Here is a 144,179-nt window from a genome sequence, read left to right as displayed (position 1 = left end):
AATGCAGATTTTGTATAAGAGATATAGCTTGCAGGCTATTGATGAGGCCTGGCCATTTCCCCAAAAACTTATTTAGCAGAATTGAATCAAAATGGGATTTAAGGGCAATAAAATCTGAATTTAAAGCCCCACAGAGCCTTGCAGTGTATTTTTCTGCCAGATGTTGGAATACTGAGTAATAGTCAATTGTTGACCTGCCAGTTCTAAAACCAGATTGTTCATTTGCAATGTTGTTTTTGGACTCCTGCCAATCCCAAAGTTTTTGGAAAAGGTATCTCTCATTTGTTTGCTGTTTATACTCAACAACTGGATGGGTGATAGCTTTCTAGGTCTCTCTGGAGCCTTTTTTTATAAATAGAATAAATAATTGAGGAAGCCCAGTTTTTAGAAATTAACAAAGAAGAATAACTAACAATAAAATGTTTTGCAGGATTAGTGCCCAACAAAATAATACAAATTCAGTGGTACCCACCCATATGTTTTTATCAGCATGATTTTCTCTCCTTAGTCCTTCCTCCAAATTTCACTGGCCCAAATGGGGAAAAAAACAGGCAGAAATTCAGATGCTAAATAATTAGCAGCAACGTCTTGCAGGTTGAAAAATGTTATCTAAATTAAAAAATATATCAAAATTAAAATAAACGCCTCCACAAAAATCTTTCTAGAACTAAAATTAAAACAGAAAATTGAAGATGATTGTTAGGATAATTAGGAATTGTTTTTTTCAATTGAGCAATGACTACTGAGAGTAGCTGTGGAATTCTTTCCAGTTTCTGTTCAAGGTTAGTCATAACAGCCATCATTTTTTAAATGTACAGTATAGCAATCAAAACTATTCTGCTGTAGGGGATAGAGTAGATGATCCACAAGAGATCTCTCCCCTATCAAACAACATAACAGACTATTTGGGCTGAAATTAATGAAATGCTAACATCATAGAATGAAAAGTATTAATATTCATTGCTTATCTGACATTCACAAACTAGAAAGGAAGGGGAAAGAATTATTTTGAGCACACTATCAATCTTCCTAGGTACCTCCAGAAAAAAATATATCTGCATAATAATTTAAAGAAGAAAGGGAAAAAAAATAAACATTGGAGATGCTGAATAGGAGTTATATAGTCCATGTTTTAGTCCTCCAGGTCGGTCATCATCTAACAGTTTGTGGAATGGGTCAGATGTATTCATCAACAGAAAACAAAATTATATGCTCTTTGCAATAATCATTACAGTTGTCTTCCTTGAATGTATTCACATTACCAAGTATAGGCAAAAGGGGGCTGTTTTTAGGAAAGGAGTTTCCAGGTAGCTATGCAACTTGCACCTATATTGTCCTCAGGATCCAAAAGGATATGAGTTCTACATATACTAAGAACTATTGGTTTTCTAGCTACATCCAAGTAACATGCCCCACCATGCTTGTGGTTAAAATACACACGTCTAGAAGTTATCCAGGTTGGAAAGTACTTGTATAGATCCTCCAACATTAGTTAGATTGCAGATGAACTTATTTAGATGAATAACAAAACATAGCTGTGAGTGCTGTGGGAAGAAAAAAATGGACTATTGATCTATCAGATTCAATAAGGCTGGATGATAGCAGACCCCAGAATAAAAGAGACATGAACCAAAGTTTTAGACAGGATGATTTCAAAATGTACCAGAACTATTTGTAATCCTGCTGAACTGTTGTTATGGAATGTGATTTTGCAAAGTATATAGTTTTGAAAACCATAAGAAATAGAAAAACAGAAAATAGCCAATGGATAGAGGTTTGAGATGTACATGGGGTATACGTGGAGACTGTCAGTAAGAAAGAACAGAGAGGTAAGTTGTGAAACGCATGCAGAAAAGTATAAAAAGAATGTCTTGGGATTTATTGCTTGTGCTTTGTCTGTGTTCCTCTTTCACTGAATTATTTTTATGACAGATGGTGCCATGACCAGGATAAGACAGTTGCTGGAAGAGACTTGCTGTCTGGTCAGGACTTCTGACCCCTTTTGGTTTGGATGTTCAGGTCACCAGCCTGCTCTTAATCTGAAGCCTGTGGTCTACTTTGGATCAGAGGTAAGCCACGTGGTCCTATTGGGACCATGCTTAGTTAGATAGGGTGTGTGAGTTAGATAGAGAGGGTGGGGCTTGTCCAAAAATTCAGTGGCGAGGGAAGGGTCACAACCGGACTCTCAAAAAGGGACAGGCCTGTGTCTTTCCTGGCGTATTGCACTGGTAAAACAGTCCAAGGCTGAGACCTGTGGCTGGGACCTGGTGTAATATCGTCTCCCCAGAGAACTGGCCATTCACTTGTAGAAGGAGGGTCGTACCCTCAGTTTGGTCCTGGTCGTGCCCAAGGAGTGTTAGTCTGGGGCACTGTGAGTATACACTCAGATGCAGTAACTCCCCACTAAGCAGGTAAGCTGGGAGTTTCAACCAGCTGGTTGGCTGGTGTTTGATAAAGATGTTTTTATGCTGTTATTTTTGGTGTTTACAGTTGTAGTATTGATTATTGTTGTTGATCACATTATTTTATTTACATCCTATGATGAGATTTCTGAGCATATGACTTTTGATTATTTTGCTTCTGTTTCAACTTTTCTCCAGATGAAGGTTATGCCTCAATGGGGCTTCCAGTTTGAGCTTCTTCGGCGACAGACAGAAATCTGCAATTGTGTGCGGTTTTGATCTGGGCTTGCCGCTGGAGCGCCCCAAGCCGGCTGGTTTTGGGACTAAGCCACCCTGTAGAGGTGGTGAAGAGGGGGGAGACTGCCAGCAGGGTTGAGGAGAGCCACATCTCTCCTCCTCAGCTGGACATTACACCCTTTCCCAAAGGCGGTTGCAGTGGTGGTCAGAGATGGCACCACAAAGAAGAACTCAACCGGAAAAGAATGTGCAGGAGGAAGATAAGAAGTGAAAGTTTTGGCTGACCGGGTTAAATTGCAAAAGCAACAACTAAGATACCCTGGAATTTAAATTAAAAAAAATAACATCATTCCCAAAGAAGAGTCTTAAGCGGCGAAGGAAAGTGAAAAGGGAAAGGTTTGGGTTTTTTGTCTTCTCTCCCTTTCCCTATACTGACAACTAAGAGACTTAAATAAGAAATCGGAAAAAAAAATCTGCTTTGACATCAACAGGCAATTAAGCTGAAAATAAAACCAAATGTCAAAGGGATAATAAAGATTTCTGGACAGTAAAAAAAATTTATAAGCAGGAAAGGAGAGAAAAAGAATAAAAGGGCAGGATCTGGAAAAAAGGGAGGAGACTGCCTGGAATTAAAAGGAATCTACAGTAAAACTTCAACAAGACTTCTAAAAGATACATTTTAACTGAAACTTGGCAACCAAATAGTAGAACCCCAGGAAGAGAAAGTGAAAAAAAAAGCAAAAAGAAACAGCTTGCATGTATTTGGATTACTTGGTAATCTTTGGATTCTTGGTTATTGCATTTGAATGACTAAAATTAATTGGGTTGTTGTTTAAAAATTTATACAATGGCACAACTTCTGGATGACTTGAAAATGGAACTTAAAAAGTACAAAGAAGATGCACAAGAAGGGAGGGGTTCTTTTGGCTTCATTTTTCAATTCTTAGAAATGGAGATTTGTAACTATGAGAAACAAGAAGAAACGTCTGCAAAACAAGAAGACTTGGACAAAGAAGCCATCTTTAATGAACAAGTAATTCTATGTGGGGAAGAAAAAGGAAAGGGGGGAAAGAGAATGGAGAATTTAAGACTTAAAATAAAATAGTTACTGTAATCTAGTGAAATGTTTGTTAATAAAATAAATGAAATAAAATAAATGAGAAAATTGAATTAGCAAGGGACAGGAACATTTTAATTAGTTAATGTTTTATAAAATATAAGTGAAGAGGAGGGGGGAATTAATTATGGAAAGCTTATAACTGTTCCCATAGAAGTATGATATTTAATTGAAAAGTAATGTTAAAGAAGTTAAGATTTTAATGAATATTAACATTAATGATAGAATTGAATTGGAATGGACTGTGTTGTTTTAATTACATATATTTATAATCTTTTTTTTTAAAGAATATAGTGTGTATTTTAAGAATGTATCAAGCAGAATCCGGATGGAAGTTATGTATTATATTGAATGTTATAACTTTAAGGTATATATTGAAGCCTAAATAAGAGTTAAATGGGTAAACTTAAAAGATATAAAGGTGTCATACTCCAATCAGCAACTACAGGAGAAACTTTGTTTAATGAGAAAAGATAATATGAAATTGCAACAGGACAGACAAAGAGTATAAATATAATGATTTGAATTGAGATGAGATAATTAAAATACAATTGAGAAAATTAAAAGAGGGGAGAAGCTATGTAGAAAATGTAAAAAAGTAATAAGATATGGAATAGAACATAAAAATGAGCATGAAATTGAATTTGTGTCTGTACAAAGAAATGTAACCCGGGATTACGCTACTTTCAAAAAAAGATGTATTATTTGTATTTTTTTGTGAAAACTCAAATAAAATTTACAAAAAAAAAAAAAGAGTATGCCTCAATGTAACTGGACCATGCCTCTGTCAGAGTCCCTTTTGCCTTCATCTTGTTACCTATTGCCTCTCTATTGCCTCCTTTATTTCAAATTGTTTACTTCTTTAGCTTAATTGGAAGAAGCTTAACCTTGCTGTTAGGTTCCATTCCTTGTTTTGTCTGAATTTTCATCCTGGGTACTTTTTCCTTCGGCACTATAATTTTTTCTGTTTGCTCTCAAATCATTATTAGTGTCTTTTAGCTTGCTTTTCTAAGTGTCTATATCCCAATTTAATTGCTTCCTACCATGTCACCCCTTTTTTCCTGTAGATAAGGGCAGTGGTGGGATTCAACTGGTGTAACTACTGGTTCAGTGATTAAAAGAGACATGAACCAAAGTTTTAGACAGGATGAATTCAAAATGTACCAGAATTATTTGTAATCCTGCTGAGAAGAAAGTTGTGAAATGTGTGCAGAAAAGTATAAAAAGAATGTCTTGGGATGTATTCAAGGCCACCGGACTCAGCCATGTCAGTGGACCTCAATGCAATGTTAAAATGGAAGTTTCTCAGCCACTTCCAATTGCTTCATGTAAAACTGATTCTGGGAAATAGATCTGAATGATCTATTCTCAAATGGTGCCTAGCTTTGACTTAAGCATATAGGCTGACTCTGTAATATCTAGTACAGTTGTTGCAGTGAAACCCCCAATTGAATGGATTCTCCTTTAACATTCTGGCTGGATTCCTTATCAAAAACTTACTTTGATATCACAAGAACTTATAGAAAGTAGATTGTATATATTCCAGGAATGAAGATGGGTTGAATTATAGTGCTAATGAATCACTATATTTAATTAAATAGAGAAAGAAAATTCCTGAATGCAAAGACAGGTACTAATTGACTAAACTGCATATTTGATTTAAAACTGTCAGAAATGTTTAAAGAGTGGAATATACATAAAATTGGATTGGGCAAAACTAAAAAAGGCCCACCTCCTAAAGCTACTGCTTAAAATTAATTCAGATTCATCACTAAAATATCAAATCTTTCAAAAGAACCCTTCTCTTCCCACTTATATGATATGCCCAGAATAGCTTTAATTAGACACAACACAGATTTTGTCAAACTTATAAAATAGTAATAATGCTCTTTGCAAAAATTATATAATTAGCATCCATTCCAAAAGCCAGTTTCACTCTTCCTTTGATTATCATCTAGTTGATAATCAAGTCAAGATAGACCCATATTTGTATATTGTAATTAACTTTTCAGTGCTATCCTTCCCAAAAAGTTCATTAATTTTGAAGAAAAGGTATTTTCTTCTTTGATGTGAGAGATTTAGAAATATTTTTATGATATTTGAGTACCTATGACGAACATTTAAGAACCTGAGAAGCAAACTTCCAGTTTGCAAGGCTTCGGCAGCGGCAGGAATCCGCGATCGTGGGTTGGGGTTTTCTTACTGGTTTTGTCTGTAGTGCCTCTTATGTAGGGCAGGACAGCTGTTCCATAGGTCTGTTCATCTTCTAGGTCTCCATTATGTCTCAGTGTGTTTTTGTGGATCAAGCCAGTGATTTTGCTTTTGTGGAAGCCATTCTTCCATGAACAGGTTTGCAATGACGGGTAATGACTAGGCACCAAAACCCTAGCCACTATAGAAAACCCCAGCCACAGAATTATCAGAGACACCATAGAGATTGAAAAAAGACCTGAAAGCATGAATAGAAGAGATGATTCCACCAGACTGTCAATTATTTGGAAGCCTGCACTCACAAACAAAAATATCTCCACACCACTAGCAAGGCAAACACCTGGGCACAAACAGATCCCCCCGATACCTCCAGCTCAAACACACCCCAACCAGGCACCCAGATGAAATCTAGCTTCCTAACAAATGATAGCCATCCATTTACTTGGAGCCAAGCTGCACTAAAAGCCTCCAATACAAGAACACAATGTTGCCAGCCAATCAAGAAACAAAAAAAGCCACAAAGCAGACAGAAGATATTAGAAACACCAATCAAGCAGAACACAGCAAACTCCAAGACCAATAAACACAGACCAAGACTCCCAACCAATCAGGGTGAAGAAAAAACCATTCTGGCAGAGCAGTAGACTAGCCCCAAATTTAAAACTGAAACAACTGTAAAAGTCTGACTCACAGACAAACACAATACAGAAGCCTGATGATGGCAGTTGAGATTCTGCCGAAACGTTGCTACAACTTTAAAAGCACAACTATAATGACGTGGGAAAATACCCGAACAAAGCTGAATACCTTACATGTAAGTACCCACAAAAACTTAAGAAAACCTACATACACACACACACACACACATGCATACATTTAATCTTTGTACCATTTTAGTTCTTATACATCATTTCTATTTCATCTTTAATTTTAATTTCAGTTTTGTGAACCCCCTTTCATGTCCCTCCAATAATAAAATTTGTTCCATATTTTATAGTACTCTGATTTATCTTGTTCTTTCAATTTTAGTGTCAATCTATCCAATTCAACACATTGAAAAATATTATCAATCATAGCATCGTCACTTGGGATTTCTTTTGTTTTCCAATTTTGGGCAAATAACATTCTTGCTGCTGTGATTATACATGTATAATTAAATAGGCATCAGCTTTGCTAAAGTTCTCTTTCATTCAGAGGTGCTATTCAACCAGTTCGCACCTATTCAGGCGAACCGGGAGTGGTTATTTGGCATGGGTCGCTGAACGGGTGGCCATCCCTGGCTGGCCACACCCCCAACCTGGTCACCCGGTCGCTCATTTGTGATCGTTCTCCTAGCTTTCTGTTCCCCACATCCTCTTTCTCCCCGGGGAAAAGGAAGAAAGGCATGGACGCTGCAAGTATCACTTTCCCCATATGAGTTAAAGTGCCTGGAGTGAGAAAGAGTGCGGTCTGACAGAGGGGGTGTGGGTGAATCGAGCCTTGGAGCACTTTTGCAAAGTAAAAGAAATGCATTTTGGAAGCAGGTCTTTAAAAAACTTCTCCAAGGATTCCCCATGGACGCTGCAAGTATCACCTTCCCCTTGTGAGTTAAAGTGCTGGAGTGAGAAGGAGTGTGGTCTGACAGAGGGGCTGGGGGAATCCACTCAAGCTTTGGAGAAATTTAAAGGAGCTGCATCCAAAATGTTTGTCTGTTAAGTGCTCTCTCTCTCTCTCTCTGTGTGTGTGTGTGTGTGTGTGTGTGTGTATGAGAGAGAGAGAGAGAGAGAGAGAGAGAGAGAGAGAAAGAAAGAAAGAAAGAAAGAAAGAAAGAAAGAAAGAAAGAAAGAAAGAAAGAAAGAAAGAGAGAGGAAGGTAGAGAAAGAAAGAAAAAAATAGGAAGAGAGAGATAAAACTCTGTGCTATTATTTTTAATTGTTCCATTATTTATCATGTGTTAATATTTTACACTGTCCCTACACCTGCCCAGGGCTACCACATATTTTTCAGGGTTTACGTGCATTCAATGTCAATAGTCCAGAGCATAAAATACACATGTGTTGAACAAGAGTTGAAAGGGACCTTGGAGGTCTTCTAGTCCAACCCTCAGCTCAGGCAAGAAAACTGAGGATGCCAAACTCTGAGTTGAAATCCTGGGAAAGGTGTCAGAATAACACTTAGAAGGGACCTTGGGGTGAACCCTATGCAATTTCAGAGAAATGGCTGTCCAGTCTTTTCTTAAAAACTTCCAGTGATTCAGCACCCAGAACTTCTGGGGACAGGCAGTTCCACTGGTTAATTGTTCTCACTGTCAGGAAGTTTCTCCTTAGTTTTAGGTTGCTCCTCTCTGTTCAGTTTCCATCCATTGCTTCTTGTTTGCATTCTGCTTCTTTGGAAAATACACTGTCCCCCTTTGTTTGTGGCAGCCCCTTAAAAGCCTGTTGACCATCACATTCTTGAGCAAAGCATGTGAGCCATTTCCTCCTTTCAATGGTCCATGAAAGTACATCTATAGTACACAGATAATAAAGTCAAAAAAGGTGAACAACATTTTTACAGAACTATAGATAAGTTGAGACTGGGTGACAAGGAATGGCTGGGAGGGGAGGGGCCAGGTGAGGCACCCCCTTGATGTGAATGACATTGAGTTGGTCACGCCCACCCAGTCACATGACCACAAACCATGCCCACCAAATAAGCCACGCCCACAGAACCGGTAGTAAAAAAATTTGAATTCCACCACTGCTTTCATTATTCCTACTAAGAACGTCTCTGGTATAATAGCTAATTTTTAATCCCATCATTCCCTCTAGCCATGACCAAATTTTGTACCAAAACACCTGGGTTTTTTACATGTCCATCTTACACGATAGTAAGTGCCCCATTCTTTCAAGCATTTCCAGCAATTGGCTGATTGGCTACCATACATTTTAGCTCGTCTAGCTGGTGAGAGCTGCCACCTATAAAACATCTTGTGCAGATTTTCCGTGAAAGATGTCGCTAGCGTAATATTTTTATTTCACTCCCAAATTTGCTGCCATTGGCCTAAATTTATACTATGTCCAAGGTCCCTAGCCCAGATTATCATCAATTCCTTAACTTGTTCTTCGTACATTTTACGGTCAAGTAGATATTTATAGAGTTTCTTTATTTGTTTGATCTCTGGTCCTGTTAAGATTTTATCTAATGCTATATCTTGATGATTGATTCTCCATTCCTTTTTGTCTTTTTCATATTTGGACTGTATTTGGGGATAGACCCACCATTTCAAAGTTATTCCTTGTTGTTTTAGTTTCTGTCTCTGTTTTAATTGACCTTCCTCAGTTATAATGTCTCTGTATGTGATGGCCTTTGTCTGGTTGTATAAATTTGGATATATTATTGCTTCTAGTGATGATAGCCAACCTGGTTTTTCCTTATAATTTTGAAGTCTTGTTCCAGATCAGAATTAAGGCTTGCCGAATTTTATGCCTTAAGAAATATTGGTGGGCCATATTTTTACCAGGCCACAAATAAGCATGCCAACCCTGTTGTAGATTGTGTCCTTCTAGAAATAAGAGTCTTTTATTATTTAAATTGATCCAATCCTAGATCCAGGTCAAGGCTTCCACCTGGTAATATAATTCCCATTCTGGGAAGCCAAATCCCCCTCTTTCTTTACATCTTGAAGATGTTTCAATTTAATCCTAGGTCTCATTCCCTGCCATACAAAATTTAGTGTCATTTTATTCAACTCTTTAAAGAATTTTTTATCTAATTTAATTGGTATGTTATGGAACAGGAATAGGACTTCAAGTCATATATTCATTTAATTGCTGATATTCTTCCTATTAGTGAGTCTTAAATTGTTCCAACTTTCTAGATCTTTTTTTATTTGTTTCAGTAGTTTCTCATAGTTATCTTCTTTGATCATTGAACAACGTGCCGAAATGGTAATTCCTAGATATTTTATTTTGGCCACAAGATGGTGTTGTGCATGGTCACAGTGGCTCAATGCTCCCGACGTCTGTTCTTCTTTTTGTGTTTTTACTTCTTTTTGTTCCTGCATTTTACTCCATTCTGCAATGGACTAATGTACTGTCGAGAAGACCTGATAAGTATAGGACAGCAACTCAAAACTGAAGTCAACTATGCTTATACAGAATCCCACAATGTCCCATTGGAGCTAGCAAGATCTCCAGGACCTCCTTGGATTGTTGTTGGATCAAGCAAGTGTAAAAGACGGCACAGGGAGAGAAAACAGAAGCAGGGATGCAGAGCAGGCCTGCTAACTCAATTGAGGAAGAGACCGCAGAAACCCCCATTACCCCCATTACCATTACCTCACAAATGCCAGATCCCTCGTAAACAAAGCGGATGAACTACAGCTGCAGATCTCCCACAATCACACAATTTGTGAGTGCTGTCTGCTAATCATCACAGAATCCTGGCTGCACCTGCAAATCCCTGATGCTACAGTGGGGCTAGCGGACCAGACCTTGCACCATCAAGATCACAATATAGCCTCTGGTAAGAGAAGGGGAGGGGGTCTAATTATTTATGTATGTAAAGACTGGTGCACAAACAGCAAAATAACAAACAGCCATTGCTCACCAGATTTAGAGGCCATGACTGTTCAGTGTAGACTGTTTTATCTGCCACGGGAGCTAACAATAGTTACCATCGCTGCTGTATATTTACCTCCAGATGCTAATGTTAGCATGGCACTCAGTCACCTTCAAGACATAATTACCACACAACAGAGAGCTCATCCTGAGGGCATTCACATCATTGCTGGGGATTTCAACAGAGCATGCCTAAAAACTGTGCTCCCTAAACTTTACCAACATTTTAAGTACCCAACTAGGGGAAAAAACATACTTGATCACGTGCATTCAAATATTAAGCATGCTTATAGAGCAAAACCTCTTCCCCACTTAGGACAATCAGACCATCTTACCCTACTTTTACTACCAGCCTACACTCCCCTTAGGAGGAGAACTAAACCTAGCAATCAAACTATTAGATGCTTGCCTGAAAATGCCCTCTTCCAGCTTCAGGACTGTTTTGCCTGCACAGATTGGAGCATCTTCAAACAACAGGACTTTGAGATATACACAGAGACTGTGCTTTTCTACATGAAGACCTGTGTAGAAAATGTCACTGTGGACAAACACATATGGACCTTCCCAAACAGGAAACCCTGGATGACCAGCGAAGTCAGGGCCTGTGACCTGGCTTTCAGAGCAGGTGACACCTCATAGTACAGCACTGCCAGAGCTGAGCTGAGAAGGGACATCAAACATGCTAAGGAGATGTATAGGAGAAAGGCCGAGGGCCACTTTACTGACAGTGATCCACAGCATACGTGGAGGGGGATACATGCCCTGAACAACTATAAAGGCCAGCACTGAGTCATCTGGAGAACAAGCAGAGCTATGTGAGGATGCTCTTTGTGGACTACAGCTCTGTGTTTAACACTATCATCCCAGATATACTAGTAACCAAACTGTATAATCTGCAAGTCCCCATCCCCACGTGCTCCTGGATTAAGAACTTTTTGACAAACAGACCACAGTCTGTTAGACTTGGCCCCCACTTTTCTTCCACTATTACACTCAGTACTGGTTCCCCCCAAGGTTGTGTCTTGAACCCCCTGCTATATGCCTTGTACACCTTTGACTGCTCACCAAGCCATGCAACAAACACCATCATAAAGTTTGTGGACGACACGACTATGATTGGTCTAATCTCTGGGGAGGATGAAACGGCATATAGGGCAGTAGTAGAAAACCTGTCTATCTGGTGTTCACAGAACAATCTGTCACTGAATGTCCATAAAACCAAAGAACTGATTATGGACTTCAAGAAACATGGACAGGACCATGCCCCACTCATAATCAATGGAGAATGAGTGGAAACTGTCCCTACAATCAGATTCCTTGGTGGCTTCCAGTTTGAGCTTCTTCAGCGACAGACCGAAACCTCGTCTCTGCGAGGCTTCAATCTGTGCTCGCCGCTGGAGCGCCCTGAGCCAGCTGGTATGATATTTAATTGAAAAGAAGTATTAAAGATGTTAAGATTTTAATGATTATTAATGATAGAACTGAACTGGAATGGAATGAGGGTTTATAATTATATACATTTACAATCTTCCTTTTTTTTTAAAAGAATATGGTGTGTATTATAAGAATGTACCAAGCAGAATTTGATTGGAAGTTTTGTATTATGTATTATATTGAAGGTCATAACCTTAAGGTATATATTGAAGTTTAAATAAGAGTTGAATGGATGTAATTAAAAGATATAAAGGTGTCATACTCTAATTAGTAACTACAGGAGAAAATTTGTTTAATGAGAAAAGATCATATGAAATTGAAACAGAACAGACAAAAGTATAAATATAATGATTTGAATTGAGATGAGATAATCAAAATAAAATTGAGAAACTTAAAAGAGGGGAAAAACTATATAGAAAATGTAAAATAGTATAAGATATGGAATAGAATACAAAAAGGAGCATGAAATTGAGTTTTGTGTCTGTATAAAGAAGTTCAACCCTGGACCATGCTATTTTCCAAAAAGATGTTTTACTTGTATTTTGTATGTGTGAAAACCCAAATAAAACTTTATTACAAAAAATCAGATTCCTTGGCATCCATATTTCAGCTGATATCTCCTGGTCCCCTAATGCCAAGGCCATAGTGAAGAAGGCTCAGCAGCGGCTGCACTTTCTGCGGGTGCTCAGGAAGAATAATCTGGATAAGAAGCTGTTGTTGGCTTTCTATAAAGCCTCTGTGGAGAGCACTCTGACATATTGTCTGGGTGTGTGGTATGCAGGCTCCACAGTTGAGGACAGGAAAACTGTACAGAGGGTGATAAACACAGCTCAAAAGATCATTGGTTGCCCTCTGCCCTCCCTGGAAGACTTAGCCAGGTCCCGCTTCCAAAGCAGAATCAAGGCCATTATAGAAGATCCCTCACACCCTGGCAATTATCTTTTTGACCTGCTGCTGTCTGGACAATTGTTTTAGGTCAATAAAATCCCATACCACTAGAATAACAAATAGTTTCTTTCCCTGGGCCATCTGAACCTCAAATAAACACGATGTCACTACCTTATTAAGATGTGAAAAGATGTGAAATCTCAATACCCCATTCAGATGTATAATAACATTACAGTACAATCCATCTCTTGTGTATTATACTCAGCAAAGCGTTACAGTCAGTGTTGGATGTATATTTTGTGTATGTTTGTAGATATTGTACTCTCAAATTGCAAATGGAGACGTGGGTACTCTATTTTTCTTATCTTCATTTTTAAGTGCTTTGGTTTTATTGTATTGTATATGTATTGTATTTATTGCTGGGGTGCATCCACAGTTTCGCTGTACAATGACAATAAAGTTCTTCTAATTCTAATTCTAATATTTGGATATCTAAATTTTTGGCTAGATTTTCTTTTTGTTTACAAGTCATATTCTTGGCTATACTTTTCATTTTTCCTTTGATTATTTTCCGGCCAGCTACCTCTCCATATTCCTCAAGTTTTTCTATTAATTTCAGGCCTGTTTGCTCAGGATCTTCCATAATAAAGACTAAATCATCAGCAAATGCTTTTAATTTAAATTAATTAAATTTTAATTAAATTTTTAATTAATTAAATTTTAATTAAAAATTTTATTTTTTGATTTCCAACCCTTTTATCTGAGGCTCTTGCTGAATTGTCCTTGCTAAAACCTCCAGTGTAAATATAAATAATAGTGGAGAGAGAGGGCAGCGTTGCTCCTGCCTTTCTGTATGTTGAAATTATTTGTCACTTTTCCATTTATTATTATTTTTGCTTCTTGTTTTGAATATATTGCCATAATTATATTCAGAAAAATATTGCCAATGTCCATATGTTGTAATTTCTGTATTAGAAATGGCCAATTAATATTATCAAAAGATTACTGAGCATCTAGGTATAGTAGTGCTACCTGTCGGTCACTATGTGCTTAATAGAATTTGAGAATATCTAGACTATTCTTATATTATGTTTAGTTTGTCTTTTTGGTAGGAAACCATTTTGGTCACTATGGATGAATTCGTTCAGAAAATTTTTAAGTCTATCAACTATAATAATTGTAAAGCTCTTGTAATCTGCATTCAGGAGGGATATTGTCCTGTAGTTTTGAATCCGTGTCTGGTCTATATCCTCTTTTTTTATCATTACAATGTTAGCCTCTGTCCAGGATTTTGGTATTTTTACCTCTAATAACATTGCATTGAAAACTTCCAATCGGTGCTGGCTCAGAATAGTTCATTGTATAGCTCAGCTGGTAGCCTGTCTGGGCCAGATCCTTTATTTTTATTTAACAATTGCCTTGGTAATTTCTGACAATATAATGTCCTCATTAAGCATTGATTTTCCTCTGGATTTCTTGGAAGTTCAGCTTTTCTTAGATATGTCATGATCTTTTCTTCTGAGTGTCTTTCATTTTCCATAGAGTTTCTTGTAGAACCTCTGGGCAATTTCCTTCGTAGTATTCTCATCATAGTATATCTTTCCTTCTTGTAATTTGTTAATCCATTGTTTATCTTTTTGTCTCCTTAACTTTTGTGCTAACCATCGTCCAGGTTTGTTCACGTTTTCGAAGAAGTTCTGTAAGGCTAGCTTGAGTTGTTGTGCTAATCTCTCTGTTTTTAAAGTATGTAGTTTATGTTTAAGTAAGTCCATTTTATTTTTCAAACTTTTGTTATTTGGTTCTTTCTGATGTAATATCTCTGTTTGTTTATAATCATCTTCTAACTTTTCCCAATAATGTTTTTTCTCCTTATTTCTCTTAGCCGTATAGGAGATTGTCACTCTTCTCATATATGCTTTTGCTGTATCCCAAAGGATCTGCAAAGATGTGTCATCTTGTTTATTCAGTTTAAAGAAAAGATCCATTTCTTTTTCCATCTTTAATCTAAATTCTTTTTCTTTAAGGATTCCCTGTTGGAAAGTCCATCTTGGCATAGTCTTGTGTCCTTTCCATTGTAGGCTTATAGGATTATGGTCAGCCCAGAGGTTGGTTTCTATATTTACTTTTTGAATTTCCGAATCTATTTCTTTTGAAAGCGACACCATATCTATCCTAGACTCTGCTTTATGATGATTAGAATAGTATATGTAGTAGTTTCCCCTGCTTCTTTCTCTCCAGGCATCAAACAAATTTAAGTTTTTAGTCATGTCAAAGAATGTTTTCGGGAGAGCTCTTTTATTTCCTTTTCTTATATCGTCGTATTTGTGGTCTCTTGTTCTATCTACAATTGCATTGAAATCTCCAATTATTCAGATCCCGTCACATTAATATCACTAATTATATTATATAAGTTTTTATAGAAGAGCTCTTGGGCTCCATTTGGTGCATAAATTTCAACAATTATTATATTCTTATGGTTTAATTTAACCTCTACTATCAGAATTCTATTATCAGCTTTCTTCTTAGCCATGTTTCATTTGTGGTCATCCTAACAAAGGTTGTTAAGCTATACCCTGAAAACTCAAATCCTAGCCAATTGATCTTTTTTCACATCCTTCTCTCTCTTCATGTCTTATAAGAGCAATGCATACCATACATTTTATTGTATTATATTCTACTTTTATATTGAATGAGAACATGATTTTGCTTATCTGTTAACTGTCCCAACTAAATCACTGGAATATTTTGGTTTTTGTATGCTAATACTTTGTGTTCAATAACTTCCCTTTTTAAACAACCTATTGTGTGGAGATGCAGTGCTAATCAGAGAGAAGGGTCTGAACATGTTGCATTTAGAGATAATTAAATTAGTGCTTAAATGAGTTCTACTTAGCACATAGTCTGGTAAGGATAAAAAAAGGAGGACAGGTTAATGATTGGATTTCTACTGAAAACTAATTTTGTATTGAGAGCCACTTAGTGATGGTATATAAATTTGATTGATCAATCAATGATAAATAAAGTTATTCAAAAGCTGAATCCATGGTGGCACAGTGCTTAAAATACAGCATTACAGGCTGACTCTGTCCACTGCCATGAGTTCGATCCTAATGGGCCCAAGATTGACCCATCCTTCCATCCTTCTGAGGTCAGGAGAACAAGGACACAGATTGTTGCACCCAAATTATTGGGGGGCAGTATGCCAACTCTGTTAACCGTTGAGAGAGTGCTGTAAAGCACTGTGAATTGATGTATAAGGGCTAAAAAGTGCTATCACTATTCACGAACAAAGGTGAATATACATGCCCCAGGATAATGCTGCAGGATCCACTCTGTGTTGGAAGTTCAGAAGACAAAAACTCCGGTCTGGTCACACAGATTGGATCCTGCTATTGCTATTGAATCCCTAAACTTAGTTTATCAGCTATCCCTAGATATTAGACTAACTGGGGAATAATAGGAACTGGAGTCAAACATATCAAAAGTGCACTAATTTTAAATAAACATTTTGTCTGCTGTTAACAGATCATTGTGTGCCAAGCAACTCAAAGGAAGCCTGTTTAGCATTGTATAAAAATATAGTGAAACTTTTTTTCCCTTAAACTTTGAAGGATAGCCAAATAAAATGGACAGGTTTCTCTGCCTCTTCCTTTTCAATGTTTCCAGTTGCTGAAAGCCCAAAAGTAACCTCATAGGGGATCATTCTTCTAAGTTGCAAATCAGACAAGGATCAACTAACAAATGGCTGCCAAAGCAAAGGTCCCTTGTGATGATAATGACAACAAAGGGGGCAACTCTGGACCAAATTACAATGTGTTTATCTCATGTTTACTTTAATCCTAACAAGCTAAGTACTTAGGCATGCTGCTTAATCTTTATGGAGAGAGGGATTCTACTAACCTTACTGAAATTCTCTTTTTTCCAGGCAAAATACTCTGACATGAGAAGGCAGTCAGAAAGACGCTGGAGCTGCATTGGTAAACAGGCTCAGAGAGGAGCTTTCTGAAATTGCTTTGAACTCCTTTATCATTATTTTATTGTAGGATCATTTTTATGCTCATGGTAGTAGAGAGAGAATGAAAGCTACAGCTTTCTCAATTGCCAATGTGAATTGTGAGGATGGAGGAGTAAAATCTCAGTGTTACCTTTTCCAAGCAATAGTCTCTCAGCACTATATGGTGATGTTATGTGTATTGCCATCACCATTTTGTACAAGAGGCCTTTTGGGAAAAGAAGTCTTTGTTGTTTATCTCAAAAGCCTCCGGAGAAATTGTAATTTGAAATAATTAGGCAGGAGGGATGGATATCCTGAGGTGCCAGAGCTATATAGGGTCCCCAAACAATAACATACATATGTCATATATACACTTAAAATAAGATGCATTGTTTTAAAAAGTAAAAAGTATTCCCCTTACAACAGAAGTCATGGTTATATCTACAGGAGCAAGGAAACTCCATAAATGAATGAACAAATGAATATTCTAGGGCAGTGGTCGCCAGCCAGTGGGCCGGGGATCACTGGCAGCCCATGAGAAAATTTTGGTGGTTCACAGAGAAATGTCACCCCAAAGCACCCCCCAAAACTATTATTCTAGGCTGCGTGGGAACACAAGGCTTGCGTCGCTTGCATTGCGAAGCTGCTTCTTTCCACTTCTTTCTTTTTCTGCTTTTGGCTGCATGCAAGGAAAGCAGCAAAAGTCTTTCTCTCTCCCCCAAACTCCACCAGAAATGAGTCTTTGGGACCCTGCAAGGCATCCTGCTCCAAGAGGCTGCGCCAGTGCAACAAGTCTCACAAAGACTCATTTCTGGCAAAGTTTGGGGAAAAGAAAAAAAGACTTCTGCTGTTTCTGCTGCTTTCCTTGCACGAAACCAAATGTTTCTCTCTACCCCCTGAGAAGCTGGAGTTGGAGATGGTATCCTGCAATCTCAAATAAAGAATGATTGATCAGTAGGAAAACGGGGCGTGGAATTTTCCTGCAGACTTTTGGGGGATTTTCCCAGGGTCTCTGGTCTGCAGGATTTAAAAATATGAGTTTGATGGTCCCTGAGGTCCAAAAGGTTGGTGACGCCTGTTCTAGGGGGCTGCAGTGAGCAAGGCAAGTGACCAAGAGTGCACAATTGTCATCATGAGCCATATTGTGCAAGGCCTGAGTAGAGGTAGTCCTCGACTTATATCATAATGGAACCAGAATTTCCACTGCTAAGGTAAGGAAGCTTGTTAAGAGTCACACACAATTTTACAATCTGCTTCACCATGGTTGTTAAGTGAATCACTGCAGTTCTTGTGAATCACGCAGTCATTAAGTCAATCAGCTTACTCCATTGGCTTTGCTTCTTGGAAGCCAGCTGAGGCTACGAATGGCGATTGCATAACTCCGGGATGCTACAACTGTCATAAATATATGCCAGTTGCCAAATGCCCAAATTTTGTTCATATAACTGCGAGGATGCTGCAACGGTCATGTAAGGACTGGATGTAAGCCACTTTTTTCAATGCTGTGGTAATTTCAAAGAGTTGCTAAACAAATGGTGCAAGTCAAGGATTACCTGCAGTTCTGGATTTTGAGATAAAGTTTGGATTTTGTATGCATGCGGGTTTAATTACTGTATATCAAGCCCATTTTAGAGATTATCGTCCATTTTTTACCAGAAGAGCAGAGTAATATGAATCTATAGTAGCAAATAATCATGAAAGTATACTAACACTTTTTCCAGTAACACTTTTTATTAAAAGGCATATGCTTTTGTTAATTACAACTCACTTCATCAGATACATGGATTGACTAACAGAGCCAGGATTTAAATTGGAATGAGATGCTACATTTAAAGAGAGGAGAAGTCATACTGGGTATGTAGAGGCAGGTTACATATAAGACAGATCATAAGGACTCTATCAATTAACAATTGTAATGTGCTAAAAAAAATCCATTGTTTGTTAAGAATTTCTGAAATGGTCTGAAACCTCTCGATGTATCACAGTTCAACTGTTCTTCATTACACTGTGCTGGTAGTTCCTTTGCTCTAAACCAGCTATTTTGAAATCTCTTATGGGGTATCCTGGGAGACTAAAATGTTCTGGTATTACTTTGTCCTTTTTTTGAGTCCTGATGTCAAACCTATGGCCATTAATCATTTTTTTTCAAAGTGTGACTTCTTTGTCTTAAGAATAATCTTAGATAGGCACTGTTGGCAAAAGATGGCATATACCACATTAGAAGAGCATGGAAGGCACCCCTAATCCTGTGAGTGAAGTTGAGGCCTAGGGTGGAGCTGCTGGTATGGATATGTGTTTGGTTCCCATATTAATATCTTTGTGCTATTTTTTTTCTTTGTTGCTGTGGGAATTTGTTTCAAGTTGACTGGTTGTCTGTGTGCAAGTATGGGCTTGCCATTCAGTATCTGAAAAAGAGTGATGGTATTGTCCAAGATGGATTGTAGCTTATTAATAATGTGTTTGAGTAGCTTGAGCTGTGAGCTATAGATGACAATCAGTAGTAGTTTCTTGTTCTTTTTCTTTTTTTTGGTCTGTAGTTTTAGTAGGTTCTCCCTTAGGAATTGACTGATTCCATCATCTTGTTTATTGATTTTATTGGGTGAGAGCTACAATCTCTTGGATGCCTGATTTAATTCCAGCAATTGAAAATCTCTGGCCAGTGGGCCAGAATTGTTATTTGGATCCACCTGTGTTCCCCTTTTGCTTGACTATCCAGGAATTACATGTTAAACATGGAACGCTTGTCTTCGTCAGATCTCATGTCTCAAAAGCCTGTTAGACCAGGGGTCTCCAACCTTGGCAACTTTAGGCCTGGCGGACTTCAACTCCCAGAATTCCCCAGCCACCAAAGCTGGCTGGGGAATTCTGGGAGTTGAAGTCCGCCAGGCCTAAAGTTGCCAAGGTTGGAGACCCCAGTGTTAGACATTACAAGATTCTACTGCTGCCATTGCATTTGTATCCTTCCAATTTTCATCTTAAAGCAGATTAAAACAATTTTATCCATTAACCAATTAGTTAGTTAATAATATTTGCAGTGACTGATTTCCAGAACAAATAATCTTTTTCAAGCTTCCTGGGATCTGGAGCCTCCTGTCCCTATAACATTTCCACATTATGTCATCTCACAAGAGGGTCATCTTAAGACTGTAGTCATATAACTAAATATATATTCTAGTAGTCTTATTTTAATACTATTCAGAGGATTAATAAATTGTGTAAAATATTGCATAGTGAATAATTTATTTATATTTCACTTTTCTAAACCTTTTCTAAGTTTAATTCTAAAGTATGGTAATGGCAGTGTGTTGCCATCAACATCTGGATCATTGAAAATTTTGCATTTTTAAAAAAAATATGAAGTGAGGAGTAGACTCACCATGAAGTGAGGAGTAGCCTGAGAATGGCAACAACAAAACATTCTCCAAATTCCAAATATATTCACTTGCACAAATATCTTGCTTACTTCTGTAAGTTATCTGGTGCTTCTTTTAATGCATAATAACCAGGGGTGGGATTCTACCAGTTTGCACCTATTTGCTAGAACTGGTTGTTAACATTCTAAGCAGTTCAGAGAACCGGTTGTTAGAAGAAATTACTGGCCTAATCCTGTAAGGAGAGCAGGAAGGAAACATTCTGGTGTTGCTTATAGAAGCTGCCTCTCCGTTAACCCTTATTACATTCTTGGCAGGACTAGACTTCCTGTCTCAGGAATGTCTCTGGAGTTATTTTTCCCTCCCTTGCTGGTACTTTGCTTGTGTGGAGTGACCATTCAAAATTACAATGGCACTGAAAAAGTGACTTATGACCATTTTTCACACTTGCGACTGTTGCAGCATTCCCACAGTCATGAGAGGCCAGGCAAGGAGATGCGTGCCTTGATGTGAGTAATATTGAGTTGTGAGTGATATTGAGCCCAGCCAATAATATGATCACCAAGCCATGTCCATTCAGTCACATGACCACCAAGCCATGCCCACCACCTAAGCCACAGCCAGAGAACCGGTTGTTAAAAATTTGAATCCCATCCCTGATAATAACATATATCTCCTGAAAAATATGACAGTTGGGTTCAAATGGAACTTATTCCCAAATAAAAAGATAGGCATATTGCAGCTAGAGTTGTTGTAAACTGACAATGGACAATTGCTGCCTGGAAGAAGAGCCATAGACAATTAATACAAATGAATGTGGAAAGACATATAAAAGACAATCATGCCTATTGGTGATGTGTATGTGATTATTGTATTTGATTATTATTTACTTTTAAGGAATCAATATAAGGCAACATAAGAATAAACACTTTATGTGTAATAGTGTGTGAGGATGACCTTGGGAGACAGGAAGCAATGCAATAGAGACAACAGCCTGATAAATAAAATTTGCCTCTGAAGATAGTAGTTGTGACAAAAGCATCTCAGAGGGGCTTTCCCTGGGGGACAGTAAAAGTGAGAAATGGAAGTAGTTCATCTTGTAAGAGTTTGTTAATATAATTTTACAATAAAGACAGAGCTAGTACTCCTGCTTGCGCTTTTTGTCTAGACTTCCTCACAAGACCCACACTATGAAAGTTAGAAACAACTGTTTGTAGATCTGCCAAGGTCAAAGTCTCACCACTCAGAGATAATAAGTTAGATTACACTTGTGATCACTTTTGATGTTGTCTGGGGCTTTGTTTTAGGCAATCCATGAACTACTGAGTCATTGTTTCAGAACTATTATTTCCTTAGCTAAACAGAGAAACAGAGTGACCACAGGCAGGCAAAAAAATAAAATAAAAAAGCCAAACTAATCCTGGGAGCAGCAACAACCTGTGACTTTCTGGGGACTTTCCCATTGACTTTCCTTATAGGAAGCAGAGTACTGGAAATGATGATTATGTGGCCATGGCAACACAGCACACAACAGCAAAGTCAAAAGTTTGCCAGATTTTAATTCCATGGGTTATGGGGGTGGGGGTGGGGGGTGCTAGGTTTTGGATGCATTCTATAAGCCCATTTGAGGTACCTTGGTTCAAAAGTGGTTGCCCTATGAACGCAGCTTCACCCAATTAAACGCTAAGAGCAGACCCAAGAGCGTTAGTAGTATATAGATGTTTTATTTTGTTTTATAGAACCAATGATTTTTTTTTATTTTAAAAGATTGCTGTAATCCAGAAAGCATGCAGATAGAAAGTGCTGGGTGGGGGATAGTAAAGATGAACTGCATCGTGAACTCGTGGGAAGTGAGGGCAGAGAGAAAGAAGAGAGCGTGTTGAAAAAGACGGCAGAAAAATCTATTTTTTCCCCCCCACATCGGAAAGGATCACCTTTCAATGATCCAGATGTGCGGGTAACATTGTGATGGTTTCGGTCGGGGAGGGGGGAAAGCGTTGGCGGGCGAGGAGGCGGAAGCGGCGGCGAGCACCAGGTCCGGGTCTCCCTGCGCTCCTTAAGCAGCTCCGAGCCCACGTGCGTTTCCTCGTTTGGATCCCGGAGACAGGCTCGCTGAGACGACGGAGACCCCCTCGCCCTTCTTTCCCTCCCCCTCCCCCCTTGTGTCAAAACTCAAACCAAGCGTAGAGGATCTGTCGCGCTTTGCGGCGACGGGGTCGCGGCCGTTTGCCGGCCACGCGGCGCAGGAGGCGCCCCTCCGGCCCTTGGGATCAGAGGTGCGGGAAGACGGTGCCTTCTGCACGGTGCGCTCCTGTTGTGGCGGGCGGCTCCGCTGAGGCGGGAGGTGTGGGGTTGGGGGGAGAACTTCGGCGAGAAACTAACGAGGCGATGCTTGCGGTGAGTGGTTTTGTTTGGTCGCCGCTGGGGCGGGAGGAGACGGCAGAGGAAAACCGCGGGGCGGAGGGGCTGTGTTTCTGCTTTTTTTTTTTTTCCCACCGGCTTTTTCTTAACTTTGGAAGCGGGAAAGGGGAGCAGGCTCCTAGGACAGCGCGGTGGCGGGAATCTGCCTTTGAGCAAACCCAACACTTGGAGCTGGCGCGCCGGCGGGAAAAGCAGGGTATCAATCCAGTAAGTCCACCGGCCCGTGAATGAACGCAGCTGCGCTGAGGCCGCCGGAGACCCGCACCGGGATCCGAAGCGCGCTCCTGAAGCCTCACTTACGGAAGGGTGGACGCTCTCACCTGAGGAAGGCGACCCTGAAGGACAAGGCGTGACCGCCCTACCTCAGCCGCGGGTTTGTCCTCGAGGAACGGAATGGTCTATTGAAGCAGGACTTCGGTAAAGATAACTACGTTTGCGAAAAGGCGGGCCGCTCCCCTACTCGCAACAGGAGCAATAAGAAGTAGCGGAAGACTGTTAATTTTTAATGAGAAATTGGAGGGGGAAAGGCTATGAGAATTTACTTCGAAGCCAGCCGCTTTCCATTTCTTTGGATGTCATCGCCAACCAACTGTGGCTCAGGTGAACGAGTGTGGTGGATTCAGTCGGAAGAAGGCTGGTTATTTTCACGGTTTCTTTAGTTCTCCTGAGCTAAGCTTTGCTTTGCTGAGAATGAAGTTGTGGGCAAAGTGCCTCGGATGCTACCTCCAAATCCCTTTTCCCGCGGCCGATCTTTAGGGAGAGCACTGCAGAGTAATCTAATAGCCCAATCGCAATCTACATTTACTTGGAAGTAGGGATTTCCAACAATGTCACTGGAGGTTATTCTATATAAAATGTCTGTAGGATTTGAATGGCTCAGTCAAGCAGGGCTGATTCTGTAGGCTGTGCTAAACAAAACAGGTCATAAAACAGACTGATCATACACACTGTAGAGTAAATGGATAAATACATGAGTTTGTCTTGGAAGTAGAAAATAATAGATCCTTTTTTGGGAGGGGGGGAAATCAATGGTAATATAGCTTACTTTTGTCTGGTTTTTTGTTGCTGGAATTTAAAAGGCACCAATTGAGCCTTCTCAAATTTTTAGTTGATTGCAGTAACCCCCCTTCAATTTTATTTAAGATGTCATAAGATTTGGATTGTGGGTCTTTTTTGGTAAGAAGCAATGTGTGATGCCCTTGGTAATTTCAGAACTGATTTTACCAGTTTGGGCAGTCATGTCTTGCCCACATTTTAAAGAAAAGGAAAGTCAGAATGAAAGAAAGCTGTCCTGAGACATATTAAGAACCCTGCAAATCTTTCCTGCTGCCTGGTTAGTGAGAGGTTAATTCTGTTTCAGCAAGATAAGGGTGCTGGTTTCCTGAGATAAATGGGCAGGAAGTGAATTGTTTCCCCTGCTGGCCAGCAGCTCCCAAATGCTTTTTGCACCTGCTACTCTGCATTTTTCCAGTTCCCGGCTGCAAGCCCCCCTCCCCTATTTTTCTCTTTGGTTGTGAAAAAAGGACCATATTACTGCTGCATCTTAATTTTCATCTTCTGTTTGTCTTTGCGATTACGGATCAGGTCCTGACTGACCAAGGGTCTTCTCCTCTTCCATGCAAGTATAACACGTTCCACAATCTGCTCAGCACAGGAAGAGTTAAAGATGATGATGTAAGTAGCCAAGTATTTCAAGGCAGATTTATTCAGCACTTTTTTATGTGTGTGCATGCACACTGATATTTTCTTAGTAGGGTAGAAGAGCAAAACAATGGCAATGGCAGGAGTTATACAGGGCAGCTAACCTTTATCCTGAAGTAACCAGTTTGAAGCTCCATTTCTTTAATTCCTTTCCCAAACACCAGCTCTTTAGTCAACTTTCAGAGAGATATTTGTCTTGGCAAAAATTTCAGCACATGGGAATTAAATGGTGTGTCTGTTAAACTGATAATGGAGCCGGTTGGGAAATGAAATTACATATTGTTTTAAAACTCCTAATGTGCCTTGCAAATGTATCTAGCTCTGTGCGGTGATGATTCAGTTCTGTTCCTTTTCTCACCTTATGTAGGATTTGTAGAGATACCTTTTCTTAGAAGAAATTAACAAATTCTATGTGTTTTTACTGGAAAGTCCCGTAGTCTGTGTTCAGTAGATCTTATTCCTAAGGAAATATCCATAGAATCAAAAAATAGCATTATCACTCCAGTCTGATTAAATCAGAAAATATTGAGGTTTTTTGGGGGGGAGGGGGAGATAATGATAAAGGGATGAGGGAGTGCACTGGGTAACTTTGGACCAGACGCTCTTTGAACCCAACCTTCCAAGTTGTTGTAGGGCAAACTAGGTCTTATATTGCACTTATATATATATATATAAGTGCATTAGAAATATTTTAAATTTAAAAGGATCACTTAAACATCTTAACTACAAATGAAACCCTTAATGCTTCGGTATAATCTATTCACAATAAAAATACTAAAACTTACTCCACTTCTCAAAAACTTGCAATAATATTTAAAAACAAAGTTGCTGAAAGAAACTGGGTTTATTCCAAAATAAATTAAAGCTGTACTCTGGGCATCTGGAAGTTGGTAAGGATTAATCTATACAAATTAAATAATTGAGTGTTGCTAATCATTTGTGAAAATGGATGATCCATTATTGAACAAAATAGGGTGTTCTTATAGAAACATATTTGTAAGGAAAAAAATGTTTGTGACATGATTGTGTTTTCTCAAAGTCTTGACCACACCCAAACAATGAAATACATATATTTTAGTCATAGATCACAGGAGAGTATATTACAGTTTTGTTAAGGCTTCATTAGTTACTTAGAATTTTCTTTCAATTAAGTTATGTAGAACATAATTGACTTTGGCATTTAAAGGTCTTATTGCTAAACTGTTAGCATTATAAAGATATTCCTTCTGAAAAACTACCTTAATCTAGTATTTTTTTGCTTAGTGATCATCTAAAAAAGTTTCGGAGGCTCATAAGCAGGAAACGCAGACATCCTTTGCTATTATTTTGCTGCAACTTGTATTTAGAAATATGCCATCTCCAGTGTCTTCAGAAGTGCCCACTTACTTTCAAGGTCTGACTTGTACACATTTCCCCCTTAAAGGCATTTAGGTTAGTAGATGAATTGTGGTAAATATGCATTAATAGCGAGTAGACCAAAGGAAGATCCTATATTGGGGCAAGAAGAGTAGTGACTTTTTTACAGCTAATGTTTCTGTTTAATTTTTACATACTTTGAGATTTGTCAATCGCTTTTGCTAGCACTTCAAAAATTAAACGCTGTCAAACAGTAACAGTTCAACACATCAAAGAATTTCAATGGCTAAAAGTCCTATTGGAGGGTTAATATTAATACTGGAATATTATGGTCATATTCTGTAGGAGCAAAATATGTAAATGAAATGTATCGAATTCAATATTTTCTGCATTTAGAGTTGATCAATACTGTAAAACCTTTTTGATGACATGTAGGTTTTTTTTAAGTGAAAGCAGTAATGTTTCACAATGTTTACAATAACTCAAGAATGCCCTCTACAGTATGAAGACTGTTGTGCAGTACAATGTAGCATAGGAAATCTCAGCTCATACATATTTCTTCATTTGGAATTTGCTTCCAGGAATAATATTTATATTATGCATTTACATTAATATATTAATTGTGCAAGGAATTCCATCTTATAGGTAAGCTATGTAAGCATTATCACAGAATTCATACAAAAATGTCCATTGATGAAACCATTGATAGAGATTGGAATATTACTATCCTTTAAGTGTTTTGTCTATTGAATACTTTATTTACATATTGTAATGTATGACTTCCCCCTAAAATATTTTAAAGTATAAAATGTTACCTTGCTAATGAAAAAAATAATATCCAATGAATAAGTATTAGATGAACTAACATAAGGAAAAGGTACTCATTCTTTATAACTAGAATCATGACACATAAACAGGATTCAGACATAACTATATGAATAAACTCCAAGTAGCTGTCATTGTATTGTAAATTAGTTTAAAGTTTACAATTCTGTATAGTGTACAGAAATTGATTTACAAATCAATGATTAAGATTATGCACATAGTAAAGCAAAACCAAGTCATGTTCTGCCTCAGCCTGTATCTCATCCTGCACCTCATTCTGCCAGAGAGAGGGATTTTGTAGGGACAACCCTAGCCTAGCCACACCCACTATGTTTTGTTTTATTAAAGTTGTTTTTAATACTGTGCAATCCCAAGATTCTGATGTGAGTATAAGCAGAAATACAAGAGGCTTCCAATAAATACTTGCTAAACAGAAGCATTACTAAACAACTCAGCTCTGGATGTGAAACACCTGCTTAAAATTGAATATGTTTAGGTTATCACCTTCAACACCAGAAGTAACTGCAAAATACCAAAGTTTCTGCATGCATATTTGAGTTGTTGCACATTCATCTATTTATATAAAGCCAAGACTTTTTAACAAAAGGAATGGGTTTGCTAAATCACAAGTTTTGTTATACATCTCCTCTTGCTCCCTGGCTTCTGTGTATTGAAAGACAATTGCATGAGCAAATATATTACTCTTCTTGGTCTTATCTCTGTACTTTGAATAGACCAATCCATAAAAAGTTTCAAGTAAGTAAAGCTTTGTATTGAGATAAGCAGTGGCAAAAGTTACTTTACCTGTGACCTTGCATAGAAAAAAGATACAGGATACTCATATACTGTGGCTGCAGTTATAATTTAGAATAAATTATTTCAGAATTAAGTTAAAGTATGATTTTTTTTTAAATTGCTCTTTCACGTGAAGAAAAAAATGCCCATTGTTGCACATAACTGTTTCATACTTATACAACACTTTTTTTAATGAAATGCTGAGATACTGCTCTTATAAATTTTACTCTAAAGGTTCTCAAGTACTTTTTCTTACACTTGAGGCATTCAGGTGCAAATCCAGCTACATTTTTTTTGCATAGCAAGTAGTTCAAAGATTCCACAAGTTGAGGGGAATGGAGAAATTAATTAATCCACTGCTTGTATGTCTTAAATAATACTTTGATAGTTGATAAAAAGGTGTATGTAAGCATCAAGACCATTCATGAAGATTAGATTCAATTTTACACTTAATGATAAAGAAATTGGTTGCTTCTCTACAAATTTATTGTGCTTCCGACTAGTATCAGTTTATTTACTGGTGAAAAAAAAAGTTGCTCTCAAATCTCTAAACTTAGTTCAGTAACAGCTTTCTTACTAGCCACCATTCTAATACCCCTAAGGAAATCACTTTTAAAATTCAGATTAGTTACTTCAATTAACTTTTTTGGGTGCCTCGGGGTCAATTGCTGACTGCTTTAAGCAAGTGTCTGGATTAATTAATGCAGCTTTCTGGGCAAGAGTTCAGAAGTACTTTACCATTGCCTTCTCCTTAGAGCTTAGAGTGACTGGCCCAAGGGCACATAAGATGGCTTTTTAGTCCTCTGGCAGGCCAAGAACTCCAGGTCACCAGCCCAGTGCCTTTAACCACTAAAGCAGATTGGTTCTCAATTAACTTGTTTAAGCCACTTTAAAGTTGGCAAACCTGCAAGCTTTACTATTTCCTAGGAATTACCATAAATTGAAAGATATTTGGCTAATGATAAGCCGCATTATACAAGCCATATAATTTTTGTTATGTTAAAATGGGATTGTTCTAATAGCTCAATTACATCCACATAAAAATAGATCAACCCCACTGTAATGAGTTCTTGAACAATCAGAATGCTGCAATTTTAATTATGAACAAGAGAACTTACATCATGCGGAATAATGGGAGTCACCTCTAACTGAGCTTCTCTTAATTAAAGACTTCAACTAATGCTTCATGAAGTCACTGAATTAAAAAAGAAAAACAAACCTATTGCTCATAGATTAGGAGCACCAAATTACTAGAAATTGCTTGTCTGTGTATTTGAAAGGCATCAGCTCACTCCCCTGCCCCTGGGGCAACAATCCCACTACTCACAACCAACCACGCAGCCTGCAGACTTGGCTGAGTAGTCCGAGTTGGAAAGATTTCCCAGCCTTCTATTTGAAGACTTCTTGCCTGAATTGTGCTGTTTAGTTACCTCGCAAAACAAGAGTTGAATCACCATTTCCCCCCTCCCCTCCTGTTCAAGTTTATGTAAAGCACTTATTGGCTGAGTGTATGTTTAGTTACGCATAATACCTAAATAATAAGTAATAAATGATGTTCTTTAGTTATGCATAAGTGCATCAAGTGCCTACCGTCCCTGTCTTAATGTTTATTTTTATTTTATTTGGTTTATCAATTGCTTACAAGATAATAGGAATAAGTAAAAACATAGTTATGAATACATGGATACATATAAGAAAAATAAAAAGAAACAATAGGACAGGGACGGTAGGCACGTTGGATCCCTTTTATTCGTATCTTTCATGTATTAGTAATCATGTTTATACACACATACATACACACACAAAAATATATACACAATCAAATGCATACTTGACTAAAATAAATAAAATAAAACAGTTCTGTTTATATTTGGGAGTACTGCCCGCAACAAAGTTCAGGGTCTTTTCGGCAGTACAGGGTCTTGACAGAAATCTCTGTTCAACGACCTTTCAAGCTGTCTAGCGTGCTTCTCTATACCGTCAAAACTTTTTTTTTCCCTTAGTGTTGTGATCCAAAGCCAAACAACTTAAAAGAGGCGGAGCACAACGGATCCTCCCTCCCTCCCTCTCTCTCTCTCTCTCTCAACAGCCAGTTTAGAGAGTTCCGGCCTCCTCCGAGGCCAGCCTTTGTTTTAATTGGACAGGCCCCGCTGAGCCAATAAGAGCGTGGCGGGAGGAGCCTCGAGCTCGCGGGGGTGGGAGCTGGAGCGCGGAGCCGAGATTGTTTCCAGTGGGCAGGAAGGGGGCCCTGATTCGCGCCGGATCTGTGCGGCCCCCGCTAATGGGGTAGCGAGGCTGCTCTCGCTCGCCCGATCGCCTGTGGTGGTGGTTGTTTTTTGTGCATCTGGATTCCCGCTCACCCGCTTTTGTGTGTGTGTTTGCCTGTCTCTCTCCCTCTGCTTCCTTCCCTTGTTGCCTTTCTGCGATGCCGCCCCTTCTGGGCCCTTCTTCCCTTGCGTGGCCTGGCGGCCTCTTTCCACCGTGGGGTTAATCTGCAAGGAGGAAAAAGAGGAAGCGCGGAGGCCCGTCCCCCGGCTCATGCCTCAGCCCCGCCGCCCCGCCTCCGGAATCCCGAAGAGCTGCATGGACGGGCATGGGGACAGCGGCCCCTTTCTGTGCCATCGCAGCCTCCGCCGCCGCCGAGGTTGAGGAGCAGCAACGCCGGCCCGGTCGTCAACCGCGCCCCCCGCCTTCGGCTGCCCTCGTCGTGCTGCTCAGCCTGGGGCTGCTCCTACACGCAGGTAATAACCGCCGCCGCCCCTTCCTTCTCAGCCGGGGCCCTTTCTGACCGGGGAGGGAGGGGGGAAGGGGGTTCGGGGTGGTCTTAATGGGGATTTGGAATCAAATGAGCCACGAAGTTGATGGGGTTTTTTTTGGGGGCGAAGAGTTATCTCGGGTATTTCAACTTTTTTTTAAAGAAAAAAATATGGGTCTTTAAGACTTTTGATTCTTCGGGAGGAAAAAAACCGGTGATATTATTGGAAGTATTAAATATCGGAAAATATTTAAAAAGTACAACTTGAAGAAAGTCTGTCGCTGAGGGGGACGCGGAATCCGAAGTTTGGAACAATCCACTTTGGAATTAAAACGTGGGGGGGATAGTTTGGATCATGCAAGGCGTATTACGCCTGTTGGATTGAAAAAAAACGCCTTTGTTTTGATCTACAACTCCGGGGAGTATGACCCGCTCAAGGGCCTCCCCGGCTGTGCCAAAATGTCCCTTGCCCGTCTTTAAAAAAAAAAAAAAAAAGGGCTTCGGCGTCCGCTCCGCCGCGCGCCGTCGGCCAGGTTCGAGGAGCGGGGAGGAGCGGCGAACGGCTGCGTCGGGGTTTGATTGGCGCTGGGCCCTCCCTCCCTGCCTTTGGTGTTTACTGAGTCGGAGCAGGGATCGGGTTTCTCTCCTCGCTGCCGCTGCCTCCGCGGGCAGGAAGAGAGTCTCGGCTCCCGTGATCTGCCGCCGCCGCCAGTGGAGGATCTCGGGAGGGGAAAGCGGAGCAATCGCGGTGCTGAAAGGCACCCTTCTAGCCCAGGGGTCCCCTTTTAAGACTTGTAGACTTCCAGCTGCTGGCTGGAGAATTTATAGGAGTTGAAGTCCACAAGTCTTAAAGTTGCCAAGTTTGGGGACCCCTGAGCTAGGACACAAATAGAAGGCGTCAGCTGAAAATGTGTGTGTGAGTGACTTATGTACAGGGTGGTGTTTTTTTTAAGGGTATATTTTTACTGTCACTGAATATTAAGCTAGACAACTAGAAGCTAGTAACATCTTGCATTTTTAATTAGTTTATTGAATTGTAAATATGCAGTGCAAGCAGCACAAAATCCTAAAAAGTTCAGTGTTTCAAGTAATAAAATTGGTGTGGCTGTTAAAGGAACTACAAATAAAGATTGCTGATAAAACACTGTGAAGCTCTATACCCCTTCTGGGTTTACAATCATGTCCTCTCCCCCTGCTGTCCTCTCCTCCTACTGTATTCAAGGCTTTAAAAAAAAACCAGTCCTTTTGAATATACTGTTAAACTTGTTTACTAAGAAAGTGATTCCATTCGGACATTCAGGATCAGTCAAAAATCATTCTAGATTTTCTGATTATCCATCAGTTAGAAGGGATATTGAACATAGACTAAGGATGTATTTCTGCTTGTTATTAGGGATAATTTCTTCAGTAACTGGTAGGATTTGTTTTTGAATAACCATAAAGAGGGCAAGGCTGCCCTTTTTGAATGTGCTATTGTGGAAAACAAATGGCTATTGGTACAATATACTATATGCACTTAGTGTCCTGTGTAGATGGTGATGGTTTATTAAATTTGTATGTCATGCCTCCAATGACTTTATTGTGTGAAAGGAATTTGGGGTCTTTTCTCAAAGAACATAATTATATCAAATGCTAACATTTCCCTGTTCAATCTTCTGTCCAGGTGATTGTCAGTTGCAGACACCATGTCGAATCCAGAAGTGCACTACAGACTTTATATCATTAACATCTCACCTGAACTCAGCCATTGATGGCTTTGATGTGGAGTTTTGCAAAGCCCTCCGGGCCTATTCTGCTTGTACCTATCGCAATTCCAAAGTCTGCCGCGGCAACTTGGTCTATCATTCTGCTGTGTTGGGAATTGGTGATCTCATGAGCCAGAGAAACTGTTCTAAAGATGGTCCAACATCCTCTACTAATCCTGAAGTTATTCATGATCCTTGCAATTACAGTGGCCGTCAGGCAACCAGAGATTATCATGGAAGAGAGCAGATTGCCCCTACTTACTTTTTCTGTGGCTTGTTTGGAGATCCCCATCTACGGACCTTTAAGGATCATTTTCAGACATGCAAAGTGGAAGGGGCTTGGCCACTCATAGACAACAACTATTTATCAGTGCAGGTGACAAATGTTCCTGTGGTCCCAGGATCCAGTGCTACTGCAACAAATAAGGTATGCTTTGTGTCAGATGTTATCCTTTATCACCTAGCTTCAGAAGCTCAGAAAAGTTGTGAAGGTTAACATTTTTTTCATAATACCTGAAAGTAATAATCTATTGTCAGTGAGGAAAATTAAGTTGATTCTTGGCAACTAAAGAAGGCATAGCTGGCCAGCCCTTCAACTGCAATTTGCAACTGATCTGAAAAAGTTTGTTTTTGAAGTATGAGTGTGCATACAATTTTGGAGAAGAGAGTAAGAGTACTCGGTGATGAGTACTTGATGTTTTCTGTTTGCTTTCAGAATTTTCATGGGCAGGATTTTGGTGGTCAAGATCTGTTAATATTTTGGAGGATGTAATAGGGAAAGGATAACAGTGGCTTGGGTTGTGCATATGTGGGTAGGACATGCTGAGGTGAGAGCGATTGCTTTCAAAATAATTTGAATAATTTGAAAGATGGAGAGAGATGGCCTTCAAAATAATTCTAGGCTCAATTGTGGTTCTAGGTCAAGGGCTACTTTTAGGTGACATTTGCCTGGATTTTGGGTAACTGTAATATTGGACATAAGACCACTGGCTTGGTTTCCTTTAAGCTGGCTTAGTGGTTCCTCAATATGGAATTTTGGACATGCATTTGTGAAGTTCTTGGTGATTATTCAGATTTCAAGTCTAAGAATTTCATAGTTAGCCAGGCTGCGATCATGTGTTGGCCGTTTTTCTTTCTTCCCCAAATTTGCAGCCAAAGGACGATAGTTTTTAAACGTGGGGAAATCTGGATTCGAGCTTCTCAGCAAATTCTCAGGCTTTGTAATGCGAGTAAGGTGCTTACAAGCCAAGTAGGAGAGGGTCTCGAACACATTGCAGCCCCTTCCCCAAATGCCAGCAATTTGGAGAAGGTTGCCATTTAAAAAAAAAAAAAGACATCTAGGATTCCAGCCGGCTCGGGAAAGTTGATTCTTTCCCAATTTGTCAAAAAGGGGGACATTAAATTTACAATTAATGGGCCAAGCGCAGCCTTTTAGGACAGCTTGAAGTCGAGGGTGCAAAACAGTGGAATAAAATTCATCCCATTTGTGTTTAAAAGGGGCGTGCAAGCAGGTTAGGACCGGAAGTAAGACAGACTTCAGGTAACGTTGTGTAAGATAAGCGGCAGTGGGGGCATCTTCGATACTCCAGCATGTTTAAAAAAGCATTCTCTTCTGAACAGCAGGCATAAAAATGGAGGATTGGACTGTGGTCCAGCAAAGATGAATTACTTTAAAAAAAAAAAAAAAAAGACAGCAGGAATATCTGCAGATCCTTAATCAGCAGCTACAGTCAGGCCGAGATGTGTAAAAATTAAAACCATTCTAACATTTTAAAATGGGGAAATCCACAGAGTTTTAGAAACGAGCAGAAAACGGACTGATAGGATGGGAGCAAAAGTTTAAACTGTGCCTTGCTGGTTGGCTCAGGATGGCGTTCCCAACGATGCCCGGGCAGCCATCAGTGCCCGCTTCAGCTGTTTGTAAGTCACAAGCATTACCACATTCCAGGATCCCAGCCGAAGGAAGGAGGGTGTAAAGCCCTTGTAGAAAGCCAAAGGTCCTTCATTCTGGAGCATCCTGAGGGCGCATCCCCTGGCGTTCCTGTACTGGCCGGGAGGAGAGTTCATGTATCTGGTTTTCACCACGTCAACTGGAAAGGCTATGACGGTGGTGCAAAAGCCAGCCCCAAAGGCGGAGAGGAAGTGGCAGGGGATGTCGTCTGTCATGAGATGGGATTTGAGAAGGGAATCCTTGATGATGTCGTAGGTCACCAGTTCAGCACAATTCACAATGGTGTTTTGGGATATGTTGGGCAGCGTCCCTTTCCATAGGCCCTGGACCCCTTCCTTGGCAATGGTCTTGTTGGCATGCAAAGTGCCTTGGTAGCTCTGGCCAGCATCTGTCCGGATCTGGGCCTGGAATCGCACTTTGACCACCTCCATGGGCTGGGCCACCACCACCGCCATCACCCCTGTGGTGCAACCAGCAAGGAGCCAGCTACCCACGCCGGCATGCTCTGAGCCTTTGGTGTAGAAGTGTTTCACCGAGTCATAAAGCCTGATCCGGACTGAGGCGAAGCTCATCTGGCGCTGGAGACTGGCCACTAACCCATTGTAGAGGCTCTTGGGACCCTCATTATTCACCATCGTGGGCATGGTGCCAAAGACCCCCTGTACTGTGCCATTTTGGGGGTGACGTGGGATTTCTTCTCTTCTTGGATCTGTAACCAGACTTTTGCCATGTCCAGAGGGAAGGTGATCAGGTCGGCGATGCAGGCCGCTGTCCCGGCTCCCAAAAACTTGATGGTCGCCGTTGGAGGAACATCGGAGGGCTTGAATCCAACCATGATGAGCCGCTCGGGAGGGTTTCAGGTGGAGACAACGGAGTGAAGGGTTCAAAAGCAGCCAACAAAAGGAGCGGGAGAGACAGAAGACCAGAGAAAGGAGCTCTGTCAAACGCAAGCAAGTTGGATGGCACCTTTTAAAAAGTTAGATTCCTTTCATATGTGGTGGTCGTGTTCTTATTCAAGTGTGCCAGGACCAATCAATTGATCAGTTTGGATCAAGCTTCTCTAAAGGTTTCCCATTTGTCAAATTGATTCGACACAAATTCAGCCGAACTCCCTCGATGTGCCATAGAAAGAAGAGCAGGAAGAGGACACCGAATAATCATAATATTTATCCTGCAATTGGGGGGAAGGTGGGGGGGAAGCGAAGCACCGAGCGAAGCGCTGCAGCAACGTCATCGTGTGTTGGCAAAACACACTTCTTTCCTTGATAAATGAAGAAATGTACATTTACTCTAGAACTGCATAATGTTTTGTTGAAGAAAACTGCTCAATAGGAAATGGTGAAAAATGTGAGGCACTAGAAATAAGGTTTCAACATGAAGAGTGATGTATTACTTTCACGCATAAGTCAGAAGAATCTTTTACATATATATTGAGAAAATAAGTAATAAAAGGTCATCATAGATTGCTTGTTCCTTTAGATATTTATCTATGAGAATGTTATGCAGTGTGTGATATGTTATACATGTACCTGATTCTGAATATGTTTTAATTCAGCATATTTACTCAATTGACATGCCTAAACAAGTCTGTAAAGAAGATACTCAAATGCTACTTTTTATGTGCAGATTTAACACTCAAAATATTTTAGAACTGTGTTCAATAGGTTTAAACCCCCCCCCCTCCTCCAAAGGGGGGCAGGGGCACAACGAAAGGCTGGACAGACAAAAAATAATTTTATCTTTAAAATGGCAACTCCAACTGAAACATTAGTAACGTGCAAACCTTGGTTTGCAGTTCAGGAAAGATTGTGAACAATGGGAATTGTTTTCTATCCAATCTATCTGAAACAATGCCAAATTGAAAAGGCTGCTATTGAACCAAGCTTAAGACTTTCTGAGCATTGTGTCCCATCTCCCCAAAGTTGATACTGTTGTGATGGTTGCTGCAGATGGACTTTTCAACACTCACTGTATCAGCTAGAGAACTTGGGGTTTGTTATCACTTTGACTCTGAATGGACTGACTGCCTCGTGTTAGTAGGATCTATTGGAATCCCCCAGAATATGGAGCCAAATAATAAAAGGTATTCATATTTTTTAATCAAATAAATTGTCTTATTTATTGTTGGTTTAACTTTTTTGAAAGAGCAACCAATAATAATATTGCAAAGTATGTCTTTTGAATTGCTCTCTTTGTAACTTTGGTAGAAATTTGTTCCTCTTCATGTTTCCCCACTTTTTCTCATGGATTGAATCTTTCATCTCAGGTATAATTGAATAAAGTAGTCATTTTCTTCAGTGGTGTTTGCCCTTTAAAAACACTCAGAAAGCCAGTATCTTTTACAAATCTCCTGTGGCAGAAAATGCAGGAAGTAAAAATAATGAGAGGTCTACCGTTCATGATCTGAAACTGCCTGTTCAGCAGTCTGCCTCACTGTGTGTTGAGAGCATAGGCAGATATGCTGGCTAGACAGACCTGGTCCTGAAGTACCATCTATTGGCATGTCAGGTCAATTACAGAAGAAACTTGGAACAGTAAAATACACTGTGTGATTGAACACAACAGGGAAAAGTTTATGCATTAAAATGAATTGCATAATTTGTGCACTGTTTACAATATACTGCATATGAAAACATGGAAAACTTTTTTCACATTTTAAACATTAGTATTTCCTATTTTTTAGAACTTTCTTCTAAAAATAAAAGAAAAATATTAAATCAATTAATAAATAATTTTAAATATAAGGAAAGCTCATATTATTGACTTGATATATCTTTAAGATTCCAGTAAAAAGAATTTTTAAATCACATTTTGAACTTGAATAAAATATTAACATGCATAGGGATGCATTAAATATTTTACATATTTATACAGCAATATAATTAATATCTCCTACATTCAGTTTTTGTTGGTTTACAATTTTGAATATAATTCATATTCACATTTTTTCAAGATACCCACACACTGATTTTCAATTGCTTTCAGGAATTAGAGTTGTCATTAATTATATGACTAAAAGCTATTGTCTTGTTATTCTGAACTACCATGCTTGAATTTAATAAAGGAATAAAGATGGTCAGTGAAGGTTTGCAAGTGGTCATTGATTTGCTGAGTTGAGAATCTTGTCAAGAGAACAACTTGTGCAAGTTGGATGTTAGTTGATCATAAGTTTATATCTTGTAGCTCTACATATTACAAGGCTGATGCTGATTGGTGCATAAACTCAACACAGAAAGTCTTTAATAGAAAACCACCTTTTTTGAAGTTGGAAGCTAGCCACAATGCCCGTTACAAATAATATATTGGTGTTTAAGATAATTGATTAGACTAGCCCTGGACCTGATAAATTTGCAAGTTCAGCAAGATGTATTTGCTTTCCCTAATTGCTGTACTGTGTCACGTGTTCATATACTCATTCCTAACTCTTAATATTGGCAATTGACTAGTCTGCAGTGACATCAAGTTGACCTGTGGAGGAAAAGATGTTGAAGTACTCTGGTTACCATAGGTAGTCAAAAGCTGAGCAGCTGGAAAACGGGGAACTGTTTTGTTGGTGTTCTGAGTTTTATGAGCCATTTTTGTTAAAACTAACTGCTTAAGTTGCTGAATTCTTGCAAATGACATCCTACTGGTATTCAAGCATATATTAAACATTTGGAGAAACAGAAGTTATGCTATATGCCTTGTCCTCCTGCTCACACAATGCTTGCCATAGGCTTTTAGTTCAGTATCTACAGGAGCTGTTTTCATATAGAATAGAATAGAATAGAATAGAATAGAATAGAATAGAATAGAATAGAATAGAATAGAATAGAATAGAATAGAATTCTTTATTGGCCAAGTGTGATTGGACACACAAGGAATTTGTCTTGGTGTAAATACTTCGTGCAAATATGAATGTATCGTAGGCATTGCACAAAATTAGGGCATTTGCATTATAAGGAAATCCACCAGATATTGCCCTGAATGAATAATCATCTGAAGGACATTTTACATTACATAAAAAAGGATGTTAGTGCTGTGTTAATATCTATTTAAACCTATAGGTGAAATCATTTGAGGCATTTTCAGAAAATCGGTGAAGAATCTCCATTTATTAGTAGGAGAGTAAGACCTTAATGCCACCTAGTGAGTTTGGACTTCAGCCTTATGCATAAAGTGTAGAATGCAAACATTTCTATTGTGAATAATCCCTGGAGGCATAGAATTTAGCCAGGTGTACCTTACTGATGAGCTACAGAATCAACTGGAAGAGATGCATTAAAAATGAATGAATAGAAGCAAAGTAGTTTAGGAAGAGAGTTGGCAGAAGGGGAGGTGAAATGTTTAACAAAAGCATTGATGTTTTAAATGGACAGCAATATCATCTATTAATAATAAATGGTGTGGTATAGAGCAAATGTGCCAGAGTAAGTTATTGCAGTTTATGGATTAGGTCAGAGAAACAAGTAAGCAATGCTGATGGTGTTTGGAGGTTCAGAGACTTTCAAAAAGCATTTTCATGATCATGCTCAGAGGGTGAGGGGGTATGTACTGCAAGGTTTCATTTCAAGAAACCTTTAAAGGAGGAATAATTGACAGAGCAACCCAATATGCAGCTAGATGGGATAATTCTCTGGGGGGAAATCAGCTGAGTTCTGATAATATTAGTGTCCATGAAGAAATGCATTTGCTAGTCTTCTGTAACACTTTTGCAGTAATGTGCAATATATGTGCATATGGAACTGTCTCTAGTTGGATTGATTGACAGTTAGCACTTTAAAAGGAACATTTCAAACCTGCATGTGTTTACTCTGAAGTTAAGTCTCATTGAACTCACTGATTGAATTCCCAGATAAATGAGTGTAAAATTGCAATCCAAGAGTAGTAAATTCTTTCTTTCCTAGCAAAAGACTAAATAGTAAGCTTGTAAACTGGCCTACTTTAAATCTCTACAGGCGAAAAATGACTTCTTGACATGTACAGAGTGAGAGTACTCTTCTCTCTGTTTGAAATAATAATAATAAATTATAAAGGCAGAGCAGAGTAGAACTGTGTGGAAAGAGACTGTGAAAAGAATCAGCAGCCTTATGTTGAAGATCTCCAAAACATTGGGGTAGCCCAGGGAATTAAATCAGAGGATCATTTGCTCTAGAAAAAGTATCTTTCTGTATTGATAAATATATATATATCCCAAGAATAATTGTTGACTTTTTATTAGTGTTTCTTGGATTGTGCTCCCATTTTTTGTGATAATTTAGATCAGGGGTCACCAGCCTTTTGGACCTCAGGGACCACTAAACTCACAATTTTAAATCCTGGGACCACTAATAGGAATTTTGGCTGACAGTGGCTTGCTGACGTTGGTGGGAAAGTCGGTCCCATATTCCAGAGCTGCAGTAGTCACAGGACTGGCCCTCTGGTCATTCCGGAGCAGCTGCTGCTCCACCTGGGTGCACCGGCCTGCCATGGACTGAAGGAGCTGCTCTGGGACCAAAGGGCCAGTCTTGTGACTACTGCAGCTCTGGAATATGGGACCGACTTTCCCACCAACGTCAGCAAGCCACCCCAGGGCAGATTTCCCTCCCCTTCCATTGGTCTTACCTACCGGTTCCAGCTTGCATGTAAGTTTTGCGCTTGGCTGAAGGGTGGGGGCTACCAGGTGGATAGGCCATGTGGGCGGCGCAGCCTGGATTAATTGCTTTCGGGGGAAGTGCTTTGGAGGGACATTTCTCTGCAGACCACCAAAATGTTCTTGTGGACCACCAGTGGTCCCCGGCCCACTGGTTGGCAACCATTGATTTAGATGGCACTATTTAAATTGCCTCAGTTTTTGCATTTTTATTTGTTCAATATAAGTTTTCTTATACTGAAGAAATAGAGCAGGGATGTCAAACTTGCGGCCCTGCGGCCAGATGCATCACATGGAGGCCACGCCCATCCCAGCTCCGTGAATGAGAATAATGCAAAACGTCACAATGACTAGTTTAATACCCGTGAATTAAAGTATCAAGACAGTATAACATGTGAAGGTCCTACAGCTGCCACATATGGTGGATACCATGTGAAACACTGTCTGAAAGATAGATGGTGCTAGTAGAAACTACTAAGCTCTTAGTCCAAAACAGGAGGCCAGGGCCAAGATGAGAAAACCCAGAGGATTTCTGGGGGGGAAAGATTTAGGTGTTCCAAGCTTTTATCTTGCAGGATTCAGCAGCAGCTGGGACAAACTCATGTTAATTTTGCAATTGCTTAGAAGATACTTTTTCTCATGTATTCCGTAGCATGATCAAGGAAAAAATCCAGAGAGAAAATAATAAATGTTAGCTGAGAAGAATAAAAGAATGCTGTTTTCCTTTTTATGTCATCTAAGGCCTCCCAGGTACCTCGCTTATCAATTCTCACAAGTCCAACCACTAAAGGCAGAGAGATAGCTTTAAATGTGATGGATAGTCAATGTTTACTTTGGGAATAGTATAATAATGAGTACTTGTCAGAACATTGTCATTGTCAGCAATACCTATGTGTTAAGCATTCACCTTTTCCATAGTATTGTTTCAAGTGTTTGTTTTTATAAAACACAAATTTTGTTTTGGAACTGATCTGTTGCAGATAGAGGAATATGCTTCTTGAAAGAAAGAAAGGTGGCCAAATTACTTATGAATGTACAGATGCTAATATTAGGTCTTTGAACATGGGAATTACTGAAATCTTTGCTGAAACAGGCTCCAACAGAACATAAAAATGACAGCTTTTGTTTGTTTAGAAAGCCAGATAAAATGTTTGGAAAAGATAACTTTTTGTCATCTTCTTCCTCGTGGTTCCTTTGCCAATACAATGGATGAGTGAGATAATGAGAAGAGTGTTCAGCTGAAAGCACTGCAGTGCACTGCAATATATTGCCATCTTTCTAATATTACATCCCTTTATTTAACAATCCTTGTTATAAAATATTGGGAACGTTTATTGAATTGTAATGGGCATCATGTGGCCTTTAGTGATACATTGAGAGGATCAGCTGCATTTGTGGCAAGCAGAAGGCAAACCCTATTTGGCATGGGTCCTAGAATGCTGTAGCATGAAGGTAGTTGGATGTCTTACCTAGGCCTTACTTTGGATATTCATATCTTTGCGATATGGTAATAAGAACAGAATTCAAAAGGATCCGACAGTTTCTCCACATGGTATCCCTTTGATTTTTTTTTTTTCGATCAGACATTGGGAACTATTGTCTTCTGAAGGGCCCATGAGCTATAGGAGAAAAATGAAGGAGAGCCAGAACATGTGGGCTGATGTGTGGGATCATGTGTTATCTCAGAAACTCAAAACATACACATGGTAAGGGAAGTGAGTTTTATGGAGTTTTTGCGTTCAAAACATGGATCATATTCCAAAGCTTGCCCTAGCAAGGGGAATCTGGGAATTATATTGCTAAGTTGTCTGCTGGATGCTAGACTAGGGAACTTTTCATTTGATGTGGCAAAAATTGGCGTAGTATGTGGAAAGCATGAAATTAGGCCCAATACCACAGGGCTGCCCCTCCATTGTTAAATCATCATTGGAAGCAGCTATGCTTACTCTTTGGGGCTTTGCTTTAAATTTTCCATCTCAGGTCTCTAAATGCAATTCATTAAAATAGGAGAATCAACTGTTTTGTCAACAAAAGAATCATTACATGGAATGAAAGAGAACATAGCTCAAAGTGATGTTAATGGGGAGAATTATGGCAATTAGTTTTGTGGCAAGATGGTGAGGCTGAAGGCATCAGCAAGAAGGAAGGGAGAGCTCTAATTAATCACAATTTGTATAACTGATCTCTCACTTTAGGTATGAGTGACCTTGCTCAGGATTCTTATTTTCTTTAGTCTGATAGCTTTTTCTGCTAAGCAGCATTAGTTTAATTACAAAGTGTATCCCATATCTATGCTGCTGGAGATTGGAGTTTTTCAGCCACTAAAAAATAGCTGCTTTATTCTCATTCTCAGTTTTATTGCATTACCTGATTATTCCTTCTCTTCCTGAGAAAAATCAAGAGAAGAATGGCTTATGCAACCAATAACTAGTGAAATCTCCAAAGTATAGTTCCCCACAGAATTGTGAGCAGACTCTAACATTATTATTCAAAAAGAAATTGTGGTTTTCTCTGGTAGAATAGAGAGCACTCAGTTCTTGCTCAGGACCAGACAATCTAAACATGTGTTTCCTTTCAAAGTCACATGGTCCTGGTGATGGCCTGTGGCTATGCATTTGAGAGACTGAAGACCAGCTGGGCTAAACAGGTAAAAGTCTTAAGTGATTTAGCATGGAGAAATTGCTGGAAAATTCCAATTTGGTGGCATAAGGGCAAATAAGTGGAGCTAAAACAAGGATGATATAGGACCGTGATGGCGAACCTATGGCATGTGTGCACAGGTGGCACACAGAGCCATTTGTGCAGGCATGTGAACCCCAGCCAAACTTACATGCATTGCTCGTGTGCGTGCCTCCCAGCTGATTTTTGGCCCGTTTGAGGCCGTTTTTGCTCTCCTGGAAGCTCGAAGGAAGCCTCTGCAGCCTCGGAAGGCCGAAAAACAGGCCTTCCGGAAATACCGGAAGTGCTGAAACATGTCTGTTTTCAGCTGCCCAAGGCTCCAGAGGCTTCCCTTGAGCCTCTGGGACGTTGAAAATGGCCTTCTCCAGGCTCCAGAGGCCCTCCTGAGGTTGAAAATGGGAACCTCCAGTATTTCTGGAAGACCTCGGCCTTTTTCGGCCTCCAGAGGCTGCAGAGGCTTCCCTCGAGCCTTTGGGAGGGCAAAAATGGTCTCAAACGGGCCGAAAATCAGTTGGGAGGCACGTGCACACGCAGTGCAGGTAAGGGGGCAGGCCGGGGGCAGTGGTGGGATTCAGATAAGTTAACAACTGGTTCTCTGCCCTAATTATTTCTTCCAACAACCAGTTCACCAAACTGCTCAGAAAGTTAACAACTGTTTCTCCCGAAGTGGTGTGAACTGGCTGAATCCCACCATTGGGCAGGGGTGTTGCGCACACATGTGCAGGGAGGCAGAGTGCATTGCATTGTGGTTGCTGGCGCACACATGGTTTTGGCACACCACAACAAAAAGGTTCGCCATCACTGGTATAGGAGGAGGAGAATGGTGAATACAGGAGGGACAGAATCCTGAATATAATAATACTTGTAAAAGCTGAGGGATGCTTAAATGTTCATGATAGTATCTGATAAGAATATTCTGTGGTGCCCTTCCTAATATGAATATTTGACTTTTTGTTAATTGACAGCTTATGTTAAAAATGAGAGAGAACAAATATGAATACATCAAGTTCTAACCACCTATGTTGAGTTCTTTGATAAACTTTGGGGAAGGGGAGTCAGTCCCTTTTTGGGGGGAGGGGCAATTCTTTGTGAACCATCTCAAGGCTCCTGAGAAGATAGGTGGAATATAAACATAGGTCATACTAATTAATGAAAATGTTAATACAAATATCTTAATAGTTTGTGCTTTATGATGCACAAACTCAGTAGGGAAAATGTAAGAGACAGATTATGAAAACTAGTTATTCTGAAGTTTAATACTAGAAACCTTAGAAGGGAATAAAGTAATCTTTAAAATATTTTTAAATATCTTTAAAAGGTATGACTTCATAAACAGTAAGGTGGATATATAAACATTTGCTTTGATGTCCCCCCCCCCAAGAAAAACATTTTGTTTAAATAGTCTGCTTGAATTTCTCCTCTCTTTAGGGTTTTGGCTGTGTGTGATTGAGCAGCTGTAAAAACTAAATGGCTGAATTCATATTATGAATGAATAAAAACATTCCTATTTTGATTTTCTTTCTGTTCAGTGTATCATTTAAGATCAGCTCTGAGTCCAGGAGCCGCCTATGGTTGAAATAGACAGTTTATTGCTTTATTATATGTTTCGAACAATCTTGCTCTTAGCCATTTTGCTGAAGAGGAATTGACTACAAAACATTTGGAAAGTACACTGTTGTCTGTTTTTGGTTAAGAATTTTTAAGCTACATTTATTTTTATTATGTATGTTAAGACCTTATAAAAATGAGCCTCTAGGGCAACCACTAATTCAAGGCTCTGGCCCAGGGGGTGCTTAGATCTGATCTGCGGGGCCACCCTAGAGACAGCAAATGACCAGTCCATGGTGCCTCAGCCTGGCCAAGGTCAATTGGAGGCTGATCTACAACCTGGTGGCAGCTGGCAGTGTGCTGGAGGAGGCTGTGGCAGCTGAAAACGGAGCTCAGCGTGAGTGCCCACAGCCTTCCTGAGCTCCATTTTCACTGGGAGTGTGCTGGAGGAGGCAGTATCAGCCAAAAACAGAGGTGATGTGAGGTACACCTGTGGCCCTCCTAGTTCTGTTTTCACTGGCAGACTGCTGGCAAAACAAAATTGCTAGCAAAAGTGGCGTTTGATCACAAGGCATGGAGGCTTCGAGAAATGTTTCCCCTTTTGCATTTGCATTTCCATGTCCACCCCAGCCCCACCTTCCTGCCTCTGCCTCCATGGTCAAACACAAATTGAGTTTGACATCCCAGCACTAGGGGAATGTGTCCTGGCAAATAATGTTATTCCTGTTGCATTGACCAGTAAGTTTGAAGAAACATGAAATTGTTAACAGAGAAGCCATTATCTTCCCCACAACCATGGAATAACTGTTCAGCTGCTCTGAACTCTATATCCATAAATGTCCACTGTCTCATCTAGTCAATTTTGAAAAGAAAACAAAATCCATTTTGATCAATTCTAAAATATTTCTGAAGTTTTATGGATGAATTTTATATAAACACATACCATTCTGGATATTTTTCATTTTCAATTTTTCTTCAACTTGCCATTCTTTTAAATAATTGAAGACTTTGTAGACAGAGATTTCCTACAAAGGTTTGTTGACAAATTAGAAGAGAGCTATGAGGACTCATAGCCTTGCATAGCCTGTTTATTTAGCTGAAAAATGACTGTATTATGAAGACTGCCGCTCAGAATATAATTGCTTAAGCTGCTGATCAGGTGATTGGTACTGTTACATTTATGGGTGGACTGAGCCATATTTTTCTATGACATCAGCCTTGGAATAATTTTAAGAGATGTGTTTGCATTCCACTAAGATAAGAGTCCTTGTTTCCATTAAATCTTATGAATGTGATATATTCTGAAATGGAGTAAATGTACCATTTTGTACGTTGAAGGCACTTTTTTATGATTCTGTACAATGAATACCCTCCTTGTTGGTATGGCTGGAAACACCAGCACAGAATTAACCATCTTGTCCCCTACTTTTACTCTTAAGGAGCCCTGCGTTTTTAGTAGCAAAGATCTCCCTAAAAGGTTTAGCTGTTTCAAATAGTGGCATGTTGATCTGATAACTCTGAAGATAAGGTAGTTGTGCAGTAACGAGTTGGAAATATTGTACCCTCTGAATTGACAAACTCTTTCCTGAAATTTGTATAATTACATTGCTATATTTTTGACAACAGATGCTCCTCTTTAGGGCTTCTTAAGTGATGGGATTGATATATTCCGTGATACATACCAATGAACTGTCATGTGAAGTGTTCCGTTCTAACTCTCTTGTTTTTCTTGTTTTCCCCACAGATTACCATTATCTTTAAATCCTACCAAGACTGTACAGACCAGAAGGTGTATCAGGCAGTAACCGATGATTTGCCAGCAGCTTTTGTAGATGGCACAACCAGTGGTGGAGATGGAGACCCCAAAAGCTTGCGTATTGTGGAAAGAGTGAGTGGCAAATACGTGGAAATGCATGCTAGGTACATTGGAACTACTGTGTTTGTGCGCCAGCTTGGTCGTTACTTAACACTATCAATTCGCATGCCAGAAGAGCTGGCCCTGGCTTATGAGGAGAGCCAGGACCTGCAGCTCTGTGTGAACGGCTGCCCTTCCAGTGAACGCATTGATGACAGTGGGCATCTTCCTTTACCAGTGATGGGGCAGCTCCTTCCTTCTGGTGCTTCAAGTCACACCCATTCTGTATATACACTGGAGAGTGCAACCACCAAGTGCCACGAGAAGATGCTGCTGAAGGACATCTATTTTCATTCTTGTGTGTTTGATTTACTCACCACCGGTGATGCTAATTTCACAGCTGCTGCACACAGTGCCTTGCAGGATGTTGAGGCACTGCATCCAAGGAAGGAGAGATGGCACATCTTCCCCAACAATGAGGGCAGTATTCGGGGGGGAAAATTTGGACTTGGACTTGGACTTGTAGGCTTTCTGCTTGTTTTTTTGTAGGATCCTCCCCTCATTGATGGTTGTTGTAGAGAACAAAGTTTTAAAATATATATTGTCATAATATATTAAGAACATATATGTATATACCGTGTATATGAAGGGATGCTTTTTTGTCCTGGGACATCCAGAGGATTGTATATAATTGTGTTAACCTTTTTCCTATGTATGTTGGATGTAATATTCTTTTGATTGTAATATTTTTTTTGCTTTGCAGTTGGTGAAACATTTTATAATATCCTCTCATCAGGACCTAATAGAAAGCACTTTATTTTTTATATATTAACTATTTATGTGACCCTAGGTAATATGTAAAGCATATATTCATCTGTACATATATCATACCCAGTGTGCCCTCTAAGTATTGCCTAGCTTAATTCATACACTTACAAGTTTTATTTGATTCCTTTTCTTTCTTTTTTGCCATTCTTTTGGCCAGTTATGGCAACACAAGAATTTTGCTAGGTAGATAATGTAGACCTAGGTCTAAGACAAGCCTAGGACTTACATTGGACCCTGGGCCAGTAGCCTCCATTTCATAGGAATGCAGCAATTATTGGCCATCAGCCCTCAGAATTAGTGCATTCATAACTGCATCTTATGTTTACTGATGCAGCAAAAATCTCTGCTTCCTTCCAAAACTTGCTTTTTAGCATTAAAAATTGTACTTGGGTTCTAATATACAAGTACAAAATACAAAGTTTTCTATGAATTTAGCGAAGGACACGCATAGAATGCAGTGTCTCTTTTCTTTCCAGATGTATAAGAATGAGGCCTAAAGACTTCCCAGAATTTTTTGGGGAGGGTGAGGACTCAAATCTCCCTCATATCTATATGGATGTCTTCAAGTGGTTTGTATTAAATGTTGTGCCCTAAGATAGTGGTAGGCCTTACTTGCTTAATTTTACTCCTAAACATTTTTGCAACATCAAAAAACCATAAAAATGGGTAATGAGCATAATTTTTAAATTGTCTGAAAAGAAAGGTAGAAAATTAAGAAAATTGATATTGCCCAGGAGGTTAGGACAGTTTAATTATCATTCCTTTGTCAAGTTTAGCAAGTTGCTCAACTGCAAGACCTTCTGCATTGGCCTAGGTACAAACATACACATAAACATTATTTTGGATAAGTAAAAAGACTGGCAGATTACATCCGTTTTGATGGACTACAGTCTATTTATTAATGATATGATGCATCTCTGATAGAAGCTACAGCCAATAAGAACTTAATGGCACAAGTAAAACTTGGGGGTGCTCAAATGCCATTTTTGGGGTGTTTCCCCCCCTGAGGAGACTGTATAAGTGTTCCATACTTAGTGTTTTATTTCCTGTGTGAACATATCTTCTTCCAACACTTGCTAGAATTGTTGCACTTAGGTACTTAAAATATACTCTAGACACAGAGAAATCTATATAAAACATTCACTGCTAGCTGAACAAGCATTTCTTACTCTCTTATTAGCAGAATATCATTCCCCATGCTAGCAACTAGGCTGGCAAGCCTGCTTCAGATCATTTCAGGTTAAATGCGATTTAAGAATTGCTGGAGTTTCTGGTTAATAAAAACACTCAACTTTAGCTATACTTAATGAAGAGCAATCAGCGAAGCAAGGCATTGTGCTAGGAAGGCATGGTAGTGGTTCCTTGGACTGTGTAATGATTGATGCTCTTTTGGACTTGAACGATTGATCTGGGAATCAAGCACGGCTTTCACCCAGCATTTGAGACTAGAAGTGTCAAAGATTGATCCTGCCGCCATTTGCCTGTGCCTGAATTTGGATTGTCCTGTGTGTTCAGTAACTTTCATTGAAGTGGAAAAACACTGGTTTGTAGTACTGATTGAAACTCTCTCCTAGTTATGCACATACTTCTAGTTTGCTTGGCTTGGATTCATGACATGCAAATTCTTGTTGAGCTTGAGTAAAATCTCTTGTCTGCTTTAAAGTGACAGCACCATAATAATATAAGCTCTTACTTAAAGTCACCAAATACAAGCAAAATTGCTTGCTAGTTTGTATATTCAAAATGTGCCTGATCTCAGAGTGTTAGGATGAACTTGAGGTTCAGTTTTTGTGGCCCAAGTACATTATTTGGTTTTTGCAGCTACGAAATGTTTAAAATTCTGCCTTTGGTCATTTGTTAAGGCAATAAGGCAACATAGAATATGAAGCCAACCTTACTGTATTTCTCCTTTCCCTATCCCCTTTCCAGTCTTGTATGGAGAGACATGATGGTCTTAGAATAGTTGGATGTTTTCATATTTTTATGTGCCAAGTGAAAAAGTATTTGTGGAAGAAGTCTGGTTAGACAAATCTAGAATTGTAGCTACAATGTAAGCCCATTGTAAACAGGTGTATGCTCATTTTCTGCATTCCCAAAATGTGCATACATGCGTGTGCTGACAAAAATACACAACAAATAACTAAAAACTATGAAATCCAGAAATAAATGCTGTTTTGGAAAAGTTGGCATTGGGAATGCTTTTTGCTTCTTGTCCCACTGTGGGATTTCTTAAGAAAATGTTATTCGCACATGTTGGTTTTTAAAAGTCCACCATAGTCAAACCATAGTCAAAATATCTTTAGTTAATGCCAAACATGAATTGTTTGAAGCTAGTGAGTGGTCTCTGGGAGAAAACATATACTTAGAAGAGAACACTGGTTTTCACAGATACTCCAACTGTGACTGTCTCTTTTAGAAGGCTTCAGACTTATGCTTGAGAAAAAGAATACAAAACAACCCACAGTATGCCCGATACTTTGCAAACCATTTTAGATGTGCTTCATGGCTATACTATTAAGTATATGTTTGTGTGAAAAAGAAAAGTGACCGTGCAGTGTATACTTTAAATTATGATAGAATAATAAAGTTACATATCATGCTGTGGAATGTTTGTGCCATTACTGACCCCTGCTGGTTGCCAGTATATAATAGTCAATGACAGTAATGTAACTTAAAGGTGTGTGTTCCAATCAAATCCAACCAATCTCCAAATTTTGAGAGGAAAGTGCAGTGCCTGAAACCAAAGCAACAGCTTATTGAGATGAGACTAAAGCCCTACAGAGCAATTAAGTGAACAGTGAAGCTTCATGAATAATGTAATGGTTTTGCCAGACCTGTGTCTGCAAGTATCAACTGCCTTCTTCCATAAAAATCAGGATGAGGAGTGGGAGAGGCATGGATTCAACTGTGGTTGGCAAGTCCATTTACTAATTGCAGGATTAATGCCAATGTTGGAAGAGTTCTGCGGAAGGTGTTTACGGGAATGGACGGTGGAGAGTCTTACCAAACAATCACAGATTAAATCCTTTGAAGAAATAAATCACCTGGGGTCTTAGACAAGGATGGTAAGGAGCACCCAGTGTAATGAACTAATTCTTTTCAAGGGGCTTTAGGGATCACTGTCTTAGGACAAAATTTAACCAATGGTGAACTTTAGCTGAATGACGCTTAAAGAAACTGCTCAAAATATTTGCTTGAATTGTGCCCTTGAAGCAAGTGTTAAAGGACATCACTTTCTGTAGTGTGTTAAAATATTATGTTGGTTTTGTCCTAATGAAAATTGTCCTTTTTATAGCCAATAAGCAGTAACGGGCCAAGAGTTCACTTTCTAATGGTATAATAGTCCTTTTTTTTTTAACAAAACAAAACTTTACCATAAGAATTTTCTTTACACAAAAATGTCTGAACCTGTCTCTAATTTGACAGGACTGTCTGATTGGTTTTCAAGTTATTGGAACTTTTTTAAAGGTTCCAAAACTTGCAGCTTTCTCTTCGGTTAAGTAGGTTTCATCCTTCTACATGTACTTAATATTCATTCAAATGAGTATGCCTGCAAGATTGACCATTTTGGCATTTTGCAAACTAATTAATGAGAGCTAGACTTCTTGCCTTGGGTTGGGCAAGCAACCTCTGAATTATTCAAAGTCCTCAGAAAGCTCTTACCCAAAGTCTAGTTCAAAGTACTCAATGGAATTTTGCAACTAATAGGTTTTCCTCACCAAAACTATTGCAAGTTGAATGAATCAATATGATACTCAATATTTCTGATAAGTAGAAAACTCATGGCTCTGCCCACCAGCATCAGCTCTGAAGGGCAAATGATTGAATCTAGCTCTTCAGAGCTGATTTTTGTGAGCAAGAGTTAGGAGTTGCTTTCTGCATATCGGAAATACTATTATATATTGATTTTAAAAACCCAATCTTTTCTTTGGAGGAAATCTTTCTTCTCCAAGGCTAGAATTCTGCTTGACATTTTTCTAGCTCTGCATAGCGCAAGGACTGCTTCAAAAGAAAATGGAAGTCACTACTCTCTTCTAGTAGCATTCCTTAATTGATTAAAATCAAGTATGATTTGGAAAGATCAAAACCAGAACTAAGGTATGTAATTCTGTGATTGTAGCTCCTTTCCTTTTAGGAAAATCAATACCATCATCATATCTGATTGGCTATTTGTCTCACAAGATCATCTGATGCATTAAACTCAAAAATCCTCCAATATTTCCTATCAATAGAAGAACATTCTACAGAAATATGCGGGTCCATGCATGGGCTCTAATGCAGGAATGAAAAGTTGCTTTATGAAGGCCTTTTCTCATGTTACCTTTGCCATTACAAAACTTTGGTGGTGTATTGTCAACACCAAAGCTGGGGTTCATAGACATCTTCTGAATCAAAACACTGTTGTGTCCAAGATCAACAGTTGCCTCATATGAAGTAGTTCCTGTGATCAACCACGAGTTACTTCCAATGTTTATGTATTGTGATAAATGATGAGATCAAGGTATTAATATTAGAAATTATTTCACCATCTTTGATTCTAAAGCATGTACAAGCAATACAATGTTCTTTACCCATTACGTTGCAGGTCTGCTTGATACAGTGTATTATTTAAGGTCATTGTATTTAGAAGAGTCTCTGCTTATTAAAAATGCCATATTTTTCTAAGTAGCCTCTAGCTTAATTCATAAAAATATTTCAGTATTAGGCAAGCCATTTTAAAGAAATGTATGTAGGTTTGCCATCTCTTGTGGATCTTTTCTGCAAGCTACCCTGGTGTCTTATGACTGGTAGATGCATAAAAAGATTCATGCATCTTCAATGCCTTCATCTGGCAACCAAAACTAGTCAAAAATATTTAAACAGCCCAGCAATGATTAAAGATGTCCAGGAACAGCCAGTAGCATGGAAGCAACCACAACTTTCTAAAATTTCAATCCCTTGGGAGTTGTGGAGCCAGGACTTCTGGATGCATTCTGTAAATTAAACCATGTTAGGTATCTTGGTGCAAAAATTGTTGCCCTATGATGCACTGTTTTGCCCAGAAAAAGGACATGATAAATGTTCGTGGTATATAGATATTCATCGATCAGTAAACTCAGTATTCAATTTTTCAAGTCCCATCAGTTGCCTTCATGGTTCCACAAACATTGCAATAGCAATAGCACTTAAGACTTATAAACCACCACAGTGCTTTACAGCCCTCTAAGCAGTTTACAGTTAGCCTACTGCCCCCAACAATCTGGGTCCTCATTTTACCCACCTCGGAAGGATGGAAGGCTGAATCAACCTTAAGCCTGGTGAGAGTTGGACTGCCAAACTGCAGGCAGCCAGCAGAAGTAGCCTGCAGTATTGCATTCTAACCACTGCACCGCCATGGCTCATAAAAACACATTAAACAGCATTACCAGAGGATGGATAGCCATAAAAGATGTCTAAATAGGGTGGATTTAAGTTGCAGTACAGTACCAAGATTTACCTAGATACAACTTAATTCTGTTGGTCATTATCTTAGACGCTTCATAAATTGCAAAACCAAGTAGCACACTTTGAAAAATGTTAAGATAATTTATGCATATAATGATTATGATTCCCATCCAGAGTTTCCTTCCCTGGTTTCAACATTATTTAAATTTTATTCATTAGCATCTCATTTTCACTTGGGCTTATATATCCACATATAATGAAATTTAATACCTAGATCTCTGCATTTTTTTCAAAAACTTTGCAAGTAACCAATTGTTAATACAGGTTACCACATAACCCAAATACAAATGACATGTTTTAAGCTGTTTATAATTTACAATATTTTTGTAATAAACATTTTAAAATAACTGTTCAATAACAAGGTATTATGAGAATACATTGCTTTATGTAAATTATTTGGTTTCCTTAAAAACTGCTGCTAGACCTAGTTTCTAGAATTATATCTTGTATAAAAATACATTTAAAGTATTCCTATTGTATCTTTTGTGGAAAGCTATTTATTTTATTGATTTATTTTTGTCAATTGCTTACAAATAATAGGTATAAGTAAAAACATAATTGTAAAAACTATTGTGTTCGGAAGTATTGTTCAGAAATACTTCTTTGTGAAGTAAGAAAAACAACATTTTTGAATTCCAGTTCCCTTGAGGACTTCCTTTATGAGCATACAAACCATCTGAAAGAATGCAGAAACAACTAGCAAGAATAATTTGCTCTGCTCTGCAACATATATTATGTCTGGTTTCATTACAGGCAGATTTTACAAGAGTAATCAGAAGTTCCATCCACATGTCCCAAGTCTTCCACAGACTGAAACAGACAATGTATCACCTCCAAATAATGTATTTTATATTAAGGGAAAATAGTTTTATCTCTCAATACATGTTTGCAACTTTTTCAGATGAGTGAAGAAAACTTGTTTTTTTAGTGTCACAAATTCACAAAATATAAGAATTTATGTTTATTGTCCCCCATTTAAAAATACTTGCAGACATTAACTTTGCACTCTACAAACTTGCCCCTTCCACAGGTGTAAAGAAATCTCCAAACATCTTAATGAAATGGACTGTAATGTAAAGTTCATATTGTAATAAATATTTTTATAAACTATTGCTTTGTTTTTTTTCTGCAACAAACAAGAAAAATGGTCTCTTAAAATATGTAACAACCACCACTTTACAAGCTTTGTACATAACAATGTGTAAGCAGAAACAGCTTCATAATGAAAAATCAAGGTTTTAGCAAGACAATTTTGCTTGCTTAGCTATATAAACAAAGGAGGGTATGAATTTGAGCTGGCATTGATTTTAAGCAATGTTTCCTTTTTACCTAGGGATCTGCTGGCAGAGATTAAAAAAAGTAGAAGCCACGTAGCTGTGCTAGGCATTCAATTTAAAAATGTCAACATCCGTTGCTGTTTGTTGCACCACACTAGTAAGAAAAAAAACCTGGCATCACTTTGCTGTGTCACAGAAATTATAGTTTAAACAATAACTTTCTTAAGCTGAAATAAAGATTATAAATTCCCAAAAGAATCCTGGTAACAGCTTTTATATGCATTTTTAACCCAGAATTTCCTTACAAATAAACAACTCTGAATTAAAACAGCCAATTCCATTTTTGCCAAGCTAATAATTGAAGATATGAATATAAGCCTATGAGACCCAATGTTAGAACCTAACTGCTTATTTCTAGACCAAAACAAGTTTTTTAAATAATTAACCCAAGCAAATCGGTAACAGGGACTTTACACTTTTAGAGTGTAGTTTTTATTTGCTGAAATGCAAAATTACATAAGATAAATATGACTGAATCAATAAAATTATTCTGATAAACATGCTCATTTTAGCTTCAGAATAGCTTTGAATATACTTTTAAGACAATCCATCTTGGGGGCATATAAACATAAATGAGATAATGGACTAATTGTCCAACCTGAGTTAAATATCAGGAGATAAAAATTCATTTGCATGTAATCCAATCTATAGAATTCAATTTTCTTCTTATAAAGGCAGACAGGTTATTTTCCTCTTTAGATTCTGACTATTATTTCATCTGAACTTTATTTCAAAAAATTTTTTTAAAGGAAATCATCAGCCAAACCAATTTAGAAAGAAAAAGTCAGGGGAGGGGAAGCTCATTTAATTAATTTACAATAATTTACAGTCATTTTGTAAAAAGGCATTACAACTGATCAAACTGGAGAACGCCTGACTATTTTACAATTATAGGTACAGAATTTAAATATTCAAGCTTGTGATGAAAAAGCGGCAAGGTGGTCGCATATAACGTAAACAAGTAGCTTTGGAAAGTGAACTAGGTCATTACATCCTTTGAAAAAAATCCTCTTTCCTGAAATACTATCACAGATTATCATGTGATTACTCATCTAAAAGCATAATTTAAACTATATTCAGGATAAAACTATTGACATGGAATTCAGAATAAGATCCAGTCTAAGTTGGGCAGTGTTGAGGTCCCTGTAAAAAGTAAACATTTCCTATTTCTTTAAAAAAATGTGCCACAACATTTGCAGCACAGTGCAGCATTAAAACTTTAAATACAAAAATATTTCTTCTTCTGTGTGGATAATGTAACTAGCATACTGGAAAGTAGTAACAATACTGCTACTCAGAGCACATCCGGTCCACATCTTTCAAGTCATGTAAGGCAATTACTGTGTTAGTTTTATTGTGTATGGCTAAAAAGAAGTCCATGAAATGTTAAGTCTTTGCTATGTTTTCCGATTACTCCACATATGTTCCGGTGTACTTTTATGATCTGTTGAATGGTCAAAAGGAGATCTATGTCCTAAAGGAGATCGAGAATCGTAAGGTGACCGTTGATCTAATGGTGACCTGGGCCCACTACTGGAAGCTCTGTGGTCCATTTGCCAGTCTGAGTGATACCTATAATCTCTTGAAGATTTATGATGACTGTAGTCTGAACTGGATCGATGATCTAAATGTATCCGGTGATCTAAATGTGATCGACTGTCTTTAAAACTTCCTTCCAGATTCAATCTGTGATCTCTATTTCTGTGATCATCTAATTTTCTGTGTTTACTATCATTGTAGTATCTGAAAATTAAGAAAAATAATTATTATAGTGGAAACTAACTTAAAATAATATAGCTTTAGAATCTGCAACCCAAATTTCTTTATAAAGGTTTCACAACTTTCTAAAAGTAAAGCTGCACTCTTGGAAATGTGGCATTTACAATATTTATGTATTTGTCAAATTTAGAAACCACCCATCTCACAGAAGGGAAGATTCCCCCCACCCCCCGAAGTGTGCGTCTGTGTCTTGTGTGTGTGTGTGTGTGGACAGTCTTCAGAGATAAAAGCTGAAAAGCAACCTTACTCAAGATATCTGCTATAATGGCACAAGATTAATTTTTCCTGTCCTTCAGTGATTATAGACCTCAGGATTTTTAAATCAATATTAGTGTTAGTATGTAAATACTATTTTCACAAGGGGAAAGCTGTTCTATGATTATACTAGAAAAGAAAATAATTTTCTCTTTAAATACTCATTATTTTTATAATTAGCCTTTCAAAACAGATGCCTTTAACATTATCATATGCATATATTTAATATCACACCTAATCAGCCACTTGAGCTGACAAAAATCACAAAAAGAAAATGAGGAAATTAAGTGGGATATGCTGGGTCAATTACTCAGAATTACGTGTGGAGATAAATTCGGATAAAAAGGCAGATTCTATAGGAACAGAAGAAACGTGTAACATAGATTTCTTTCAGGTACCAGTACAAAATCTCTGTACACAAGTACTCATGAGCCTCTGTTCTTTTCCACCTAAACTGTTGGAATTGTTTTTTGAAAAGGGAGGTGGCAATACTGCTGGCTTATCACCAATATATGTACTCCCTATGGAGCCATCCCAATACTTCTGCACTGATACAAAGGCCACAACCAATTTTTACTTGTTAAAAAGTAGTAGCCTGTAGCTTGTATTGCCCACTTTATTCATTTCCTCCAACTACTCCTTCCCAGTAGTTTTATTTCTGAAATTGTGAGACAACATGTATCAGCTGCAGGCTCTGGTCTCTGAACCCTGTTCAATTCTAGGCATGAAGTAATTTGAGTTCCTTCAGCTAAACAATGTTCTCTATTGAAGTGTGCCTTCTCTGTAGAAGCACCTGCCCGGGGGATTGAAAATTCCCCTGGATGGATGACTTGTGGTGTTTTGAAGGGATTTGACCTGGGTTTTTTCCTAGAACTTTTGTGAGTGAAGTTTCCTTGCTTTGTGTGGGTTTTCCCCCTTTTTTCATTGCTGCCTATTTTTAGCATTTTTGCTGTTTTTTATTTTGTTACAATTATGAGTCAACAACGTTGGGAATTGGATAACATACAAATTTAATAAATACATGAATAAAACAAGCACCGGAAATCTATTGTTATGCAGGAAGTCTATTGTTATACTGGAAGTCTAATGTTATACAAATACATGGATAAAATAAGTACTGGAAGTCTATTGTTATGCAGTCTACTGTTATGTTATTGAATTTCCACAACAATTGGGTCATTCATTCCCATTGCTAAGTGATATAACAGAAAAGTGAGGCACCGTATGACTGCATTGCTTAGCATTAGCAATACCTGCATCCCTCCTTCCAATAAGCAAAGTCAGTGAGGAAGTCAGCAGGAAGTTGCACATCCCAGGTAGCTTGCAAGCAGGCAAGTGGCCACTGCTGGGTGGGAGAGAGAGTGAGGATGTGAAGATGGCTGTGGAGGCAGGCTACGAATCTGGTGATGCTTGAGGTGGCTACTGCTGGATGGGAGAATGTGAGCAAGTAGAAGGGCTTGTTTCTGGGTGGGGGAGTCGCTATGTAAGGTGTGGGTGGCTGGTGAGGTGCAAGTGCACAGAGGCTGATGGAGGGTGTATGAATGGGAGAGGCTTATCTGAGCAACTTGTGACTCTCTTTACTGGCTTCCCCATTGATTTTGCTTGTAGGAAGCTGGTAGAGAAGGCCATAAATGCAATCACATGAATACAGGTCACTATGACTGTCATAATTGCAAACTGGCTGTATCTAGATCACAATCACATGACCATGGCGGGTGCTGGGATGATTGGAACTTCAAGTACCAATTGTAACCAGCACTCACTCAGCAAAAATTGTTACTTTGAATGATTGCTGAACAAGTGGTTGTTAATTGAGGTATACATGCCAAGTATAAGAAGAGAAACTAATAGTTGCCACGTTTTGTCTTCTCCGGGCATCTTATCTGCTCTCCTCCCACAAGGTGTTTGTTTGTGAGAAGGGAATCAATTTCTGCTCATGTAGATTCATGGAGTCTGATGCATAGTCTTGATCCTTTTCATACGGTCTTTCCCTACTACATTATGTTTTTTGTTCAAGGCATGTTATCTATTTTCTGAACTCAGTACATACTTACCTTATTAATGATAAGGAAGAATTATGAAATGTTTGGGAGCACTGGACAGAAGAAACTTCACACAACTTACCTATTATCCTGTTTATAGTGATCCCAATCTCTATGATCTTTTCCATTGCTGAAAGTGGAATAGGGCCTTTTTCTTGAATCACTTTTTTTGTAAGAATCTCCATGAAGTCTGTCTTTGTGATGATCATGATACTGTGATAAGTATCTATCAGAGGAATAACTGTCCCTACTACTGTCATCATGATTTGTGTTCTCTTTTAATCGTTCCACATCTGCTTAAATGGAAACAGAAGTGCATCAGCAATTTATATATTTACAAATGCTTGCCAACAATTATCTTTAACATAACATTATATTATTTCTCTATGCAAATTACACTTTTAAAATTGGAGAACTGTGAAATTCAGGGCAGAATATATATTGATTGATATGACATTTTGCTTGTGGAAAGTATAAATTAAATAGTATTATACTAAACTGGGAATGGAAATATTTTCTCATTTTATAGAGATATTTAAAATTGGAATATGAAAATAGTATGGAGAGTATGTCCTTATAATACAATACTGTGTAACAATTAGCATAACAGTTAATAGCTTACCTGGATTTCTAATCAAAGTTGTGTTCACTCCACTATTGATATTTTGCTCATTATACTGCTGAAAAAAATTAAATAAAATATTATCTAGGTTTCATTTGATAACTTTCAATTAGATCAGGAATCCCCAATCCCTGGTTTGTGGACTGGCATCGGGTCAAAAGACAACATACATACATAAATACATACATACGTGTATTTATGTATGTATGTATGTTATTCAGCTTTGTTCGGGTATTTTCCCACATCATTATAGTTGTGCTTTTAAAGTTGTAGCAATGTCGTCCCCCCCATTTTAATGTTCATTGCTCCATTTATTCATCGAGGCTGGTCTTTTTTTAATCAACTCCTCCCCTTCTGGATCTCCTTGTTCTTCTTTGTTCTCCAATGTTGCCATTTCTAATATTTTTAAGGCAATACTGCACAGTTCCACTCTTTCACATATCATTTCCCTTATGCTTAAGTCCAATTTTATTTCCAAACAAAATTCTGCCATTTTTGTGCACCTTTTTCAGTTTTAGGTTTTTTTTTTGTCTCTTTCTTCAGTATTTAAATCCAGTCCGATTGTCCAGTAGTTTATTTTAGCCAGCTTCTAGCCATCCACTTCTGTTAAACCCTGTTTCAATTTTCCAGGGTCAAAACAGTCCAATGTTTATATATTTTTATTATTAAGTTCTTTTTGTTGGGTTTTAAATTTTTCTCAAAGTCATCTAGCATTCCCAGGGTTGAAGCTTCTTTCTTCTTCCTTTATAATATGTTAATTTCACTTTTCAGGGTTTCTATCTTATTGTATCAAAGTTCTTCTTACTTTGTATCAAGTTCCAATTTTTAGAGAACCAAACACTTTTCAAAGAGTCATTGAAATTTTTCCTTTACCATTAGGTGGCGCTGTCTGTTATGTCCAAGTTCCACCTTTTCTTTTCACTTTCTTTTCCCTTTTAAGGCTTTTAAGTTTCAATAATCCAATAAGTCCAATTCTTAAGTATTATTTCTTTTTGGCACATTCAAGTTCAGCTTTTAATTATGCCTGTTTAGTGCCAATATCATATAATTTAATATACCCTAATTTAAGCAGATATTTTCTTCAAGCTTCCTCTTTCAATTTAACTCAAAAAGTTCAAAGCCACTTTCACTTATGTCCAATTTTTTCCCCCACTCCCTCTGGTCGCCGCTTTTCCAATCTTTCTTACAAGTCTCTTAAAACTTTAAATCCGGGGTACCTTTATATTCAAATATTGCACCTGGTTTCCCTGGTCTCCACACTGTCCGCTTCTTCATTGCTCCTGCACAACCTTTGTCCCGGATAGCTCTCTGTCTTTATGGTGGCCATGTTTAGCCACTGCTGCAGCCCTTCTTCGGGGGGAGTTAATCTAGCCAGGGAGGGGAGATGCATTTCGCCTCAACCCGACAGGCGGTCTCCCCCTTATTCCCCATCCCTTCAAGGTGGTTCTAGCCCCGTTCGAAGCCCTTTAATGGGAACAGCATGGATTGAAGCCGTGTACGATTGCAGTCTCTGGTTCGTCCTCAATGAAAACACCACCGGAAGTCCAAACATTTTTTTATATTTCATTTTCATAACAAAACAGTATGCAGCATTATCTGCAACAATTTAATAATTCTCTCCTCTCACCTGTGTTTCTTGGCGCTTTTTAATTGCATGTTTGTACAATTTGTGTAGTTTTCTAGCATCAAATTCAGTAAATTTGGAAACAAATATCCACAAATTCCTAAAATTGAAAAAGAAAAAGATTTAGTCTTAATTTTATGAAATCCCTTTAACAGATTATATTTCTCAACTATCAGTAAATTACTGCTATGATTCAACACTGCCTTATTTATTGGATGTTCTTATTCAAAGACCAATTTTTATCTTATTCCAGATAAAAAATGAACTCGGTAGCTAATTATGGAATAATCTGCACAAAAATATAAGTCTTAAACTGGCCAGAGAATACTTGGTTCCAACATATTATTTTAACATAGTAGCAGTTGTAACAGAGATCAACTTCCACCTAGTGGTAATCCTATTAACTGTTTAATGATAAAGCAACTAAAAGCTCGATAGATCTGTGTATTTACTTACTTTCTCCACTGTTTAATTTGTTCGGGATTTGTGTATTCTTTTAGACATTCAGTTATATGGTCTCCAATTTTTATGAGACACTGTCTAGTATGTTCTAGTTGTTCCCTTTCTGAAAGTCCTTTCTCTGGTCTATCCAGCTGTTTTAATGCTGCTTTGACAGGCCTCATTCTTTCTTTGCACTATAAAAAAATGATATTCATATATTCACAAACAATATTGTTTTGTTAAACAAGTTGATCCTTACATATACACTAACATTTACAGAAGATTCTACTTACCACCGTTCTCTTATACTGAAAGCTTTCTATTACAAATTAATTTAACTTTCAATTTTATATTAAAGTTCAGATTAAAATAATATTTAAAACTAACTATGCACAAGTAGATCAGAATTACTGAAATGCTGGAAAATGGAAAAAGCAAACAAATTTCAGAAGTACTTTTTGCAACTTCTATCAAGTTTTTCCAATTATTTCAGGGTCATGGGCACATTTTGAACTGGGAAAGTGTCATAGGATCATTAACTATGCTCTTAAGTGCAACTCCCTTTCTATTCTTTTGAAATAACAATGAATAAGTAGTTACAACTTTCCTATGATTTTGAAATCTCAACTAAGATCCCATGCTGACAGTTTCTACAGGTATGATTAATCTTCAGAAAGCCCTTTTAATAATCTTTAGTAAGTGGGATGGTCTGTTGTGACAGGAACAATACAAAGGCTAGGCCATGTATATTTGACATAGTACAGATTGTCGTAAAGAGGATGTTTGATAAGAAGGAACTCAGTAAAATTATGATTTCCTTTTTTATCACAAGTTGACCTGTGTGATTCCTTTTCCTCATCTAATTTTGCTCTTTCCAGCAACACAAATGAGAAATCAAAACAAAAAGAATCTCAACCCATCTACAAAGCCTACTTTGCAATTATTTATAATTTATGAAGAACAAAACAAAAATCCAAGAATGCTCAATATGTATAGTATCAGTAAAAGGCAAAGGATCTTTTAATAATATAATTGTTCCATAGATCTAAAGAAATATAGTATATGTATATGTAAATATATGCATGTTTAATGCATTTTTGGAATTTTAGTTAAAAATCAATCGTATGCAATTCACTCTGCATATAATTCACATGGGGCCAAATCCCAGGCAAATGTATAGTTAAAGTCTCTCAAACATCTAATTTAAAGTTCGGTAAAATAATTCAACATTCAATGCTGCAAGAGTTATCCTCCTAAAAGATCTAAAGGGTTAAGGTCAGCAATGGCTAACCTTTTCGTTGTTGCGTGCTGAAAATGTGTGTGTGCATGCACTCATTATGCAATGAGCACGCAACTACCCCCTGCCCCATGTGCATGCACGGCAGATACCCAACAATCAGCTGACTGGTGGGAGGCGCATGTGCAGTGGACCTGATCCAGGGTGGCAGCACGCATGCCGGCAGAAATGGCTCTGCGTGCCACTTCTGGCACACGTATCATAGGTTCACCATCACGGGTTAAGGTGATAAGCCAGGATTAGGAAGATCAAGTTTGTAGTTCAACTTCAGTCATGGAAGCTCACTGGGTGACTTTAGAATAGTCACTCTCTCTCAGCTCAGCCCACCTCATGAAGTAATTCTTGTACAAAAACTAAAAGTCTAATATGAAAAGCAGTATATCCATTTATCAAATAACAACAGATAGTCAGTCTATCATAATCACCCAACATCTTGGCCAGCAATGCCATTTTGTAGAAGGAAACTTTGTGGAGATGTCAATGGTGCATCAGAGCCCAACTAAACTTTGCAAAATTTTGCCTGCTGAGAAAAATTCTACCTCTCAACACTCCTTTGCTCCCGTATTAGTTGATGTTGCTGGTGATAAAACACCACTTTTCTAAAAATCTGCCAGAGCTCCAAATTCATTAGTTATTTACCTCTATATGGATGTTTTCCCCTGACAACAGATTGCACATATATAATTCACAATAAGACAAACTAAGTGGTATGATCAAATAACAATGCTAGTACTGAAGATAATCTTACTATACTGAACGTTTTCTGATCCAACTCTTCCGAATCTTCTGATATAGGAACAGGTTCACTGCTTGCTGTTATATGAAGAGGTGTGTCTGCTGAAGGGATTTTCTTTATTTTGTCTTTGCTGTCAGATTTATAATCATTTGTCTACAAATAAAAAAAATTAAGTGCTTGAAATGCTGCCAACAATGAAATATATTGGACAGTCAACATTTTACATATGCTTTGTTATTCTACAGCACCCTGAACTGCCTAGATTTCATTCAGAGTGAATCAATGAGGAACACCCCCTCCAAGTGAAGCATAGAATGGGGATGCAGAACCTCAGTTGCAAATTTGAGTGTTCTACTCACTCCTCAATATGGGATAGATTTGCCAATATGTTTCAAAAGCTGTAACTAAACTAAAATATTTTATGCAAGGAAAAGAAAAAACTTTAGCATTATTTCATTTTGATTAAATGTTGCTGTTTTTCCTGCCCCATATACATTTGGAGTGGAGCTCCTGACATAACATGTGGATAACTGGAAAAGACTGGCTAGCTCTTGAGTATTAGAATATGGCCCTGTCTATAAAAGAGATCAGGCAATCTAACAGGGCTTAATTACCTTTTCTTCTTTAACTTCTTTTTCTTTGTGGGTGTATTCTTTCCCTTTGCTTTCCCTCTTTTCTTTCGTATCTTTTTCTTTCATCTCCTTCTTGTCCTCTTTTTCTTTTTTCTCCCTTTTTAGTTCCTTTTTATTTTCCTTAGTTTCTCTTTTTTCATCAGCCTGCTTTTTCAAGGCAATATCTGCATCAAGATTTTCTTCATTTTCTTTCTCCATTTTTATCTTACTTGAATTTTTCAAAGAAACCATTTCATCCTATAACATATAAATATATTCGCTGAAATGAAAAATCTAAACATTTCATTGGCATATAAATACAAGAGTGATATCCATCAGAAACAGCAGGAAAACAGTGATATTATTTAGTAATTTTGTCATTAGTTTTGACATGTTCTTATTTTATTCCACTTGTCAGTTATTAGCTTTTTTTTTTGGCATCTCTTATTGCTCAGAGATTGGATTTGGAGTGTTAAAATCACTGGACATTCTTTGCTATTTGAATCTAATTTTTAAATTGTTTCTATTTATAATCAGAGATGAAGGAAACAATACTTAAAAGTATCTACCATTTCCCAATTTATTATATTATTTTCTATTAATATATTTCATTAAAACAAAAATCTTTTCAAGCAACAGTTTACAATTACAATTTTAAATAGTTGTTTAATCACTGCTTATTTTTTGTTCAGCCTAGCAATCACAGGAAACGTAAAAAAATAAAAAAATCTGGTAGAATTTGAATGTCTAATAGTTAATTCTACTTTTTATCTTAATACTTATTCTTCCATTCTTTTTTACTATTTATCATCTTAACTGCATATTTTCTTAGTCTCTGCTTTTAATGTTTTAATATTTTTATTAGAATGTTGCATTTTGACCATGTTAAGAGGCCCTTCTTTGATCAAAATCCCAGCCATATTTTTTAAGACTTTAAGAAACAAATAAATTTCAATCTTATTTTGTAATGTAGGAATGAAAACAAGCAGGAAACTTGGGATTACTAAGACTGCAATTTCTGATTCTTAACTTAGGAAACTTTAAATAATGTTACATTTTTGAGGTAAAAAAGCATTTAAAAACCTTAACTACTGTTTTTTGCACTAAATAAAATATCTTCTTAAAAATTTATATTTTAAATGATTTTGAGGTCATAAGCACTTTCAAAAACACAAGAATAAAATGTCCTAAATATATGCAATGTTCCACTACCATTTAGTGATGACTTCTAATAAGAGACATTTGTTAAAACAGGTTTAACAAAAAAATCTTATTTCACTTTTATGCTGATTGCATTCTTCAAGTTGTTGCCTTAGAGAGCTAGTTTACCATGGGATCCAAAACACAAATACACCAGAAATCAACTTAGAAATTTCATTTAGGTCCTGAAGCTGTGTTTTGATATCAGTTTTATACCATTTTTCTCAGTATGAAGACTGAATAAAATGTAATAAAAAAGCTAAATAAATTTAGTAGATAACATTTTCAATATATTTACCTTGCTATCTTCTTCTTCTTCTTCTTCCTCTTCATCAGACTTATCTGAAGGTGGTGGTGATGAGTCACTCTTTAATTCCTCTTTCATTTTTATTGCTTTTATGGCCTTGCTCTTTTTCATTCTTATCTTTCTTCTCTTTGAACCTCCCTAAATATCAGAAAAGCTTTGTGAGTATTTTTAGTGTCTTATTGTTTCTAAAAATCAATGAGTTATATGTTTAAAATTTTAGAAATAACAAGAACCATAACCAGAGCTAATTAGTAAACAAGCATAAACAATTTGTTCAGGGAAAATCCTGATTTAACGTATCTTTATTTGGACAGATATAGAGATAATTTCAAAATGTAAACAATGTGAACAGATATATTACATATATATAAAATGAACATTGAGCGTACTGGTTTTTGCTGCAACAAAAGTTACTTACTATTCCAGAAAGTCTTTGTGCTTCTTTTCTTGCAATGTCCTTATTCAATAATTTTATGAGGTAGTCTGCACGGGTTTGCAACTGTTTGGCTTGGGGTTTCTTATCTGGGTCATCTGGTAGAATCTGAAAGCACAATTTAAAATATTTTCTTCAGAATATATTAGTAGCAATATAATCATAGGGACAGAAAAGCTAAAATTGAAAATACATCATAGATCTTTATATATTTTTTATTTGGTTCAAATCTGATGCTGCCCATTTCAAATTGATTCTGAGAGGCTCACAATATAATGTATTCACATTAAAGTAGAATGTTTTGATCTATTTAAGTTAAAGCTATCCACTGCCATAGCCGAACCTCTAAGCATAATCTTTGAAAAATCTTTCAAGACCAGCTCCTTGCCAAAGCTATGGTCACAACCATGGTCATCCCCATCTTCAAAAAGAGAGACCCCAGCCTAGTTGAAAATTACAGACCAATCCCTTTATGCTGCGTCACCTGTAAAGTCATGGAATCAATTATTAACCAATCCATTATCCTCCACTTAGAAACAAACAACCTACTCTCTAATAAACAATTTGGTTTCAGAAAAAAACTATCCTGTAATCTGCAACTCTTACACTGCAAAAACATATGGACTACACAACTCGATCAGGGCAAAGCAATAGACGCAATCTACATAGACTTCTGTAAAGCCTTTAATTCAGTGGTACACGACAAACTACCACTAAAACTAAAATCTTATGGTATCTCTGGACACCTGCATAACTGGATAGAAGCATTCCTATCAAACAGACAATGAATGGTCAAATTGTACCTGTCAACAGTGGTGTACCCCAGGGCAGTGTTCTAGGACCAACACAAACGACCTCTGATCATATTAAGAGCAACTGTGTTCTCTTTGCTGATGATGTAAAGCTATTCAACACCATAGACAATATTGCTACCCTTCAAAAAGACCTCGACTATGTATCAGAATGGTCAAACAAATGGCAACTTCAAATCTCAACAAATAAATGCTCTGTCCTACATATTGGCAAAAAAAATCAGAAAAAAAAACACCAAGCTGAATAGTCAAGACCTTGTTGATGATCCAAACTCTGTCAAAGACCTTGGAGTACTCATCTCTAATGATCTAAGTGCGAGAGACCACTGTAACTACATAGCCAAAAAGGCATTAAGAGTTGTTAACCTACTCCTATGTAGCTTTTTCTCTGGTAATATCACACTACTAACTAGAGCATACAAAACATTTCCTAGACCAATACTCAAATACAGCTTCAACCATAACAATACAAGAGCAGACAATAGATACAAACTCAAGGTTAACCACACCAAACTTGATTGTAGGAAATACGACTTCAGCAAGAGAGTGGTCAATGTCTGGAATGCACTACCTGACTCTGTGGTTTCTTCCCCAAACCCCAAAATTTTTAACCTTAAGACTGTCTACTATTGACCTCACCCCTTTCCAAAGAGGTCTGTAGGGGGCGTGCATAAGTACACAAACATGCCTACCGCCCCATCCTATTGATTCTTTTTATTTTTCTTATATGTATCCATTTCATGTATTCATAACTATGTTTATACTTATACCTATTATCTTGTAAGCGATTGACAAATAAATAAATAAATATATCTATATAGTGCAATACATAGAAACACTGAGATATAATTTTTGTTGTGGGAAAAATAGGAGAGGAAGGAATATTATATTTTCATCACCTTGAGTTATAAAATAATATATATGGGATAAAATGAACAATAAACAAATACTCCTGCATGACCAAGAAAGAAAACTTACATATACAGATGAAATGGAACAATACGGAATTAAACGTAAAGTTCCTATTCATTCTTGTAATATACTGGTGTATATATACTAGTAATATATTGGTACTATACAGTAAAATGTACATTCAATTTGTGGCACTTTCTCTTATGGACATGTACTGAATCATGTAGATGGCATTATTGAGGACAGGTTATTTACATTTTGATGGCTTTGAAATATTTTGTTGATTAAAATGCAGCAAAAAGGTAAGAGGAACCCATATAACAATATTTTCCTTATTTTTTCTGTAGACACCATGGAAACAGTAAAAACATAAAATCCCAATTAAATTACCTAAGATAGTATGGCATCAGCTAATCTCTCACTACACAGTTCCAAAAAAATAAATAAATAACTATGAACACTCCACTAAGAAACAGCTTTAATCTTTCAAGCAACATTATATTCAATGAATAGAAAAAGGACTTACCTTGTGTGTCAAGCTGAGATCTGGGTCCATTTTTATCATTTCCCAGCTACCATATCCATACTCATAAATGCCTATTAGAAGGTTGGAATCATCTTCTTTACCCCAATCCATATCAAAATGAGCAGCCTTAGTGTGACAAGGAATGGTGTATCTAAATAAAAAATGAGTATGCTTCAGAAGTAATGTCTAAGAGTAGAACATAAGCATTAAAAAACAGAAAGAACATGTTTAACTAAACATTTATTACTATTGTAAACTTATTTCTCCACTGTATATTAACAGTTCTGTGAAAACCGATAGATGATGAATGATCTGTGATTATTTGGGGAGCATTAAAATGTTTAACATGGGTGCAGTGATATACACTGATCATTATACCACAGTCACTTTAATAGTGTCACCAAATTGGCAATAGGATCACAAGCTCAGGAGCTAGTTCAGAATTCAGCCACAATAAAATAAAATGTGTGAATGAAATCACTTGCCAGCATGACTACGATTTTCAAAATTTCTACTTAAGGAAACAAGTATAGACATACAAACCTCTTCCTTTCCTCTGGATCTGAAGGAATGGATTTATGCAATGGTTCCAGCTCTTCTTCATGTGAGATGACCAATTTTGCATTTACCTGTACCCCTGATATTCGGAATGTTGGGCCTTTAACTTTTCCAAGTCTACCTCCTTAAATTTAGAATGCAACAAAGGAAAAGTATTAGACTTTCTTATTCTCTTTATATAAATAATCCAAAATGTGAAAAAAACAAAAGGCCCTACAGTTCAATACAAAACCACCCAAGGAGATACAGCCAATTAAATGAAATTATGTCTCAAAAATAAATAATGCATAAAATATAAACAAAGTGACTAGAAATGCTGACTTTTAAAAATATGAGGTAAAACAAATGAAACAATAATTATGAATATAGTCCTTGACCTATGACCACAATTGAACCAAAATTTCTGTTGCTAAGCAAGGGAACTGTTAAGCATCTTTTGCTGCATTTTACTACCTTTTTTGCCACAAATCACCCTAGCTGTTAAGTGTGGCTGTTAAGAGAATCTGGCTTCCCTCATTGACTTTGCTTATTGGAAGCCAGCTGGGAAGCTTACAAACTGTGACCACATGACTCTAAAACAGGGCATCTGTCATAAATGCATGCCAGGTGTCAAAAGCCTGAATTTTTCATCATATGACCATGAAGTTCCTACAACAGTTGTAAATGTGAAAAATGGCCCTAAGTCACTTTTTTCAGTGCTGGTGTAACTTTGGACAGTCACTAAAGGAATGGTTACAAGTTAAGGACTACCTATATCATATCTTACCACTGTACCACCTAATACTGGTAATATTAAGTATACAGGTAGTACTTGAGTTATGACTATTTGTTCAGTGACTGTTCGAAGTTACCACAGTACAAAACAATAGCAATAGCACTTAGGCTTATATACTGCTTCATAGTGCTTTATAGCCCTCTCTAAGTAGTTGGCAGATTCAGCATATTGCCCCCAACAGTCTGGGTCCTCATTTTACTGACCTCTGAAGGATGGAAGGCTGAGTCAACCTTGAGCTGGCGAGAGTTGAACTGCTGGCAGCCAGCAGAATTAGCCTGTAATACTGCATTCTAACCACTGTGCCACCTTGGCTCCAAATAACGCTTATGTCCAGACTCTGAAATTAAAGTCACCTGGCAGGCACATGATCAAAATTTGGGTGCCTGGCAGCCCAGCCCGACTTATGACTGCAGGGGTACTTCAACTCCCCTCCTTCCTCGGTCACATACCTCCACCATCTCTGTCCTCTTGGCCCTTTGCACTCCACACCCAGCTGACCTCTGCTGTCTAATTGCTCCTGATGCTGACCAAGCATCCTATACTGGTCCTTCAAAAGGCAGCTGCTGACTGCACATGGCTTGATTGCATGTGACAGTTTCCTCACAAGACCTGGAGAAGACCTCATGCAGACAGCAGCTGCATTGCAAAGGCCCACATCAGCAACAACAAGAAGAACATAGCAAGCCACCTCAAACAGTGGAGCACTGGGTGGCAGAAGCCTTGTAGTACAGGTTGGTGAGGATGGCTAAGTCTTTCTGGAGTAGCTGAAGCTTTCATGACAAGGTGCTGAGGATTCCTGAGATGGTTGTGGCTTCATTGGGCTGGGATTGGCTGCATGTTGCAGCTCAGGGACTTCTTGCAGGCCAAAAAGCACTGCACACCAAAAAGCCAGAGCTGCAGAATGGCAAACAGCCATTGGACTATGCAGCTCTGCAAGGCAGTTGCAAGAAAGCCAAAATGGCAGAGATGGTGAAGAATAGGCAGTTAATGGTAAGCAGAAGGGGAAGACAGTCCTTTATCTTAGAAGAACTGAGGCTCAGGATTGGAAAGAGCCAAGCCAGGAATAGTCTGGATAGGATTGAGTCCTTGACTAACAACAGGCGGGAGTCGGTTAATGATAGCAAAAGAGAATTTGGGATTGCTATCACTAAGTTATGCATTCATGTGATGTCATGCTTTATGTCATACTTTATGTCAATGCTTAATGACAGAAATTCTGGCTCCAATTGCCAATGTAACTTGTTAACTGTTAAATATGACACTATTTTTCTTCAAGTTTAATAGAGGCAGATCCATTCTTACATTCTTAAAACAATGATAAATTAGCCCAATAGATAAGAGTAGTTAATATAGCATTGGAGAAATACATTAATGGGTATATTTAGCATTAGCCAAAAGAGGCAAAGGAATGGGAGTTTCTGAAAATAATCTATTGTGTCTCCCATTCACTTTAGAACTATTTTTCACTTTTTAATTTTTGTGATTGTTGCCAGTAATGTTCTAAGATAACAAACATGCTATACTAGATATAACTGGAAACAGGAGAAAACACTACAACGAATGGGAAACTGCTGTCAGCCATATCAGTAATAACCTGTTCATAAACTCAAAGGCACGACCGGGGGATGTTATGATTTTTTATGGAGCAAAAAGGTGTAATCTGAACTCTTTACTTGGGTTCATAACCACATAACTGTTGCTGAGTACTATGTACCTGCTCTTTCTTGTCCAGATGAGTTGTCTTTCAAAGCTTTGAAGCATCCATTATGTACAAGCTCTCCAAGCCGCCGGAGATCTATCTCGGATTTATCCACTAATTCAGCATCTCTAGCTATGGCATCTAATCTGCAACAGGTTAACATTACAATTCCGGTTTCAATATACCAAACCTTTTACATCATTAAAACCACTAATTTACATAATTACAACCACTAATGCTAGACATTTCAACAAAGTTTCTAATAAGGAAAGAAAGGCAATCAATCCATCTCCTTCCAATAGTAATTGATATTTTCAGTAATGCATTTGACAGTTTTTTTCCTTATTTCCAAAGATTTTAATTGAAGGTCAAGAATACAAAAAATATCCCTATTTTTTGTGTGAGAGAGGGTGACATTGTTTTCTAAGCTTTTAGATCTCTAGTTTTTTAATTTGCCTTTTCATCCTTATTATTTTCTTATAATCTAAACTTGACAATCCTATTTACTGAATTTTAAATAGAAAAAATCCTTGTTGAAGAAATAAGTAAATGCTACTAGAATTCTGGTTTTCATGCACAGAACTGTATACATTTTCCTTTTGTTTGTCTTTTAAATAGCATTGGAATACTCCACTATAGATAGTTGAAAGAGAAATTCCACTTATTAGTTATTTACCTTTCAAGAGGCCCCCCAAATTTCTTGTAACTCTTGATAAACCTAAGAAAAACAATTTGATAAATTAAGAAGAAAATTATTCTTGTTTTAAAATAAACCAATATAAGCAAACACAAGAGAAAAGAAAAATATTTATCACTTAGAAAATAATGACAAATTAGAAATGAATGTCTCAAAGTTCATATGAAGACTATTAGAAAAGCTGGTGTGCATGCATAAGAATATTATCAGTTATTTTGTAATACCTAAATTGTATAACAGTACAAATTAACAAGGAACAAGTGATCATTTCATGATTTATCATTTATCAATTTGAAGAATGTTAGATATTTACTTAAACTATAACCCAAATCTAATTATTTTTTGCTGTTTGAATTTACAGAAGCATCCAACTATGCCTTTTAATTTCCAACTTAATAAAAACGGATTTTAATATATCAGAATTTTTCACGTTCACAAATGGAAAAAAAATACCATTTTGACACATATATAACACATATACTATGGGAGCATTTTTACTTTCTAAATTGAAATAGATTAGGATAATACACATTATGATGATGTTTTTCTTACCTCCGAATCTCTGCATCACTAAATCCTTTAATGTTTTCCCGGGGAATGGTACGTGGTCTTCCACGTTTTTTTGGTCGTTTTCTTTCTGAGACAGAATCACTATCTGATCCAGAATATCTTCTGTTTCTACAACGTCTTCCTTCATTTCCATTAAAACTTATCTATTTTTTTAAAAAAGAGTGCCAAAGTGCTCAAATTCAATCTTAATATTTAGTATTTCAAATAAACAATTGTTCCAAAACAAAAGACAGTGAAGAGGTGAACCCTTTTCAAAGGTCAAGCTTACTTGTTTTGCACAGTTTCTCATTCTTGGAAGCATATAAATTTCTTCCAATTCTTTTTGTCTTTCTTCTTCTTCTAATCTTCGTCTCTGGACCTCTGGAATTATTTCTTCCCAGTTTCTTGAATTTTGTTCAGGCTCCAATTCAATATCATCTTCATCCATATTGGAAAAGTTGGCTACCTGTAAAAATATTTTTTTATTAGACACAATATAAATGCACACATTATATAGTGTACATATTGTGACAAAATATATAAATAGACCCTTGCTTAAAATATTATGTAGATCTTTAGATATGACAAATCAATACTTTTGTTTCAAATCCCACAAAACAGAATTAGCAAGAACACAAGTAACTCATAATCAAAGTTAATCTAATTCTCCTGTGGTTTTTTTCTTTTGCCCCGATAGCCAAATATCTTCATTTGTAAGTTGAGAAAGAGTTGGAAGAACAGAAAGGAGAAAAATATTATTTTTTATTTTGTTGCAGGTTGCATATAACTTCAAAATCTATAAAGCTGTAGAAACTATATAAAATAGATTATATGTATATTCGGGTAACTATGGAGCGGAAAAAAAATCTGGATTTTTCATGTCAACAATTTGGATTGACAACTAAAGAATGAGAAATTTTATATGACTAATAGAAATATCCTCACTTATCAATTACAACCAAGGCCAGCAGTTAGTTACCTAGCTGTCGCTTGGTAACAAGGTCATAAAGTGAAATATGTGACTACACCCAATTTATGTCATCAGTTCTGTATAGTCATTAGGTGAACACCATGGTTGCTAAGCATAGCATCATGTGACTTTAGCTTGTGACTTCTGCCAGCTTCCCCATTGACTTTGCTTGCTGGAAGCCAGATATGAAGGTTGTAAATAGTGATCATGTGACCATTGTAAATACACACCAGATTCACAATCACATGATCATAAGTTCAAGGAGAAGTCATGAACCTTTTTTTCAGTGCCACTGTAATTATAAGTGAAGATTATATGTGTTGTACAAAGCCAAAGCCAATAAAATATTGAAAAGAAACCAATTCATTTAATTGTAATACAGGTGGGACCTCTGGTCGTGAACGCTTCCGTTTGTGACCAAAGGTTTTACTTCTGGTCGCAAATGGGTGCTCAGGTGGCAACCAAACACAGGCGCGGCGATTTGCTGTTCGGTGCCGATTTCCCCTTCTGCACCGCACCTTTTTTTTTTTTTTTTTCACACATGCACTTCTGGGGATGCCAAAATCAGGTGACGATCGAATTCTCGGAACGGATTACAGTTGTCACCAGAGGTTCCACTGTACTTGCATATTTGACCAGACATGCTTCAATTATTTCTATTCCTCTGCATTAAAAGCTCTAATGTAATGGAAATAAAGGCTAAACTAATTTAAATTAGAGCTCTATGTATGCTTATGTAGCAATGAATACCATCAAATGTAGAAATGCTCATTTACAAGTAAACATGCATGTTAATACCTTAAACTGAGACAACAATTCATCTCCCACACTTAATGGTCCAGTTTCATTTTCCCGCGTTTCAGCTCTCTTCAATATTTCATCTATGTCCATTTCCTAAAAATATAAAATAAAAATTATACAATTGAATTTTGGTTTTGAATTACAGATAAATAAAATGCAAGGAAGTTAATCTGCCTGTACCTGCGGTTCTTGTTCTTCCCCTTCTGGTTCTTTGAAAAGTTCCTCAGCACCAAACTTTAGAATAGCTGACAGTTCCTCTTTGTTAAAAGGAGTAGAGCTGAAAATGAAGCATAATAGTGCATAATAGGACTGCTGAGGATACTCAGCTGTATATATCAACCCAGGCCATTCATGTGATGCATCCTGGTATCTGGAGTGTGTGTAAGTCTGGATGAGGAACAGATTCAGGCTCAATTCTGACAAAACCAAGTGGTTCTTATAATCTGGGCCCCTTGGCTCTGTGGATATTTCATCCTTAGTTTTGTGCATAGGGCAGCAATCTGGGGCCTATTGTGGACTTATAGGTTCTCCTCAAAAACCAGGTGGTGGTTGTGGTCCAAACAGACTTCACATATAACCTTTGCAGCCATTACGCCCATTTGGGATCACAAAGCCATTCAGATGGTAATTTACACCATAGTCATTTCACAAACAGCCTCCTAGATCAGTCTACATGGAACTGTTCCTGAAGCCACTCTGAAGTGCTGGTAGCACAGGCAGTAATAAGTATGCACATTATTAACAATAGTAACATCACTGCTCTGAAAGCTGCACTGGTTATCATTAGCTTCCAGTGTAATTCCAAATGTTGACTACCATTCATACAAGTCTTCATAGCTCAAATATTAGTTTATTGGAAGAATTGCCCACCTCCAATATTTCAGTCTGCTCAATAAGTTCAGGAAAATTAGGTGAGATCTAGGACTTCTCAAATAAACAATGTCATCTCTTGGGACCTAAACCTGCTTTTTCAGTCACAGTACCTACATTCTGAAATACTAGAGATCCATATTGCTCCTCCGCCCACAATCAAAGTCACTAAACATCTGGCTACTCCCCTGTACCTTGGGATAGAGTGGTTATTGTCCCATGTAGAGTTTTTAAATTGTTTTCATGTATTTTTTTCTTCTGCATGCATATTTATGTTTTGTACTCTCATTCTATAATTTCTAGGTTTTAATGTGTAATTTGCCCAGAGTTGTCTGGAGTTGGGCAGTGTTTAAATAATCATAATAACTAAATATTAAAACATACAAAGCTGGAAAGGTTGGGAATTGCTTGTTTCTGACTGTCTATAACCAACATTTTTTTTTATTTTGCTCACACCCTTTTCTTTTTCAATATATATCCCCCTCACCATTTTTCTCCCTCTTTTTAGCAACTTCAATTTGGTCTCTATAGAATAGTTGTTATGGAAGAATGAAGCAATAGGTAGATATCTTCTTGCATATCCCAATAATTCAGGAATGAAGAGAAATGGGGATTCTCAGAAATATATATGAATATTTGTCAAAAGAACTACACCTCATTAATCAATACATTATTTTTGTACTTTAGGGAGGTCTATAACACCCACCCACACACTCATACCTAGAGGGTGCAGAGCCTGTATGTAATACAGTTTTTCCTGTAGTATCCATTCTCTGAATGACTAGATGATCCAAAACCATTTTCTTCTTGGCTCTCTCCAAAATATCTTCCTCTACTGATCCTTTGGTCACTAAACGATAAATGTTAACCTATGGGTAAAAGAAAAAAAGATTTATTAGTAACATAGCAAAACAGAAGTTACTATTTGGAGCAATATAGACTGCTCAAAAAAATAAAGGGAACACAAAAATAAGACATCCTAGATCTGAATGTATGAAATATTCTTATTAAATACTTTGCTCATTACATAGTTGAATGTGCAAAATCAACAAAATCACACAAAAATTATCAATGGAAATCAAATTTAGCAACCCATGGGGGTCTGGATTTGGAGTTACACTCAAAATTAAAGTGGAAAAAAACACTACAGGCTGATCCAACTTTGATGTAATGTCCTTAAAACAAGTCAAAATGAGGCTCAGTAGTGAGTGTGGCCTCCACATGCCTGTATGACCTCCCGACAATGCCTGGGCATGCTCCTGATAAGGTGGTGGATGGTCTCCTGAGGGATCTCTTCCCACACCTGAACAAAAGCACCCCCCAACTCCTGGACAGTCTGTGGTGCAATGTGGCATTGGTGGATGGAGCGAGACATGATGTCCCAGATGTGCTCAATTGGATTCAGGTCTGGGGAACGGGCAGGCCAGTCCATAGCATCAATGCCTTCATCTTGCAGGAACTGCTGACACACTCCAGCCACATGAGATGCAGCATTGTCGTGCATTAGGAGGAACCCAGGGCCAACCGCACCAGCATATGGTCTCACAAGGGGTCTGAGGATCTCATCTTGGTACCTAATGGCAGTCATGCGACCTCTGGCGAGCACATAGAGGGCTGTGCGGCCCCCTAAAGAAATGCCACCCTGCACCATTACTGAGGCACTGCCAAACCGGTCATGCTGGAGGATGTTGCAGGCAGGCAGAACATTCTCCATGGCGTCTCCAGACCCTGTCACGTCTGTCACATGTGCTCAGTGTGAACCTGCTTTCATCTATGAAGAGCACAGGGCGCCAGTGTCGAATTTGCCAATATTGGTGTTCTCTGGCAAATGCCAAACGTCCTGCACGGTGTTGGGATGTAAGCAGAACCCCCACCTGTGAATGTCGGGCCCTCATACCACCCTCATGGAGTCTGTTTCTGACCGTTTGAGCAGCCACATGCACATTTGTGGTCCGCTGGAGGTCATTTTGCAGGGCTCTGGCAGTGCTCCTTCTTTCCCTCCTTGCACAAAGGCGGAGATAGCGGTCCTGATTCTGGGTTGTTGCCCTCCTACGGCCTCCTCCACGTCTCCTGATGTACTGGTCTGTCTCCTGGTAGCGCCTCCATGCTCTGGACACTAAGCTGACAGACACAGCAAACCTTCTTGCCACAGCTCGCATTGATATGCCATCCTGGATGAGCTGCACTACCTGAGCCACTTGTGTGGGTTGTACACTCCGTCTCATGCTACCACTAGAGTGAAAGCACCGCCAGCATTCAAAAGTGACCAAACCATCAGCCAGAAAGCATAAGAACTGAGAAGTGATCTGTGGTCACCACCTGCAGAACCACTCCTTTATTGGGGATGTCTTGCTAACTGCCTATGCTTTCCACCTGTTGTCTATTCCATTTGCACAACAGCATGTGAAATTGATTGTCAATCAGTGTTGCTACCTAAGTGGACAGTTTGATTTCACAGAAGTGTGATTGACTTGGAGTTACATTGTGTTGTTTAAGTGTTCCCTTTATTTTTTTTGAGCAGTGTATATTCTGAAATGGAACAATATACATTGTATTATTTACAAATGTATTACATTTGAATCATATAGGTAGCACTGCTAGCTCCCACAACATGTCATTGCCTGCCCCCCCTCATATTTCAGGCATTTGGCAACTGGAGATCACCATTTGGAACTTTTTTTAGCTGCTTTCTGGCAAAAAAATGTCCACTCAGGAGAATGGAATGACTTAAATGATCACATGACTTGGACTTACAACCACATAATTTACTTAATGATCACCGTAAAAATGGTTGAAGAATCAGATCTGGTCTCATGGTGCCATTCAGGTACCAATGGGGATTGTTAGTCGAAAATTACTTGTCTCTAAACAGTTTAATATATGTACTTAAATGAACTATATGACCTATCTATTTTCAAGGAATAAAATTCTGCAGCAATGAACCACAAGAATAAGGCATCTTTAACTACCTTGATTTAACCATTCAATGAATCCAAATTAGAGATAAAATGCAGGAAAATTTAAATGTTTGTGTTCTAATAATATACCCAGCATCAAATTAGAATTTAAATTTCAAACCTGTTTTTTTTGTCCAATTCTGTGTGCTCTAGCCTGAGCTTGCAGATCATTTTGAGGGTTCCAGTCAGAATCAAATATGACAACAGTATCAGCAGATGCCAAATTTATACCTAGACCTCCAGCTCTTGTAGACAGTAAAAAGCAAAAATCCTGAAATTAAGAGAAGAATTAAATAGTGGAAAATGCATATGATACCGAACATATGTATGAGCTTAGCTGTCTAAATTAAATGGAAGGCAAATTTTAAGAGCTTTCTGTGTCCTTTTGCTGCAACCTCATAGGCTTCTGGATTTATGCAGCTCTATCTGATAGGCCTATTGCTTATATCAATGCCATAATTTAGTACAGTAAATTTCTAAGTTAACTTATTAATCTTTGTTTAGTGGGCTCAGGAAGATTGGGGCAGATGAGATCTGCAACACTAGCACCCGCTAAAGAGAAAAGAGGAGAGATAGAATGATGTATGAAAGCTTTGTTGTGTTTACCTGCTCCACCCAGTCATTGTTTTTACAATTACAAGAAACTGTTAATTTGATAGACATTCATTTTTAACAGGTACTCCTTTCTCAGCTAGCCTGTTAAATCGGGATTTTACCATGACAAAATATTACCCGTTGTGTTTGTTTCTTCATGTGTACAAGAAAAAATAAATTCAGCATATTAAGATTATTATTATTTTATTAGACTCATCCTTGTTATGGCAAGCTCAGACTTGACCAAGGATATCAACAAGTTAGCAGCCTGTTTAGAATTAATAGATGAGTTATCATCCTAAGGACTTGTAGGAAGTTATGATAGAATTTTCGGTAATCAACAAGAGCACTACCACTGGCCTCCTGAGATAGGGCTTTGAGTTGCCATTTCCCCCTAATGCAAGAGTACACCACCAAGAGAAAAGAGCAAAGGTGCTCTACAAAGCTCTTCATAAGAAACGATCTGTGCTGTAATGGTCTTCGGAAATGACTTTGGGAGGCAAGGCACCAAAACCCAAATGGGAACAATCAGATGAAAGACAGTTTATCCCACAATAAGAATGTGGATGGGACAAGAGACTTCCTAGTTTTTGGACTATAAAGGGCGTGGAAGTACTTTCAGACTTGCAAAATTCTGTTAATGTAACATTACAATAAAATAGAATGAAGTCATCTGGTCATGTTTACTGTTAGGTCTACTTCATAAGGCCGACATGTACCCTCCCATAATGAGCAATATCAACAGATTCTATTTCAGTAAAGCAGCAAAGCAAAGCCTTTCTGTTGGACACAACCATTCACTAACCCAGACTTCAAAGTATACATACTTTGAATCTTGACTTTTGAATCCCATGACTTTGATTTTAGACCCCTCAATTGACTGACAAACCTTCTATTTACACTCTGACTCCTGGATCCTAGTCTATTTTTTTTGTCTGTTGCTTTACATTTGGAAATTTAAAGCATACTTGCTTGAGTTTTGAAACTTACTTCTTGCTTGTATCTGTTTGTGCATGTTTAGTCTGGGACTACAACACTTATCTTAAAAAAAAAAAAGACAATTAACTGCCTACCTCAGAGGCTTCTGCATTAAAATGATCCAGTGCTTGTTTCCTCAATTCTCCTTTTATTGACCCATCTAGTCTCTGAGGGAGAAGTGGAGAAAGAAAACAATTGCGTAAACAAGTATGAATAATAAATAATTCAATAATGGAAACAAATGCAGTCACAGTCATGTAGCTAAAGAATAACGTTCTTACTTGAAAGGGAAACTGACGATATTTCAAATATTCAGCTAAGATGTCCAGCATCCGCACCATCTGAGAGAATATAAGTACTCTACTGCCACGCTCTCGTAAACGAATCAGCAGCTTGTCTAAAAGAATTAGCTTCCCACTACTCCGGATTAAGTTCTTTAAATGAAAAATAAAGTATTACACTTTCAAACAGTTTTCTGTTTTTGTTTGTTTTTAAAAAAATGTTTGACAGGAATATTATATTTACAAGACAACATTAATACATTTCTATGAGAATTTCTAGAAGACCAATATCTAAAAAAAACAAAAAACCCAAAGTGAAGTCAAAAAATTTATCTTACATATATTAATCCATACAAGTACACCATAAACTAAAGTTATGTAAAAGTAAGACAATTACTAAAGAAACCTCTTTAAAAGCCACTCATTGTACTATGTAACCACCACTTTGGACTAGTATTGGTACTACCTAGCAATGTTTTTACACAACCTTATGACAACTACTCACTCATATTTTGCTGTTGCACACAAGATAGAGAAATGGGTCTAAGCCAAAAAGTAGAATTGCCTAAGAACCCCTAGTAAAATAGAATTCTCATCAGGAATTTCCCATCTGGTCCCTCTGTGTAAGTCGGACCATCTCTAAATGTCTAAAGTCAATAAAGACTGAAATAGAAGAGATGCACTAGCATACCAGATTCTGGTATCTAGTCCTTATTACCAGTCTTGCAAATTAAGTTAGTCATTCATTTTTAAGGACAGTCAGATATAGAATGCATCCCAAGGTTATTCAGTTAGCATTTATCCTTGTGAAGACAATTTACAGATAGTACTTATGACCTCAATTGTGACCGGAATTTGTAGTGTAAGGCATTATAATCATAAATCAAATCAGACCTGATTTTACACTGTGAAGTAAAAAGTGAATTGCTGCAGTCATTAAGGAAATCATATATTCATTAAGTGAAACAGGCTTTTCTAATAGGCGTTTCTTGCCGGAAACGAACATAAAAGGTTGCAAATTGTGATCATGTGATATAGGATGCTGCAACCAATCGTGAATGAGAGCCAGTTGCCAAGTGCCTGAATTAGATCATATGACTATGGGGAAGTCACAACAATTGTAAGTGTGAGTATAAGTTTTAATTACTTTTTCTAAGGCCTTTTTTGAACTGTCATTAAGTGAATGGTTATATCAAGGATATTCATTTAATGATAGTTGTATCAAGGACTATTAGTATCCTGTAAAGGACATAGTACCTTTGTCCTTTAAATATTTATATACATACTTTCACATATTGTCCCCAATTCAACCTTACCTATAGTTATCATGAGAAAGTTATTATAAAGGGTATGCCTTCCTAGCTCTCTCTTTTTCAGCGCTATTGCTTATTTGCTTAATTTCTAACGGTTGCCATAAAACAAATTTACAAATAATTTCCGTTGCTTAATATAATTATAAATATTTAAAAAGTAAGCTTTCAGTTTTACGAAAGATGTTGAAATAAATTTCTGTGATCAAAATTTAAGACAACAGTTCTTTGCAGGCAAATATTCTTAAAGGCAACCCCATAGAGAATGCATTACAGTAATCCAATTAGGAAATGACTAGGAGTTGAGTTGAGTTGAGTGACTGTGAGCAGAGCACCCCATCCAGGAATAGGCATGACTGGTGCAAGACACAAAATTGTGTGAAGACCTTTATAGCCAATATTGTACACATGTTGTACTCTGACAATAAAAGTTTGAATTGACAACTACCCCCTAATTTTTGAGTCAAGAAAGACCCCCAGATTACATAGCGGATCTGTCTAGGCTCAAAAAACTCCCTCCAGCACCAAAGATCTGAAATTGGCAGTACCCAAATCCCAGAGCCACTCATTCTTGCTAGAGTTCTTAAGTGAAATGGATATCACTAATCTACTTATTTTCCTTTGCTTAGAACATAGGATAACAGAATTGGAAGGGACCTTTCCTTACTGAAATCGAAGTAAGCTATATCCATAGTATTTCCCTGACCCACTAATTTGGTCACTTTGTCAAAGAATGCAATGAGGCTTGATTATTCCATTTATTTTTCTGTTTTGTAAACTGTATAACTGAAAGAAGATATATGTAATATAACTGTAAAAATATAATAAAACCAGCACCTTGAGTAACAAATTACTATATTTCACTCAAAATAATGTGTGAATCTTGGAGTATGTAATACAACAATTTAATGGATATTTACCTGTAAGGCCTCCTGTTTGTTATAGAATTCATTATCATCTGGTGGCTTAATGAGGTAGCAATGATTACAACACTTTTTGAGCTCCATCATGATATTCAGAAAGCCTGAGGTACTGCCTTTTGATCCCTTACTTAGGGCTTTGTAATTCCTTGTTAAAATCCACCTATGACATTAAAAACATTGTTAATAACAAGTCAGTAGAAAACAGAACATAAAACAACAGATACATGGCAATTTGAATGTATTTTGTATCATTCTAATAACATAATAAATGACTTACTTGTAATACTGCTTTTGCAATGCACTCATTTCCATTCTTAAAATTTGTTCAACCTTGGCAGGTAGAGATTTTTCTACATCTTTCTTAACTCTCCTCAACAGAAATGGTTCAAGTTCTTTGTGAAGACTTGCATAACCAAATTCCCTTCCTTTCCCATGTTCTTCTTCAAAATCTTCCCAAGAAGAGAATCTTCAATTTAAAAAAAATCCTCACATTGTTAATTTGCAATACATTCAAATAGATCAAATTAATTCAAATATTAGTGAAACTAATACTTAATGGAACTATTATATATTCAGGATACAAAAATTAATACTTAAGATTACAAATGATCCTTGTGTAAAGATCACTCAACTGTGGCAATATGTTACCTCCAGTATTATAAACAATACAACTTTAAATAATTATGACTTAAGGAGAGGAAAATGACATTTATATTGATATCATGTTCAGTGAGGTTTCTATAAGCATCTAGTTGATCATCAAAGACATAAGTAGGTATTTGGACTAACCATCAGCACCATTCATATATTCTTACCTTATAGTAAGCAAGAAAATGAGCTATGAGATTAATTCTATTTATGTTAAAAAGAAACCCTAAATCAGTTCACTGTTACTGGATTTTATGATCTATAACATTTCAGATATTTTTCCCCTTTAAAGTCAGTGAAAATTAATTATTAAAAGATTCTTCCATACAGCCATGTATATAAAGGTGGACTTCTTGAGAATTTGTAACTGACGTCCAAACCAGGCAGTTTAAATTTTGATTTAAATTTCTTGATTTACTGGTTTTCTTAAAAGTTAAAGTCTAAATATAATAAAGTAGCAAAATTATCAAGTTTTATCTGAGTAATAATATCACCCAAAGTAAAACAGAACTGAAACAGGGCGGTTCAGAAAGATAAATTTGTATTCATTAAAATGAGATAAATACAAACCAAACTGTAACCTTACTATGTATGTTTATCAATAAGGCCATGCAATGTGTTTACCTACTTTTCTGGCATGATGAAATGAAGCAGGGACCACAGCTCTTTCAGGGAGTTTTGTAGAGGTGTTCCAGTGATAAGAAGGCGATGATTAGATTTGAAGTCTATTAATGTCTTATATAAGAGGGAGTCATCATTTTTTAATCGATGGGCTTCATCTACTCCTATAAAGGCCCAATTTAAGCCTCCAAGGAATGACTTTTTAGAAGGGAAAAAAAACCCAGTAAGTATTTTTTCTTTCAAAAGGAAAAATATTTTTTAACATAGCAATTTAAATTATGGGAAATCAAAATTACACAGGTAAATGAATATAAGACGACAGAGAAACCATTTTATCCAAAGTCCTGGAAGGATAGTGTTGATAAGTTTTCTTTTTTTCCCCCCTTCCAACAGGATGGAAATTATTTCTACCAGCCTTAGAAAAGTCATACATTTTCCCATAATTCTGAAGGAAGGGAAGATTATGGATCCTATAAGTGCACAGTTTCTTTCTATCTTGTTAAAAATGTCCCCTTTTAGTCTGCTGGTGGAGTGGGTAGGTATAAAAGGCATTCTGAAAGGTTCAGTCTTCCTTTGGATGATAGGCCTCATTTTTCATCTTTGAAGAGAAATGTCCAAAACATCCAAGCCATATTTGGTAGTTTTTGGTGTATATCATAACAATCAATCTAGTTTCTTATTTTTAATTGAAAAAAGTAATGTTCTGAATAATTTTAATCTTTAGAAGTTAATTATTAAATTAATCAGTCTAATTACTAACCTTATCTTTCAGCAGAATTTCATAGGTTGTCAATAAAATGTTAAATTTTAATCGTTTGGTCTGTGGATGCATCCATTCATGTGTTCTTATCTATAGACAAAATCAGTGAGATACAAGGCCACAGGTTATTTTTAAAAAAATCTATGAAACAACTAATATAAATAATTTATTTAATTTTAAACCACTAATCCAAACAAAATTGCATATATAAAAACATGATAAGAGCACAAAATATAAATGGGATTAATAAACAGCTCTATTTAACTTCTCTATAAGAAAAGGTAGCAAAGATCCTTGATAACCCGTTATCCACCTGGAGAAGAGATTGGAGTGCATTTCAATCAAAAGACTTAAAAAGCAGCAGTTTCAGTTTTTAAAGCTTTTCTCATTAACTTAAACAACTGACCAAGTCAAAAGTTGATCGGAAAATAATAAATGCCAATGGAAATAAATCAAAATGCTATTTCTCTACCAACACCACAATAAAAAATGATAAAATATGTTTATCAGTAAAACATTAAACATTTTAAAATATATTAGCTGAAAAATAAGTGGGTAAAGTGGCTAATGAATTCTGTTAATGTTTTGTTTGTGATAAAATATTTCATTAAGTATCAAATGAAAAAATAAAATCCAGACTGTTCAACCATGCTATCAGTTTTTAATTCTATCTGTAGCTGCTTGAAGAGATGTGATAAATACAAACTCCACATATGAGCTCTATTTCCTATATTACAGTCTATTTTCTTTTGCTTAACCAAATATTGAACTATTAAATGTCACTATATTTTAATTAATGTCTACTTGAAAACAAATTATAAATAATAAAAATTAATATAAAAGCTCTTCAGTGTAGATGTGGATTAAAGTTACACGACTATACAAATAATACTTCCAGATCTGTGTTTCCCATTAACTTACAATCCACTTACCACATTTCTACTGGTAATATCTCCCAAATAAACTACGGCATTCATCTGGGGAGCCCAAGTCTGGATTTCTCTTTGCCAAGATGTCAGGGTGGAAAGAGGTACTACGAGCAGGAAAGGTCCATACAACTGATGCTCATGAAATAAGTAATTCAAAAAGGAGATAGTTTGTATTGTTTTGCCCAAACCCATTTCATCAGCAAGAATACAGCTGTTTCCCCTGTAAAGTGGTATGAACAAAATAAGTTAAACATCATATACAGATTCATTAATTCCTACATATTAGAAATTAAATTTGACCAATATAGTTACTTAAATATTAACATTTCACTTATTTTTACAATACTTATTCATATTGTAATTCACATGGAATGAAGGACAGAATAAAGGTCTGAAAATATTTTTACATTATCATTTAATTGCATAAGCTTTGACAGATTATTAAAAAGTGAAACAAGAATAAAGATACAAAAAGTAAAGTAGAAGTAAGAGAACTACTAATTTATCTTCTTGGCAAAAAACAAGAAAACCTGCTAATCACTACCTAAATATTTATAGTATACTTTGTATATTAATCATTGGATATTATTCCTAGTATCTGTTATTATTTTTGATTAACCACTTGACTCTTTTATTATTCAAAATATTTGAATTTATTTTTGCTATACAATGTGTCAGATACAATGTGTCATGTGTGTGTGTGTGCACACATGCGCACATACACACAAACACATATTTTCTGAATTTTTGATGTATTTCCTTCTAATACTTTTCAGTTTTTCTGTATAACATCACATATGTGATATATTTTTCTCTTTTGGTGCAGTTTGTTGCTATATAACTGGCTGGCAAGATTTTGATCTTCATGGTTTAATAAGACAGAAATACTTTTCTCCCATTTTGCTAAATTAGATTATTAAATACATTTAAAATCCCAAGGAGCAGGGAAAGAATAGATTTTATCTGATTGTAAAACTGTACTTTGGGTTAAGCACGTACAGAAAGCAAGATTCTTACTTCTACATGTTCTAAGGTTCTAATATGCTTCAATTTTGCAAAGTGCCTACGTTAAACTTGAAATACCTTTAGAATATAATTATTTTTGCACCTTCAAATAGGAATGGAACACATTTATGCAGATAAGAAAACCTACTTAGCATAGTGGTTAGAGCACTGGTTAGAAACCACAAGATTCTGAATTCTAGTCATGCCTTAAACACAAAACCAGCTGAGCAAGTCCAACTGACCTTGGGCAAGTCATTCTCTCAGTCCTAGACAATGGTGAAAATTCTACAGCAAGAAGTCCAGTCAGTTAACGGTGCAAGTAAGTAAGTAAGTAAGTAAGTAAGTAAGTAAGTAAGTAGTTAGCTAAATGAAAATGTGTATGGCACTTATTTTATTCTGTTAGTAAAACTGAACAGATCAAATATATATGCACTTTAATATACAGTTGTAAGATTTTTAAAATGTACATACTTGCACCATGAATGGGCTAACCAATTTAGTCCATTTAATTGATAATCTCTTAACTCTAGGTTTTCATGACCTCCAATGTAATTAGGTTGCTTCTTTAAAGCCACAAATCTTGGTCTTTGCTTCAGAACCTACCAAAGTAAAAAAGAAGTATTATTTTTATTCCTTATTTCGCTTTCAACTGAAAACCTGAATTTTATACTATCTGACATTCAAAGACAACAGAGATAATATTAAAATGATTGGGTGGGGAGGGAGAGGTGATGCGATGGTGATCTGTGGACCAGAGTACTAGAGGAAAATAACAGGCAGGTATTTAAACACATGACACAATGAAAAAACATCTTCTGATTACACTTTGCTGAGAAACTGGGACCAGGACTGCTACAAAAGATCTGAAACTAGATTATGATTTACAGCTGTTAATCATTTAAAATTATCTGGTTCTAAGGCAGTCAACAGACCCAACTAGTTCAAGCATGCAGCTTTTCAGTTTTCGTTTTTAATTTTCAAGCCAATGTAATGGGCACCTGCTAAAAGGAAGAAAAATCTCATCCTCCTATTATTTTGCTTTTCGATTAAACCTCTTTAGGACATAAGCCCTTTCCCCAGGAAGACAACTTCTTGGCTTGGGGGAATTAAAAGTTGCACATATAATAAGTGATAGGACTGCTGTGTTTATTGCTTCAGGTTTTCTTTTAAATGAAGGGTAACTTCATTTCCCCACATTAATTTAGGGTTAGTACACTCAATCTACTCTATTTCCCCCAATACAAATGCCAATTCAAAAACAGCTATGAGTACTAGAAATAATAAAGTGTTAAAAGGATGAAAGATAATGAGACAGTGCATTAAATAAAGTTCTACTGATTATAGGAGACAAAGAATGACTAATGTAAAAAAAAGACTTTTAAAAAACTATTACTATATTATGGTAGCAATAGTGCAAGCACATGAGTGTTGAGAACCTCTGGCCTCAGCCAAAGGTTCTTCCACCTATCAGAGTAAAGTCCCTTTCCCTCTGTCAGAAATTCATTGGCCGAGGCTAGATTGCCAGAGAGAGCAATTTCCTACTCCTGTATTCTAGCCCATAGCTATGATTACACAGCCAATTTATCAGTTGGGAATATTACAGGCAGTTTATAAGCCAAAAGATACATTGTCCACAAATTGCACCTGATTGTACAGAAGGAGCCTTCATCTGAAGAGAATAAAGATCTTTTCACCCGGCACTGAGATTGCCATCAGTACCTTACAGAAACTTGTAAAATTGTTATAATCATTTCCACAAGTATGGAGCAGTGGTGGTATGCTACCGGTTTGGTCCGGTTCTGCTAAGCCTCTGCCGATCTGCTGTTAGGCCCAACCACCTGCCCGGGCTCCCATACTCACCTTTTGCTTTTGCTTTTGAAGCGCAGCTGCTTTGAACGGCACAGAAGAGTGCTGCGCAGAAACTGCTGAAGCAACCGGAAGAGTGCAGGCTTGCAGGAGGTGAGTTGGAACACCTCTGTGCCTGCACAAAGTATGTTTGATGCGTGCGTGCAAAGTGTGTGCACCTGCGCAAAGCACATTCACCAAGCCACGCCCACCGAACCGGTGGTAAGTTTTTGAATCCCACCACTGGTATAGAGGGACAGTTCAATGTTAAATCAACCTCCCCCTATTGTCACAACTTACACTTTGGAAATAAATAATCCATCTAATTGAATGACATTTACAGTACTTGCTCTTCATATGGCTGCAAAAATAGCAGCTTACTGCATATGACACAACATGCTATGAGACCCTCTAAGAATGGAGACTCAGCAGCTGAAGCAATTTAATACTAATACCTAATATTCCTGCTTATTTTCCTATTTAACTGATTGCTTGGTTAAATAAATAAATTAACTTGCCTATTGAAAGTATAAAGATAATATTCTTCACAGAATTTAAATGATTCCATTGTTATGATTATATTTTTATGTTTTCAAAAACATTTTAAACTGTCTCCCTCTTGATAGTTTTTCCATAAGTTGGTTAACCAGGAGCTGTCACCATGGAATGCCAACCTTGTGATCCATGACTGAAAACAAGGGTTCAGGGCAGGGGTGAGATCCAACTGGTTTTACGTTGTGGGTGCGCAGTGGTTGAAAAAGTACTTTTTCCCTGCTTTTTCAACCGCAGCTGTGTTGCGCAAAGCAGCTGTGGTTGAAAAAGCAGGAAATAAAGGTCAATAAGAACCTGGCACAGAAAGGCAACCTTGACTGAATCACCACTTACGATGTGATATGTTTGTTTACATTGAGGGCCACTCGACTCATATTTATTTGATTTATATCTGCCTGTATTTATGGAATCCCATTTGCATAATAAAAACACCTGCATTTTAAATGCTGAATATGATACATTTACTAAAAGAATTTAAATTTTACCTACCTTACAATCTTTAAATGGAGTAGTCTTTGACTGATTTCTACTAAAGTACTCATCAATGCGTGACTGGAACTTTTTTGCAATGAGAGCTCCATCTTCCCAGCTGCACTCTGAGTAAGGGAGACCTTGCCATTTACAATAATAATCTGGATAACCTGCTGCTGACTTCTGATTAGAATGGGCTATAGAAAATAAGCATAAAAATGAAAAGCAACATTACCCCTGTTCACTTCAATAATGAATCATGAAGAACAGATTGTACACAAAACCTGATTAAAATACGATTTCATTAATAACATCTGAGTTTGAGTGGATATAATCGTTTAACAAGGAAAGATTTGCAAAAAGAAAAAAAAATGAAAAAGTGACAAATGTTTTGAGAGAATGGTTAATTGGTTGGGGAATCTATGGATGAGAGTTAAAAAGCTGAAATCGCATCAGAGAAGGAATTGGACTGAATGAAAAAGGAACAAAACAAGAATGCAAGCTGAGGAGGCAGCCAGAGGATTAAACCTGGGAAAGCTAGAGACAACTTCAGCAGAAGGTACATGGGAAAGGAAATTGTTGGATGATCTCACCCAGTGGTTTCATGTGGATGCTAAATAGGTGGGGGAAGAAAGTTGAATCCTATAGTAGCTCACAAAAAAAGGGGACTATGGAGTGTCCTTTTCTCCCCCAAACAACAAAAGTGAAGTGCATGTAGGCTTCTAAGGGAAAGGTAAAAAACTAATAGTTTAAACTAATTCAGAAGCAGGAAGAAATTGGGGATCAGACATATGTCAGTTGTAGAAGCAATACAGTGCAAATTACCCTCCAAGAGGGTAATTTTGGTCTTGGATCAGCAGATGGATTAGGCAAGTATTACTGAGATACATATAGAAGAGAAAGGGAGTGAGTTCCTCTTGGAGATATGCCAATCTGGGTATTGGCAATTATGCATTAGAATCAGAATAGAGCTGCAAGGGACCCTGCCATCTTCTAGTCCAGCCCCCTCCCCAGCAGGAAACCTTGTACCATTTCAGATATTAGATGTAACCCATAGGAGGGGAGGAAGAGGATGAGCAGTTATTGTCTAAAAGACTACATAAGATCAGAGACAGTCCTTCACAGATAATGTGAGGATGGGACAATTACAACCACTATCCTAAATAACTAATTTCATAGGGTACTTCTTGAAGATTTTCCTGAAGCCCTGATGTACAATCTGTAGGATACTTGTTCTGCCTATGGAATAAGGCAGAGGTGTCAAACTCAATATTTCTGTGGGGCAAGCCTGGAAATATCAAGGGACCAGCACAGGCTATAAATAATTTTTAACAGAGTCACTGTGATTACAATGGATTTAAGCCTAAAAGCTAATAAATAAAATGCATTTAAAATAATGTTTTATAGAAATATTATGAATTTAAATATATTTGAATCATGTATATTTCAAATTTCAAGTCATACCACCTACCAATAATTCTTTCTACAATTTGATACTGCTTATGCAAGTCATCTGTAAGTTCTTGCTGACAGTTATAATATTCTACATCTTCTGGAGAAGCATTTTTCAGCCTGGAAAGAAATCATGCAGTTAGTGACATCATTAAAAAAACATTGATACTGATTTCAGGGCATGAAAATACTCTATCTAATGAGATGACAACCACCCCATACATGACTTTTACAGAGTTGTGACTTTCAATGTTTGGGTCCTAAATATGGCTTCTTGCCTTCCCAATGCTCTCCTGCACAATCCCCCGAACTCTTTCTCAAATATTTAGACAAAGATTTGGGTTAATATGGAAGATTATTATCTAATGCATTTAGGTATTATCTTTCTGACAAGATACTAAAAATACTAAAAATGGTTTATAATTATACAGGAGGTCTGTAAAACTTTCACACATGGTTTTAAGAAGATCTTGAAAGACAGTTTGATTTCACAAATCTTCAAACCTAGTTTGACCTCCTAACATCCATTTTCAGGGAGGGTTGATTTATTATTTCATTTTTTTTAATTAGTTGATTGCTACTCCTTTTTAAAAAAATATTTTCATTGTATCTTTTAAATGTTAACATAACATTTGGTTTGGATTAGCTATGAAAATTCATTAGCTAAGAAATATAAATGAAGATTATATTAAACAATCTTTTATCAATTATATTATTAGATATAAGTAATAAAAGAAACAAATATTATAAAAAAGAGTAACAAGAAAAAGAGAAAGCTAGCTAAGTCACTTTAGGACTTGTTGACATGTACCTCATGGTCTAAGATCGATCTTTTCCTTAGATCACATGAACCTTAGTCTCAGGAAAGTGAGGACATAAGAAGAACATTCAGTTGATACCAAGGTATTTAGATTCTAGCTAGGAGTATGAAAAAGACTGGAAGTAACAACATATAAAATATTCCATACCCAAATTGTTCTGTGCATGGAACAACTACCCTATACCTTGTTTGTAATGAAAACGAAATAGGATTGCATGGGTCTAGATATGGATCAAAATATCACAGTATATCAAGCAGAATGTGTGGATAATAATATGGAAATACCACAGCTGAGAAATTTCTTTGAAAACAGCATTAGCAGCCATAGCTAAGAGAAAGGAAAGGTTACAAAGATTATAGAACAGAAGTCAGTGGAGTAGGCATGCTGCGAACCTGTCACTTATTGCTAGTAATCAGTTTCATAATTAAAAATATGCACACAGGCTAATACACTGGTAATGATGGTTAAATTGGGGCAGGGGAAAAACGAGGAGCAAAGTTCTATGAAAATGGGTGGTCAGAGTGGTCAAACATGGATTGACAGTGACTGAAAGGGGAGAGCAGGTATTGGGAAGATCACTTGGAAGAAGATGGGTCGACATTCACAAGTCTTGACTTACTTGCCCTATAAAATAATCTCAGATTCCTTCTGGATTTTGTTTCAGCTAAAACTTTTTGGTTTAGACCAGTTTAGTTGATTAGTTATGGCACCAGGCTATAAACAGGAGCCTGTGAGTTCTAGTCCAATCTCAGGAATGAAAGCTGTTTGGGTGACTTTGGACTAGTCATTCTCTTTCGTCTCACAGGGTTGTTGTTCTAGACTAGAGTAAATAGGAGAAGGAAGGAGTATTCACCATCCTGCTGAGCTATTTATAAAGCTAAGATTTAATCCTAACTAAGAGGGATTAAAAAAATCTAAAAAGCCCTGAAACTAAAATGTCTAGAGTTTTGTTTCTGCTGAATTCAGGCTGATCCAAACAATGCTTTAAGCAGAATTTCTGGAATCCATGTTTTGCTGTCAGTGTTTTTAAAAAGGATTTTCTATTTCATGTACACCCATAATTGGAACTTTAGGCACATTTTAATGACTTACACATTATAGAGCCAGAACTAAGTTATATTGAATATTTTTTTTTCATATAGTTAAAAACAAGACACCATCTTGCTATGGACTGAAATCATCTCATTTTTATAAAATGAATATTTTAACCAACCTATAACTTAGCCAGGGGTGGGATTCAATTTTTTTAACAACCAGTTCTGTGGGCGTGGCTTAATTGGTGGTCATGTGACTGGGTGGTCATGGCCAGGTGGTTGGCAAACCAAATACAATTGGTCCTCACTTAATGGCTGCTTGCTTAGCAAGTGTTCTAATTTACAACTGACCTCCCCAGAGCTACTTGACCCGTTTTGGGTCATGTAACTGGTTTTCAATGTTTTTTGCCAGTTTTCAACAATTCCTTCTGGTTTCTGGTTAAAAATGCCCATTAGGTAAAATGGACTTGTTTAACAACCAGTGTTTTCTTAATGACCACAAGGTTCACTTAACCACCATGGTGTTTTCCTAACCCAGGGTCTGCAACCTTAAACACTCAAAGAGCAATTTTTCTATTTTTTTTTACAGTTATCTCTCCCTTTCTCTTTCCCTCCCTCCCTCTCCCCCATCTCCTCTCTCTTTCCCTCCCTCCCCTATGTCTCTCTCTCTTTCCCTACCTCCCTCTCCCCCTCTCTGTCTCTTCTCTCTTTCCCTCCCCCTCCCTCTCTCTGTTCGTGGAACGGGAGAGGGAAGGAACCTCTGGACTGGTGGTGAGAATCTGACGAGCCAGTACTGAAAACCAGATGGCTGGTAGGGAGGTGGGGCAATCCCTCAGTCTCCCCAAAAATAACACTTCTGGTGAGGAGGAAGAGAAGTGCGGTGGGAGGAGACATGGCGGGTGTCAGAGGGACGGTGAGTGCTTCATGGTTCCTGGGGGGGGGGGGTCAAGCCTCCCTGCTCCCAGCATCTTCACCTGAGGGCATTGCTGGCAGCTGCTTCCTGAGGCTCAGGTTTCTCTCTTCAGCCACGCTAACAGCATTCAACCTAGCTGCTTCCCTCCTCCTTCTTGGCCTCATACACGTACAGCATGCCATGCACACATCTCACAGTGCTGGAGGGACTTGCCTATGTGCCATCTCCTTGCAAAAGATCCTCCCAGCACTGTGTGTGCACATTTTACCCGAGAAGGAGAAGAGTTGCCAAATTTTTCTTCCTCCCTTCCTTTGCAGCGGAGCTGCTTGGAAGGCAGCTCCTGCTGCCTGGCTATGCTGTTTATGGTCCCTCCTCACCCACCCGCATCGAAATACCTTAAAGGGATAAGCTGCTGCGGCTGCCTTCGCGCTGCAAAGGGAGGAAGAAAAGTTCAGCAATTCTCCTCCTCCTTCTCAGGCATACACACAATGGCACTGACAAAATGGCTTATGATTGGTCAGTCAGCATGCCTTTACAACAGTTGCAGTGTACTGTGGCCATATATATAATCACTGTTTAGGGAATGATTATATATATGGCCTAGTCCACTTTCAAAACACAAAATCAATGGGGAAAAGGAGATTCAGTTAATGATTGTGTAATTCACTTAACAAATTGGCAAAAAAATCATACATTCAGGTGCAACTCATTTGACAACTGCCTTACTTAGTAACAAAAATTCTGGTTTCAACTGGGGTCATAAGTTGAGGACTATCTGTATTATTAAAGATTTTACATTCAAATAAAATCTATTTATTCTTCTGCTAAACCAATGAATATACCCTGAATTTGGTGATCAAGAGTACTGAAATACCTTGAATTGGAAAATGTAAATTATTTAATGACATTTGTCTTATATATCATGAAAATATTATATATAAAGTTAAGAATATGTTATAAAAATTTGCAAACACTCACCAACGCTTTGTTTCCTGATCCTTTTTCTTATAGTTGTCCAGTTTCTTCATTCCTCTAACATTCTGCTGCTTTAGAGTTTCTTCAGTTTCCCAGGTATTATGAATATGGGACCAACCTTTCCATTTAATCAAATACTGCATATCACCAGATTCTTTTGATTTATCATATCCTGCATTTGGATCTCCATCAGCTTCAACTGCATAGATAGTGGTTGTAGCACCAGTTGCTAAGAAAAATAGTCATAGTTTTAAAAAAAATTGCAATCCTATACAATTTTTATATGGAATATAAAATATCAGATGGCTTTAAGATACAAACTTCTCTAAACACTTAATGCAATAATGTGATGCAGTGTTGTCAAATTAAAAGTTTCATAGAAATAATATTCTGCCAAAGAATTGACTAATGTGATTTCAACCAATTCATAACAAAAATGTAGTGATTGCCGTAAGATACCAAGTTAGACTTAGAAACTTGGGCTAGAGATGCTGATTAGCTGAAGTTTCCTCTTTATGCTGGGCAATCACTAGAATACAGGTAGATCTCGCTCACTCACTGTCTTGTTCAGTAACTGTTCAAAGTTATAATACTGCTGAGAAAAATGTTATGACCAATGCCCAGGTTTATGCCCTTTGCACTGTCCGAACCACAAGATCACCGTCACAGTCAATCCACAATATTTTTGCTTGAATATTATTCCCCCCCGCCCCCCCATTTACAGAATTGAAAGATTGCAAAGGAAGGGGTTACAAGAAAGTAAGCAGGCACACAACAGCAACAACCACCACACACTAAAAGGCAGCAGCCATGAATAGGCTCAGGGCAGAGAAGTGCAAGTGTATTACTCAAACTGCCAATTGTATTCCTCATTGCATGCTTGCATGTGATCCCTTATTACCAAATCTTTCCATTCTGCAAGGGGGAGAGGAATAAAAAAAAACCAAGAGGGATTTCATAGAAAACATTTAGGTTCTTTTTTTTCTTCCCTTGTAGAGAAGAGAAAATGCTTAAACAAGGAGGGAGGGGACAAGTAATCATCTCTCCTATACCTGACCTGTTTCTTTTTCCTTCCCCCCACACACCCCAAGAATGGAAAGAGTAAAGACAAAGATTTTGTCAGGACGTTGCACAAGATGATCAAATGACCTTGGGACCTGTAACTGTCATAATACATGCCAATTGCCAAATGTTCAAATTTTGATCATATGACCACAGGATGCTGCAATGATCATAAGTGTGAAAAACCTTAACTCTCTTTTTTCAGTGCCACTGAAACTTTAAAGGTCACTAAACGAAACTAAACGAATACCAGTTGAAAATTAAGGACTAATCTGTATACCATGCAGCATACAAATAATGTCTAAGTCAGCTAAAGAGAATAAGTTCTTTTATCAATAAAATTAGTAAACCATCGAATCTTTTACATGAACATATATTTTCTGTTATTTTTATATAGAAAATATGTACTTAACAATATTTTAAGATACTTCAAGCCATATGGCCCCGAAGTAGCCTATAGCCATGCAATGTACAGTGCAATAAAAACAAAACTCTAACCATTATGAATATATTTTTCTAATGTAAATTAAAGATTACCTCCTTTTCGTCCAATGCGACTATCCATAAATTTTTCAATTGTTTCAAATTCATCTTCTTCAGGCTGTGGAACATCCTCTCCACAGACTTCTAGGAGATCATCTGAATCCGTCTTTGCTTCTTCAGCTTCTTTATAACTAACATTTACTGTTGCCTGGCGGCGAGAACCTCTTTTATCATAATCATCATCATCATCTGATGATGATGATGATGATGAGTCAAGTTGTCTTTTTTTCTGCACTGCAGTTTTCTTTCCACTTTTTTGTTTTATTCTTAAATAATAAAGAATAACAGAAAAATAAATCTTTCAAAATATTATTGAGTCAATGTCTAGAAAAAATGACTGATGAGTATTCTTAGAAAACTGTGGGCTGTACAAATACTGAGATTTTTTGTAAACTACTTGAATAAAAACTGTAAAGTATTAAAACAAAGTAAGTTCACTGCTCTAGTATCTGCTCATATTTTTTTCTTCCTGTACAATAATTTCAGCCCATTCATTTGCATATGGAACAGCACATAGTGCACTACTGAAATAAATGAGGAATGTAGTTTGAATGCTGAATAATGGACAACCTACCTATCAAAGTGATCCAAACACTGGATTTCTCTATAGCATTTATTATGAAAAAAAGCAGCTGGAATCTCAACTATGATGTTCCATGTGCTCCCTGGAATGTTAGATTAATATATCAACTATCATTTGGAACCAAAAACATTATCCTGACTTTAAAAAAAATACACTATGGTGCACAAAAGCAAATTCAATTAAGAAAATGTCATGTAAGCAATTTGGATGGCTACTCAGCATTAACATCTAGAAAATTATCAGAAATGCATGCCCAAAAGTTCATTAAGTGAAAGCCTAGATTCATAGCACTACTAGGTTGTGAAAACTAAGGGAACACTTTGCTAAGATACAGACTTCTGCCTCCTTTTATGACAGATGAATAGGATGAAGTAACAGCTCACAGTCTTCAGGTTTAGCAATAAACACAAAAAATTCTCTTTAACACAAATTAAACTATCCATAAAATCTCTGAGATATCCCATTTGAGATAACCAGCTGGTAATTTGACTAATGCAGTTGATATCAAACTCATTAGAGACTTGTGGCAACATGCACTCATTTCTATTAGAGCACATGTTCTGTTCAAGTTCTTATCAATCCAAAATTGTACTTTGGTTCTTCTAAAAACTGAGATTTTCATTTGATATTAGAACTTTGCTTATCTAAGGCCATCAATTAAATGTTTCTTTTCAAAATCCAGCTTTTAGCACACGGAGAGATAATTTACTGAATGAATATTTAGATGGCAATTTATCAAATTTGTACCTCAAAAGATTTTTTAAAGGAAAGATATGCATATTAACTTTTATTTTCTAAAGTGGTATTACCTACCTGCTTGGAGGCTTTCTGCTTTTGACTTTATTTTTTGGTTCATAATCAGATTCGCTCTCTTCACAACTACTTTTATCTCTGCTCTCTTCCATATCAGAATCTGAAACTGTTCCCGAAATAGATCCTGATCCAGACATTTGCCAATCTTCACTATTCAGGTTAAAATTACAGAAAAAATATTTAACTATATATTCTAATTTTGTTCAAAAATTAACAAAAATGTTATCAGTACTGTGTTTCACAAAAAGATTATTACTATCCACCATATTTTGGAGCAATAGTGTATCTAGCAGAAAATTTATTATAAAAGATTTACAGGAGAAGTATGCAAAAGGTTTTAAATATAAACATGATTTTTAATTAAGTAAACTAAAATGAACAATTAAAATAATTCTGTGGGTATTTCAGCTTCATATAACTTTTCAAATTTTCACATGACAATATTTAATCATGAATAATTTAAAAACAATAACATAAAGCATTAACTAATTCCTTACATTGATAACTGCCACATTAATATTAAGTCTAGGAAAAAGTGGTATCCACATAATATATATTGTTAAGAAGTTGTTAATTGATATTTTTGAGATTATGATGTGTGGATGAGGAAAAAAATATGAAAAAAATCAATTTCTTTGCAAGCTCTTTGCCCTACTTTAAAGATAATAAATACAGTAGATTTTTAAAAAATAAAACCAAAAAAGACAGGTTGCTTTAAAAAAATAGCTGTATTCTTCTATAATTCTTATTCATATTAATGGATTTTTAAGGAGCCAAAGATCTATATTAACTACAATAAATATTTTTCTATCTCTAGGAAGAATCACTAGTGTCAGCATTTGTCCTGAATTTGAATTTGAGGCAATGGTTCATGCCTGCATTTATAATGGTTTCTACTATTACTTTGAACATCTCAGAAATAAAGCAGTTTTGGTATAATTTAAAATGTATTTCTTATACTTAGACCTGCAAACTAAAGCCCATTATAACAGTCTTCTATTATATTTTCAAGCTGAGAGAAGTAGAACTCCTCCATATTACATTATGCACCAAGTATTTCTCAACATTTCTTAAATATGACTGTAAGAAAATCTATACTTTCTAGATTTAAAATCAAGAGGTGGGAGAGACAGCATTACTCTAACTTGTTGAAAAGGAACATAAACTAGTCATGTTAGATAGTTCTGTTGTAGTTGCCTGAAGTTCTCTCATTAGAATGTTTCCATGCAAATCCTAACATGATTATATAAGATACAAAATCAATGAAGAATTATAAGAATATTATTCCTTGGATAAGAAACAAATCTCTGAAAATAAACTTGCATTAGTAGGCATGAAGTAAATGAAGCAACTTTTATAAAGCAATTTTTTATTTCCTACTCTTTATGTTTCTTCCTGTTGATTTCATTGGATGAGTCGTCTCCAGAATCCTCACTACTTGATGATTCCTAAACAGTAAGAAATACATATGAACTTTATTATCATCTCATTAATTTAATAATAATTCATTAAATGTATGTTCTGACTGACAAATATATATACGGTTACTCCAACTACCCAAGGAACTTGTAGGCTACAATCAGAAATAAAGAAAACCAACTATAAAGATCCATTAAAAGACAACTGGATCAAAGTCCCTAAAGTTGTGCTGTCAATGATACAATGTTTTAAGCATATTAATTACATATTTATACAATGATTAAAGCATATTAATCAAAATAATGAAGAAATAGATTTGTTAAGAATTTTAAAGATGCAATGCGATTCCAAATTAAGGAAACAATTATTATCTAAACAGCTTCTAGTCATAAATCTGAAATGTAACTTTTCTTTAATGAGAATCATTCCATTTTGTCTTTAATATATTGAACTGTTTTAAAAAAATGTAATTCGATCATGACTATTTACCTCTTCTGATCCACTATTTATGGATGCTGCTTTTGACTGCTGTTGCTGTTTCCTGAGCATTGCAGACCTCTGTACAGCGAGAATGCTTGGATTTGATTTCCAAAACTGAAGTGGGATACATATAAAAACATTACAGAATGGTAAGACAATGGCAGCAGTTACTAATATTATTTCTTAATGAATTTTCTGGTTAGATAGAGCCCAAATTATTTCTAACTTTACTGAGTAACATTAGGCAATGAAGTAAATCAGCAAATAGCTGGAATGTAGGTAGCAGTATCATTCCTGCAGTGAAAATAACCTAACAGAAATAATAAAGGACAAACATGTTTACCATGTGGAGGGCCCATTTCTCTACCATCTTTAATAAACAGTGCTTTCTGGGTAGCAAGTGGGCTGCTTTGGGGCTAATCCTAAAATTTAGGTTGACTGACAAATTAGCTATTGTAAAACACTACTTGCATCCACTCCACACAGTTAGGAGACCTACTGAATTTAAAGGGATATTATCTAATCAGAATTTATGGAATCTATTTAAGTTACTGCAATCTGCGAAATTGGGAAAATATTTATGGATATTAAGAACAGGTAGGTGACTTATTATAGTATATAAATCTAAGTGTGTTTAACTAAATTGTTCAAGGGAGTGGTGGTTAATACTTTTTATGGAAGAGAATTATTTCTACTTCTTTGAAAGATGCCTTTTTCAAATTGCTATCCTTTTTTAGACAAATAGGGTGGTAGCTAGCAACTACAAGAATGCTTATAAAAATATGATTATCTAAGATCAATATTAATCTGGCTTCAGACTAGATTCAGCAACAAAACATTTGTAGCTTCTATAATTAACTAATAATTTTGCACTATAAAGTGTTATAGATAAATTATTACTTATGTATTATTAATACAATTATCAATATCCAACCACCCATCCTCGGTGTCACACAAAATTACATGCTATTATATGGAAATATCCTACTTCTGACCCCAATTCATAGTTTAGAAATTAGAAGTAGGATCTTTTTAGCAAATTAATTCCTTTATGAAAATGGTCTCCTAAGGATCACTCCAGTGATCTTTACATTATCTTGTCATAAAATCTACTTCAAGACATAATTATTTAATTGGATATTTATTTAATAAGTAAAGCTGCTCTAGAACCGGAGTGCTTTTATATTCTTTCATTCCCACTGTTTTATGATATAGAACTTTAATGTAAACAAACATTTGAACATTTTTGTATGAATTCATTTGGAAAAAAGGAATATAAAAATAAATTCAGTAAAACAGCAACATATAAGCTTCTGAATGAAAGCGAACAGAAATCTTATTGTATTAGAGTAAACAATTACCATAACACTCACCTCATTCAAATAATTCTCCAATGTTTATTTTAAAAAGGTGATCTACTTTTAAAAAACACCTCCCATAGTATTATCAGGTATGCTCAACTAAAGTCTCTATTACACAATAATTCCCACAGCTTAATTTTTATTACTTTTGTCAGTAATCTATATACAAAAAAACTATGTAAAATTTTTGAAGCTCAAAATGAGTGGTAAAATTGATGCTGTGTTTGTTTAAAAGCAAATAAAGCTTAATTGCTGTGACTTCAACAGCTACTAAGCATTGAAACAAAATCAAGTTATTGTTAAAAAAACTTCCAATAGGCCATCTTTCTTATGCCTATTTTTTAAACAAAATTTCACAAAAGCTATTTCCAACAGAAAGATTTAATCATGGGTAAGTAAACAAATTAGGTAATTCTACATCAACTTTTTTCTCTTTCTTGTCTAGGAACAAATAATATTAAAGACGGTTCATTCAATACATTTATTATGCTGTAACAGTATTTCAAGTGATCAAATCTCTCATGGGGAAAGGAGAGATTGGAGAAGTCTTGCAGGGTAACTTTGAGAACTATTTTAAGAATCAGTCAAAGTTGCTCAGATCCTTCTCCATTTGGCATTAGATGGGCAGGTTTTATCGAAAAAAGGTTTTATCTGAGGCATGGTCTTGGCAGCTTATCAGGAAAAGTTTCACCCAGTTATCCCTGAGAAAATAGACAGGGTCCTTGGACCTATGAGTTCTATCACCTGTTTTCATGTCCTTCGTGTCCCTCAGGGTTCATCAAGACCAGCTAGGAGATGTCATGAAGTTGTGTTCTTGTTTAGTGAATGCTTCTTTGACAGAGGGAGGGTCTGCCTGCATGGTTCATTAGCTTGTTAAACTATCTTTCGATCGAACTATAATTGGATAATTTTTGTCAGATTCTAAGGTTCTCTTTTAGGAAGCTTTGGAGAGGAGGTAATACATTATGGGTACTCTAGAGGAAGTGGACCTGGACCATTTTCAGTCGGGATTCAGGCCAGGTTATAATATCAAGAAAGCATTGGTGGCATTTGTGGGTCACCTCAAGAAAGTGTGAGATGGAATATTTTCTAGGGTGCTTTAAAGTTTCTTCTGCTCCTATTTAAAATCTGCAGAAAACCCCTGAAGTTATCCCTCAAATGAAAAACCATCAATATGCTGACAATTCTCAGCTTTACATTCATTTTTGTCACAAGTGATATTGTCAAGTTTTTTACTTAGTAGTTTGAGGCTTTGAGTCTGCAATGGGAGGGAGCAAGTTAACCTTAGTTCATTCAAGTTCAACCCGAGTTAAAACAAAACCTTGGGGCTCCCTGGTCTGGTGATTCTTTATCTTTAATATTTGATAGGTAACATTCCACCAGAATTGGTGTGCAACCTGGGGGTCTTCCTGGAGAGATTTTGTATAGATTTGTTTTGAACGTATATTGCACCCTTTACTAGACTGGGAGGCTCTGCTGTCATTCACACCTTAATCACTTTGTGATTGAGTTAATGAAATGCATTTTACCATAGGGTTGTTCTTGAAGAGTATTCAGAAGCTTCAACATGGACACTCAGAAGCTACAAAATTTGCCAGTAAAAGCACCTATGTGTGATCTGCATTAGCTTCCAGTATGCTTCTGGTTATAATTCAATTTGCTGATTATTATCTTTAAAGGTCTATTTAGCACAGCCAGGTTATTTGTGCAACTGTCCATCTCTGAGGGCTTATGCCCATTTCACCAGATGCTACAGGGTCAGGAAATTTCAAGTTTTTGCCTCCTCATACTGTATTATTTTAATTGATTCTGGGTTGTTATATTGTTTTTATATATATATACTCTGTGCACAATTATTAGGCAAGTTGTATTCTGGAGGATTAATTTTATTATTGAACAACTACAGTGTTCTTGGTCAATCCAAAATGTCAATAAACCTCAAACTTGAATATTTAAGAAAGTAAAAGTGAGTTTTTGGCTTTCTTAGAATATCTATGTGTGCACAATTATTAGGCAACTATTAGTGTGCAGAATTATTATGCAACTAAATGAAAAACAAAAAATTTCACATCTCACTCATTTATTTGCATCTGTTAAAGTGAGAATAATAAACAAACTCAAAATTTACAAATAAACATTTGAGAGTTCAAAAAAATAAAAATAAATCCATGACCAAAATAGCCACCCTTCTTTTTAGTAACAGCCTTCCATTCATGGAGTCTGTCCGTTTCTTGATCTGTTGAAAATCAACCTTTTGTGCAGCAGCAACCACAGCCTCCCAGACACTGTTCAGAGAGGTGTACTGTTTTCCTTCACTGTAAATCTCCAGTTTAGGAAAGGTCCACAAGTTCTCAATAGGGTGCAGATAACATGAGGAAGGGGACCACGTCATTATTCTTTCATCTTTAAGACCTTTACTGGTTAGCCATGCAATGGAATACTTTGATGAATGCAATGGAATATTGTTCTGCATAAAAATCATGGTCTTCTTGAAAGATGCAGACGTTTTCGTGTACCACTGCTTGAAGAAAGTGTCTTCTAAAAACTGGCAGTAGGTTTGGGGGTTGATTTTGAATCCATCTTCAACACGAAAAGGTCCAACTAGCTCATCTCTAATTATCCCAGCCCATACCAGTACCCCATCTTTACCCTGCTGACATCTAAGTCGAAGTGGAACTGTTCGCATTACTGATCCACCTGGTCCATCAAGTCACTCTCATCTCATTAGTCCATAAAACCTTTGTAAAATCTGTCTTCAGATATTTCTTGGCCTGTGTTGCCTTTTCAACTTATGTGTCTTGTTCAGTGGTGGTCGGGTTTCAGCCTTCCTTACCTTGGCTATGTCTCTGAGCACTGAACACCTTGTACATCTGGGCACTCCATGTAAGTTGCAGTTCTGGAATATGACAGCACTGGAGGATAATGGATTCCTGATACCTTTGAATTTGATTCTTCTCAAATATTTGAAGTTAATAAGCACCTTTTTTTCTCAACATATTTCTTGTGATCCTGTAGACTATTTGCAACAAAATGTTTGATGTTTCTGTGATCACACCCCAATATCTTAGCAATTTCAAGAGCACTGCATCCCTCTGAAATACTTTATACAACTTTTGCCTTTTTAGAGTCAGTTAAATCTCTTTTCTGGCCCATTTTGCCTTGGGTAAAGAAGATGCCTACTAATTCTACACACCTTGATATAGGGCAGTATATCCTTTTCAGCACTGAGTGCCCAAAGCATGCGTGAACATCCCCAAAATGCAATGTGTGTGCGCCTACCATGCATGTGCCCCACCCACTCATGTATGCACATCCCATGCATAAATGCATCCCTGTGCATGTGCCCTGACCCCTGTGCATGCGTCCTTCCACATGCGTCCGCACCTGTGCATGCGCGGCAGAGACCTGAAGACCAGCTGGCCAGCAGGAGGCATGCCTGCATGCACAGCAGAGCCGATCTGGGGCGATGGTTAGCGTGCCCACAGAGAGGTCTATGCGTGCCACCTCTGGCATGCGTGCCATAGGTTCACCATCATGGATATAGGGTGTTGATCTCCTTAGGCCACACCCTTCCTCATTACACAAAAACATATCACTTGATATGTTTATAGCTACTAAGCATTCAAGTTTATACAGCTTGGAGGTGGAAAATATGCATAAAAATAGTGATGTGGTCAAAATACTCAGTTGCCTAATAATTGTGCACATGGTGTACTATTCACCCCTTGAATTATATACTTAAAATGAACAGCTATAAGTAAATACATGTAGTGCAATGCTTTTATCAGTTACTTTCTCCAGCATTGCAGTGTATTTTAAAACAAAGTAACTATTAAATCTCCAGTTTTGTTTCATATGCTCAGTTAATACAGTATCAATTTAAAATAGTGTCAATTATAAATAATTAATTCATTTTACCTCAGCTCCATCAACCTTTGGATGTTTAGCTTGGACTTTCTTTTCCTTGGATGTGTCAGATTCTGATTCTGATTGACTGCCAGACTCTGACGCAGAATCTGAATCACTGCTTCCTGACTGGCTGCTACTTCCATTGCTACTGCTTCCAGAACTTGAACCAGATCCAGATCCAGATGCTGACCCAGAATCATCATCTGACTGGCTGCAATTATAAGTTTAGAATTAGGAAAGCTAGGAAGAAGGCAATAAACAAATGTTTATTTATAAATTTAAAACTTCTCAAACAGAGTTAAAACAGAATATATGAGTTACACCTTAAACTGGGACTTCCATGACATTGATATCAATCTATTCAAACATTCCACTCAATTCAAATAGTAAATTGGATTGAATAGTTGTTCTTAGAAAATGGGAAAGACACAACACTGAATGATTTCAGGCATCATGTTGCTAAGCAACTGAGCACTTCATTCTGAATGTAGTAATATTAATAGCACCAAAGGGAACATTGGCTTAATTTTTCCTCCCATAATTTGGTTACCATGCTAGTCATGAAAGAATTTTCTTCCTCTACATTAGCATGGAAGCACAGTGATCCTCTGCCAGCTTCATTTGAAGCTTGTTCTTATGGTAATCATTGGGAGGTTAAAGTATTTTTGCAAGCCAGTAATTTGGTGAAGCTTATTTATAGACTGCTTTATATTTCAGTTTCTTGTATGCAGCTTTGTAATATATACATAAATAAAAGCAATTGACTGGCTGTACTGATTTGTGCTAAATTTGATCAAATCTGTCCCAAGAAATTTTCACAACACAGCAACTAAAACATTCTTTTGCAAAAGCACACTTCTATCATGTTTCCAATTTAAAAGAGACATATTCAGAATCTTCAACAGAATGTATGCTTCTATAAAAGGAATATTTATCTGTCCAGCCACCCCATCCATGAAAAAAATAATAAAGCAGAAATAAGCAACATGATGCCCAAGGGCAGCACATTATGTCCCTAAGCACTTCTCTTGATGCTAATCATGCTCCTTATCTTATTGAACTTATAGAAAAAGATTATTTTCAAATATTAAACATGTTAGAAAGTTATAAAGTATTAGTATTATCTAATTTCAATATTCATTTGCATAAACATGATTGGCTCTCACATCCTCATGCTGGTATAATAGAGAAGAACCTAAAGAATTAGAAGAGAAGAGAAAGAACTGGAGAAAATCACAAAGTTCAGAAGAGTTGCAAATAGAAATAGAACTATTGTGACAAAAGAAAGCAAAGATAATACCAATAGTAATAGTTGCCTTGAGGGCAATTCCCCCCTCCCCAAATGGAGCATCACTTGAACATCATCAGCATTGACAAAATCAGCATCAATCAAAAAGCAAAAAGACAACTTTACTTGGAACTTCTATCCCAGAGCTGTAGCTCTGTTGAATTCTACGTTATAGTGCAGTGTTGGTGTCGGGGGTTTTCAATTCAATGTGTGGAGTGTGAAGGATTTTGTGTTTATTTTCATGGTCATGATGTACACTGAAGATGGTGTTTGATTTCGTTGTATGAGGTGCAATGACAATAAAGTAAATTAATCTAAAAACAGCTTACATCCAGTGATGATACTTTTAGCACCATCAAACAGCATTTGCCTATCTTTGTGAAGGCCTGGGTGAAAAGATATGTCTTCAAGGATCTCCAAAATACCAACAGTTTAAACTGTTTTAGACTTCTGTTCACATCTAAAACATCTATAGTAGAAGTATACAATGTGAGGCTTATGGAAACTTGCGTCAAAAGCCTAAAATCCACCTCCAGCAACCTCAAACTACAATGCTTGGTGATTGAACGAAGAAAGAATTAAATACACAACCAACAAATAATCACAGTAGGTACATTTAATCATATGTAAATTATAGTATAAGTATTTCTAAATTATGTTATTGTTAACAAGATATTGTCTTCAGATTATTTCTAGAAAAATGAGAAAAGTTAATCTAAAAATATCTCTGATTTCTATGAATTATTTGATTATTATTGTTTCACAAGTTAGGTTTCACAAAGAGAAAATAGGATATGGGGATACCAGTCCTCACTTCTTCAGGCATTTCCACAATGGCAAGCTATGATGGGAGACTATTATTGGACTTATTGGGACATGTAACTTCAAAGTATACAATAACATTGATAGCCAAAAAATGATACAGATGACATCATTTTAGTTCCTTTCAGCTCCTTCACTCCTAAAACTGCTCAACTGAGAGGATGCCTTCTTTCCACCATCAAAAATAGACGGTAAGGATATGTATGTATCATAAAGATATATATGTTTTCTTATTGGTGGAAGATAGCATTCAAAATTCCATGAAAACAAGAAATCTAGTGATTATGGTATGAAGAAAATGTCTTTCAAAAGGAGCTGTAGAAGAAGCAACAATGTTAAGCTTAAATGAAGAAACAGGGCCAGATAGCCTTTCTGCCCCAATGGGCACCTGCTATCAAAGACAGAGATTATATGCTCGTGGCCAACATACCATAATTCTTTCAGGAAAAAACAAGAACTATGTACACTTGAATCCATGCAGAAAACATTGCCACCTAAATTTCATATCCTAATATAGCCCACTTGAAACTATATACTTATTGAAAGAAAACCCAAAATCTAATTTGTGCAATTAAATGCCAGACATATTCTGAGTGATCTACCAACATCCCTATGCCATTCTTGTTCCAAGAACTGGAATAAACATTGGAAAAAGTCATTCTAGTCACTGTAACTGGAATTTTATGTTCCAGTTGAACCAAAAGTTAATATTTGTAATGAATACAGTCATATAATTATATAGACCCGTGATGGCGAACCTATGGCACATGTGCCACAGGTGGCACATAGAACCATTTGTGCAGGCAAACTTACCTGCACTGTACATGTGCTCACCTCCCCCCAAAATGCTGATGGCTACCAAAAAGATTACCTCCCCCAAAAATGTTTAAGATATATAATTTGCAAAGATTGAAATGGACCACATAGCATAGCTTTCAAAATAATCTAAGTGTAGAAAACTAGTGTGTTTTTTTAAACAAAAAGAATATCTCTATTTCCTCTTGAATGGATGAGAATTTAGTGATGGCCCAATTCAAATTTTAGAATAGATGAAAGAGTATATCTTTGTAGTGTATTAGATTTTAAACTTTCATTCAAACCAGAAATACAGGAAAGTCAAAACTTATGACACAAATGCCTAAAGTAAGAAAAATCCTTTCCTTTTACTTCTACCTGCGGAAGGTGCTAGAGAGGTGATTTCACAGGTGTAAATATTATAGATTTCTCTAGACATACGAATGGCAGAAACTGAGTTCTGATCAAAAACTGATGCTCTTTTGATCAGAATTTTGCTAATGTCCTTCCTTTAACACTCTTAAGCTATATTGTGCATTCTTTTTTGTTGTATAAAATGAACAAGAATGGAATTCTTCCCATCATCAGGCACAGATGTAGCATTCACACTTGAACTAGCTGCAAAATGCTGTATGTCACAAGTTATGTTTTAATATTTCTTCAGTTATACTACTTCAACCTTCTTTCAATATTCTCATTTATTTTAATAACTTTACTTTTTCCTGGACATCATCAATCGCATTTGAATCAATTACACTGTTGAGTACAGCACATCACTATCATTCCTATACAAATTTTTCAAATACTCTTTCCAGTACTTCTCACTGAAATTTAATTCTAAATCATTTTACCCTATTTAATTCTATTCACACAAATGCAAATTTCTCTAACCCTCTTCTCAGATTTCCTCCCCAAAAGTATTTTATCCTATTTTCACTACATCTTTTCATTTAACCATTCCCTCTTTGACTACAAGTAATCCTCAATATGTGACTGTAGTGGGGTCTGCCCATTATAGGCATAAATCAGGTTGGTCAAATGACTGACCTGTTTTATAATTTCTGCAGCAGTAATTAAGTAAACCGATTGTTCAACATGGCATCAAAAACCAGAAGCAACATCCACCCTTTAACAAAATCATTGTAAAACACAGTCACATGGATACCTAAAGTGCAGTCACCGGACTAGGGCACACCTATCAACAACTATCAAACCTGAATCATCACTCCCTTTTCCCAGGGAGGTTGTAACTCTGAAGTGTCACTAAGTTGAGGATTTACCCATACACACACATACACACATAAATTTTCTTTTGCCGTTTTTCCATCAATCATTTCCCCCCAACTTATTTCACTCCATCATTCCTTAAGCATCCTTTTCATATTTTTATTTAACATAACACCAAAGGGACTTGTATGTCCCTTTATAGCTTAATTATTTCACTTTGTTCTAAACATTTTCTTCTTCCTCATTCTGTATATTGATTTCACATTAAATAGGTTGGGAGATTAATTTTCTAGTACTTTTTAATGCAGTACTAAAATGCATATTTTTGCAGGGAGTTCATTCTCAGAATATATTCTATTACTATTTTTCCTTCTATGTCCATTTTCTAATCCACACAATACTAAACAGTCTATTTTGCATTCAGAATATCTCAATATCTTTTTATTCTTCAGTATTTTTTTTCACCTTTAAATAGTCAGAGAAATCATTTCAAATCCATTCCTTTCGTTACATTTGTGGCATACTGATCAAAATGCTAAAATTGGACCAATATTGTCCTTAGCAGAAATGCTATGGATACAAGAAAGATTTCTAACAGTTTCTACTTTTTATCTTCCCCAAAACACTTAAAATCTTAACTGACCAAAGCCAAGACTGGAGTTTCATTTTCAAGGATCTACCTTTTAATGAGGTTTGGAAAACTGCAATCTGGAATATAAGAAATATCTAATAAAAAGCATGAATTAATGAATCAACTAAATGAATTAAAGAAGTTCTGTATGGGAAAATACATAAGAGATCTAAATTAGTGATCTGGACTTAGTGAGACCAACAAAATTAAGAAAATTAACAAGTTGAAATTTTTAGAACAGAAAAACAGATCAGTTCACTCAAATGGATATCAAATAGCTCATTGGAGACAATATATTAGTTTCAAGGAAATATGGTATGATAATCCATTAAGATCAGGTGTGTCGAACTCAATTTCACTGAGAGCCACATCAGGGTGGTGTTTGACCTTGGTGGGGCCAGGGTGTGTGTGGCCAGCTTGAAGTTACTCGTGCTGGGGGCACCTGTGGTGGCCCAAGCATTCTGCCTGAGAAAACAGGCTCCTGAGATCCATTTTCGGCTACGACAGCTTCCTGCAACCCTCTGCCAGAGAAAACAGAGTTCAGGAGGGCTACGAGCTCCGTTTTCACTGGCAGAGGCACCTGGGGCCAAATCTGGCCTGCAGGCCTTGACACCCCTAATTAAGATTAATATATTACTGTTCTTAGTTTTAAATTTATTTCTTATTGATTTTCCAATAATCCTCGCTACAGAATTTACAAATGTAATAAACACATTAAATAAAAAATCCCCAACTACGGATTTTTATGTGCCACATAATACTCCGGTGATCTGATTTAATTATCATGGGCCTAAATTTTACCTTTGATATCTAACATTATTATACTGGTTGAAAATAACTAGAGCTACACCATGCTAATAAAGATTTTTCAGTGAGCAAACTCCAATCAGTTTAATCAGCTTCAAGTGAAAACAATAGATTTTTAAAAATGTTGAAACTAGAAAGATCATTAATAATTTGTATTATAAACAATGTATAGGCAGTGAGAGCTATTCAGTATATTATAGTCTCTAAAACAATTAAGTTATTAGATTTTTATTGCAACTATTTATTTATGGTCAAATGATAGTGACAAACATATTTTCCCAACAACTACCTATGAGGTGGTTTGGGCAGAGAAATAGTGATTGTAAGACAGACAGACAGACAGAAAGACACACACACATTGCTTTCCTACAGGAGGCATAGAACTTGCAGTCTCCTGATTTCTAGGCTGGCAATTTAACCACTGGATCTAGATCTGACATCAAACTGAATCTTAATTAGTTATGTAATTTCAGGATAAATGTTCAGTATTAAGCATAATTTTTTAAATAGTATGTCTTTTTTAATATTTACTCAATAATCACTAAAACAATAACTGATTTTATTGACAAATCAATTAAAGGCTGTATTTCTTTCTCTTTATTGGAATGAAATAATATTCTGCTGAAACTCATTAAATGCACAAATCAATGGCTATTTTTGTATGATAAAAGAATATATAAATGAGTATGCTAGAATTAACACTAACATCATTACAATTAGCATTATTGTACAGATCTGTATCAAATACTAGTGCTCAGAGATTATTACGTACAATTTATAACTTCAGAACCACCCTAAATTAATGTTCCCCAAACTGGGTATCCTTTAAGGCAGTATTTCTTTATATTAGCAACTTTCATATGTGTGGATTTCAACTTCCAGAATTCCCCAGCCAAAATAGTAATTCTAAAGTTATCAAGGCTGACAATTAGTGCTTGATATCATGTCTCAAAATCTCCTAACCAGTATGGCCAACCCTGAAATCTATATAACTGAACCCCACTCTCACTTAGTTGGGAATGATTTTACCAGATCATTTCCTGTTCTTATTTCATACATGGGGACTGAGATAAAGAGACATATTTCTGAAAAAGCATGCATAAAAATGTAGATGAGGAACTGAAAAGCTTAATGTTACATTGCTCTTCAGAATCGTGTCGCAACAGCAAGCTTTGGCTTTGTGCCTGCTCCGTCTTCCTTTCAGTTTTTGTTCTACTTTGCTCTACAGCTCATTTCGTTTTGTTTCCTACTGATAGTCCTTGACCTATGACCACAATTGAGCCCAAAGTTTCTGTTCCTAAACAAGACAGTTAAGTGAATTTTGCCCCATTTTACAACCTTTCTTGCCACAGTTAAGTGAACCACCTCAGTTAAGTTAGTTACATGGTTGTTAAGTGATTGCCATCACCTATTGCTGTCTCCACGCACCCCATTTTCAGTTTCTGGGCCCCCCATTTTTGGCCTCCACGCGCCTCATTTTTGGTTTATTCCTGGCGGTGGGGATCAGAACGGACAAAAAAGGCTGAAAACGGGGTGAGCGGAAGCAGCAATAGGTGATCCCTGCAGCCTGATACAGCTGATCGTCAGGAGGCCAATACAACCAACAATCAACTGCTTCTGCTCAGTCAGGCTGTACTGAAGCTGACCAGGCTGTTTGCTACAAGGAGGCAAATTATTGGGAGGCAGAAGCAATTTTTTTCCTGTTTTCCTCCCCAAAAGACAGGTGCGTCTTATACTTCGGAGCATACAATAGGTACTTATATTTATTGATATTGGAATACAATAATTATGACCATTATGGCCAATATTTGGGATGATTATGCTAAGAAACTGAAAATATCCTTCTCTGCTAATATTTTTCTAACCTCCTCATGAAATGGGGTGTTTTTGAAAGTAAACTCTGGTAGGTAAGAACAGGCAGATGGGAAATTACAGATGCCATAAGCAATGCCTTCATTCAATATTCTGCCAACCTTCCAAAAAGACTTTTTCTGTTTAAACTAGCAAAGCAACTGAGACAAATCAATTAAACAGCCAGACTTAATAGATATACAAATATATTAACAGATATATAGACTATTACAAACAATAAAGATGTATTGACTAAAACTTTATACATTTCTTGTCATTTCTTGATAGTTAAAATTCTGATACAATAAAATCCTCTTCTGAAGATATACTTGGACGAAGTTTCCATTATTTACAAATGCTTGCAAATTTAGAAAATTGATCCCAGTAGTAATTTCCATTATTCTGATTCTATTACACTAATAATATAAAATTTACCTTGTTTGTGTAACAACATTATTATACAAAGGAAGTATATCAACATAAAAATTTATCCATTCTATACAAAGTCCATTGTATCATGATCTGCCAAATCAAGGATTTATTGTATTTTCAACAAATAGGACCTATTCAGAATTTTATAGCACATACTCCTGTTTATGAATTATCGTGTCATATGCATAGTTGCAAACTATATCCTTTCTGGCTTTGCAGACTACCAATTGTAGCAGTGGAGGGGGAGAGAGGATTTGGTGCACATATGCACCTCTTGCACAAATGTAACTTTGCACGTGTCTTCAAACTTCCATGGTTCCCAATAGGCTGCATGCAGCCTGGCACTGGGCCTCAGACTGTGGTGTTGGGGACTACTGCTTTAGCTGATTTCATCAAAAATTTAGCACCATCTATATTACCTATCATCTTAACTATATTTAAGCAAATTTGTTGCCCTTCTTGCTCTCCACTAAGAGTTCACGTTGACAAGTGATTTCCAATAATACATCTGAAAGTTCTTAATTGTTATAGGTGATCAATCTGCTGCCACATCTCATGATATGTGACACTTAAAGCCTCCAAAAGAGCAAGACTAAGAAGAGGGAAGGAACCTAGACAACATTCACACCCTCCCTACCACAATTATGACATAGGTACGTATGTCTGAACAGCTAAGAATCAAGTCACAATTGCTCTTGGAAGTGTTTCAAATAAAAAACATGTCTTTTTACTGTCAAATTCTTATTTATTGTGATTTAGTAAATTTTTGGGTGCAAGATGCATAGTTACTAGTCGCAAAATTTATGAATGACTGAAATGACAAACAAATAACTTATTCAAACAATAACATCTCCAACTGTATGATATTCTAATTGGTACTCAATTTCTTTGAAACTCATCGAACTTGGTACTCAATACATTTTTATGTGAAAACTTTGTCCCTTATTCATTGTTTGTTTGCTACTCACAACACACAATCTAGAACTGGTTGGTGTCAGCTGCCTTGTGACTCACTACATTATTCCTTATGGGAAAAAACTGGTACCCATTGCGCCTCTTCCTGTAACCAATTAATGAGTAGCAAGGTACGACTATACTTTATATTCAATATAAATAACTGGACAACCAATACAAAGATGGATTATATTAAACTATTTATATCTAGCTTTTAAGAGCCCTGCTCAAAGTAATCCATATCACAGGCTAGTACAAAGGTCAGTAAAATTATGTGAGGCATTTAGAATAATGAATCTTATGCACTTTATTGAGTAATAAATCTAACAACTGGGTTCATGCAGTACATTGGATATAAAATAATCCTTTAAATTTGATTTTTGCCCAAGACTAGGTAATCTACATGTATAAATTGTTCCTAATTTATTACATAACATTTCATATTTATAACTATACTAATGGAAGTACTATATTAGTAAAAATATCTCTGAAAACAATCTTCGTTCTCAGGATAACTGCTCAAATACATTTTCTCTTGCATATATTTTTGAAAAGTATCAAAATCATTAGAAAAGGTTAAACAAATACCTGAAATAGACTCTTAGCCATTCTATAAAACTTTTTAGCAGTAAATTCTCTCAATTCAATAGATTTTACTCCTCTGTAAGTATATACCAAATTGTAGCTTCAATGTGTATTTGTTTTTTGTATTTTTGTAACATATGCACTAAAGCATTTTCAATATATTTGTGAACTTCTTACTATGTATTTAACAAGTATAAGAAGTAGGATGGTTCAGATTTCTTTTTTATGTAGTGTCCATGCCCATGTCATACCTGAAAGTTCTCTTAGCATTTAACTATTGCTTGCTTCTTGTACATTTGAGTAAAATACAATTTGTTCCCATTTCTAATCAGGATTATAACATATACACTACTGAAATGTTACTGAAACAGAACATATTGTCAGAAACAAAGGACATAGATACAACTTTATACAGCAGGACCAAAAATGTCTCCCATATTGATTATTTAGCCTTGTACAACCATATGTGTAGATAATTTTGCATGTACTGTACTTGGACAATCTATCTGGAGCATGTATACAGGGGAGGTAAAGATAGTCTTATTAGTAATTTCAGATAGTTTTACCAGCATTAAGCTATACATAAAGCTTGAAATCTAAAAACAGCTATGTAAATTTTCATACAGTATTTAGTTATACAAAAATATTAAGATTATATTAAAGTGAATCCCACTGCGTACCTTGATTCTCCGCTAGTGTTTCTTGTGCTTTCTTCATCACTGTGCCCATTCATTGTAAATATTCACCAAGATAAAAATATAAATAAAAATTATCCCAGCCTGCAAACCAGGATATAAAATGTCTTTTTACAAGGCTCTCTTCTTTGTGCTTCAGATATTTCACTGTGTTCAGCAGTTCATGATTCTTGCATAAGTTACCTTTAAAAAATAAAGAACTATTTGAAATGTTCACATAATCAACTTTATAGATATTGTAATAGCATTATCTATTTCTTTAACAAACTGAACGTGCACTCCTTCCTACTTTGCAACAGTCCTATGACATTACTTATGTCAAAGATCAAAGTAGTTTAATGTTTTAAACAATTTTTAGAAATAGGATTTTAATCCATCAATTAATTAATTCACATAACCCAATCCCATCCTGATAATAGAGTCATGTTCATACAACACAATCATGATTTGCTCAACTCAATTTTCTGGGTTCCCATAATATTATGAACATAGGTTGAGTTATACAAAATACACTGTGTCTTACAATTACAAGCTTTTATATCAAAAGATCATTACCTCAGTATTTTTTACAAAAACTCACAAAACCATCATTAATACTGTTGAAATATAGACTAGCTTTTGAAAATCTAATTCTATAGCACTTCTATAGTATCTGAAAATTACATTTGATTCAAATAAGTATGACACAGGAAAAAGAACAATGTATTCTTTTTTCCTGTGCCAGTTTTTACAAAAGATAACATACTATACAGGCAGACTTTGACTTATAGCAATTTGTTTAGTGACTGTTCAAAGTTACAATGGCACTGAAAAAAGTGGCTTATAGGCATTTTTCACACTTACGACCATTGCAGCAAACCCCCATGGTCATGGGATTAAAATTCAGGCACTTGGAAACTGGTTCATATTTATGAGGAGCAGAGTCCCTGAGTTATATGATCACCTTTTGCAACTTTCTGACAAGTAAAGTCAACGGGGAATCTAGTTTCATTTAACGATGGTGTTACCAACTAAATAACTGCAGTGATTCACTTAACAACTGTCTCACTTAGCAAAAGAAAATTTGGGCTTAAATGTGGTTGTAAGTCAAGGACTACCAGTAGTCCTAAATAAATTTACCAGGACATACATGCTGGTATGTCAGAACATGACAAAAATTACATTCATACAATTGTATTATTAACTCTCTCATAGATGGATGGATGGATAGATGATATGTATGGATGTGTACTCATTTATTTTATAATTTGACACTTGAATATAAAATAAGGGGGCAGGGAAACCACATCTTTTTAACCCACTCATACTTGAGATGAAAAGAGCTTTAGGATAGCAAAGTTCCAAGTTCCTGCTCAACTACAGCGCGAATCTGGGCACATCGTTGGAACCGACGCAAACTAACACCAGAGCCCAAAGCTCGTTATTGGCAGCGAAGTCCAGCTGAGTTTCGTGCGGGGTTTTCTCTCTCTCTCTCTCTCCCGCGCTCTCCTCTTTTTAGGAAACCCAGGCAAAGGCGGGGCCACCGTTTAGAGCAGTAGGAAGGCAGCGCATAGTAACCCTCACCGCCAGCCTGTCAGCCAATGAGGAGCGGGCCTCGTGGATTTAGTGGGTGCCAAAACAAATGGGCTTTCTCCCCTCCCTCCGGTTCCCCCGTAGCGTCGTGGGTGTCTCTCACGACTCCGCACACGGCGCCTTCTTTTAATTATTATTTTACTATGAGCGTCACCGGGATTTTTTCCCCCTCCACTCAGAGCCGTCCGCGGCCCGTCCGCCCTTCCCTCGCCCGCTTGCCAAAGCCTCTTTTGACTCTCTCACAACCGCCTCTCTCTCGGCAGCCGCAGCCTGGTAAACAAAGGGAGATGGCGGGGGAAGATGAAACAAGCCGGACCCAAGGCCAGGGCAGCAGCGTGGTCGCTTCGTCTGAGCCGCTGTGGGAGGGGGGGACAAAGCGAGGGCCGCGGTGCCACATCTGGCGGGGGGCTAATAAAAGTGACAAATTTTCTGCCCAGCGCTGGCCCCCTGCAGGCGCCTCTCCGAATGCTCACCTAATGGCCGGCCTTCTCCCGAAAGCACGGCTGGGCCTCGTCCCTCTTCTCTCTCGCCCATTCCAGGCCGAAGGCCGCAAATCGGCTCCCAGCTCACTCAGGCCGGAGCCTTACTGCCGCCTCCCTGATACTTTTTCCTCTCCCCGCCCTTCTCTTTCCCAACCTCGAGGCGCCCAGGCAAGAAAGTCGATCTTCCCTGCCTACCGGTCTACCCAACGCTGCCCGATCTCCTGCTTCTTCCTTCAGTGGGCCGCTCTTACCTGAGCGTCGCCAGGCCTGCCTGGGCCTCTCTGGAAGACCAGCGTGGCGAAAAAGCGGCGGAAAGCGTTGCAGCCGGGCCCTTAAAAAAAGGGCTGAGGCGGCGGAGAAAGAGGCGCTCCCGGGCCGGCCTGGATCTCCTCACCCTCTCCTTGCCTCTTCCCGGCCCTTTCGCTTCGTTTGCCCCCAAAAGAAGGGGGAGGGAGCGCGACTCCTTCCGAAAGAGAGGCGGGGGAGGAGAGGAAGGAATGGGTTAAAAAAAAAATGCCTGAGGTAAGCAGGCGTGCGTCGCCGTTGCTTTAAGTCCTCCCGGCCGCCACCGCCGCCGCCGCCATCACGCTGCCGCCGGAGCAGTTTCACGCAGCCTCCTCCCCCTCCCTCATCCGATGGAAACCCCGGGCGTGATGTCAGCCGTGGGACAGAGCGGGAAGGGGAGGGAGGAGTCAGCGCGGGAAGGAAGCTGGCGGAGAGGCTCGCGCGAGCCGGGCTTGGAAGCTGAGGCGCGCGGGGAAAGCGGGGGTGGGGGCCGAGAGCGGAGTGAGCGCGCATTTGGGGAGCTTTGCCTTTCGGTCTCCACCAAAAAAAAAAAAAAAAAAAAGACCGAGCTCTCACGTGAGAGGGATTGCGGATGGGATGGTTATTTCCCCAATTCGGGCCGCTCCTAACTGGATTCGAATTTCTATCAGGTCTGAATCTCGTGTTGGTAAAATTTTTCTCCCTTCTTCCGGGTTCCCAGATCTTTTAGTCCAAGTATTATTCCGTTGAATCTGATGGGATTGCTTGATGCATTGAGTATTTGGTAAACGGAGACATCTCCGCGGGAGCAACAGACTGACTACTTTGCCTTCCTATACAATTAAGATTAATTAAAATATTTTGCCCCGGTGTGCGTTTGTAACATATACATCAGATACGTACTTATTGGATGGGGGGGGGGGGGACACTGACATAATTTGAAATTTGTTTTATCCTGACCAATGAATAAAAACTCTTAATTTTTCACTCTTCTAACTGGAAATCTGTATATAGTAATTGTCACTGCTTGAAAATTCTTCCTTTCAAAAACCTGGTTGTCAAAAAGCTAAGTAATAGGTTATATAAGGTGCCAGGTAAAATTATAGAGTGGTGGATATTTCATGGAAACTTTGCTTTATACTTAGGAAATATTGGGAATTGCTCTTGGTTGAAAATGTACATTCTAATCCCAGGATTGGGGAGGGGAATTACACCCATATTAATGCACCTAATAGGAATTTATGATTCACAAATTAAGTTTGAAGCAATTTCCTGATTTCCTTAATCTTCTTAATCCTCTTAAATATTTAATTTAAATTTAAATTTAAAACTTAGTCTTCTGAAAAACAAGATCACTTAAGTATGTTAACAATTTCTTGTTTAATCAAAATAGAAAGAAGAAAAAAATGAAATACTCCCTGTCTGTCCCATTCCATTTTTTCCTACCATTTTTGACTGTACAGTAATTCTATATTCACTCATATCCAATCTCAAAAAAGCATGGATTTATTAATAGCTTAAAATGCAGTTTCACTTATTTCCAGTTATATTGGAACAATGCAATTTTTGAAGAGTTCTGAACCCTATAAGAATTCTGCCATAAATAATTCTTAACTTTCCTATATTTCTTTCCCCCATTAGAACTCAAAAGGATTTAGATATCAAAGAACACTTAAAAAGAAACCTGATATTCTGTTTTTATTTGTACATTAAGCATTAAGAAGTTTATCACGATTGTAAATTAGAATTTGTTTGCTAGACCCACAAGGAGTTACATTCTTTCAGGAAAATAATTACATTGTCCCAGATCCAAATTATATGTTTTGTCTAATTAAAAAATAAAGCAGTAAAAGTGACAACTTAGCCTGATAGAAGACTATGTAGAAAATAACTCTCCATTTATTGTTGAAGGAAAAATAAGTACTGCTTACCAAAAAGCTGCATAAAAGCACTTTTGTAGCAAAAATGATGTGTATTATAACGTTCCTTTCAAGAATTGATTCTTTAAAGGCTCTGAGTTAAAGCAGCTATGAAACTGTCAGCAGAAATGGAGGTATGTCTAAAGGATTATTTATTGCTGGCATTTATACAGTATGCTATGCTAAGCTAGATTATAACATTAATTGTTTGATTTTACTTAGAAGAGTATTTGAACAAATTTGTGATTTATTATGATTAATCATAATGGCATGATGAAAATGAAGCAGCAGCCAAAGGAATAGGTAGTCATAATGGGTAGCTTCATTAGACTAACTTTAGGTAACATTAAGATTAGTTGGTAACAGAAATCTCTCAAAGCAATAATACTTTTATGTGCCTAACTTGTTTCTGGTCCAGGGACTACAATAGCAGGACCAGCTCAGAATTCCATGGCTTCCATAATAGGCATTGTGGAAGAGCCATGTTAATCTATAATGGTCAAATAATTAGAAAATCTAGTGACACTTTTCATGACAAATAGATTTTATCATAAGGCATAAGCTTTCATGAGATGTAGCTCATTTTGTTTGACACATCTGATGAAAAATAAATAACATAATCAGGGTTGGAAGGGACCTTATAGGTCATTTAATCCAACTCCCTGCCCAAGCGGGAGACCCTACACCATTTCTGACAAATGGCAGTCCAATCTCTTCTTGAAAGTCTCAAGTGATGGCGCTCCCACAACTTCCAAGGGCAAGCTGTTCCATTAGTTGATTGTTCTCACTATCAGAAAGTTTCTCCTTATTTTCAGGTTAAATCTCTCCTTGTTCAGTTTCCATCCTTTATTCCTTGTCTGGCCTACAAGTGCTTTAGAACAGGGGTCGCCAACCTTTTGGACCTCAGGGACCATCAAACTCATAATTTTAAATCCCAGGAACCATTAATCAGTTCTGTGGGCATGGCCTAATTTGTGGGTGTGGCTTGGTGGTCATGTGACTGGCTGGGCATGGCTTGTATGTAAATATAAATATATAAATATTGGATTTTTTTATAAAAAAGAGCAAGGTTTACCCAAAATCAGGCAAAGCAGTCAGGCAGGTTGACTTGTTCACAGATTCATTCAGAGATTTGTGTTTCTGCCATTGGCTAGCTCAGTCTGTCACATAAAATTTGCTTGCAAGCAAACTAACAAAATTAACTCACAACATATACCATGTATGTAAATATTGAATTTTTATTTTTAAAAAAGCAACTTTTACCCCAAATCAGGCAAAGCAGGCAGGCAGATTGAGTTTCTCACAGAATCATTCAGTGATCTATCTGCCATCGGCCAGCTCAGCCTCTCAAATTTGCTTGCCATGAGTCTGCACTGAATAATAGAACCTTCAATCCTATGGGAGGTTTGGCTGTGCTTAAACCGAAGATCTAAAGACTAGCTAGAAAGCAAGAAATCCAACCATTTCCTGCTTCCTAGCTAGTCTAAATCTCCCAGCACAGCAGAACAGAAGATGGTTGGAAAAAGGAAAAATTGCAATTTAGCAGACAAGTTTGCTGGGTAAGGAATGAGTAGGCAGGGAGGGTTCCCGCGGGCCATGTGGGCAGTGCAGCCTTGTGTTTCATTGCTTTGGGGGGGTGCTCTGGGGGTGAGATTTCTCTGCAGCTCACCAAAATTTTCTCAAGGCCCACTGGTTGGTAACTGCTGCTTTAGAAAATAGCTTGACTCCTTCCTCTCTGTGACAGCCCTTCAAATATTGGAAGACTGCTATCATGTCTCCCCTGGTCCTTCTCTTCACTAGACTAGCCATGCCCAGTTCCTGGAACTGTTCTTCATGTGTTTTAGTCTCCAGCCCCCTAAACATCCTGGTTGCTCTTCTCTGTACTTTTTCTAGAGTCTCAACATCTTTTTTATAATGTGGTGACCAAAACTGAATACAGTACTCTAGGTGCAGTCTTACTAAGGCTTTATAGAATGATATTAGTACCTCCCTTGATCTCGATTGTATCCCTCTGTTAATGCAACTTAGGATTGCATTAGCTTTTTGGGCTGCTGCTGCACACTGCTGGCTCATATTTAGCTGGTTGTCCACCAAGCTCCAAGAGAGCTGATACTGCCCCAAACCTATGCTTTATACTAAAATGCCAGAGTTTCAAGAAAGAAAGCTTGGGAAGGGGGTACATTTCTTTCTCTGTAATGGTCAAAAGTTCATAAATGTTGATCTTATGTATCATATTATCCCATAGGACAGGGCTGTCAAACTCCCAACCCATGGGCTGGATGTGTCACACACTAGCCACACCCACGCTCAGTTTAGCAAAGGGGGAAAAATCCTGATACATCATGTGATGCCACTGTGACGATGTGAGTTTGACAGCCCTGTTCTAGGAGAACCACTAAGATGACTATCTCTAGGCAACCCTGGAACATGGAAGGAAGGAATCTTGTTAAGGCCTTCTTGATATATGGGACACAAAACGATACTGGAATACTGACACAATTGTTCCGGGGTGCCCTCTGTGAGACATTGGCTAACCCCTGGTTTTCTAAAAAATTCCATGCAATGAAACATTCTAGAAGACCTCAAAAGCACAAATAGTGTGAGACTTGCCAATATAGTCTTGACTATTATACTTAACATGTGGCAGTGAAAGCTCAAAAAAAGAGGCTTTTTTGACTTTATTTCATCTGGAACTTCCTAAATCAAGCTAAGTCTAAAAATGCTAGAAAATTCCTAGAATCCTGGTAGTCAGACAAATCAGGCATCGATAGGCACATAAACATCTATGTACCATTCAAGAGAGGTAATCATTCAAATGAGGAAACCACAACACCTGGCTATCAATCAACATCTAGATAAGCAGCCCCAATCAAGAAACAACCAACTCCATAAATAACAGGCTAATCAAGAAACCACCAAGAACACCCTCAACCAATACTGATAAGACTGGATGCTTGTCTATAAATAGAGGGCAAACCATGCCTTATAATACTGATGATGTTAATGAAATAGGCAAATGAAACATCTGCAAGAAAACAACACCAAGGACCCTCCTCCACAAAGGCTTACTTTGTTTCTCCCTCGAGTAACACTCTGGCAGAATGGTTTAGGATAGGAAAAGACTTATAGGTAGTCCTTTCTTAGTGACTACAATTGGGACTACCAATTCTGTCACTAAGCAAATTGGTAACTAAGTGAAACATCACGGATCATAACAAACTTAGATGTCACTTCCATTGCAGTCAAGTGAGTCACTGAGGGCTACTAAGTGAGATGTGATGACCAGTTGAAATTTTACTGCTGACTTCTCCATTGACTCAGCTTGTAAGACTCAGTTTGTTGTAAGACACACTGGCTGTGAAGAGCACAAATGGCAAATGATCATAAACACCTGCTAGTTGTGAAGTGCCTAAATGTCAATCACTTGGCCATGGGGTGCTAAATGGCCATACATGTGATCATAAAATTACTTTCTCCACACAGTCGTTACCTTGAATAGTTGCTAAGCATGGCAGTCATTAAGCAAGGTCTATGTGTACTGCTATCTTCCCTAGAAAACCATGTCATACATTTATAAGACCCTTTGGGAATAAAATTGCTTGAAACAACTTGAATGTTGCTTTTGATACAGTATCTGATTTAACTGAATAGGTGAGTCTTAGTTTGTAACTGATTAAAAAAAATAATTAATTTTAAAAAAAAAAATACAAAAAAAAAAAAAAAAAAAAAAAAAAAAACAAAAAACCCCCCACCCCACCCCCCCAAAAACCCCCCCCCCCCCACCCACAAAAAAAAAAAAAACCACACCCAAAACACACACAAAAAAAAAAAAACAAAAAAAAAACGCAGAGTTTATTGCCAAGTTATGGGATAATGGAATAATAGAGTTGGAAGGGACCTTGGAAATCTAGTCCAACCTCCTGGTCAAGCAGGAAGCCCTATATCATTTCAGACAAATGATTGTCAAATCTCTTCCTAAAAACTTCCAGGATTGAAACATCCACAACCTCTGGAAGCAAGTTGTTCCACTGATTATTTTAATGGTCAGGAAATTTATCCTTAGTCATAAGGTTCTCTCCTTGATTAGTATCCATCCATTGCTTCTTGTCCTGCCTTCAGGTGCTTTGGAGAATAGGTTGACTCCCTCTTCTTTATGGCAACCCCTTAGATATTGGAACACTTTCATCATGTCACCTAGTCCTTCTTTTCATTAAACTAGACATACTCAATTCTATCAATGATTCTTTATATGTACTTCTGTTGATATCCCAATTATATCCTTTCCTAGGGAGGGAGAGCCCAGGTACAGTTGGACATATGCTGGTTAACTTAGAGTTAGTTATGCACTTTAGGTAGCTTGAGCTTGGTGTGGAAACTACAGCTAGTACAGAACATGTTGAGGCACTTAGCTGTGCCTGTGTTGCACCTTTGTTGATGTAACTTCATTTATTTCCAGCTTGCTATTAAAGAGCTTTGTTTTGGTTATGACATAAAAGAACCTAAATAATTTGGGTATCAGAGTATATGTCAGGTTGCCTTTGCTTTTTAAACCATCAAGATTATATTATATGTATGAAGACTTTCCAACTGCCATCTGGTGGTAATTCATGGGCGGCCTCTACAGTGCTTCTGAACTCTGAAATGATGTTTCACTTGTTTTTCTTCCTCTCCTAAAACTGTAGGATAGGGATAATCCAATTGAATTAATTGTGTGGTCATTTAGAACAGATAAAATAAAGTACTTCTTTTACTTAATACATATCCCATGGAATTCACTGCGACAGGCCATGAAGATGGTTTCAGAATAAAAAAAACTAGATAAATGGAAGACAAATTTAGAGAGCTATTTGTCTAGAAAAATTAGGAGCAGTAAGCCTTCAAGCCTTACTTGTTGGTTCAGCATCTTCTGCTTTTGAGCATCAGTGCCGTTTAGTTGGCCAGCCACTGTGACCAGACACTGTTCAAAGATGAAGCATAGCCTTATTAACCAGATAATTCCTATGTTATATATTGTACAATTATTAAGGCAGTGTCAGGGTTTCTGACACAATTCTTACTTTAATAGCAATATAAAGACTTCAGCCAACATTTTGTTTGCCGTTCTCTTAGATTTAATAAATAACCACTATTCTCTAATAAACATAATCACTTGAATGATCCATTTACCTCTAAAATCTGTGAGGAGAATTTGGGAGATTGTATAGAAGGTATTGTGGAATATCAATCACGGAGATAGATTTTCACTTGTGCAGAAGAACATTTTTCTTCCCAAACTGTTCTGAAGGGCTCCCATCCTTCAGATGCAACATTGGGAGGAGAGGTTGCACTGGGAAACTAAATTCATTCTAATGGCTGGTAAATTCATCCAGGTACAACTACACCTGGATGCCTTTGGAATGGATAAAAGCTGAGTCATAATAAGGTGATGAACTTCCAGGTGCAATTCAAGATACCAGTTATTAATTAATAGCTCTTTATGGCCTAGGACCAGATTAATGGCTCTTCCCAATTGTTTCTACCCATCCTACCTGATCTGGCTGGAATCAGTTTGGTATCAGGTGGCACTGAAATCAAATATAGGTAAGTATATAAGTATACTTATATAAAACTAAATATTTTGGAATAAGTCCAGAAAAACATTCACTTGTTGACCCATATCAATAAGACTTGATTGTTCATTTGCCTGAAAGTGTTACTGATGATTAGAATTGTTCCTTGAAAAGTTTTGAAAATCTTCCACTTCTACAATGCCTCCAAGTCCATTATGTTTTCAAGTACTTTTGTAATGTCACACTCCTGTGATTAATTGCAAGACCATAAATCATATTATTAAGATTTAATTTTATTAATTTTACTTTTCATTTCATTTTATTAAGCTAATGAATATTACTTTATAATTTTGAGTAAAAGATTCTGGCTCCCTCTAATGGAGAAATGCCATAGATTTTCTGCCTGAAAATCATATTTTATGTGAGAGAAAACCCAGCATTGAAAGTTTTTGGTATTGTAGTTATATATTTATATGTAATTATAAATGAGAAATGAAATAAAATTTTATTTTAATTAGTGTCAAGATCACTCTTATTTTTATTTTGATCAATATTATATAGCTCTAAGAAACCAGAAACATGAATTTTAAATCCTAAATGTTTTCTTTTAGGATTTGTACAAAGTTCCCTAATGCTGTTGCCTTTATTCCAACACCATGGCACGCCATGATTTGCATAAACACCAGTTCTTGACTAAACCAAGATAGGTTGGCTTTACATATGCAAAACTATAAGAATTGGCTTACAAACAGCAGAGATTGGATTCACACAATCTGTTCAGCCATAAACAAGCGAATTGTATTTTAGTTTAAGCCAGGGCTGTCAAACTCTCAGGTCCTGGACCAGATGCGTCATGTGCTGGCCACGCCCATGCCCAGTTTAGCAAAGGGGGGAAGTCTCAATACATTCCATGACACCACTGCTAGGACGTGAGTTTGACACTTCTGATTTAAGCACAATACGTAAATCCATATTCTTCTTTGCCCTGAATCAATTAGCTCTGCTTTACTTGGTATATGTGTATTTTTTGGAACAAAGCAAGCATTATGTCTAATTTAAAAAAGAACCAATTGAATCTGAGGACTGACACACTTTGAAGAAACATAGTGAGAAATTGTTGAATGACAAAAGATTTCCAAGGGGTTTTTTTTGCAGCAGCCTCCCTAGCCCTACCCATTTCAATTAGGAAAGGATTATTTCAGCATTCTGCTTTGGCATAAAAAATTATTATGCCAATAAGTATTTATTTAAGTATCTATTTGCAAATACTAGTTGAAGATTTGTTGTTAGGATCAGGGTTATGTCAAAAGCTTTTCATTGATGTGCTCTCACTGGGATGTTTAAGAAAGTCTTTTTACATTATTGATTTAAAATACAGTCAAGTCTATAAAGTCACATCCATTCTTGCAATGCCAACATGTAAAATTTACTGACCACACTGCAATCCCTATCTTGTTCTACAGTATTTTATCAGTTCCAATCATGGGCAAGTCCTATTGCAAATATAAAAATCTATGCCTGCTCTGGCTTTGTTACTCTCTTCTTTTAGTACAGCACAACTACAATATCTACAACGACTACTACCATTTCCTGGGCCTCAGAACTCTGTCTGTATGCTCTAGTCTGCTTGGTCTGCTCATCCTTCTGTATCCCAACTAGGCATCTTCCAAGTTAAAGTGCTATAAAGATACAAATACGAAGGCACAAAGTCAGAGTCAAAACTGAGGGAGAAAAAAAAAACCCTTATGATTGTGTAACCAATCAGATCTTCTATAGTTTTAGACAAACTAAATAGAATAGCTGCTAGACAAGAAACTACTTCAAGGGAAGGAAGTGAAGCAATAATGATACATATAGGAAGACAGGCAGATAAAGTGAAACATGTCCTCTCTGATTACCAAATAATAGTGGAGTTCTGCTTTCTTCCAAGTTGATGAAAGGCTAGACAGATGCTATTGTCTAAAATAGAGTGGGATAAGATGAGCTGATGGCATGAAAGGAACTCAGAAAATCAGATGTTAATGGGGAAACCAAAGGCTGGGAGTGACAAGGAGAAAAATAGGATCATCACTAGACTTTACCTTCAAGATGTGAAACTGAACAAATTTTAAACACCATGAAGCTCCCATTGAATTATATTGGAATAAAGGAAGCAATACTCCCTATTTCTACCAGTTCATGAGTTAGTAATTATATTTATCTAGAAACAATATCAAAGAAAAATCAAAGAAAAACAAGGGAAATTTGTATTGTTGTAGCATGATTGTGCTGTGGTGAACTAGAAGATGATATGTTCTAAAATAGTACAATAGAAGTCTTCTTATTGTTAAAGCCTTCCTTCCTTCCTTCCTTCCTTCCTTCCTTCCTTCCTTCCTTCCTTCCTTCCTTCCTTCCTTCCTTTTGGTGGCAAGTAGAAATGGACAATAGGAAACTATTTAACAATATTTGTAACTTTCCCAGAATCATAAAAATAAAATGAGTGGCTATATAAATTGTAATAATAAACAAATAAGATAGTGTGAAATATTTGCAGAACAATTCCTCTTTAGTGAAGATCTGGGTTCGTCTAGTTTTTTTTATATCTCAAATAGACAGAAAGGGTTACTTCCTATATTGTACCCATGGTATGGTTTCTCTCAGGAGTTGCAAGTAGCCTCCAACCCATTCTCTTTCTCTCTTCAGGGAAGAGTCAGGCAACTTCCTGTACAGTGCAATCAAGTTGGATTATTAATTATTACAATTTTTATTTATGTTTTGTTTTGCACTGGTAATTGCCTTGAGTACCCTGTGGGCTGAAAGACAGAATAGGAATTAAAATTGAAATAATAAATGTTCATGCTTCAGCTGCTATCTTGTCTGATTTAAAAAGAAAAAGGAACTAGCTTGGCATAGTTTGTTGAATGTTTCACCTGCAGTTTCTGTCAGTGGTATTCCCAGCTCTAAACATCAGGGGAGGAAGATTGCTGTAGTCAGGGCTTTTTCTCCAATTAGTCATGAAGTTTCTTATTACAAATGAATTTTGCAAAGATGTTTGACTGGGTTTCTGCCATTTCTAGGCTGCTAATTTCAACAGCCTCTTTTAAATGCATAAAGATGTTGCATATTTAAATGCATCAGATTTGCATTTTCATTAGAAATTGGAACATTTCAGTAACCCCCCCATAGATACAATTGTTCTGCTAAAAAAACTATAATAGAATAATGATAAAGATGTTAAACTCGGAGCATGGAGAATGGTTCAAATAGATGGCTTTAGGTCTTCCACAATCTCTCCTTTAGCTTGTTCATTTTTATAGGGTTGTGGTAGTGATGAGAAGAGACTTTTATGTACATTTCCTTCTGCACTAATTTAAAAAGTAAACACAACTGTGCTTCAAAATGAGATTGCAGCAAATAAATTTAATAAACTAAATAAATGGTGTTTGGGATGTTTTATCAAGTCAATCTTGAATACACTAAAAAGAGAATCCTTTATAATTTGGCAAGTAACACAAGTGAAGCTCTTCCATCAGCTCTGCCACCCAAGTCTATGACCCAACATTTCTCCAAGTGAGTGGGACACAATAATCATTACCCAGTGATTTATATTCTAGGATAGTAGGTTGTGTGAACCCAGTCTGGGTAATTAGTTTAGAATTATGCAAATCCAGGCAGTTGAACATGGTTAATCATAGATAAGTATGACATACCCACATTTTACTAGCTTCCTACTTAAATAAGTAAAGTCGTCAGTAATAATTCTATCAAGAGCAGGGGTGTCAAACTCTCATTGTCACATCATCTCATGACATATCACAACATTTTTCCCCTTTGCTAAAATGGAAGTGGGCATGGCTAACATGTGATGCATCCGGGCTGTGAGTTTGACACCCCTGATCTAGAGGATAATGGAATGTATTTCTTAATAGTAAGTTGTAGATGACGTTAACATAATTTCATCCTGATCCTCCCGTCACCTCTTTGTCCACTCTTGCCCCTGCCTGAAACATGTAATGGAAAGCAAATGAATTGTCCCTGAGGCAAATTTTGACCAAAGATCACAAGGGAAAACCTTTCTGGCCTCAGTTCTTTGAATTAATATGGATATGTCACTGAGTTGGTGGATTGCTGTACTAAATATTAATAAAGTGTTTATAGGTTGAAATAGAACCATTAGAATTAGTTTTTTCAGCTTTCCTTCTCCCCACTAATATAGATGAAAAGGCCAAGTTATCATCCTCTTGGGAGGCTAACAACTATGGCCCCTAGCAGCAACTTCTTCAAAGACTAGTCTGTTCAGAGGAGAATTGCTGACCTGAGGTGAATTGTACTCAGTTGCCAGGAAGTTCTCTGTGTCTTGGCCATTAAAGTTTAATTGCTAGGTTAAGCTTAACTATATCAACATAATTGTGTATTACTAGAGCTTTTTAAGTGAGAGGTTAATGGTCTTGCTCCACTAATTTAAGGCACATGGGATTTTATTTTGCACATAAGGTGTAGATTAGTTGGCTACAGTTTTTGTAATGAGGTTACATGTGCCCCTGCTGACATTACACCTCTCTCTGGGGTGGTCTTAGGCAAAATCTTCAAATTAGGGGTCAGCTCAAATGATGAGCAAGTAGGGTTGATGGATTTATGTTCCTTTGCAGTCTTTTTTTTGTGGTGGGGTGACAAAATTGTATCTTTGGTGGCTTTTCCTCTTCCTAGCATTTTCTAAGCCTTATTTTTGCATTAACAGTGAGTGGCTGTGGCTGTTTAGCACATAAGGTCAGGGATATTATTGTTGTTGGTTTAAGATGCTAATGTCCTTCCTCATTCAAGATTGGTGCACAACTTGGAGCTCCTTCTATGCCTGCACCTACTGTTTAAGGAACAGGTGGCAGCTGTGGCAAGGAGTGTCTTTGCACAGGTTCATCTGACATACCAGTTGCATCCTTTCCTTAATTGAGAAGCTGTTCATATAGTTACTGATGCCCTGAGCACCTCAGAACTGGATTGTTGCAATGTGGCCTATAGGGAGGTGCCTTTGAAGACACTCAAAAGCTAAATTATTTCAAAATGCAGGAGCACTCAATAATTGGCATCTTGTAGCATGCCCATGTGTCACTACTGTTGCAAATACTGCATTGGTTGCCAGACAGCTTCTGAGTACAGTTTAAGGTGCTGTTTATTATTTATACAACCCCATATGACACAGAGCCTACATATCTGAAGGATCACTTATCTCTAACTGTTTTTGCTAACCCAATATGTTCTGGCAAAGGAGACATTCTTCAGGTCCCCTCTATTAAATGTTGTCATTTAGTGTCTAGTGTTTGAAATAATAAAATTGTTTATTTATATTATGTCTTGTAAAAACCAAAACATGATCTATTTCCCATGAGAAGCTGTTTGTATTTTATAATTAATTCCAAAATTATGGAAAATTGAAAAGTACCTGTTGATTGGATATTATAAGGTACGAACCTGGGATGACCATGGCAGAACTGAAAGAGATAGTGCAAGACAGAGGTGCATGCTGATTCATAGAGTGGCTGAGGGTTGGACATGACTGAATGGCTGACGATAATGATGACTGAGCCATGGTGGCACAGCGGTTAGATTGAAGTTTTGCAGGCTATTTCTACTGACTGCCAGCTGCCTGCAATTTGGCAGTTCAAATCTCACCAGACTCGAGGTTGACTCAGCTTTCTATCCTTCTGAGGTTGGTAAAACGAGGACCCAGATTGTTGGGGGAAATATGCTGACTCTGTAACTGTTTAAAGAGAGACAAAAAGCACTGTGAAGTGGTATATAAGTCTAAGTGCTATTGCTATTTTATAATAGCTACTGGTATGTGAGAGTTGGATAAAGTTTGCTTCATTCTAATTGGTACAAATTTATCTGAACTATCAGCTGAAGTAAAAGTAAATGTAAGTATTCAAATTAACAGGTGGATGGACATATATGTTTCCAGGTTTATTAATGGTGAACAGATGTATCTATCAAAGAAGTTTATAGCTGGTAATCGTGTTGAATGAGAACTTGGGACAAAAAGAGACCAGTAAACAAGGCAATTTAATCCTTTAGCCATACCTTGCAAAAAATGTTTAATAGAATATTTACATAGAATCTTTTATGTGAAAAACAATAAATAATGGGAAATATTTATTGTGCAGAGCCAGACATAGTACACTATGGAACGAACACATGTTATGCTCCTGATTTTTAAGACATTGCTAAAACAAAATAAACAAAAATCTTGTGCAATGCTCAACTTTTCCACCTTGCCATCCTATGCTGAAACCAATCCTGTAGCTTCCCTCTGCCCATAGATATGCCTGTATCTATGTATGTGTGAATATGTACCTGCAGCAACTATATTCCAAATACAAATTAGAACCAAGCCAGAGTAGGAAATAGGGGAAAATCACATTTTGATAGATTAATTATGGGGAGGGGAATCTATTAATCACAAAGTCTGTAAAATATAAAAGTATGCCATCACCTCTCATATCTTGACACGAATGATGTCAATTTATCTAGTAAAATCTGTATGCAAATTATGTTAATCAGACAAAACTGTTTTTTTGCATACAAAGTCATTGATTTTACTAAATCACAAGTTTATTATAACACACTTATTAAATTGATCAATTGCTAGTGCTTGCACACTTTTAAGCAGAAAGAGCTAAAGCCTATTCATCCCAAGTTGTCCCTACCCATTAATGTATCTTGGAGTTCCCTACGGAGCCCGTCAGCTCTGAACACATGTCGCAGCAAGTCAGTTGGCAATGGAGAATATCACCTTGGCTCTGCTGATGCCCGGATCTGTATTGCTGTTTGTGCTGAAGGTTGCTTTAGAATGACTCAACAGACCTGTGAGCTGCAGGATGGATTCCGAAACAACTGCGGGCTGAAGGATAGATTCTGAAACAACTATGGGGCTGGAAATGGTTTTTTTTCCATGGATTGATATAATGCATATTGTTAGAGGGGGTTGGGGAACATATAGGTGGTAATTAAGCATTGAGTTAAGACATGGTGAAGGTGGGGATCAGTTAGTGAGGGTTGGAAGAGGTAAGGATGTAGACATGTTGTAGGGTTAATAGCATTTAGAGATAATAGGCAGGGATGGGATCCGACTGGTATAACTACCGGTTCTGTTGCTCTGCATGGTGTGCGCATGCGTGAGTTGCGTGAGTCGCGCAAGTGCAATTTACGACCTGCTGAGCTGCCTGGACAGCTGATTAGTGCTGCGTGTGGGTGCGCAGTTGTTGGAAAAGCCCGTTCTTCCTGCTTTTTCAACTGCAGCTGTGTTGCACAAAGCAGCTGCAGTTGAAAAAGCAGGAAATAAAGGTCAGGTAAGAGCCCAGGCGGGTGGGTGGGCCACAACAGCAGCAGACACAGAACCAGTTCCGTGTCTGCTGCTCTTCAGAGCTACCAGTTCTGTAGAGCCAGACAAAATTGGTAGAATCCCACCCCTGATAATAGGTTAGGCATGACCAGGACTAGAACTGCATATAGGCCAGGGTGTGGTGGGTGGGTGTCTCATGATAATGGGAAAGAAAGCAAACTCAAACCCAATGCTAACCTTGCCTGGCTTTTAGCCATTCTTGCCTGCTTAGAATATTCGTTGTTTGCTGAATAAACCATCATTGTACTACAGAGGAGCTGGAGTTTGGATTCATTTAAAGACAAATCTTCAATACTCAAGGACTGGCTGAGAGATGGGGTAGTAAGATACCTGGATGAATTAGGCCTTTTATTGTATGTATAGTTGCTGACGAGAGGAGGTAAGAATAAAAGTTTGTCCAAAAACAAGTTCAAATTTCCTTATCTCTGATTTGAACATCATATAACACGAAGGATCCTTGGTGCTCTCTGAGCTTGATTGTTTTCTTTCAGATGTTTCATTACAGAAACTAGGCAACATCATCAGTGCAAATAGGAAGTGGGGTTTGCTCTCATTTTATATTCGATTGGCTTGCCCTGCTAGTATTGGAGGGGGTGGTTTTGATGGTTCTTTGATTGGGCTGCTTACTATTAGCCTATTTGGCAGTTCCTTGACTGAGGTATTGCTTGCTTCTTGTTTCTTGAGTTAATCTCTGCTTGTCTGAGTGTTAATTGCTGGTGAGGAGGTGTTCTGATCTTTTTGTTCCCCTTTGGGCTTGTTTATTGTCTCTTCAGAATGGTATATAGATTTTGCTTATGTATATTTGTCAGAGTGCCAGGCTTCTAGGAATGTGCTAATATGTTTTAAAGATGTCAGATTTTAAAGAAACCCTTTAGACTTTTCACTTAAGTATCTGTCTGTATTGGATAGTTTCTCTTAAACCAGAAATATCTTAGATCAAACATACAGTAGTATTTTATTTGTACAAGATTCTTGAAACCACCATTCGAAGAGTCAGATTGATTGATTATGTGCCATCAAGTTGTTAACTGTTAGCAACCACACAGATTTTCTCCCTGACGGTCTGTTCCTAATCTGGTCTTCTAACCTCATAGCTCTCATTGTTTTGAGTCTGTCTACCTTAGTGCTGTTTTTCTTGTAAAAAAATCCTCTAAAAGTTGAGTTGTCACTAATTATTTGCTACGTTAACGATGTTTTTTCTAACAGATTATTGTACTTTTTATTACAGTAGTGACATTTATTACATTAGGCTAGAAACCAGGAAACTGGGTTCCAATCTTGTTTTAGGCACAAAGCCAGCTGGTTGACCTTGGGCTACAGTAGTTCTTGATTTACAATCATTTGTTTAACAATGTCAAATTTACAAAGACATTGAATCAAGTAACTTATGACAAGTCTCCAAAGCATATTAGATTTCCTAATGCAGTAAAATTTTGTTTAGATTTATCCCATTGGTCTAATCTACCTGTTGGTTAAGCAGGGCTGTGTTAGTCTACTAGTTGACCTGTATGGCCAAGAAACTTAATGGCCTGAAATAAACATGAGGTACATGAAATAGGCAACCATAGTCTCTCTGTTTTCATGTTTTTACTTGCCCATAGCTTGGTTTGGATTAGCGGGTCTCCATTTTATGGGATTCAGTGCAGCAGCATTTACTCTTAAATTGTTTCTTTGGGCTTGTCTGTGTGTATTAGACCTGTTTAATTTATGATGCCTGTACACATACTATCGGACAGTACATGAATATAGTTGAAAATGTATGGAATGATAAATGGAATAGAATGTTATGGTACAACTATGAAAAAAACAGTTATAATTATGACGTACAACACTATGTATTTAAAAGAGACTATAGTGTATGACTATGAGAATAATGGTTATAACTAGGGTGTATACTATGATGTATATTTAAAAAGGACTTGATATAGCCAGTACATTGTGATGTATACTGGAAATATGATGTATAATAACGAAAAATGTACAAGTGCCTTGATGACGCAAATAGCACAGCTCTTCTTCAAATAAAGTCTTATCCAAGCCTAATATTTGTCAAAAATAATTGAAAGGAAGAAGGGGAGGAAATACAAGTAAGAAGAACATTGTAAGCAAGAGATGTTGAGTATGTTTTATTATGATTAAATAACATTTAATGCTTATAGCTTCCTGCTACTTCACAGTCCCCTTGGAACACTTCAACTCCCAGGATGCTGTTCTTCTGGGTACAAATAATCAGGGAGGAGATGGGTACTTCTAATTCATACTAGGCATTCTCATATTTTACCATTATAAAGTAACAAGAAGCCCTTTATCCCTATTCAATCCAAAGAGACAAAAAGAAAAGAAAAAGAAAGAAAAGTTCAAATATCATAGAGATTTGCAGAATATATGTAGCTGATGGTTGAACTATGTAGAGCTTGGTACTTTCTGAGTTTGCTTGTTTGCTTGCAGACATTTTGCTATCCAGCTAGATTCTAGATTCTGATAATGTTACTTAGTTGGATAATGAAATGTTTGCAAGAAAACAGCTAACTCAGGAAACACCAAGGACTCCATTGATAAAATTCTTTTCAATTTGAACCCCTACTTCTTTCCTCTGGGCTTTAAGCAGAGCAGTAAGTGTTCACCTTGCTTTCCTTTACAGATTAAGTTTAGGAAATGGAAACAGGTATGAAGCAACAGTCTCCTACAATGTGAAATAGAATGAAAGCAAAAGAAACAAAAATTTAGCTTGATAAAGATTTCAATTTCATAACTAAGCTAGAAAAAAACTTTATTTCAGTTCTGCAACACTACTAAAATTGTAGAAACACAGAGTCAAGAATTGCTGTCAGACTGACTCAGAATCTCCATGTGGAAAGGACAGAATGGAGAAGGCAAACTTCTGCAATCTTGTCACATAATGTTCCAGGCATACAAACTATGCTTCTGGTGATAATCTGTGGTAACTTGATAGCATGAGGATAGAAAATGAGCTGGAGCAAACAAACAAACAGATAAGATTTCACACCAGCACACATGAGAGGGGAATGTTGAAATGGGCAAAAAGGTGGGATTGGAAATTTGTGATTTGGTCTTGGAATCTGAGTGGGAGATGCTTTATTCAGAGTGATTCAAGATCACCAAAGAGAGATCAGCAGCAAAAAACTGCTATGTAAGTAGGTGAACAACATGGTGTGGAATGTGTCTTCCTAGTGAAGATGTTAGTGGAAGAAGGCAACAGGAAGAAGTTTAAGATAGCATTAGATACAAATGATTGCCCGTTTTAAGTGAAAACTTTTATTAATTCGCCCGGGAGTTTAATAAAGCTGCATACTTGGCTTTAGGTTAGAATAGGCAAATATCATTAGTAGAGGTAATACTACTACAAGCAGGAAGATAGTTAATCTCAAAATGATAGAGCAGTTAGGCCTACTTGCTAAAGTAATTCATTACATCCCATTTCTTTTGAAAGAAGATGCTAAAAAGGGAACAGGGAACAGGGAACAGAAACTCTATATGAATTAATTGAATGCCAATTGCATAATTATTTGACTGAAAGAGTCAAGGTCATTTAGAAAGTTGTATCTTTCCAACCTTGATATGCCACAAATAAAAAGGAAAAATGCCCTGGTTCACAAGAAGGCTCTTGCATGCTATACCTTCTCTAGTCAATCCCAAGAATCCACAAGAATTAAAATCAGGGAACTTTTTCAATTCTGAAATTTTGCATTTTTCTCTCACCTGAAAATTCATAATAAACCTCTAAACCATTAGATATCACTGAACTAAAATACATTTCTCAATGTTCACCCTGTTAGCTTGGGTTACTGAGTATGATGTTTCAACATCTAGAATGTCACTAATTAAAAATGAAGGAATAAAGGGGTAAATGACTACAAAAAAGCTTTATTATTTCTTCTCTCACCGGCCACCCAATTTATAAACGAAATAATTCTTTCCATCTGTCAGTAGATGTCCTCAGTTCCATATGTTATCTTCATGTTTGCTTCCAATATTTTTATCTTTAAATTACATTTGCCTGGTTTGTATATAACATGTTCAGTTTCTTTACCCAATTATTTGTAATTAGCTGAAGTATCTACAAATTATAGTTTCAACTTTCTAGAGGTTATTTTTAGGTGTCATAAAGTTAAATGGATTTAACAAAGTATCTGCTAGAATATCTATTGGACATTATAAGCCAATGTATGAATTAGCCTGGTTGGCACAGATGAACAAAAGAGTAAGGCAAAACAAGACAAAGTGGCAGTGTGTATGAGGTTAAGCAGGACTAAAATATTAATAGGAACTCTGTATTTACCATCCTAAACTTCTATAGAGGAATTTAGTAAGTTTGGGAAAAGATAACTTGAAAAAGAGAACTGATTTGAAATATTGAGGGTGAGGGTGAGAGATTGAGAGGATATTCATATGAAGGATCTTACTAGCCAAATTAAAGTCCTTATCAAATATGAATAATTTAACAATCTCCTATAATAGCATTTGGACTTGATAATCTCTCTTTTTTTTAAAAAAATCTGTCTTTTCATCAGAATAATGAAGAATAACTTTATACAGTTGTTAAATCCTTCTCCTCCCTTTTCGTCTGTAACCTCTGTAAGTTTTAAATCTGGCATTTTTCCAAAGATAAAACTGCTAATATAACCTGGCATACTTTTATTGCTTTGACACAATAACTCTAAGCACATGAATGTCAGCTATTTGGTACAGCCAGCAAGTCATCACAACAAATTCTTTCCTTGCCCACAGCCAATATGGGGTAAGATTGCTAATTCTTCCAGACTACATTTTTCTCAAATGGACTACATTTTGAAACAGAACATATGCATAATCAGTTATCGTAAGCCATTATTCTGACATTTTTAACAGTTAACAGTTTTAACAATTGGAAAATCCCAGTGAAAATGGCAAGCAGCTTTAGAAAAACAAAGATGACTGATTTTTAAAAAAATTCTCTAATTTTGTCTTCATGAATAAACTGAGATTTTATAACAATCACACTTAAGAGTATAAATTGATATCTTCTCAAAATCTGCAGCTCCCATACATGTGAAGTGATACTTTAATCTAGACACATTTTTATGGTAATATAACAATCATATATAAAATCTTAAACCATAATTTTTGTGGATGTCTATAGTTTCTCTCTTGAGGGCCATTGATTTCCCGCAAAATGTGTGCAATTTTGCTTGGAAGATGCGGGGATTTTATTTTATTTTTTCATCTAGGAAATGGTTTCCGTTTGGAAATGGAATTAGGAGTTTGTTGTCATGGCAACAAAGATTTCAGTACTTCTGCTTCCTACAATCTTTCTCTCATGCTGCATTTCTAGTGCTTATCAGTGTTTGATCCACTGAGTGAGCTTGGTGATACAGATATGTAGAATAAAGTTCAAAGTAGTCACCTAGAATATATTTCTGTGGATCAGGGCAGCTGTCAGCATATTCCAGCTGTGTATTAACACAATGTCCATTTGTTGAGCAACTATAACTAATCTATTTTTAAGGGGAAGGTTTTATGGTATATATGACTAAAATTGGGGAAAAGAAACACTGAGAAAATGTGTAGTTGCAGAAATATTCAAGGATATTCATTTTCTTGAAGAAATATAGGATTAAAGAAACAGCAGTTAACCCAAAGGTTTGGAAGCACAGCATTGTACAGAGAAATAAGATATGTTTGATATTAATTATTTGTGACTAGTGGCACCTGCAGCAAATCCTGATACAAACATGACAATGTGCATGATTACAATGATGTAATTTTTGTCATTTGTTTGACAAAAGCATGTAAGCTGTAGCATTTGCTTGATTATACCTTATTGTAATTTGGCCCAAATTATCTTGTGGATTCTCGTGTTTATGACCTTTCTCTCTAACAGGGATGTGAGATCTGTAACTTTCCTGATGTTGCCAAACTGTAGCTCTCAGCAATCTCTCTGAGGCCAGCCATGGTGAGATATGCTGGGAACTATAATTTAGCAGCATTTCTTTGTCTTTATCTACTATCTATTGTGCTTCTGAAAGTTTGCAAAACTTTTCATTGGCAACTGACTTGTTACATTTTATCCACAAATTATGAAAGGGAGATTCATAATTTACAGACAAAGAAACAGGTAGACCTTTCTGTGCTCGGGGAATGTTTTTTAAGGACTAGTTTTTGCTGTTCAAACTTGGGTCTCCTGAAATATCTAGAATATAACATTATTGTGAGGCAATAAATTTTGCAGCTGCATATACTAAAATTATTCTGAAGCAGGTGTTTGGATCAAAATGCCAGATCTGGGACAGGAAGCTCAAGTTCTTTGTTGGTTATTTTCACAATCATCCTTAAAGTACCAAAACTCAATCCCACAGTTCCCAAACTATGATTTCCAGATGTGTGAGTCACTTTGTAGTAAACTTCACTATTTAGTTCAGATTATACACTGTTTCTCCTTTGCTTAAATGTGGCCCTCAGATGATTCCTTCTTATTGTCAGACTCACAATGATTCAGGTTTCTTCCCAGTTGTCCAACATTGTTGATTTCTGCATTGATCATTTGTATTGGAAAACTTCAATACCAAACCATAGGTTATTTATCCTGTGATAAATAGCAACTTGGTTTCCAGAATAGAAGTAAGAGAAAGAGAAAGATGATGAGGCTTTGTGTTCTAATCAGTCTGTGACATGATAAAAGAATAGAGAAATTATATTCCTTTTTCTCTATGGGAATAATTGTGGCTATCAGTGGAAATAAATCACTATCCATTGGGATAAATTTGGTACAGGCAGTTCTTGATTTATGACCACAATTTTGAGCCTGAAATTTTGTTGTTAAATGAGTTCTGCCCCTTTTTATGACCATTCTTGCCATGATTGTTAAATGAATCACTGCAGTTGTTAAATTAGTAACATGGTTGTTAAGTGAATCTGGCTTCCCCATTGACTTTGCTTGTCAGAAGGTCGCAAAAGATTATCACATCAGTGGTGGGATTCAAATTTGTTTACTACTGGTTCTGTGGGTATGGTTTGGTGGGTGTGGCAGGGGAAGGATACTATAAAATCTCCAGTCAGAGGTGGCATTTTCCAGTTCTCCAAACTGCTCAAAATTTCCACTACCGGTTCTCCAGAACTGGTCAGAACCTGCTGAATACCACCTCTGGATAATATGACCCTGGGACATGGCAACCATCATAAATACAGTATATACCATTTGCCCAGCATCTGAATTTTGATCCTGTGGCGATGGGGTGCTACAACAGTTGTAGGTGTGAAAAATGGTCATAAGCCACATTTTTCAGTGCCACTGTAAGTTCAAACAGTCACTAAATGAATGACCATAAGTCAAGGACTACATGTACCAGATTGATCACAATGGATACTGATTACTTTCCACTATCCATAGGTGTATAAAGCACCTAAAAGATAAGGCAAGGTAGGTAAGGTAAGGTAAGGTAAGGTAAGGATAGAATAGGATAGGATAGGATAGGATAGGATAGGATAGGATAAGATAAGATAAGCTTTATTGTCAATTTTTTTCTAGGCACTCTGGCACATTAAAAATGAAATTCTGTTGCCTGCTCTAAAAATGTGTATGCATATGTAACACACATATAGATATGCTATATGCATACATATGTAAATACCTGCACCCTAACATATAAATCTTAATCATTGTCCATCTTGAATACAGTACATAGCGGAAAGAGGAAGGTTGAGATCAAATATAGCTTCTGTTATAAAAAAAAACCCCAAAGTGCTAGTTTATGATGTATGCTGTCAGAAATAAAGCCCTTAGCACAGATGTAAACAAAACAACTGCTGAGTTTTTTCATCATCTGGACACCCTTTCCTAGCATCGTTCCTCTCCGTGCATTTCTGTTGACTATGGACTAAAGCAAATCACTTTTCTGAATTGTGATTAGAAAATAGCAGGTATGGCAAACTATCCTGAACTTATGAATGTATGGAAGCCTTACTGTCGCTGCCAGTCATCAAACAATTAAACTGCCAGCCAGGTGGGTGTTTGGGCAAAGAAATGCCTTTTTTCTCTTGCATACCACCCTTTATTCATGTCGTGATTTCTTTACACGAAAAGCTGTTAAGCACTAATTATACATGTACTATATAAGGTAAATGAATAAGTGACAGTAATTAAGACTGCAAATGTTTATTTGGGTGCTGAACATTTTCCAACTGAAGGGATTTTAAACTCCCTTCATGTCTTTTTTGATTGCCTTGTGCCACCTGTATTTCTCTTAATTGCAAGATCTATGCCATGTGTTTACTAAAATGTAAGCTTCAATCTTAATCTATTTTTAGAATGTAGCCTAGTAAAAGTTATGTATTTCATCCTAGATTATATGATTTCAAAACATCTTGAAGTTTCATGCTAAAGTACAGGTTTTAGCACGGTTGCATCAATATGGTAGCCCTGAATTTTCAGTAGTCTTGAATTCTGTCTTAGAAGTATATTCTCTTACTTTGCACATCCTTAAATTTCTGCTCCAAATTATATTTCCACATAAAATGTAACTGTCTGTCCATATTTATACAGGAACCAGTTTGTTCCAGTGATTAAGGAACCAGATGAAAAAGTGAAATATCTTGAGTTCAAGTTCCACCTTAGCCATGAAAGCCATTCGAATCACTTTAGGCCAGTTATTCTCTGTCAGCCCAATCCACCTCACAGTATTGAGAAGAAGGAAAATATGTTGGACATGTTCGCTGCCTTGAATTATTTGTAAAAATAGTAAAGGTAGGATACAAATAAATAAAATAAATATTGCCACATAAGAAGGGATGCATCAGAAATCAACTTATCTACTGAAGAACCTCTCAATATTAAATTTTGTAATAAGAATGCCTACTATTAAAGTTTCTTTTTAATTCAAATTAGTAAATTGCATTATTATGCTTAATTCTAAATTATTATTCCTTGTCAGTCAATTTAATAGCTAAGATTTTCTTGAATTGCTTGACAGACCTACCTCTGCTTGCTTTTAAAATGAAGTTGACTGGTCCATTCCTTTGTTTATCACCTATAGCTGTGCACATAATTAATCTTTAGCCCTAAATTTGGAGTACCTTTGCCTCATTAATTCTGCAGTGAGTATTTCTTGTTCTTCTAATGGAGCATGAAAAACAAAAATGTCTCTGTGATTGAGGACAAACCACCTCAGTCTTATTAGGGCATAAAGTGGACTTTACTTACTGATGGTCCTTCAGTTAACTGTTTTCAGAGCAAGCTGCCATTTGGTATTTTTCTTCCTGAAGTAAAATGATTTTTTATAAGAAGATTGTTAGGAATAAATGAGTTCTAAGATCTTATCATGGTTTCACTTTTTGATGTCTATATTTCCATTTGGGCATGGGGAGGAAATATAATTGTTCACTATTTTTCTGGCTTCCTTTCATTATATGAGTTCAAATCCTAATATCCAATTAAAAAAAGCTTCGGTTTGCATGCACATTATATACGGTAGTTCTGCACAAGTAAATAAAAAGAAAGCAGAAGAAAAAGTCTTATGTTCTACTAGAAATATAGACCTTATTTTTCTCTTTTAAGAATTATCAAGCCTAGCACAATGCATAAAAACCGTGTAAGATGGCCTGCTGGACCCTTCCTTTTGCAGTTTGTTCTTCATGAAAGATGGTAAAACTTTCCATGACTGGGCCTTCAAACAAAAAAAATCTCATTGTGATCAGCTGCAGGACTGCTGCATGTGCACTCATGGGAGGGACCTAGTTTCCCCAGGATATTATGATAGGTGGAAATTATCAGATTGACAAAAGACACATTGTGATGTTGTGCTATAAACTCTGCACTTTGAGCAAGCATGTAATATCACAACACATGTTGAAAAGGGGCAAGGCATGCGTTATGATGTCATGACACTGCTTTCAGTGATCTGATTCCTTTTCTTCCATCAGTAGACCCACATATGAGTTCTCCAGTTGTACTTGGGATTGCTATACTAAATATTCTTATTATAAATAAATAGTTATTTATTATAATAGTTATTTATAACTATATAACAAGTAGTTATTGTTATAACGGTTTTGTAAAAATATTAACTTATTTTCTGGGTGGGGGGAGGGTTCAGGCCTTAACAGAGAACCCAAGCATCCTTTAAGAAGCAAATACATTTTAAAAAACTGTGAAATTCTACAATTTTCTTTTAGTACTGGGGAAAGCATTCTCTGTTTTGAAAAACCTTTTAAAGTAACTGGATTTGGCTACAATTTAGCTCTAAATTCACAATAGCCCACTTGATTTTCAAATCAAAGCAAATATATACTTTTCACTCAGTGTTGGGTATTTAATCAAAATTAAAGGAACCAATATTTCTCAAATACCAAAGTCTTTTTTAAAACACACGCACACACACACACACACACACACACACACACACACACACACACACACACACATACACCCCATGTTTTTCCTTCTGAGAAATCTGGAAGGCAACTATGGATGATTTCTTACTGATTTTCAAATTGCTTGGGGATGTCTCTTTAACATTTTTCTCCAAGTATACAAATACAATCCTCCTGAATTATCATCAATATCAAATGAATAAATACATATAATACCTTCTATCATATACACATTTTTTTGCAGTTCAGTTTTCAAAACTTTGAGTGGGTTGCAAAGCTTTGTGGCACCAGGAAAGTTAAATTATGTTCTCTCTTTGTTGTTGTTGTTGTTAGCAAAACAAGAACATAAAGCAGAAGGTGGTCCTCTTACATACAGTCACATTTTCTGTTCACCAGGACTGTTTAAAGTGCCCACAAGGATAAAGATAATGTAATGTAACAAGCTATAAAGGGTCATGTTTAACTCCCAACAGCTGCTCCAGTCACAAGCCCAATCCAATGCGTTCATCAGTTAGTTTCACCTTTTTATAAAATTGTATCATGTGTGTCCCAAAAAGAAAAAGAATAAATGCAATTAGTAGCAATAATTTTAACTTAGATAAAAGTAGCTTGTAAGTTTATCTCCAATATATGGAAGAAAGGGGTGGACAGCTAAAGATTTGTTATTTATGTGGGGTGTATGGGGTATTTAGAAGAACAACCACAGCACAAGAGAAGCAAGCACTCTGCAAAGCCCAGAGCTGCAAATGATGCAACAATGGTGACCACACATGTCTGCCCAACATGTGGCAGAACATTCCATGCCCATATAAGCCTTACCAGCCTACAACCTGTTAGATGTCAAAGTCCTCTTCAAACATGGTGGACGAATATCATCAGTTACTTATATGGCATTTTATTGCTTAGAAGGCAGAGAGCCCTTGTGGAAATATCTGGCCTAAGTGACCTTATCTTGAAAATTATCTATCCTTGATTGGTGTAGTCAAGATATAAGTTCTTGCTGCATCTTTTTTTTTTAAAAAAAAACAAATTTTATTAATTTTTAAAAACAATACACAAACAAACAAAACGTAAAATATAATAACATGACATCTTTTCTGAGAAACAAATAAAACATCTTATTTAAAGACAGGATAGTTCCAAATTATCACATTTCCATACAAGCACAATTTAATATGTATATTTATCTTACCTGTTCAACTTCATATCTTTTCCCAACTTCTCTTTATTTCTCCCTTTCCTTCTATTCAATTACATTTCTTTTGCCTTGGATTGTATATATTCATTGTATCTATCTGTCTTATTTACAATTTCGTAATTCTCTTCCAACATTCTTCTAGCGTTTTATTAATTCAAACATAGACAAACAAAACACAAAACATAAATACATAAAACTTCTTTTTGGAAAGCGTCTTACCCCGGGTTACATCTTTTTGTACAGACATAAATCAGATTCATGCCCACTTAATATACTATTTCATATCTTATTTAACATTCTATATTTTCTATATATCTTCTCTCTTCTATTCACTCTCTTAATTCCATTTTATCTATTTCATCTCAGTTTAGATAATTATACTTGCATCTTTTGTCCGTTCTCTTTCAATTATCTATTTATCTTTTCTTTCTAATACAATATTTTTCCTGTAATCACTGGTTGAAGTATGACAACTTTTTTATCTTTCCCCTAAACTTAACACTTAAAATAATACATCTGCCATGTTTTATACTTTATAGGAGGGGTTAGCAGCTCTGGTTGATCTCACCTCTCATTGTCCTTTAGGTTCCCCATTGCCTCCTACAGCTCCTTGTTCTTTTTGAATCACTTCAAGGCACTCCTCTTGTAGTCTGAATATTACTTCTTGTCTTTCCCTCTCGTCTTCCTTATCTCTGAAATATTCTGCATAAAATAATTCTGCTTTCTCAATTGAATCAATTCTATGTCTTTGCTCTTGCCATATAAACTGAAGGCCTTCTGGTATCAGCTATCTGTAATCCACACCTTTCTTCAAAGGAATTTTAGTCAGGAATTGATATTCTCTTCTCATCTCTCTTATTTTTCTAGGTACTTGTTTCAAGACCACAATCTTCTTGCCTTTATATTTCAGTGTTTTCTCTCTTTCTATCTGTAATATTTGCATTTTAATGGCCCTCTTCATAAATCTTATATGTACTTCTCTTGGTGGATTATTTCTCACTGCATATCTTGTAAAGACTCAAAAAATTTCATCTACCCATCCATCATTTTCTCTTTAGTTTTCTGCCAGAATTTCTATCATTATTTCTGCCAAATTTTCTCTCTTTTCTTCGTCTATATTTTGAAATCTAAGATAGAATTCAGATCTATCTATTTCCCATCTCAACATGCTCTTGTCCTGTTCAATCACGTTCAATCTGTTGTCAATATCGCCAATGTTCTTATCTCGTTGTTCCTCTCTTTCTTCAATTTTTTGGATTCTTTCTTCATACTTCATCATCATCTGGTGGATATTCTCAACTTTATCATCTGTTTTTTCTGTTCTTAACTTTATATCTTGAACTCCTTGCCAAATCATCTGTAAGGTCACCTCTTTCTCTTTTTCCTGCTGTGACATCGCCGTTGTTGATCGTTGTCCTCCAGATGTCGAAGAAGCTGTAGTTGGTATTGAAGAACCAGTAATTGATGGTCTTCTACTCATTTTTACAAGGCAGAAGCAAGGAGAAAGAAAAATCTTCAGGTTCTTGTACACTCCTACAATTAAATCCAATTGATTAAAAAGAAAACCATAAAAAGCAAAAAAATATAATAAGAAAAAATAAAAGAAAAAGATCTTCAGGTTCAATACCTTAATCCAAGTAATCAATGTGGAAAAATCCAAACAATATCATAAAAATAGTGTTCCAAATCCCCAAAAAGGAGAAGAAAAAAAGGAAAATAAAGAAAAAATAAAAATAAGTAGATCAATATACTTTGAGGTAAAAAGGAATCCAAAGGGAAAAAGAAAAAAGAAAAAGCAAAGTACTGAGGATTAAAAATTTGAAAATTAAAAAGGAAAAACCATTTAACAGGCCCCTGTCACAGATGTCAGCAAAAAAAAAAAAAAAATATTAAGAGGGAATGATAAAAAAAGCAAAGAAGGAAAAAAAACAAGCCACACACAGCCACAGTATAGTGTCCAAGGCTCTTTTGCAAAGTTAAGTTCCAAAAAAGCTTTAAAATTTTCTTCTCAAGATCCTCTCAATCTCCTTTCTTTTTACTTCTTGCTTTCTCTCACTATCTGAAAGCAACCACAGATAGTAACCCAGAAGAGCACCTCTAATAACATTCTTCCATGCTCATCCCACTATCTTCACAAACTGGCTCATTGTCCTTGACAACAGTTCTTGTTATTGTCAGGCTTATCAAGCCACAAAGAAAAAGAAAGAAACAGTGTTTCCAAGCCTCTAGATGGCAGTGTTACTTATTGTCTCTACTTTCACTTCCCCCCTTGTATCCAAAGAGAAAAAAAAATTAAAAATGGCTAACAAATAAGCAGTTAAACTAAAATGCTTTTAGATATTTAAAAGAAGCACTAGAAAAAACAAAAGAGTAAAGGAATCATTGGATGTAAAATTCAAAAAAAAAAGACCAGTAAATTTTAAAATTTTAAGGCATTTGTAGAAAAGTCCAGCAATAAAAAATATTACACTAATCTTGACTGCAGGTT

General features: G+C 36.9%; 2 protein-coding genes and 1 pseudogene across 4 annotated transcripts; 1 reads left to right on the top strand and 2 right to left on the bottom strand.

The window, feature by feature from the left end:
• Window positions 1-29,498: 29,498 nt before the first annotated feature.
• Window positions 29,499-48,911, top strand: RGMB (repulsive guidance molecule BMP co-receptor b). The gene is made up of 3 exons (XM_026719379.2): window positions 29,499-30,073; window positions 31,751-32,259; window positions 45,366-48,911. The coding sequence occupies exons 1-3, from the start codon at window positions 29,926-29,928 to the stop codon at window positions 46,023-46,025; spliced, it is 1,317 nt and encodes a 438-aa protein (XP_026575164.1). The 5' UTR covers window positions 29,499-29,925; the 3' UTR covers window positions 46,026-48,911.
• LOC113448659 (dicarboxylate carrier UCP2 pseudogene) lies at window positions 33,696-34,618 on the bottom strand (annotated as a pseudogene).
• Window positions 48,912-52,736: 3,825 nt separating the features above from the next.
• CHD1 (chromodomain helicase DNA binding protein 1) lies at window positions 52,737-115,665 on the bottom strand. Of its 3 annotated transcripts, none has more exons than XM_026719405.2 (37): window positions 115,273-115,665; window positions 112,953-113,150; window positions 102,890-103,091; window positions 97,620-97,724; window positions 97,092-97,159; window positions 95,712-95,861; window positions 94,310-94,581; window positions 92,714-92,939; window positions 88,987-89,087; window positions 87,534-87,712; window positions 85,119-85,246; window positions 83,646-83,862; window positions 82,714-82,803; window positions 81,961-82,151; window positions 80,962-81,150; window positions 80,682-80,844; window positions 78,452-78,604; window positions 78,266-78,337; window positions 76,720-76,869; window positions 74,362-74,510; window positions 72,952-73,048; window positions 72,769-72,864; window positions 71,290-71,466; window positions 71,004-71,164; window positions 70,431-70,472; window positions 69,770-69,900; window positions 67,266-67,404; window positions 66,723-66,873; window positions 64,458-64,580; window positions 64,031-64,177; window positions 62,536-62,790; window positions 61,934-62,074; window positions 59,904-60,082; window positions 59,451-59,547; window positions 57,824-57,881; window positions 57,284-57,494; window positions 52,737-54,868 (listed from the first exon to the last, which is right to left on the bottom strand). In XM_026719405.2, exons 2-37 carry the CDS (start codon window positions 113,003-113,005, stop codon window positions 54,523-54,525), a joined length of 5,409 nt encoding a protein of 1,802 aa, XP_026575190.1. In that variant the 5' UTR covers window positions 113,006-113,150; window positions 115,273-115,665; the 3' UTR covers window positions 52,737-54,522. The 3 variants fall into 3 exon arrangements, with proteins under 3 accessions (XP_026575190.1, XP_026575208.1, XP_087783143.1); XM_026719423.2 differs by having other exon boundaries at window positions 57,824-57,878; XM_087927017.1 differs by lacking the exons at window positions 112,953-113,150; window positions 115,273-115,665 and adding an exon at window positions 107,656-107,693.
• Between the last annotated feature and the right edge of the window lie 28,514 nt (window positions 115,666-144,179).

The sequence above is a fragment of the Pseudonaja textilis genome, chromosome 2 (assembly GCF_049901715.1).
Source record: "Pseudonaja textilis isolate UNSWEBS1 chromosome 2, rPseTex1.2, whole genome shotgun sequence".
NCBI classification, from domain to species: Eukaryota; Metazoa; Chordata; class Lepidosauria; order Squamata; family Elapidae; genus Pseudonaja; species Pseudonaja textilis.
The sequence above is the reverse complement of the archived record's forward strand: the minus strand, read 5'-3'. Positions and strand labels throughout refer to the sequence as shown.

Bases quoted from the DNA above. Each gene is read 5' to 3' on its own strand.
- RGMB (XM_026719379.2), top strand. From the start codon at position 29,926: ATGGGGACAGCGGCCCCTTTCTGTGCCATCGCAGCCTCCGCCGCCGCC. The intron at 30,074-31,750 runs GTAATAACCGCC...TCTTCTGTCCAG, and splicing joins GGGGCTGCTCCTACACGCAG to GTGATTGTCAGTTGCAGACA. The intron at 32,260-45,365 runs GTATGCTTTGTG...TTTTCCCCACAG, and splicing joins GTGCTACTGCAACAAATAAG to ATTACCATTATCTTTAAATC.
- CHD1 (XM_026719405.2), bottom strand. From the start codon at position 113,005: ATGAATGGGCACAGTGATGAAGAAAGCACAAGAAACACTAGCGGAGAA. The intron at 97,725-102,889 runs GTAAAATGAATT...ATCCCACTTCAG, and splicing joins CAAAGGTTGATGGAGCTGAG to TTTTGGAAATCAAATCCAAG. The intron at 76,870-78,265 runs GTAGGCAGTTAA...TCTTAATTTCAG, and splicing joins TTAATGCAGAAGCCTCTGAG to GATTTTTGCTTTTTACTGTC.